Source organism: Bufo gargarizans, chromosome 3, assembly GCF_014858855.1.
Source record: "Bufo gargarizans isolate SCDJY-AF-19 chromosome 3, ASM1485885v1, whole genome shotgun sequence".
Lineage (NCBI taxonomy): Eukaryota > Metazoa > Chordata > Amphibia > Anura > Bufonidae > Bufo > Bufo gargarizans.
Genome location: NC_058082.1, coordinates 421,817,724 through 421,925,367, shown reverse-complemented (window position 1 = coordinate 421,925,367; position 107,644 = coordinate 421,817,724). Strand labels below are relative to the sequence as shown.

The 107,644-nt window shown below is 43.0% G+C and overlaps 1 protein-coding gene across 1 annotated transcript; it reads left to right on the top strand.

The window, feature by feature from the left end:
• Positions 1-22,671: 22,671 nt before the first annotated feature.
• KLHDC8A (kelch domain containing 8A) lies at positions 22,672-93,161 on the top strand. Its single transcript, XM_044288426.1, has 6 exons — positions 22,672-22,794; positions 79,441-79,867; positions 80,310-80,474; positions 88,996-89,211; positions 91,397-91,498; positions 91,913-93,161. Exons 2-6 carry the CDS (start codon positions 79,492-79,494, stop codon positions 92,104-92,106), a joined length of 1,053 nt encoding a protein of 350 aa, XP_044144361.1. The 5' UTR covers positions 22,672-22,794; positions 79,441-79,491; the 3' UTR covers positions 92,107-93,161.
• Positions 93,162-107,644: the final 14,483 nt, after the last annotated feature.

Genomic DNA, 107,644 nt, shown 5'->3' with positions numbered 1-107,644 from the left:
GGCTGAACGCCGCCAGACTGATGCAGTCTGAGCGGATACGCATCCATTCAGACTGCATCAGGGCTGGACGGAAGCGTTCGGGTCCGCTCGTGAGCCCCTTCAAACGGAGCTCACGAGCGGACAGCCGAACGCTAGTGTGAAACTAGCCTAATAGTTGTCGCATGGACAGAATTTCCCACCTGAGCTTTGGATCCTGTAGCTCCTCCAGCCTGACCATGGGCCTCTTGCCTGTTTCTCTAATTAGTGCTATCCTTGCCTGGACTGTTAGTTTATGTGGACTGCCATGTCTTGGTAGGTTTGCCGTTGTGCAATACTCCTTTCATTTTCGGATGATGGATTGACCAGTACATCTCGTACATAACTTGGAATATTGTTTTTTAGCATAACATTTTGTTACACTTCTCCACAACTTTATCCCTGACCTGTTTGGCTTGTGCCTTGGTTTTCATGATGCTGTTTGATGACTGATGCTCTCTAGCAAACCTCTGAGGGCTTAAAAGAACAGCTGTTATACTGAGGGTAAATTACACACAGGTGGACTCTATTTACTAATTAGGTGACTTTGAATGCAATTGGTCACATGGTATCAGAGTAAAGCGGTTTGAAAACAAATGCACGTCACACCTTTCAGATTTTTATTGAATACAAACTTTGAAAACCATGTATCAATTACTTTTCACTTCACACATATTTGCTACTGTGTGTTGGTCTATCACCTAAAATCTCAATAAAATACATCTAAGTTTGTGGGTGTAACATGAAAAAATTTGGAAAAGTTCAATAAATAGACATGCCGAGAGAGCTGATAGGTCCTCCTCAAATCCTAGTTGTGCATAAATTATGTAGTAGTCACTCATAACAGTACAGTTAGTGTCATTACTTGTCAAGGCGGACGTACACTTTGTACCAAAGATAACACACCAACCAGGCTCTGGACGAGAGACAGGGGAAGGGTCATCTCCTAGCTTATCCCTGACCTCTTTCCCTGCACTGCTCAGCCCACAGCAGACCTTGAAGGTAGGTGTGCTAGTGTCCTCCAGCCTGGGCTAACAAAAACCCTGAACTCCCTAAGATGATGAAGTGGGGAGATAGGAGCAGTCTGCTCGCACAGAACCTGGATGGACAAGAAGACACAAACAACCGAACTAGCAATGACACTTATCTCTGAGAGCAGGAACTGACAGCCAAGCTTCTCAGACCAGAATGAACAGTATAATCCGCTCAGGGCACTGGGCAGTGTGCTATTTAAACTAAAGACCCCACCCAGTGCACCTGAGAAAGGCGGATCCAGCACGGCTCCAAAGCAATCACTAAACTCGTGCTGCTATCCTGGCTGACCTCCACACATCGTCAGAGTGGGGCATGACATTACTGTGTTCATTAAGCTTTATATTGTTCATTACTTTTAAGCAAATAAGTACTTTCTCACTTATTACAGATATAGGTAATAATCTCTAATACATATCCGTATATTGTAGGTTTTATTGACTTCCATGGGGAAAATATGGCATCATCTAGCCTTTTTGCTCCCTGAGGTAAAAATTGAAACGTCACCCACATGCCAAATTCTTAACCTAAGGCCTCTTTCACACGGGCGTGTGCGCCCTGTGGTCATGCTGCAGCCCGCAAAATGCGTGCCGCAATGCATGAGCACAGTCCGTGGGGCAGCCGCAGCGGATCGGGGCGCACACGCCCTTGTGAAAGAGGCCTTACCCATTCCCTCCAGATGAGAGCTGCTTTCTCTGCTCTGTTTGCCTGCTCTCCGCAGCATTTGCAGTGATGAGCAGGTAAACGGAGCAGAGAAGGCAGCGCTCATACAATAAGAAAAGCAGACAACCCCTTTAAAGACATACTTGGAAAACATTACATACAGAGCTACACAACATACAGGGTAATACAGCGCCACATATGTACCTTTTACATACAGTGACGTCTCCTCTCTGATGTAGACAATGTTGAATAAGCCACGGCACTCCAGAGGGATTCCAATCAATTTCTTTATTACACCCTGTGTAGCAACGTTTCAACCTGATGGTCTTTGTCAAGCTCCCATTACACAAATGACACAGTGAACATTAAATACAGTCCCCTGGCTCCGCATTGGTTACTGCTGAGCCCTACCCATTAACCCCCTCATTACTTCTTGCAGACATTTACATATTACATATTGCCCACTCCATGATCCCTAATAACATACTTTCATCCTTTGCTCCCTTGCTTTACCATGCTGCAGGAGACGCCGTCCCATCCTCCTCGCTACTGGTGCATATCGATGTTCTCACATTACAACACGAGGCTTCCGTGTCTCTGTGTATAATCTGCGCTTGCGCGAAAATTCTTCCGCCCTTTTCTGCGCATTTCCATCAGATCATGCCCCACTTCCTGGTCATGTGATCTCGTCGCTCCGATGACGCGCTATCACAAGATCATACTCCGTTCCATTCAAACTCTAATCTAAATGCCATCAGATGCTAAAGATCCATGTTACTATATATTTTTAACACAGTCATATAAGATTATTAATTAGACTCCCATCTACACGGTGCGGGCTGTCTGGTATCCACCACACTCTAATCGACATTAATTATGCCATTCTAATTCTTTACTTATCTTATGGAGGCTGCCACTATCTGGACCACCAATACATTTATTTATTTCTATTATTTTGCCCTATCTTCAGAGTGACTATCATGGTATTTCAGAGGCTGTACATATAGGTTTGCCACCATTCGTTCAGTGACTGGTGTATAGGGTAAGCGTTCATGGGGTGATTAACCCTCAGTACGCCAGCCCATCCAGTCTCATACTATCATTCATTCTATATGGGAGTTTCAGCGGGGGACTGTGGGGCTACCCCCCCAATTGAGGAGCCGCCCACATTCCCTCACATTCTCCCTAAAAGATTTTTTATGGCGAAAACCTATTCCTTCTAGATTTACCTCCAGTACCATTTCACTCAATTATTTATTAGAAAGGAGTTCTCAAACTATGTGAAATATCACACAAGTGGACCCTTTTAGTAGCAGTCTCCATATACTATAGATTTTACTCAAAGATTATATCATATATGGTGCAAACCTTGACAGCCCCACATCGAAATTAGAGGGTCTATATGACTGGTTCCCCTTTTAGCCTATCAGTCATGGGTCCTTCACGCATAAAGGGCATCGTGAAGATAAGAAGACGGTTCTCCCACAGCATGTATGTCCAAACAGAATCTAAGACAAAAGGGAAAAAGGAAAAAAAAGGGATTTCTTTAGATAAACTATCATCATAAAAATGGAGATATGGGCACACACAGGAGTTTAGATATATTCATATATACATATGTATTAAAAGCTGGCTTCTTAGCCTGGTATTTGAAACACATTTACACACAACCCGATCAGGAGTCAGAAAAGGGAACCCACCTTAAATTCCCAATTAAGGCCCTTCGGCTCCAATGTCTCCGACTCGTGGATCCATCTTAACTCTTTTCGTTTTAACAGCTTCTCCCTATCTCCACCTCTCCTTAAAGTCGGGACATTATCAATAATCCTAAATCTCAATTGAGAGACATTATGCCTATATTTCCAAAAGTGTTCAGGCACTGGTAATTCTGCTTCATCATCACTTCCTTGATATTGCTGATCTCTTTCTTTTTCTTTTTTAGCTAATAGCTTACGTATCGTGTACCGATGTTGGTTAATTCTGTTTTTACAGGGCTGTGTCGTCTCTCCTATATAGAGAAGACCACACGGGCATTGCAAGCTATAAATAGCAAAATCTGTATTGCATGTATAGTGCCCTTTAATATCATATTTCTTCCCCGTTTGAGGGTGGCAGAAGGAGTCACCCTTGATTAGGCTGCCGCAATTGCAGCAACCCAAGCAAGGGTAACAGCCCCTTCTACCAATCTCCTTTTTCTTGATTTTAACATCAGCTGATGTCAAGCTATCCTTAAGATTTCTGGGCCTCTTATATGACATCAGTGGGGGGGATTGAAATTCAATGACCTTAGGAAAGGACTGCGTCAGTATGTGCCAGTTATGTCTCAGTATGCCTGAGATGCGATTGCTCATTTTACTATAAGTGGATACAAATGGGATCCTATTTATTTTTGGCTCCTCCCTCTTTATTGTGTTGATTAATAGTTGCTGTCGGTTACTGTTCCTGGCTTTTTCTAAGTGTCTATCTATCAATTTTTTGGGGTATTTCCTATCCCTAAATCTTTGTCCCATTTTTTTCAATCTATCATCTACTAAACTCTCTTCTGACACTATTCTTCTTGCTCGTAAGAACTGGCTAAACGGTAAAGATTCTACTGACTTTCTAGGATGAGCACTATCATAGCATAACATGCTATTCCTGTCCGTTGGCTTAATAAAGAGATCGGTTTCCAATTTACCATCCCTTACATAAACCAACGTATCCAGAAATTGTAATGATTCCGCTATAATAATAGTGAGTAGTGCTGGCCTATTTTTCTAATTGTCCTCTCTGATGTAGATATTCTCTTTCCTCACCTTCTCCATTCAGACCAACCATAAAGATTTCTTTCAGCCTTGTCTCATCTCTGCAGAGTTTGACAAACAGACATCTTAGTTTTATACTTTTCCATCATCCTCCCACCTTCTGCTACCTCTAATGCAGTGTCCGCTGTGTTCCCTATCACTATACTGCAGAAACAGTTCCCCTTAAAATACTGGTACCACACAGATGCGCCAGTACAAAATATATCCCCGTACCTTTCAGACCAAACTCCCATATGAAACCTCAGATAGGACGCCCCCATCTCAGACCAGAACTTCCTTAGACCTCTATGTCAGACCCAATTTCAGACCTCAGATCAGACCCCCATTAGACCTCTATGTCAGAAACGCCCCATCTCAGACCAAATCCCCCATGTATCAGACCCCCATTAGACTTCCAACCCCCAATATTAGACCTCAGACCAGACCTTTAGACCCTAATATAAGACCCCCATTAGACCTCCAGATCCCCATATCAGACCTCAGACCAGACCCCCATATCAGACCCCCATTAGACTTCCAGACCCCATATCAGACCTCAGACCAGACCTCCAGAGCCCCATATCAGACCCCCATTAGACTTCCAGACCCCCATATCAGACCTCAGACCCCCATTAGACCTCCACTGCCCCATTTCAGACCCCCATTAGACCTCCAGACCCCCATTAGACTTACAGATCCTCAATTAGACCCCCATTAGAGCTACAGACCACCATATCAGAACTCAGACCCCCATTTGACCTCAGATCTCCCATATCAGACCTGAGAGCAGACTGTAAAATAAATAAACTTACCTCTCCTGCTCCGCCGCCCCTCTCCCGGTCTGGCGGTCTCTCTGGCTATCATCTCTTGTCAGGGCCCATGCTGCACAGTCACCTGACTGCCTGCAGAGTCAGGTCACAGTGCACTCTGTACATCCTGATACTGCAGGCAGCCAGGACACAGTAGCGTGGGACCTGAGAAGAACAAGCAGGAGGAGGGGTAAGTACAGTGCTCACAGCGCAAAATAGGTGTAGCTTGATTTGAATGGAGTTGCATACTTATTTAGTCCCTTCAGACATAAAGCTTAAAGGAAATCTGTCACCAGTATAATCGCTATTGAAGTAAAGCCATGGCCTAATAGCACTTAGTACCTTATTTCCAGATGTGCCTTTGTTCCAGTAATAGATGTTTTTAGCCTCTGAAAATCCAGTTTATTTGGTATGCAAATGAGCCAGTAAGGTGCCCAGAGGGGCATCACTCTTGCAGGAAGTTGCCCAGTGCTGCGAGCAGGGAAAAGGGGGAAGAGTTTTGGCTTGAATGTGATGTAGGAGGGGTGGATGGACACATTGTGGCAGGGGGCGTGTCTGGGCTCCTTCCTGCAAGAGTGACGCCCCTCTGGGCCCCTTACTCTCTCATTTGCATACCAAATAAACTGGTATTTCAGAGGATAAAAACATCTATTGCTGGAACAAAGGCACATCTGGAAATAAGGTACTAAGTGCTATTAGGCCATGGCTTTACTTCAATAGCAATTATCCTGGTGACAGATTTCCTTTAAGGACTCAAATTTTGCGAATCTACTTTATGTGGCAATAACTTTGGCTAGTTTCACAATTGCGTTGTTGTTTGTCGGTATTGGAATCCGTCAGAGGATATCAATACCGGACAAAAAACGTTCTTCCGTTCTGGCAGCATTCCACTGCAAGCTGTAATTTTGTGTCTGGTCATAAGAACGGATCCGGGATCCAGCACTGAAAACAATGTGAGTCAATGGTGACTGCTCCTAAAAAAACCTGATCCGTCACCCATTGACTTTCAATGTATTTAGTGATGGATCCGTTTTTTTTTCGTTTTGATTTCACACAACCGCATCCTAACGGAAAAGATACATCCTGATGTGCAAAATCAAAACAGATCCGTTTAACAACGCAAGCGTGAAAATAGCCTTTCTTATCCAAGCTATGCTGAGATTGTTTTCTCATGACACATCGTACTTCATGTTAGTGGTAAATATGAGTGGTAAAAAATCCCAAATTCAAAGAAAAATTTGAAACATTTGCTACTTTCTAAAATTACATTTCTCTGCTTTTAGGACGGATAGTGATACCTCATAAAATAGCTATTACTTTACATTCCCCATATGTCTACTTTATGTTGGCATCATTTTGTAAATGTCATTTTATTTTTTTAGGACGTTAGAAGGCTTAGAATTTTAGAAGCTATTTTTCAAATGTTTAAGAACATTTCCAATACTATGAAGTCACTTTGAGGGTCTTACATATCATGAACCACCCATAAATGATCCCATTTTAGAAACTACACCCCTCAAACTATAGAAACTAATGTAAGATACCTTGTTAACCCTTTAGGTGTTCCACAGAAATGAAAGCAATATGGAGGTGAAATTAAAAAATGTTATTTCTTTTTGCAAATTTCCCATTTGAATAAACTTTTCCGTAACACAGCAAGGGTGATGTGGGATGAGGTGATGTACCATTGATACCATTTTGGGGTACATATGACTTTTTAATTACTCCCGCACCGTTTTTATAAATTATTTACAGCATTCATCTGACGGGGTAGATCATGTGATATTTTTATAGAGTTGGTCATTACTGATGATGTGAAATCTAATATGTCTTTTTTTCAATATTAAATGGCTTGATGAGGGGAAAGGGGCACTTTTTTATTCTTGAAACTTTATTTTATTTTTATAAAACACTTTGTTACTATTTACTTTTTATTTTTGTCCCTGTATGGGACTTCAATTTTTAGGGGTTTCCTCCCTTCTACAATGCATTACAATACACAGTTAATTGTAATGCATTGTGACTATTGTAACAGCGGCTGCTGTGCACCGCTGTTCTCCTGCTTACTGCAACAGTCCTGGGCGCTGTGTTCAGCGGTGATCTGCTGCCTATGCTTTCCCAGTCCTGGGCTCTGTCCTTGCAGGTAATGTTTGTTCTTGGTTCCACTCCACAGTTTCCTTTCAGCCCTGACTAAAGCATGCTTGCTGCTTCTTCCCTGCAGCACTTCCTTAAGGGCCACCACGCGTCACTTCCTGTGCTTTATGGGTTAGATAATGTGACCTCGCTGACTAGTTATAGCCCTCCTGCATGTATATAAGTGCTCAGGCCCCTTCCAAGATGCCTATGTGTCAAGGTCCTTGTGTCCTGCAAATGCTGCAAATTTCTCTGCTTGTGTTTCTGTGTACCTGACCCGTGCTTGTGTTCCTGGACTGTTGCTCCTGGTTACGACTCGGCCTGCTGACTATGTCTGCACCTCTGGTACCTTGCTCAGGTACCTCCTGGCTCGCCTAAGCCAGTTGCCTCGCATGTCAATCCTCCTCAAGAGGTAGCGACATGGTGTTCCTCTCGGGAAAGCCTATCCCAACCACCAGGGGTACTGTGAAAAATGAGGGGTTCACTTAGACAACGCCCTTAGAGAATAAAGAATGTGTGGCATGGTGGGTTCACACCCGCTGGTTGGTGACAACTATTAAAGTTGTCTAGGAGACTGGGCCTGGGGCTGTGCCTCATAGGCCTCCATAGCTAGCAGGACCTGAGACCTTTGTAAGGTCTCAAGCTGCTATAGCAGCCATTGGCACCTCACGATAGCATCGGGAGATGATGGGGTGAGAAAGGTAGGCCCCTCCTCTATTGACATTTACATTTTATTATAGGATTTGCTGCCATTGATCTAGTTTAACAATTAAGTTTTATGAAAGCTGTACTACAATTATATATTACAATTATCCAGTAAAAGTCAAGGTCCTCCATATTATATTACTATGGAAGAAGAATAAGTATAAACTCAGCTTTGGTTCTGAGACATGTTTTAGTATTGAGTGCAGTGGTTGACTGAAGTTCGCAGGGTCCACTGGAGGAAATAAGGGCCCACCCTCTATGCATGCAGGACATGTGAATATTCATAGGACATTTTTATCATTGCATATGTCGGACATTTCATTGATAAGAATTAAAAGGTTATTTGGTTCAGACATAAACTGCAAATTATCTGCCCCCTTGTTATGCAGCAGTAAAATCAATTAAATAGATTTACATGCAATGAAGTAGACATTATGAAGCATTGGTGTTTTCTTGCTTAGATGGCAGTCCCGAGAGCCCTGGAGGAGCAGAGCAGAGGAAAGGAGTGTTAGTGGGTTTTGCTGCAACAGTTAATCACAGTGGCAATCCTCACACTGTTGCTCCCTAGGGCCAGGCTGTGCCAGGAGGGTGCACCCCTTCTTCCCTTGATGTCGGGACTCCTGCCTGCTAGGGTAGCCTTGGTGTTATGAGTATTGTACGGAGCAAAGCAGGAGAGTAACCAGAGTCAGTAACCAGGCTAGTTGTAAAAAAAATAGATGTCTCCCTTTACTAAAGTCCAGAATGGGAGGTGTAGTACATCGAACGGTATCAAACAAAGTTCCAAAGACTTCACAGTGCAAATCTTCCCAAATAGTGATGCATGGATAAAGGCAATAATGGAGTATTCCTTTCCTCTATCTTTCCAAAGTCTCTCTCTGCAGAATATAAGCCTGGCAATAAGGGGCTTGCAAACTTGTCTGTAATTCCCAAATGAGGCTACTTTCACACAAAACGCTTCTGTTTTGTCCCCATTTAGTGTCAATGGGGACAAAACGTAACTGAACATTCCGTTCCTTTCTCATACCGAAAAGCAAACAGCAGCATGCTGCAGTTTGCTTTCCATCCTGGGATGCGCAGCAAGACGGATCCGTCATGACCCCCAATGCAAGTAAATGGGGACGGATCAGTTTTCTCTGACACAATCTGCCACAATAGAAAATGGATCCGTCCTCTATTGACTTTCAATGGAGTTCATGACGGATCCGTCTTGGCAATGTTAAAGATAATACAACCGGATCCGTTCATAACAGATGCAGATGGTTGTATCATCAGTAATGGAAGCGTTTTTGTTGAACCCTGCCGGATCCAGTAAAAACGCTAGTTTGAAAGTAGCCTAAGTGGTACAGGATTAAGATATGGCTGGCCAGGACCATGTCAAAGTGTGGAAGAGTGTAATAGCAATGTCCCTCTCACTGCGGTAAAGTCTCTTTCAGCCTTAATCAGCGAATAACTTACTGACTGACTAAAATGCTCGGCCATGCAGATTCTGGACCTTCTAGTTCTTTCTTTCTCTGTCTTTTCTGGAGTACTGTAAAGTAGTGATGCCTTTCTTGATGCAAAGCTCCAAGGAATGAGCACATGTAGCTCCTCTCACTCGCTCAGCTAACACACTCTCTACACTGAGCACGGAGATGGACCACGTACAGTGGTAGAGTCAAGATTGTTAACCCATAATGATCTATACAGAGCTATATGGGTACAATACATCAGATAAACAAGAAACGATTTTGCAAGTACCATTTTCTGGGCTACTGCAGTAGGTGGACCTTTTCCTACTCAGTTACTAGGTCCCTGTTCAGCTTCAAAGACTGCATATATGGCATGTCCAGTCAGGGGAAGTTGACCTTTTGGGACCCTGTTTTTTTAAGGGTTCATTATTGTGTTCGAGAATGGGCCCACCAGAAGATCCTCTGGTTCTCTGGTGGGCCATTCAACCCTGATTAAGTGTAGGTATGGTATCATGATGTAACCTGAAGAACTAAAGAGGTTGCTTCATGAAGACAACCCCTTTTTAAAAAGGAGTTGTTGCAGCAACTCAACAGACACACTTTTCGTTTATTAAATAAATGGCTATTTACACACCAGCTCTACAAGAGTGGGTGCCAGTCGCATATTGAGGGGGGTGGGCACTTTGGGGGACTCCCCTCTATGATGTCCATATGCTGTATTAGGAAGCACCATATGTACAGCGGTATTCATAGTACAACAATTCAAGTTTCTCGGATATTAAAAATAGTGTCTTCTATTGTCTAAATGAGTAACCTTGATTCTTTTTGTTCCTCTTGGACAGACTGGTTGAGTTATGTGCCATATGACAATACTTATGGGCTTTAAGTTGTTTTTATGTTGCTCAAAAGTACTGGTTCACTTTATAAATACATTTTTGAACATTTAAATGTTATGACATATACAACAGTTCAATGTACAGTATATTTTCCAGTAACTCATCACATATGGCCCACAACATGGCGACATATCCTTGCAGGTAGTTTTCAGTGCATGCATACTACTGTAATTTGCTAATAGACTTCTGTGCAACTCCTTGTTTCATTTAATAAGTTAATGCAATGAGATGAAATCTGTTGTCTAAAATGTTTTTACTCCTGGCTCCTTCATGTCTCTGGATATTGTCTTCCTATATAAACATCCCCACTTCCAATGACATTTATCACTAGGCTTTTAGCAGTTTTAGAACATGAACCAGATTCAGCACATAAAAATATCACCTTCTACCTCATTGTTTAAAACTAGAACATACAGAGAGGAAATCTGTTCTATAGTAAGGGATGCAGATGAGACATGCCTGAGTTTTTAGAAGAATTGATTACATTTAATACATGTTGTATTTTATATTTTCTATACTAAATATTTTTCTATTGCCATTCAGTTCCTTGTAGGAGTTGTTTGGTCTTTTATGGCTAGCAGTGGTAGACATCTACTGTGATAACTTCTGGGTATTGTAGACATTTCAGTGGTAATATTAACATATTTTCGTATAAATCTTGAGGCTGTTAAAAGTTCTAACTTGATGTACATGTCCATTTTTCATTTTACAGTTTTTATACACATATTTACCTGAAATCTTGAGTACTTTATAAATACATTACATTCAGGGGTGGACTGGGAATATAAAGTTTGCCTGGAAAAAAAACTAAAAGTGGCCCCCATGTTGTGGGTGGATTCAAATTGATAGAAGGCAGTGCCAACGCAAGTAGATGGGGCTGACACAAGTAGTTGGGACCGGCAATACAATAGTGCAGCACAATACTGCCCCACCAGAACTAAACACCACAAGTGCAGCACTAGATATTACCCCAAAAGCTGTCTGTCTGTGGTGGCCATCAATAGCTGCACGTTCTGTCCTCCTCCAATTGTCTCTAATTAAGATATGGAACCATCAGCTCCTATGCCTCGCTGCAGTATCCAACTTTATTTCTGTCCTGAGGACAGCTATGCAATTGAATTCAGGAGGACATCTGAAGCCAAGGTCAGACTTCTGTGGTCTCCTTCACTTTGAGTGGCCTATTCTGGTAGTAGCAGATCCCAGAGGTGACCCCTGCACCTATCTGACACTTGATATGTCACAAATGTTGAGATGAGAAAACCTCTTTAAATTAGCCTTTGCTCACTGCAGACATCAATGAGCCTTGAGTAGCCTTGGTCCTGTCACCAGTTCACTGGTTGTCCTCACTTGGACCATTTTTGGTAGATACTAACCTCTGCATACTGGGCATACACTACACAGCCATCACGATTTAGCTCTTGTCAAAGTAGCTTAGATTCTTGCCCTTTTTCCTGCTGCCAAGACATCAACTTCAAGAAGTGACTGTTCACCTTGAACCCAACAGTAACAAGATTTAGATGTAGATTATAAAAGAAATAACTACATAAAAAACAGAACCTATTAATTTGAAGTGGAACTATATAAAACAGTAACATTTCCTATTCCTGTAGCATCTCTGTGTGGAAGAACGGTGTATAGCTTTAATGCAATTCTCGGGCTAACCAACTCAATAAATTGCTAGAATGAATGGACAACTCCAGAACTGAACTTTGGGAGTGAGTGCTCTTAGAGCCGTTAAATTTATCCTTGTAAGGTCATCTTACAGGTGGTCACATATTAAAGGGATTCTGTCATGAGATTTTACCCATATAACCTAAACATATGCTCATGTCCGGAGTAATAAAAAGAATCCTAAGCTGGCTTTATTAAACTTCACTGTGGCTCTATTTGCACAAAAAAACAGGTTTTTATAACCTGTCAATCACTCACTTAAGGTGCCCAAGGGGAGGTCCATTAATACAGGGTGCCCGGCCGCACCCCTCGCTGTCCGGTGCCCAGCGCCACCTTCCCTAGCTCAGCGCCGCCTCCGCAATCCTACTCGTCCCTCTGCCAGATCCCGTGCCTGCACACTAGGCTCAGCCTGATGCGCCGCAGACTCCTGGCAGCGGCTTCGTTGAGCGAAGTGCGCTGGGCACCGGACGGCGAGGGGTGCGGCCGGGCACCCTGTATTAACGGACCTCCCCTTGGGCACCTTAAGTGAGTGATTGACAGGTTATAAAAACCTGTTTTTTTGTGCAAATAGAGCCACAGTGAAGTTTAATAAAGCCAGCTTAGGATTCCTATTATTACTCCGGAGATGAGCATATGTTTAGGTTATAGGGGTAAAATCTCATGACAGAATCCCTTTAAATATAATATGTAATATAATATTATCAAAAGTGCACTTGTCCCATGATAGATGTACTTTAAGTCTACTTTGAGATAATATTTATATGGTACAGCCATTTGCTTTGCTTGGGTATCTTTGGTATGGTTCACATTTGCTGCTCTCTTTGAAACTTATCTGATTCTTGTCAGCAAGCATCTTCTTTTTATACATGTACGGCGTTTGTGAAGCATATGTGACATACACAATCCTTTAAGGGCTGTAGACATACAATAAAAGTGCTCACAGATGCAGCTGCTCCACTAGCAGACGCCAGCGCATTTTCATTTTCTATTAACTTCTTCCTATGGGAGGATTTCATTTGAATACAAATAAGACAATTTAAAGCAGTCATTTGAAACAAAGGCAACTTTAATTACAAAGACTCATCAGTTTGTGCAGAATTCATGTTGCACCCTTTATTTCTTCCCTTATCAGAGGCAGAGGGACTCACGTGTTCTATTCCATAGCCAGCTATTGTGCTCTGTCTATGGGCTCTGCTCCCCTTTTAGCATATAATTATTATCATGCTCTGATATGCTTCCACTTCTGATTCCACTAGGAAATGTGATCTCACAGATGCTAATACAGAGGCCTATTTGATTATCACACCCTGAGTAAATTTCTGCACAAAGCATCGGGGGCTTGCCTAGTCTTTCTGCAGCCTTAGGCGGCCATGGGAATAGTGTCTTACTTATCCGCATGGGGGAAAAAATCCTTAGTAGAATCAATAATAAAAGAAATATATATTACAATGTAATTAAACTTTCAAAACCCATATATGTGGGTAAACGAGGATGAGATAATTTTGTAGAGCAGCCTTTCCCTGGCCTGATATATTCTGGGCTTCCTACAAATGCATATATCTCCAAGTAAGGGAGAGTTCACATAATTCAGGGGCATACAAAAAAATCACTGGGCCCCATAGTAAGAATCTAAAATGAGCCCCCATGCCCCATTCATAGCCCCTCCCACTACCCCTTCCTGGCCAGTATATACAGCAGTATACTGATATGTGAGCTATGAGGTATAAATTATAGCTCATACCTCACATATCAGTACACTGCTGTATATACTGTATACCTGTACACACTGCATCTATTATACCTCACATATCAGTACACTGCTGTATATACTATATATCTATACACACTGCATCTATTATACCTCGTACCTCACATAACAGTACACTGCTGTATGTACAATATATCTTACCACACTGTATCTATTATACCTCGTACCTCACATATCAGTACACTGCTGTATGTACAATATATATCTTACCACACTGTATCTATTATACCTCGTACCTCACATATCAGTATACTGCTGTATGTACAATATATATCTTACCACACTGTATCTATTATACCTCGTACCTCACATATCAGTACTCTGCTGTATGTACAATATATATCTTACCACACTGTATCTATTATACCTCGTACCTCACATATCAGTTTACTGCTGTATATATTATACATCTTAACACACTGCATCTATTATACCTCACATATCAGTACACTGCTGTATATACTATATATCTATACACACTGCATCTATTATACCTCACATATCAGTACACTGCTGTATGTTCAATATATCTTACCACACTGTATCTATTATACCTCGTACCTCAGATATCAGTATACTGCTGTATGTACAATATATATCTTACCACACTGTATCTATTATACCTCGTACCTCACATATCAGTACACTGCTGTATGTACAATATATCTTACCACACTGTATCTATTATACCTCGTACCTCACATATCAGTACACTGCTGTATGTACAATATATCTTACCACACTGTATCTATTATACCTCGTACCTCAGATATCAGTATACTGCTGTATGTACAATATATATCTTACCACACTGTATCTATTATACCTCGTACCGCACATATCAGTACACTGCTGTATGTACAATATATATCTTACCACACTGTATCTATTATACCTCGTACCTCACATATCAGTACACTGCTGTATGTACAATATATATCTTACCACACTTTATCTATTATACCTCGTACCTCACATATCAGTATACTGCTGGGTATACTACATACCTATGTCCGCCGCATCTATTATACTGTTTAATAGATGCAGTGTTTGTATGTGTGTGTGTATATATATATATATATATATATATATATACTATATATCTGAACACACTGCATGTATTATACCTCCTACTTCACGTCAGTACACTGCTGTATATACTATTTATCTTACAACACTGCATCTATTGTACCCTGTACCTCATATAGCAATACACTGTTGTATATAATATATATCTTGCCACACTGCATCTATTATACCTTGTACCTCACATATCAATACACTGCTGGGTATACTACATACCTGTGTCCACTGCATCTATTATACTGTATAATAGATGCAGTGTGTGTTATATATCAAATATAATATGTAGATATAGATATCTCTCTCTCTCTCTCTCTCTCTCTCTCATATATATATATATATATATATATATATATATATATATTATATAGATCAGTGTACTGATGAGAAGTATAATAGATGCAGTGTGTACAAATATATGTGGTCAGTTATATATTATGGTCATTGTGTACATGAGGTAATAATGGTTGTAACTGTCTGCAGTACTATATATATGAGTGAGATATGAGTTAAAATAGGGAATGGGGTGCAAATGAAGAAAAAGTCTCCCCCTACAATCAGGATTCCTTCCAAAAAAGGCTCTAATTTATTAAAGTTTGAAAAAGGAGGGTTGTTTCTCATTTGGGGCATATATATTGACAAGAGTAAGTAATCTCTCTGCTATATATCCTTTAATAAAGATATATCTATTACCTGGGTCAACCAAAGTCTCTTTTTGAATAAATATTATATGTTTAGTTAGTATTATGGAAACCCCTTTCCTTTTTTGGGAGGGTGTACAAGCATTGTACCATTGCGTGTAGTATCGATTTTTAGTTATTGGGGTATACGATTTCTTGAAATGCGTCTCCTGCAAAAAAAAAGAACATCTATCTTTTCCTTATGGAATAATTTTAAGATGTGACTTCTTTTGGAAGGTATATTAAAACCATGTACATTATATGTAACACATGAAAGAACTGCCATGATATATATAATAAGTGTGTAATACTTTCAGATCTTTCTGACTGGTGTAACTTAAAGAAAAAACTAAATAAAACTAAACCAAACTATTTTTCAGTACACCTCAATGATTGAGTATGGTACTGAAGATAGGAAGAAAAAAAAAAAGTTTTTGGTCTACCGAGAAGACCTAAAAAAACTGGTCCTCTCTGTAGAGCAGAGTTTAGCGTGTTCAAATACACACCACTTGTGGGGATGATAAGTGCTGAAATACCAAGTGAAAAGGCGTCTATTAGTAATATAACAGTGAACAAAAACAGTAAACACTTGTTTATAACAGTGAATTAGCAACTTCGTTTTTTTAGGCAAATTTAGTTGCCAGGATAGGTGAGTGATCTTAGATCTTGCATCAGAACCCAAGACCACTGACCTAATCAAATACCAGCAGTGTAACACTAGAACATTACAGTGGCGTCATACGCCCTATTGTGTTATAACATAACTTAGACAAGATATGTAACAAAGGATATAGGGATGATATCAGCCAGGAGTGAAGCTTCTCATGTTCTTCCTGGGAGCTCTTGGTTGTGAGAGGTCTTGAGTATCATTCCTTCTCTGTTTGGGGGTAGTAAATCTTTCCCATTTATCAGCTTTGGGTAGCTCTGGAGCTCCATCAGGTAGATCTACTATAGTCCAATCTGGTACATCGATCCGGCCTATGTTCAGCTTGGGGGTGACCGAATAGAGTTTATCTGGGGTCCTAATAGTGAAGGGTCTGTTATTATGAGTCACCAGAATTCCAAAAGAATATAACCATCTGTATTTAATATTATGTTCTCTAGGAGCTCTAGTAAAGGGCACAAGCTGTCTTCTTTTTTCTAATGTGTATCTTGAAACATCTTGAAAGATTGTGATTTCTCCTCCATCGTAGTCTATTCTCTTGGCGAGACGTGCTTTCTTTAATATTTCCTCTTTTAGACGGAAAACTTAGGATATAGCAAAGAATGTCCCTGGGTGTGTCTTTTGGAGCATTTTTGGGGCGGAAAACTCTATGCATCCTTTTTTTTATCAGATCATTTTTATTGTAGAAATGTACAACAATAAAGCATTGTTACAAATATAAGCATGTTGTGAATCATAATTCTATATACAACGTCAATTACACTGGACAATATGATACAAATGTCTATGTGGATTATAAAACTACCGCAGCATACCCTTCCCACCCCTCCTTCCCCCCATATGCACCCTTTCTAATCCTAAATCCTGAGTGCCTTCTTGGCCCTGGAGCTCTGAGAAGATTTGTGTAAGAACTTCAGGGATATTCCTATCTTTAACCTGTTCTGTGAGGCCTCTAATCCTGAGGTTGTTACGCCTCGATCTGTTTTCCAGGTCGTCTATGTGTAGGCGCATTTAAAAAAAGTTATTTCTGTAGTGTCTTGACCTTACTTTCAAGGTGGGAAGCATGTTGAATGGTTTCGTCAGAAGTTTCCTCTAGAGTGTGGACTCTTGAGAATATTTGTTTAACATCTGATTTAATTTCAGAAAGTGTTTGTCAGTTCTTGGAACATATCCCTCATAGTTGCAGAAGTGGGCAATGTTTTGATGTAATTTCTAATGTCATCTTGTTCTTCCTGCTCCTGAGTATCATTGTCCTCCTCACTTTCAGAGCCTAAGCCCATAACTTGATGCGGGGGAAATTTGTTTTTGGACTTCATGGTCCCGCTCAGATGTTCAGGACCTATAGACAAGGCTTTGGGAGATTTGTTGCTATCAAAAATCTTTTTGGGTGTCTTGGAAGGTCTGTTTTCTATTGAGCCTCTAGGCTTCCCCATGCTTCTTATAATGCATATAATGGAGAGAGGATGGCTTTGGATTAAGATCAGGCACTTATAGGCTTCCTACGTATGGGGGAGAAATGGAAGACAGCTCTTTTAAGTCAAATTCTCATTTGCTCATGAGAGGTTAGTTAGATTGGTTAGGTCAGTAGTTATACATTTTACATGTGTCTCACATTTGTCAGTAACTTGCAGATAATTCCGGTCCTATTTAAAGGGCCTTTGTTCAATATGCAGGTCTTTTTATAAGTCTCTGTTATATCTGGAATATGTTCAGCCTTAGAGTCTCAATATGTAGTATTGATGACCTGTGTGCGATTTTAGATCTCAATTGAGTGTTTTAATCTAATATACTATCAGGCCAGAAAGATCCTAGCTATATTCCTATATTGTTAGGATATGTTTATATACACTTCAGTATCGGTACCTGTGGACCAGTGCAGGCTGAGGCTTTAAAGGTTGCTTATATGAAGTTTAAATAACTTGTCTCGCTGTCTGTGTGGTCCTTACAGGTCTCAGGACCTGTAATAGCGGGATAGCGGATGAAACCCTAATGCTCTATCAATGTGTGTCACCTTCCGGAGCACTGTCAGAGTCTGCCGAATGCTGGAATCTGCAGCGGACCGCCGCTGGGGCTTGCAATATAGCTCAATGCTTTGCGAACTGGTAGGCCGTGACCTCCGCTTTAAGCGCCCGAGTCCCTGGCAATTGTGGAGGTCAGATTTTCTCACCCTCGGTGTCCAGAGAGTGTGTATCCTCCTCAGGTGTCCCCGGACAGCTGTCCCCGCTTGTGTGTATCCCATCTGATGGTTAGCAGGCAATGCTAGGCCGCAGCCTCTGGTCCCGTCCGGAGGGTCACCGGCAGCAAATAAAGATATAATCTTGTTCGTTGTGGTGTTAGGATTCCACTACTGTCGGTATCTGACACTTTTATAAGTTTTAGGTAGGTGGATGCCAATAGATTGCTTTGTAGGCTCAGGAGCTGCAGCGCTAGACGTCCTCTCACTTCCACGGCTAGTTCCGCCCCCCTTTTGTCTGTTCTTCTGACGAATCAGAAGAAAGGAAAATGAATCAGTCATGTGAACTCTCCCTATCCTTTTGTGTGACCATGGCATCTAAATGGTGAAAAACCTGGAAGTGCATGCTTCCGGGTTAAGACTGACTCCCCACTGCGGCAGTAAGGGAAGCCGGTCCTTCATTCTAATATGCCTTCCCCGAAGTCTCTCTGAAACGACCCAGTGTATTAGAACTGCAGTTATTATGTTGCCTGCAGGTGGAAGGCCAACACAGGATAACAGAGGACAGGTTATCAATATTAATTAATGGATAACCCCTCAAACAGAATAAGGAACACTCCAATGGCAAGTTATTGGCCCACGACACACCTAAAGAAGTTCTGATTGCATTGAATTGGCAGAAGACAGTACGTGGACTTATTATCTATACTAGTAGACCATTTGAAAAGGCTTTCCTGTTTACTCATGATGAATCTGACCCTATTCTTGGCACTTGTTATATGGCTCCTATTATTAGGATCCTTCTACTGCAGAACAAATACTCAAGCAAAATAGTGTGACAGTCTCAAATATATCTGTCATATTCTGAAATATTTTTTCATCTTTTGCTTATTCTTATTTGGTACTCATACTTCATGTCTATGGAGTCCTGCAGAGAAAGAACAGGAAACAATTCTTCTTCGCCATACACATAAAATAATGGTTAACAGAAGTGGATTGCTTACTTATAGTTATCGGAATCTGTATGTTACTACAGCCATTGGGTAAAACCAATGCGTAATTATTCAGTTATGTAATATTTTATTATAAATAAAATGAGGACCTTTTAAATTGTTATTGGTTTTTCAACTTGTTGATTGAGCTCTACATTCAGGGCTGTCATCAGAGACGTCTGGTGAAACGGTCAGAACTTAGATTGTGACCTGCATTGAGGATAGGGACTAATGAGTAATTAAAGGGGATCTCACAGCACTAACATTGATGATATTTTGCAAGGAAATCATTGATCTGTGAATTTTGATGATAAGTGCAACAGTATAAATAGCAAAAAGGCACAGTTTCAAGGTATGTCACAGAGCAATCCTCTCACTAGTAACGTATGGACAACAACAAATTATGGTAGTTGTGCAGCGTCCCACTCAGGAACCTGTGGGAACTGCAAAATAGCTTAAAACGGCATTATCCTACTGCATGTCATTTTGTATTGCAACACCTGTTGTATCCCTGTTCATAGGCTGGCTAGGTGTAATTTATACATCCCACCACTAGATGGGGATAGCACTTAGGTCATATAAATACCTAGGTCAGGCCTAGTGGGTCAGATTAGAAAGTGAGACAGATTAGTGGGATGGTTCTAGAGTCTGGAAGAATAGGTTAGAGAGTAGCAGAGTCAGTGGTTACTCTGGGGCTACATATCACAGATTAGTGGGTGAAGCCAAATGCAGAAATGAGGTAGAGCCAAGGTATGAGGCACAGGAGAGCGTTTTCCTCCTGTGACCTTCTTAGATCCCAGAACTTACAACCAGAGAATAGTGATTTCGTCCCTGGAGAAAGTTAACCAAGCTAAAGAGAGACATCGGTGATAACAGCCATTACTAAAGGCTTAATTGACACCTTTGCGCATGGTGGAGGACAATCTAGCTACAGGCAGCCTCACCATACTTTGAAGAATACAGATTATCTACCTGTTCAAGGCCTTGAAGTCACAGCAACGAGAAGGACTAAGCATACCAAATAAGTATTACAGGCAACCTCACCAAATAACTCTGATTCACTAGGGGCCTGAAGCAAAGTCACCTACCAGAACTACTGATACAGAACCTTCAAGCGAAACTAAACCCAGCCAAACCTATTAACAGTGGATCAACAGAATTCCTTTAAATTGCAAAAGACTGTATTCCGTCTGATGTATATGCTGCAACTGGAACCAACATCAGTAAAAGTTGTGAGTTGTATCCTACCACAGTCTACTTCATTCTTACCATTGGTTGTACCACCATTAACGGTACCGGCATCACGACAAATACCATCAATGGACTCAGCCGCAACAAGCACCCTAAGCACCCCTGACATCAAGGGCACCTCAACCTCCATCTTGGCTGATGCTTCCCTACCACAGAGCGTGCCCCGGAGGATTTCGTGCTGTTCACCCCAACACTGTGCTGCCAGCCCAGGGAGGCTTTCCGCTAACCGTGAGTAAACTGATGAACTGTGTTATTATTTGGCCCCTCATCGGTCCACGTGCACCTCACGTGCTGCCCCTGCGATACTGGCTGGCTGCAGTTGTAGTATTCCTTCTCTCAACAGAACCAAAGGCATGCATTTAGTTTCCTTTATAACTCCTTCTGCAATTCCTAAGCTGAGGGGTGCAGAACTATGATACGGGTGGCCAATCTATCTCAAAGTGAGGTAGAGTACTTTTAAAATTTTCCCTTCCAAAGCAACAAGGTCTTTCTGCCATACACATGCACAATACCTTGCTGTCTGAATCCACTGCACAGCCTTGTGGGTTATAGACTTTCTAAGACTGAGTCTTTCTGAACTTGAGCCTAGCTCTCAGGAGCTAGCACATGTAGTTCATGTCTCTTGTTCTGCTAGACTCACTAACTAACCAGAAGGACCCGGTTAGTTATATGTCCATATAGTTCTATTAAGTGCATATACATAACAAATCACATTCAACCCAATACAATTGCATTAACTCTCATAGTAGTAATTAACATTTTGAAGTAACCCTCTTGGGGTACTGCAGATGCTCTCAGAGCTGGTGATAATATAATATTGGCCTGGGTGACATCAAACAAGCCAAGAAGTGTCTGCAACATATAGCCATACTTGCCAACATTTGTGTGTTGGCCGCCAGGAGAACGGGAGTGGTAGGGCACCCCCTGAATTCCCATTTGGATTCCAGGGCGGTGACTAAACTTGCAGCATCCTGACATCACATACAGTTACAAAACATGGAGGCCTGCTTTCTATGAGAATGCAGTGCTTCCTGTTTGTCTCCAGAGATTTACCAACTGGACCCGGAGACCGGTAGATGTTTTTGTATCCTTTGTATCCAGAGCCTCCCAGACAGTCCAGGAGTGTTACAAAGTATGCATATATCTAGTGACCCATGATAACTGTTTAACATATAAAGGGAACCAGACACAAGCTCTGCACCAGGCATGACCTCTACTTTTGAACAACATTTTGTCACATTAATAAAGATGTGTCATTCCCTACTTTTCCTCTTGGGCAGACATGTCCTGATATGTGTGTCACAAGATGGCCAGTTTTCCAAATAACATGATTTCACAATATTGTATCATGAGATCTGTCCTGTATATGTCTATTTATGGCCACCCAGTGGCTGTGCTGTGCATTGCAGCCTGTCAGGAGTTTTACTAGCATGTCATGATATTGTATTGAATTTGTTTCATGAGAAATGGGACTTCTTAGCCAAATCAGAGCCAGAACTGTACTCACACCTTTTTTGGCAATTGATGCACTACTGCCTCTCAATACATAGAAATAATTGGCTACTGGCTATTAATTCTCATTTCTTTGCAAGATTCAGGTCATTTGAAACAGTCTTGTGATGTGATTATATCGGATTGTTTATCATTTGTAACTAAAATCGTGCCATCTATTGCCAGAATAAATCAAGCTTGCACACTTGAGGGACTGGCTATCCATTTGCTCATGCATTTTCCCTCTCTCTAGGCATTTCTCTTGTCTGAAGCATTCTTCAATCACAGCCTGTATCATTCCCTAAGGGCTGCGAGGAGGGAGGAATAAAAGCACACACTTCACAAGGTTGGATGCATGTGAGAAATGAGGGGACTGGCAGGAAGCATGCTGAGAGGGAGAGCAGGCATGTTTGCCTTGAGAGGACGGGATCACAAAATTGGGAGTGACATGCTCTGAGGAAGCCACTGGATTTGGACTTTTTCTCAGGATCAAACTTGGCGACAGCACCCAGAAAACTGATCATACCGGAGAACGCAGTGAGTACAGTCGTTTCTCTATTAACCCATACTGGTGCCAGTTCTTAACATTTGCATTTACGATGCTGAAGGCTACCCAATCTAGCGAGGGCATCAGTGGAATCATGTTTAACGTTCTAGCCTGCTGGCTCTGTCACCTTCGGTGTCATAGATGCAAACCCGTAATGGTGCCTTCTAACCATTTAATTAGGAGACAATTTAATTTCAGCTTTCAGACAATGGTATGCAACCAGCCAAATGATCTTATGAGCTGCCCTTCAGACTCAAGGCTATATTACAGCTCTCCGATATCTGGGGTGAAACATCACCGGATTTCTCAGAGCAATGATTCGTAATATAGAGATGACATAATCTAATTAAAAAGATGAGATGGAAGTCTATATAATTGCATAAATGGAATGGCATAGTTATAAGAGACCTATAAACCGGTGAGTTTTAATGCAGCATAATGACTATTTTCCCTGGAAAAAAAACCTATAATTTTTCCACACATTTCATTTGCAATTGTGCATAAAAAGGTTTCCCATAATAGGTGGTTAGGGAGAAAGCACTAATGAAATCTAGACAGCAGGCTATCCTGAATAAAGACCTAGGATTAAGCATGGTTTGATGTTTTAGTCAACAGGATGAAAGCAGATTAGAGGAGCCCAAGCTGTTCTTGGCATCACTATCCCCATGTGAGTGAATGCCATTTACACCTACACTTTGTTGTGGCGGCTGTGACATGTTCCTGAACCCTTCCAGTATTTTACGAGGATGTCACTTTCAAAAAGATTCACAGTGGAAGTTTCTAGTTCTGGCTATAGACATGGAGTGAAAAACGTCATACCCGAGGATGCTATAAGTGCAAGACAGATAACTTGAGATATGTAATCCGATATTTCTTTTTATGTTTCTGTGAGTTTTGCAGATGAGATAAGCTCTGGATCTCCCTGATTCAGTAATAGCTGTGCTTGTGCACCCTTTCAGTTTAACCCTATGCACTCAGCTATTTGTCAGACTTCCACTCACAGAGTGCTATTGATTTTCATTTTTTTCTCTACATTGGACTGTAGACATAATCCATGTGCGGAAATGGAAAGTGATTGTTTCTAAAAGGAGGGATTAATATGAAGATCATACTAGGAGGAATAGCATTTTTTATTTTGCATAAGCAGATGCTAATATTCAGTGCATTTAGAGAGTCTTCAGACCCTGTCACTTTTTCACATTTTGCTGTGTTGCGGCCTTTTGCAAAAAAAAAAAAAAGTTTAAGTTTTTCTCCATCAATTTATACTCAATACCCCATAATGACAAAGTAGAAACAGAATGTTACAAATCTTTGCTAATTTATTGAAAGGAAAAACTAAAATCTTGTGTTGACACAAGTATTCAGACCTTTACTTAGGACTTAGTTGAAGCACCTTTGGCAGCCATTACAGCCTCCAGTCTTCTTGGTTATGATGCCACAAGGTTTGTACACCTGGATTTGGGAATTTTCTACCATCCTTCTCTACAGATCCTCTCAAGCTTTGTCAGGTTGGATGGGGACTGTCGGTGGGCAGGCATTTTCATGTCTCTCCAGAGCTGTCAAGATGGGTTCAAGTCAGGTCTCTGGCTGGGCCACTCAAGGACATTTACAGAGTTGTCCCTAAGCCACTCCTGTGTTGTCTTGGCTGTGTGCCTACAGTCATTGTCTTGGTGGAAGATGAACCTTTGGCCCAGTATGAGGTCCAGAGCACTCTGTATCTGGTTTTCATTAAGAATATCTCTGTAGTTTGCTCCATTCAGCTTTCCATCAACTCTGAACAGTCTCCTTTTCCTAGTCGCTGAAAAACACCCCCACATCATGATGCTGCCACCACCACGCTTCACTATAGAGATGGTATTGGGCAGTCCCCGGTTTTGTCAGCTGTAAGAGCTTATACACACAGGGGTGTGTCTTTCCAAATAATTTTCAATTAACTGAATTTGCCACAAGTGGACTCCAATCAAGGTGTAGAAACATCTCAAGGAGGATCAAAAGTAATGGGAGGCTGAATATTTATATCCATGCAGAATTCTAGTTTTTCCTTTTTAATAAATTTGCTAATATTTCTAAAACTCCGTTTTCATTTTCTCATTATGGGGTATTGAGCGGAGATTGATGAGGGAAAATTTGATAATTTTTTTAGAACTAAGCTTCAAAATAACATGTGAAAAAAGTGAAATTATCTGAACACTTTCCAAATGGACTGTAAATGAAGTCGTAGAGATGAAGTATGTCTATGTGAATGGCTCTTACCATGTACTAATGTCAGTCTAGTAATGACCAGATCCTGTTATAAACTTGCTTTTAAAATTTGCGTCTGCATTCCTTCTTTCTGTTAAGTACCTCCTAGCAGTAATAAATAGAATTCTACACTTGTTATATCACTTAATGCTGTGGCTGTATTATCATAATTACATATTAGCCACCACTTTATTCATCAGAATGCATAATGAATAATTACAGTACTTTTCCTTGAAAGAGTGACCTCATCTCTGATAATTTGCCCTCAGAATGCATTGTGAAACTTATAATCATTTATTTCAGTCTAAGGCTGGGGTTACACTCATTTTTGGCCATGACAAAAGATTGCAGTGTAGCACAGCCTGCTTTGCAGCAAATGTAGGTGAATGAGTTTGCATTGCGACCCTCCAGTTCCTACAACCCAACATTTGCCAGAAATCCAGCAGGGTTGGATTTCTGGCAATTGTCGGATCACAGTTGTCCCAGCTTGCAACGTGAACCTGTTCACTTTCAATATTTGTAATCCGGGTAGTACTGCAATCTTTGGCCGCACAACATGCATAATGTAAATGTTTCATGTTTTCTGCTCTACTGCAGAAAAGTATGTATCACTTAACCACAGGGTAGGTGATAAATATCTAATCACCAGGCATCTGACCACTGATCGCTGCCGATTGGCCGCTTTCTTGGAGTTCAGGTAGTAATAATCTTTGTTTGTGCCACATACATGATTCTTCTTTTTTTTTTTTTACTATACTCTCCACTTTGCCTAATGATTATCTACTGCATATAAAATGTATATTTTGGCCCCTTAAATGCAATATTGGGTCAGTTACATTTATAGGACACTTTGATCTTTATTAGAGATGAGCGAATTGAAGTTGACGAAATGGAATTTGATCCGAATTTCAGGAAAAATTAAATTTGCACTGAATCTGAATTTCCTCATGCTTCGTGGTAACGAATCAAATTTTTTCCTAAAATGGTTGCTGCACGTGTGAGGACATGGAGAAATGATCTCTGGGAACACGGGATCACCCTTAATGCCATGCATGCAGGCAATCATCAGCCAGTCAGCCCTGTGATGTCACAGCCCTATAAATAGCCTCAGCCATCTTGGATTCTGCCATTTTCCAGTGTACTTAGTGCAGGGAAAGACGTCAGCAGGCGCTAGGGACAGTGCTAGGAAAGACTTTATTGTGCTAAAAAAAAACGATTTACAAGTTCAGGGAAAGATTATTAAAGGTGTAGGGAAATGATTGGGAGGAATCATTCCACAACATTTATGTAGTACAGAGTTCAGTAGGGGAGGTTACATTCTGGGTACTAGGAAACATATAAATCACATCCACACATTATCTTGTGTAGGATGTTTTTGTGGTGCATGTGGTCCGCTGCCGGCATCCTCTATTGTATGCATTTTTGCTGGGGATTGCCATTAGCAACGGATCACTTGCGGAGGAATTGCTCCCCCGATTATAAACACGCTACAGTGTTTGGGGTTAAGCATTTCCTCCCATTTAGACCACTTTATTCAGTGATTTTTCTGGCTACTAGGAACAATCCTATTACACCTTGCTGCACTGACTGGGGATCCAAATTATACAGCTATTATACAGCTCTGCAAATCCAGCATTTCTTGTTATTGGGGTGTTACAGCCATCAGCAGGGTTTATTACAAGGAAATAGTCGTTGTGTGGTGAAGTGCGAAAATTATAGCCCTTTTTGGCGTGTATTAGTGGCACAAAAAAATATGTATTTGCCGTTCAGCGGTGCAGTTATATGTTTTAAAGCCTTTTGTGGAGTGTATAAGTGGAAAAAAGAAAAATATATTTGCCGTTCAGCGGTGCAGTTATATGTTCTATAGCCCGTTCTGTCGTGTATTAGTGGCAAAAGAAAAATATATTTGCCTTTAGGCAGTGCAGTTATATGTTCTTAAGCCTTTTGTGGAGTGTATAAGTGAAAAAAATAAGGGCCTATTTGCTGTTCAGTGGTGAAGTTATATGTTCTAATGCCCTTTGTGTCGTGTATTGTGGCAAAAGAAAAATATATTTGCCGTTCAGCAGTGCAGTTATATGTTCTAAAGCTTTTTGTGGAATGTATATGTGGAAAAAAATAAAGGCCTATTTGCCATTCAGCGTTGCAGTTATATGTTTTAAAGCCCTTTTTGGCGTGTATTAATGGCAAACAAATATATATATATATATATATTTACTGTTCTGCGGATATGTTCTAAAGCCCTTTTTCGCGTGTATTAGCGGGAAAAAAGAAAAAGGGCTTATTAGCCGTTGTGTGTTGAAGTGAGAAAATTACAGCCCTTTTTGGTGTGTATTAGTGGCAAAAAAAAAAATATTTGCCGTTTAGTGGTGATGTTCCATTATACTACAGCTATTTACAGGGTGTATTAATAGGATAGATACGTACGTCCTATTAGGGTACTTTAACACTAGCGTTATACTTTTCAGGCATTGAGTTCCGTCCTGGGGGCTCAATACTGGAAAAGAACCGATCAGTTTTATCGTAATGCATTCTGAATGGAGAGCAATCCATTCAGGATGCATCAGGAAGTCTTCAGTTCAGTCTTTTTCACTTTTCAGGACGGAGATAATACCGCAGCATGCTGCGGTATTATCTTTGTCCAAATTTCTAGAACACTTGCCGAAATGCCGGATGCAGCATTTTTTCCCATTGACATGCATTAATGCAACACAGATCCGGCATTGCGGTCTGCCCATGCTCAGACCGCAAAAAATGTGAAAAAATAAATGCCGGATCCGTTTTCCGGATGAGATCGGAGAGACGGATCCGGCATTTAAATGCATTTGTCATACGGATCAGGATCCTAATCTGTCTGACAAATGCCACCAGTTTGCATGCGTTTTGACAGAATCCTCTGAGGTGAATTGTGATTGTTATATTAATTTTTTTGGGGTGTATTAATAAGAAAAATATGGGAAAATTCATGGCTGATTGTAGACTTTCTTCTGTATGAACCGAATTACGTCAATTATCCATTCATTGATCACATTTTTTGTGAAACAGACTTTTTTTTGGGAAAATTGATGGGTGATTGTAGATTTTCTTCTGTATGAACCGAATTACGTTGATTAGCCATTCATTGGTGAAATTTTTTTGTAATACAGTCTTTATGGGAAAAATTTATGGGTTATTGTAGACCTTCTTCTGTATGAACCGAATTACGTCGATTAGCCATTTAGTTGTAAAATTTGTTTGATACAGCCTTTTTTGGGAAAATTGGTCGGTAGCTATAACTATGTCAAGGACAATATATGTCCTTTACGGTCGACTGGGTAAATGTGGTTCCTGCCCAGCCACACCAGCAACTTGGCCAGGTAACTCCGCTTCCACCTCCATGTTCTCACGCCGTTAGTCCTGCAACAATGTCCGCCTCTACCTCTTCATCCTCCACCGTGTACTCAGCCTCCACTGCAGGGACAATTCACAAAGCTCCTCCAGCATACCACATGTGCAGGGCACGGCGGTGTCACGCTGTTCTTCACCTCGTTTGAGGTGAACGGAGTGTCCATCAAGAAAATTGAATCCTGGCTTTCTCCGCGACAACTCAAAATCGAAACCATGGTGACCGACAATGGGAAGAACATGGTGTCGGCGCTGCGTCAAGGAGGGCTGAGCCACGCGCACTGCATAGCACATGTGTTCAATCTGGTTGTCAAGCGATTCCTGAAGTCTTTCACCCATCTGCAAGATATCCTAAAAATGGCCAGAAACTGCATGCACATCCTCCAACATAGGCTGATATGCGACGTTTCCACCCGTTGGAATTCCACCCTCAATATATTGGATCGACTATACGAACAGAGAAAGGTCATAATCGATTTCTTGATGATCCAAGTGGACAGGAGCACTCCCCTGTGTAACTTCGATGTCAGCCAGTGGAAGCTCATGCATGACAGCTGCCGTTTGCTCAGGCCCTTTGAGAAGGCCAAGTTATTTGTCAGTTGCCAAGACTACGGGATGAACAACATCATTCCACTGCTTCATGTCCTGGAACAGATGCTGGTAAATCTGGCTGGTCAGGGGACTGGAGACGTGGCGCCTAGATCTCACGGCCACATGAGCCCTGTGGGGGCTGAACTGGAGGAGAAGGAGGAGAAAGAGGAGGACATTGGAGCCCAAGCAATGTGTAGCAAAATGGGCGGTTTTTCTACACAGGTGACAGGAGAGAAGGAACAGCCAGAGGAAGACGAGACAGAGAACCCAGACACACCGTGGCAGTATGCAGTGGAGATGGAGGCATGGAGTCCCTCCGAGTCACTTGCACAAATGGCCAGATGCATTCTCACTTGCTTGCATAGTGACAAGCGAATTGTCACCATTCAGCAGAGGGATGACTTCTGGCTCTCCACCTTGTTGGACCCTCGCTACCGGTCCAAAATCGGGGCCTTTTTTGCACGTGCTGAGAGAAAAAAACTAATTGAACTACTATAGAGACATCCTATGTAGCCATTTGGCCTCTACCTATCTGTGCCATCGTCCAACCTCTCGCAGGTCTGACCGCGGGGCCCTCTGCACTCACGTTCCTCTGCCATGGCTGCTGTGGCAGGGTGGGGGGTAGGAGAAGTTCTTGAGTCTACAGTCTCTGATGAGCAGCTTTCTTCACCCGCCTCGTGAAGAAAGTACTCACAAGCAGCAGCAGATAGACCTGAAGCAGGACCTGAACCAGCAGGTGGTGGCATACTTAGACAGCACCATGCCACCCCACATTGAAGATCCGCTGGACTACTGGGTGGCCAAACTGGATTTGTGACAGCTAGCAGAGTTTGCTCTGGAAAAGCTGTCCTGCCCCAAAATGTGGAGAGACTGACCTTTGGCAAGATGAATCAGGTGTGAATCAGCAAGGATTTTCACCCACCAATGCCTGATGCATCCAGCTAGATCATCCATGATGCCACACCAACACTTTGACAAAAGAGACCGGTTTCTTCTGGTTACCTGCCTCAGCTACTATTCTGATGCTGCCACCTGCCTGATGCAACACATCTGATGCTAAGTGCTCCTTCTTTCACCCACCATCTTCAGCTTGTACTCGTATTGCCACCCACCTCCCCACTCTGTCACCGGGTCACTCTGTTGTCTCCTGATGCTGCTGTCACCTCCACACTATGTCACCTTAGCACTCTGTGGTCTTCTGATGCTGCTGTCACCTCCACACTATGTCACTTTGCCACTCTGTGGTCTCCTGATGCTGCTGCCACCTCCCCACTCTGTCAACAGGTCACTCTGTGGTCTCCTGATGCTGCTGCCTTCTCCCCACTCTGTCACCGGGTCAATCTGTGGTCTCCTGATGCTGCTGTCACCTCCACACTATATCACCTTGCCACTCTGTGGTCTCCTGATGATGCTGCTTCCCCCTCCACGCTGTCATTGTGCCACTCTGTAGCCTCCTGATGCTGCCGCCACCTCCACACTGTCATTGTGCCACTCTGTGGCCTTTTCCTGATGCTGCTGCCACCTCCAGACTTTGTCATTGAGCCACTCTGTGGTCTTCTCATGCTGCATCTACCTCACCACTATGTCATAGGGCCACTCTGTGGACTTATCATGCTGTTCCCACCCTCCCCACTTCATGACCGGGCCACTATTTTGTCTTTCGGCCTGGCTGACATCATCATTTATTTGACCCTTCTTCTGATCTGTCAGAAGGAAGGAAAAAGGAGACGCACAACCGATCCTGTCTGTGTAGCATATGTAAGGCCTGTATGGTCCCATCAGAATTGGCTTATGATTTAGTAGCCAAATGCAGGAGTGGGTACAAAACACAGAAGACATGCAGCTGAAGGCATCTGTGTTGGTCCCATGTTCATATATGCCCACATTGGTGAGAAAAATGAAGTTTTATTGCATGCAAATGAGCCTTTAAGAGCAGTGGGGGTGTTGCCATTACACCTAGAGGCTCCACTTTCTCTGCATGCTCTCTCCACTTTGATTGACAGGACCATGCAGTGAAAAAGTCATCACACCTGTCCCTGCCAATCAAATTGGAGAGGGTGCAGTAGTTGCAGAGAGCAGAGCCTCTAGCTGTAACAGCAACCCCCCTGTTGCTCCTAGAGGCTAATTTGCATATATTAAAACATCATTTTTCTCAGCAATGCGAGCACATATGGACATGGGACCAACACAGATGCCTTCATCTGCCAAGTGCACATGTAACAGGTCAGCCAGTTTCATAGGTACAAATCTGCTGACAGATGCACTTTACGAGCTTCTCCTCCTCCTAGCACTAGAAACCCATTGCTTGGGCATGTGCAGTACATAGGTGGTGGTGGTAAACGTCCCTGGGATCCCTTTGAGGTGTTATAAATGTTTTTTGTCGTGATGCCAGTTGCATTTCAGCAACGAGGGACGGAGTCCCCCTAAGTAGATGGTATTGGTGGTACCCAGCTGTAGGAATGCCAGAGTGGTATAAGGGTTGCCTATGGTGTCCCTTCAGGTGTGGCTGTGCACGTGTCACAGTTATCCTACCTGGATATCCTGGAACCCCAGTCGTTGTGGTCCGCTGCAGAAAATGGAATAGTTGATGAAGGGTATGGAGAAAGAAATGGATTCCAGGCTTGTACTGAAGTTGATTACAGCTTTACTTGAATAAACTTGCATCAGGGAACAATCTTCCAACTTTATCTTGTTTACCAGCAGGCTTTAGCTTAACTTCTGGCAGGCAAACTTTTCCTCTCGGCTATACTTAGCTTGCTGTAGTCTGACTCTGTCATTATCTGGATCTCTATCTTTCTCTTTCTCTTTTATCCAGGGAACTTTTCATCCTGGCTTCTACAGCTCTTTACTCTTTTCTCTTGTTCCAGCAAAGCAGATTGTGCTCTGCTGGCTTTGGCAGGGCCCATCAAGCAGGGACGAGGGCCTGCTGCACACCCTTCCCTTAGCAGGGGGTAGACTCAACTAACTCCAGCTAACTGAACTCCTCCCTTTCTAGAGAGGGCTAGAATGGACAGAAAGGTTTCATTCTAGGCAAACTAGCTCTGCCAATGTTGCCGCCATCTGCTGGTGAACCAGGCACATTACATGTTAACATAACAGTTTGAGACATAAGGAATGCACAATAGGGAGGACCTGGACAAAATACATACGATGACACAGAATCAACCAAAGAAGATAGTGGGGGTGTAAAAGGTGGTAATGCCACTCTGGGGCGTTACACATGCGTGTTAAAATCCAACATACCAAACATTATGTCCCCCAAAAGCATGCCAAGCGGACAGTGGGGCTGCCCTCATACATATTAGGCTGACACCCTTACAAAATTATCTAATGCGTATGGTCTGTGTAAGCTATCCACATATTATATGGCTCCTCACCACCATCAAATTAATTACCTGCCGACCTTTAACTATCCTTGCTATATTATTATATGCAGGTACCAATAGGTAGGCTAGGACCTGTGTCTGGATATATCCCAGGTAATCCATTTATCTTACTTTTAGCCGTATGTGGAAGAGCTTTAAACAAAAAAAATCCACAAATTAATGTGATCACTAGAGTTGAGTGAATTTTTATATTTTGAAATTCTTTCACACTTCGTTTGTTGGTTAAAGGTGAATTATGTTATGGATTCTGTTATCACAGACCATAACGCAATTCTATGACGGAATGCATAACGAAATGCCTCTAAAGGCATTCCGTTATGCATTACGTCATAGAATTGCGTTATGGTCGGTGGTAACGGAATACATAACGCAGTTCACCTTTAACCTACAAAAGAAGTGTGAACGAATTTCATAAGTGGAAATTTGCTCATCTCTAGTGATCACCATTAAGGTTTTCAGCAGGCTAGGCATAAATGACAATTTGGCAAATTACATCCAGAGACATTAGCTTAATCTGAGGATATATGATAACCTTGGACTACATCTGCTAAACACCAGCAATGCTGTAATGCATTTTTCACAAAAGTTAGCTCTCTTCATACATTATTTTTTAATTACGTTAGTCATATACACCACGAGAGCTTCTGCAGCATACACGGTACAGTAAGAAGGCAGGTAAACTGTATATACTGAGACAGTTTTGAAGATGGTTAACACAGATACTGAATATGTGAAGTAAAGTCTTTACAGTTACCATGTGCAGTTTCCCAAAACTATGTATAGGATGTAGTCGGTTAAGTCTCTTCCTTATAATCTGCTCAATGTTTCCTAGCTCAAACTGTAGGGTGCAACATGTTCCTCCAACTCTTACTATATTGGTATCTCCTTAATATAGCACAGTCTCTAAACAGGTGACTTTTAGTGTGATGGGAAACTTGAAGCTTATTAGATACCACCACATGCAAGAAACTCTGTAGCTAAGGTATAGGCAGACAAAGTGCTGTGCACTCCCACTATTTCCCTGAAGGGCTGGCACATATGCTGGCACTTTGCACAGCTCTGTTTCTTAACAGTTTACACATCCACAGCTCACAGACTCACTAATTTCCTCCTAGAGAGGAAGGGGGTAATGCCAGCCCTGTGTAGCTAGGGACCCACTGCCCTCTACATATACAGGCTATGAGACATACAGTTCATAAAATGCAATCACATTAACACTTGCAGTGGTGACACTGTAGATAGCCCCACCTAGGTCAAAACTGTGCAAAAGGTTTAGGTAAGGGCTGTCAACCACGTTGAGCACAACCCGACTTCTAGTCCTTAGAAAGAAATTCTGTTCAAATAAATTTTCCTACCAACTGTGAGAGAAGCCATCAAACATGTGCACCTTTTCTAGAGACTGTACCAATATACTTATTGTGACAGTAAAGAGTGTTGTACCTCTACATGAGAGAATTAGGGCCACATTTATAATTTGAATACACCCTTTTGTAGTGTGAAAAAGTCGCAAGCTGCAACTTTTTCAACAGCACTTGTGCAAAAGTTTTTGCACAAGTGCTGTTTTTCCACCGGCCTAACCACTTTCCCAAAAGGGGGGCATGGCAAAGTCAGGGCTGGTAACCCCTCTACATTTATCATCTTCTACATCAGTTTTCTGGTATACAAGCATGCTTAAATATACACCAGCCCGGGGCTAGTGTAGATTTCAGTTCAGGCGCATGGACTGCCGGATGCAATTTATGACGAGGCATATGCTGGTGTACTCTTCTGGTCTATAAAAAATCTGCCCCTTTAATGGGTATTTCCATCTTGGACATTGGGGGCATATCCTAATGATATGCCCCCAATGTCTGATAGCCCCATAAGTGCCATAGATGTGAATGGAGAGGTGGCCATGCTTGCGCAGTGCACTTCCTATTAATTTCTGTGGGACTTCCGGAAATAGCCGAGCACTCCTACAGAAATGAATGGAGGGTGGCACTTAGTGGGCTCCGTTCTAAGCACAGGTGCAGGTCTCAGAGGTGGGACCCGCATCTATCAGACATTGGGGGCATATCCTTGCGATATGCCCCCAATGTTCAAGATTTGAATAACTCTTTAATGTTTCCTACTTACACCAAAAAATGTCTGCGATGTGGCAGTGGGCTATAGTATGCATTTTGTATACCGTTAGCAAATGAAGAGTGCACATCAAGGAGATGAACTGTATAGACTACAATCTTGTACAAATTACTTTGTAGGTATTAGCTAAAGGCAGCCTGGCATTATTGGTTCCTGTTTTCTAGGTCATGTTATTTACATGAATCTAGGTCCTTCCTGGCATAAAAATACTACATCTGTGATTTAGATCTAGGGACCACATCACCGACGGATACACGTGACTAATGCATAGCAGTCCCCCCAGGCGCTTTAAGCCATCGTGAAGTGACCTGGATTTGTCTCCTTTACAATGTCTGTTCCTTGCTCTCTACCCACTTAAACCCACTTCACTGCTGGAAACAGTTGGTCGTTTTTATAATCTACACATTGTAAATTACTTTGCATTACAGAAGCAGAGTCCATTTCAAAACTATTGAATGTGTCACTATAATACCTATCATTATCTCCCTAGGTAAAATGATGCCTAGTCTTAATATTTTTATTTATTTGCTATAAGGCCCAAATTCTGTTCTCTCATGCTGTCCTTATTGCACCACGTGGTGAGTTCATGTGGGCGTTAGTTGCTTGGTAACCAGAACTCATCAAGCTGAGTGCTAACGACGGAGTAGAAAGGTGCAGTACTCACGATGCTGCGATTAACCCCTTGTCATCCCTCATTTATTGGAAATTCACTACTCTGTATGAATGAGGGTGTAATTGGAATCCATTCAGCATTTTTGCTTAGGGCAAGCTTTAAAGGGGTTATCCAACACCTATAATGCCCCTAAAAATGCCCGGGCACCTCATACAGGTTACCCCACTCCCCGACACCCTTGTCGCTCCTGATGCCCGCATGACCGCTGCTGCATCTCCCCATCAAAACATCCAGCAACGGAGGGGGGGGGGGGCTGCTATTGGCTACCCCGCCCCCCTTCCCCATCGCGCAGATTAAAACATCAGCGGTGGCCGCGCGGGAAGCAGAAAAGTATAACCTGTATGAGGTGCCCAGGCATTTTGGGGGGCATTATAGGTGTTGGATAACCCCTTTAAGCCACAGGACCCCAAAATTAGACAACAAAACATTTTAATGATAAAATTGGTATCACGACAGACAAGTTCATTGTGAAAGATTTATATATTAAAGGGGCATTCCCATTTGGGATATCATTAGGATATGCCACCAATGTCAGAGAGGTTTGACTCTCTCACCTCTGGGAACCACTCTTATCTCCAGAACAGGGTACAGGGAGAGCAGTCGCGCATGAGTGACCAGCCTCCATTCTCTGCAATGGGAGCTCCAAAGGTTATTTCCTGCAGTCCCATAGAGATGTGGCTTGCTCTCTAATCACCGCTATGAGACTTCCAAAAACAGCTCAGCGTGCTTGCTCGGCTGTTTTTGAATCTCTGATAGCAGGGAATAAAGAGCACACCGCACAAGCATGGTTTGCTCTCCTTCACTGTGGAAGCCCCGATTTGGAGATAAGAGCAGGTCCCAGAGGTGGGACCTGCACCTATCTGAGACTGATGGCATATCATAGTGATATGCCATCAATGTCCCAGATGGGAATACCCATAACTGTGATGATTACGTATTTTTCAAGTGAAATCACACCCTGTCCATCATCTTCTGTATTATAGAGAACATCACAGTGGCAGAGGTATAAGAAGTATAAACTTTGGAATTATTGTTACAATCACACTGAATTATGGAGATTGTAGTCTAGCAGTGCTAAAGTGTTAGCATAAAAATCGTAGATCTCTATTGGATTTACTCTACAGTAGTATTGTGAAATGTTAGACTGGAGTACTGAGAGTCACTGTTCTCTCATGTTCCCTCTAAGTGGGGTGTTCACACAGAGGCAACAGTTTGCAGATGCAATGAAACTATAACCTATAAGAGTAACAGTTGAACATTTATTATGACATTTTTAGACCAAGGTAAATGAATGCAATCATTTAAAAAATTCCCCCAAAGGTGTCCATAGCCTTTGAGTTAACCTTTCAACTCCAGGTATATAATGTACATGATCAGCAGGACCACCACCCATCATAACCGTATTAACAGATCGGTGGTGTGCATGGGTGACCACTGCTCCATTTACACCCATGGGACTAACAAAGACAGCTATCTCTGTATTTGGCAGTGCAATAGAAGTGAATGGAGCCATGAACTTGCGCACTACCACCCCAGTCACACGCAAGACTTTGGCTTCTTCTTGTGATCGGTGAGGGTCTCCGCAGTTAGACCCCTCAGTAATTACACATTTATCACCTCTCCTGTGGATGTTGTTCAAGGTCAACTTCTTCTATATTAGTCCTCTGGCTTTAATTACACATGAGGTTCTTTCACATTCACTTTTTGTTGCTTTTTAATAGAAAACCTGTCACATTGATAAAGTATATGTACAATTCCTCATAAATATTTTTCCATTATCTTTACCCATACAATTTCTTTATTCTAGCTTTTACTGAGTGGCTTCCTGCAGCCTACAAACATATTAGTTATACTTACTTTATAGAGTGAACCAGCCTGCTAAGCTTTTCCTCTACGATGTGATGAATGAGATGTCTCTCCCTCTTAGTATGATACCAGTCACACTTAATTAACCACAAGAGTAATATCAACTCTAATTTATAAACATTGTAAAAGGTAAGTAAAATCATACAGTTCTATGTTGACACTATATATGTAAGGAATGGATTATGGGCACTGTCATTAGATGTCATTAGGCTCAGACTGGCCCACAGGGGTACAGGTGAATCCCCCAGTGGGACCTTGAGCAAGGTGGGAAACTATTCCCCCACCCCTTTTACAAATGGCACATGGCTTAGTAGATACATACAGATAGGCTGCAGACAGCATCTCAACCAGCCTATGTTCATATCTATATTATTTAGATGCATCACATAGCTGAGATGACTTCTAGGTATAGAGGCAGAGTAGCCACTATTCTCATTTCCTAGGGACTAGTCTTCTTGAAGGGACCCCCCCATAATCAATTACCTTGTAGTATCTTGCTGCTGTCTTCTGCTCTATGAGCAGGTAATATTTGCATGTATCTGTGTAATAGGACCCTAGAATTAATTATACTGGTGGGTCTAGGCTAGAGATGAGTTAATTGAAGCTGACAAAGTGGAATTCGTTTAGTATTTCAGGAACAATTCGATTCGCAACAAATGCGAATTTCCTCATGCTTCGTGGTAACGAATCACATTTTTCCGAAAATAGCGGCTACACGTGTGAGGACTGAGGACATGGGGCAAGAATCTCTGGGAAGACGGGATCACCTTGATTGACATGCCTGCATGCAGCCAATCAGTAGCCAGCCAGCCCTGTGATGTCACAGCTCTATAAATACGGCAGCCATTTTAGAGTCTGCCATTTCCCAGTGTTTTGAGTGCAGGGACAGACGTGTGAAGGCGCTAGGGACAGCAATTGAAAAAACCTGATTGTGGGAAAAAAAAGATAGAAAAAACGATTTATAAGTGCAGGGAAAGGATAGGGAGGAATCATTTCACAGCATCTTAGTGCAGGGAGAGACGTCAGGAGGCTCTAGGGATATTGATAGGAAAGTGATTTACAAGTGCAGGGAAAGATTATTTGGGTATCCAAATATCCATTAGACAGCTCTGTCATTCCAGCTTATTGTTATTGGGCTGCAAGTGTTATGTTGAAAAGCCTTTAGTGGCTTATATCATAGTATCTTTAGTATCTTATATCAGTACTACAAGATAAATATATACGCATTTCACTTCCGCAGTTTTTTCTGGTCAAAGGGTATAGTGGCCTATTTCAGTCCAACAAGAAAAATATACAGTACAGACCAAAAGTTTGGACACACCTTCTCATTCAAAGAGTTTTCTTTATTTTCATGACTATGAAAATTGTAGATTCACACTGAAGGCATCAAAACTATGAATTAACACATGTGGAATTATATACATAACAAAAAAATGTGAAACAACTGAAAATATGTCATATTCTAGGTTCTTCAAAGTAGCCACCTTTTGCTTTGATTAGTGCTTTGCACACTCTTGGCATTCTCTTGAAGAGCTTCAAGAGGTAGTCACCTGAAATGGTCTTCCAACAGTCTTGAAGGAGTTCCCAGAGATGCTTAGCACTTGTTGGCCCTTTTGCCTTCACTCTGCGGTCCAGCTCACCCCAAACCATCTCGATTGGGTTCAGGTCCGGTGACTGTGGAGGCCAGGTCATTTGGCGCAGCACCCCATTACTCTCCTTCTTGTTCAAATAGCCCTTACACAGCCTGGAGGTGTGTTTGGGGTCATTGTCCTGTTGAAAAATAAATGATGGTCCAACTAAACACAAACCGGATTGAATAGCATGCCGCTGCAAGATGCTGTGGTAGCCATGCTGGTTCAGTATGCCTTCAATTTTGAATAAATCCCCAACAGTATCACCAGCAAAGCACCCCCACACCATCACACCTCCTCCTCCATGCTTCACGGTGGGAACCAGGCATGTAGAGTCCATCCGTTCACCTTTTCTGTGTCGCACAAAGACATGGTGGTTGGAACTAAAGATCTCAAATTTGGACTCATCAGACCAAAGCACAGATTTCCACTGGTCTAATGTCCATTCCTTGTGTTCTTTAGCCCAAACAAGTCTCTTATGCTTGATGCCTGTCCTTAGCAGTGGTTTCCTAGCAGATATTCTACCATGAAGGCCTAATTCACACAGTCTCCTCTTAACAGTTGTTCTAGAGATGTGTCTGCTGCTAGAACTCTGTGTGGCATTGACCTGGTCTCTAATCTCAGCTGCTGTTAACCTGCGATTTCTGAGGCTGGTGACTCGGATGAACTTATCCTCCGCAGCAGAGGTGACTCTTGGTGTTTCTTTCCTGGGGCGGTCCGCATGTGAGCCAGTTTCTTTGTAGCGCTTGATGGTTTTTGTGACTGCACTTGGGGACACTTTCAAAGTTTTCCCAATTTTTTGGACTGACTGACCTTCATTTCTTAGTAATGATGGCCACTCGTTTTTCTTTACTTAGCTGCTTTTTTCTTGCCATAATACAAATTCTAACAGTCTATTCAGTCTATCCACCTGACTTCTCCACAAGGCAACTGATGGTCCCAACCCAATTTATAAGGCAAGAAATCCCACTTATTAAACCTGACAGGGCACACCTGTGAAGTGAAAACCATTTCAGGTGACTACCTCTTGAAGCTCAACAAGAGAATGCCAATAGTGTGCAAAGCAGTAATCAAAGCAAAAGGTGGCTACTTTGAAGAACCTAGAATATGACATATTTTCAGTTGTTTCACACTTTTCTGTTATGTATATAATTCCACATGTGTTAATTCATAGTTTTGATGCCTTCAGTGTGAATCTACAATTTTCATAGTAATGAAAATAAAGAAAACTCTTTGAATGAGAAGGTGTGTCCAAACTTTTGGTCTGTACTGTATTCTCAGTTCACTTCTGCAGTTACCATATTTTTCGCCCCATAAGAAGCATCCCCTGCATCTTCTGGGGCGAAAGTGCCCCTGCATCTTATGGGGCGAATGCTGGCACTGTACTCTGGCCCGCCACTCAGTTTGTACTGTATTATACCTAGTGTTAATTATAATATCTAAACTGCACTCCCCCTGCTCCCCATCTGTACCGTACTTACCGGTACACATGTCACACTCCATCTCCTGTAGTGAGCGCTAGCAGGCAGGCCGGGCTGCAGGCGGCCGTAACTTACTGAGGTCACTTGCCTGCTCTGCCTACTTTATGAATGAAGCAGATGGAGCAGGCACGTGACCTCAGTAAGTTACGGCGCCTGCAGCCTGGCCTGCCTGCTAGCACTTACTACAGGAGACGGAGTGTGACATGTGTACCGGTAAGTACTGTACAGGTGGGGAGCAGGGGGAGCACAGTTTAGATATTATGATTAACACTAGGTATAATACAGTACATACTGAGCGGTGGGCCAGAGTACGGTGCCTGCACTGCCCGCCGCTCTCCCCGCCTACTACAGCCCATTCTTAGGGATCTATGGATGTGATAATGATGGGGGGGGGGGGGCTGTAAATGGAATTATGATGGTGGGATCTGTGGGGGGATCTATGGATGGCATTATGATGGTGGGGGGGGTCTGTGGATGGCATTATGATGGGGGGGGATCTGTGGATGGGACTGTTATGGGGGGATCTGTGGATGACACATATAGCAGTGTCATCCACAGATCCACTACCCCATAACAGTGCCATCCACAGATCCCCCCACCATCATAATGCCATCCACAGATCCCCCTCACCATCATAATGCCATCCACAGATCCCCCCACCATCATAATGCCATCCACAGATCCCCCACACCATCATAATGCCATCCACAGATCCCCCCCACCATCATAATGCCATCCACAGATCCCCCCCACCATCATAATTCCATCCACAGATCCCCCCCACCATCATAATGCCATCCACAGATCCCCCCCACCATCATAATGCTATCCACAGCCCCCCCCATCATAATGCCACCCACAGCTCCCCCCCATAACAGTGCCATCCACAGATCCCCCACATAACAGTGCCATCCACAAATCCCCAACCCCATAACAGTGCATCATCCACAGATCCCCCATAATAGTGTCATGCACAGACCGCCATTAGTTCAAACCCACCAAAAGCACACCTTTTGGTTAAAAATGTTTTTTTCTTATTTTCCTCCTCACAAACCTAGTTGCGTCTTATAGGGCAAAAAATACGGTATTTCTGTTGAAAGCGTAAAGAGGAGTATTACAGAAAAGAAATATATATATATACGCACTGCACTGTTGCAGTTATTTCTGGTGAAAGTGTATAGGGGCGTATTTCAGTACTACAAGAAAAAAATATACGCACTTCACTTTTTAAGTTTTTCCTGGTGAAAGTGTATAGGGTCGTATTTCAGTACAACAAGAAAAATATATTCTCAGTGCATTTCTGCAGTTAAGGTTACTTTCACACTTGCGGCAGCGTGATCCGGCGGGCAGTTCCGTCGTCGGAACTGGCCGCCGGATCCGCCGATCTGCCGCTGACTGAAAGCATTTGTGAGACGGATCCGGATGCGGATCCGTCTCACAAATGCATTGCAAGGACGGATCCGTCTCTCCGCTTGTCATGTGGACCGACGGATCCGTCTTGTAAATTTTTTCTCATTTTTACCGATCTGCGCATGCGCATGTCGGAACGACGGATCCGGCATTCCGGTATTCTGAATGCCGGATCCGGCGCTAATACATTCCTATGGGAAAAAATGCCGGATCCGGCGTTCAGGCAAGTCTTCAGTTTTTTCCGCCGGAGAGAAAACCGTAGCATGCTGCGGTTTTCTCTTTTGCCTGATCAGTCAAAACGACTGAACTGAAGACATCCTGATGCAAACTGAACGGATTACTCTCCATTCAGAATGCATGGGGATAAAACTGATCAGTTCTTTTCCGGTATAGAGCCCCTGTGACGGAACTCTATGCCGGAAAAAAAAACCGCAAGTGTGAAAGTACCCTAATTCTGGTGAAAGCGTATAGTGTCCTATTTCAGTCCAACAAGAAAAATATATTCTCAGTTCACTTCTGCAGTTATTTCTGTTGAAAGTGTATAGGGGCGTATTACAGTAAAAAAACTAAAATATATATATACGCACTGCACTGTTGCAGTTATTTCTGGTGAAAGCGTATAGGAGTATATTTCAGTACTACAAGAAAAATATATATGCACTTCACACTTTAAAGGGAGTCTGTCACCTCCATATGGCCATATACAGTGCTTACGTGGATCTGTAGCACACCTATACAGGACTGTAATGGTACCTTTGTCTTTGTCTTTAGACTTGCACCAGCAGGAAAAACGAAGTTTAATTTATATGCAAATGAGCACTCGCAAGTGCCCAGGGGAGGAGTTCAGTGTGTAGGTGCCCAGGCTGCTCTGCCTTTTTTTCACTTTACTCCTCCCCAGCCTCTTCCTTTGCCCACCCTCCGAACCTATCGATGAGGCAAGAGACTTGGAGGGCGGGCAAAGGCAGAGGCTGGGGAGGAGTAAAGTGAAAAGAAGGCAGAGCAGCCTGGGCATCTACACACTGAACTCCTCCCCTGGGTACTTGTGAGTGCTCATTTGCATATGAATTAAACTTCATTTTTCCTGCTGGTGCAAGTCTAAAGACAAAGACAAAGGTACCATTATAGTCCTGTATAGGTGTGCTACAGAGCCATGTAAGCACTGTATATGGCCATATGGAGGTGACAGACTCCCTTTAAGTTTTTCCTGGTCAAAGCGTATAGGGTCCGTGGGGTTTCGCTCTGGTAGATAGGGTAAGCGGATGCAGTACAGAGGCAAAATACAAGTTCTTAACTCAAACTTCAGTGTTTATTCACACTTACGGCAGTTTCATAAAACAACGTGTCAATTTGCAGTCTTTGGTGTTAATTCACACACAAATGGAAAGTTCAATTTGCACAGAACAACATGTCACCTTGTTGGCAGTTCTGCCTCCAGTAGTCCACAGCAGTAGTGATGAGTGAGCACCAAAGTGTTTGGGTGTTCGGGTAGTCGGTCCGAAAACATAGCGATATTCGTGCACTTGGCCAGGCATCCGAGTATAATGGAAGTCAATCGGAGACAACCAGGCACCCCATTCTCGGATGAGGGGAGGGTGCCTGGTTCATAGGAAAGGGTCTGAAAGTGATGGAAACACCTCTGAAATCGATTAGGAACAGCAGGGGGACCATGTCTGGATGCATCTTGGACTTCAATGTCGCTGCTGGGAAACATGTACGGCACTTTTACAGACCGACAAAAAAATGCCCAAAACCCCGCCCCCACCCCCAAAAAAAGTTTTAGAGGAAAAATTGTTAGGAAACATTATTTCCTGAATATTCAATTGTATACAGTGTAAGTGCTGCCAAAAATTACAAGGAAGAAGCACTCCGATACAGCCTGTATATCACATAAAGGAGGGCCTCATTCACATGGTGCTACAATTGTTCAGGTACACTGCTACACTCCTAAAGCCTAAGCACTAAGTGAAAGGGCTGCCAAATATTACAAGGAATCGGCACTCCAATACACCCTTTCTTACACAGGAGGGCATCATACACACCCTTGAAAAATTATCCTTGATGGCCTGCTGGTGACCTTCCAAAACATTCAGAGAGAGGGCAGGTTGGTGAAGCTATAAAAAATTAGGGGCGAGTGTCTGCGGCTGAGCTGACCTTCTAAAACATTGTAGTGAGGGCCTACAGGTGAGCAGACCGTATAAAACATTAGAGGTGAGGACCTAAAGGTGAGCGGACCCTATAAAACATTGTTGTGAGGGCCTACAGGTGAGCAGACCGTATAAAACATTGGAGGTAAGGGCCTGAAGGTGAGCGGGCCCTATAAAACATTGTAGTGAGGGCCTACAGGTGAGCAGACCGTATAAAACATTGGAGGTAAGGGCCTGAAGGTGAAAGGACCCTATAAAACATTGTAGTGAGGGCCTACAGGTGAGCAGACCATATCAAACATTGGAGGTAAGGGCCTGAAGGTGAGCAGACCCTATAAAACATTGTAGTGAGGGCCTACAGGTGAGCAGACCGTATAAAACATTGGAGGTGAGGGTCTGAAGGTGAGCAGACCCTATAAAACGTAGTGAGGGCCTACAGGTGAGCAGACCGTATAAAACATTGGAGGTGAGGGCCTGAAGGTGAGTGGACCCTATAAAACATTGTAGAGAGGGCCTACAGGTGATCAGACCGTATAAAACATTGGAGGTGAGGGCCTGAAGGTAAGCAGACACTATAAAACATTGTAGCGAGGGCCTACAGGTGATCAGACCGTATAAAACATTGGAGGTGAGGGCCTGAAGGTAAGCAGACACTATAAAACATTGTAGCGAGGGCCTACAGGTGAGCAGACCGTATAAAACATTGGAGGTGAGGGCCTGAAGGTGAGCGGACCCTATAAAACATTGTAGTGAGGGCATATATACTGTATGGAAGAGGAGGATGAGAAAACAAGATTCAAGCATATACCCTTTTTTTTACGGTGAAAAAACATTGTAGTGAGGGCCTAGAGGTGAGCAGACTGTATGAAACATTAGAGGTGAGGGCCTAAAGGTGAGCGGACCCTATAAAACATTGGAGGTGAGGGCCTGAAGGTGAGTGGACCCTATAAAACATTGTAGAGAGGGCCTACAGGTGATCAGACCGTATAAAACATTGGAGGTGAGGGCCTGAAGGTAAGCAGACACTATAAAACATTGTAGCGAGGGCCTACAGGTGAGCAGACCGTATAAAACATTGGAGGTGAGGGCCTGAAGGTGAGCGGACCCTATAAAACATTGTAGTGAGGGCATATATACTGTATGGAAGAGGAGGATGAGAAAACAAGATTCAAGCATATACCCTTTTTTTTTACGGTGAAAAAACATTGTAGTGAGGGCCTAGAGGTGAGCAGACCGTATGAAACATTAGAGGTGAGGGCCTAAAGGTGAGCGGACCCTATAAAACATTGTAGTGAGGGCCTACAGGTGAGCAGACCATATAAAACATTGGAGGTAAGGGCCTGAAGGTGAGCAGACCCTATAAAACATTGTAGTGAGGGCCTACAGGTGAACAGACCGTATAAAACATTAGAGGTGAGGGCCTACAGGTGAGCAGACCGTATAAAACGTAGTGAGGGCCTACAGGTGAGCAGACCATTAAAAACATTAGAGGTGAGGGCCTACAGGTGAGCAGACCGTATAAAGCATTGGAGGTGAGAGCCTGAAGGTAAGTGGACCCTATAAAACATTGTAGAGAGGGCCTACAGGTGATCAGACCGTATAAAACATTGGAGGTAAGGGCCTGAAGGTGAAAGGACCCTATAAAACATTGTAGTGAGGGCCTACAGGTGAGCAGACCGTATAAAACATTGGAGGTGAGGGCCTGAAGGTGAGCGGACCCTATAAAACATTGTAGCGAGGGCATATATACTGTATGGAAGAGGAGGATGAGAAAACAAGATTCAAGCATATACCCTTTTTTTTACGGAGAAAAGGGTGTGTCTGAATCTTGTGGATTGAGTACATTATAAAGCATACATTTAAATTGCATTTTTGTTCCTCATTAGCTCAGCTTTCCTCTGGTGGAGTGGAAAAGTCAGGGGCTATCCAGGCCTTGTTCATTTTTATCTGAGTCAACCTGTCAGCATTGTCAGTGGACAAGCGGATACACTTATCTGTTATAATGCCACCAGCAGCACTAAATACACGCTCAGACAATACGCTGGCAGCAGGGCAGGCCAGCACCTCCAACGTGTTCCCGTTGTCTGCCTTCCTTGTTTGCCTATTGAAGTATGGACTCTGCCGCCAGCTTTGTCAGATGGAAATGTTCGGAGCAATTTCTCAACAAGGACTTTCTGGTATTGCACCATTTTATTTGCCCTCTCCACCACAGGAATGAGAGATGAGAAGTTCTCTTTGTAGCGGGGGTCGAGAAGGGTGAACACCCAGTAAACTGTGTTATCTAAAATGCGTATAACGCGAAGGTCGCGGGAAAGGCAGCCTAACATGAAGTCAGCCATGTGTGCCAGAGTACCAACAGACAAGATATCTATGTCGACGTCAGGATGACTCTCCATCTCCTCCTCCTCATCCCCTTATGCTCATCCACTTCGAATCGGTAATTAAAGTTCCGTCGGTAGTACCCTCTGTAGCAGACGCAACTGTGTCCAGCTCCTCCTCCTCATGGTCCAATTCGCGCTGAGAAGACGAAATGTGGGTGGTCTGGCTATCACCCACACTAAAGTCCTCCCCCATTTCCACGTCTGCCACATTCAGAGCGTCGTCCTTAATTGTGATCAGCGATCGTTTGAGTAGACACAGAAGTGGAATGCATACGCTGATTATAGCGTTATCACCACTAATCATCTGTGTGGATTCATCAAAGTTTCTTAAAACCTCACAGAGGTCTGCCATCAATGCCCACTCCTCGTGGAAGTTGACTCGAAAGGCGACGACCATGTTGCAGCTGGTATTCCAAAACTGCCCTCTGCTGCTCACAAAGCCTGGACAACATGTAGAAGGTAGAGTTCCAGCGTGTGCTCACGTCGCACAACAGTCGGTGAGCTGGAAGCCCCAAGTGCTGCTGCAGCGCTGACAGAGCGGATGAAGCTGTGGACGACTAGCGGAAATGGGCACCTACGCAGTGCGTCTTTACTAGTAGCTCTGTCAAATTTAGGTATGTTTTTAATAAACCGCTGAACCACTAAGTTTAATACGTGCGCTAGGCATGGCACGTGCATCAGGTTGCCAAGCTCCAAAGCCGCCACCAAGTTACGGTCATTGTCCGACACAACCATGCCTGTTTGTAGATTGAGTGGCGACAGCCACAGCTCGGTCTGGTCCCTTATACCCTGACACAGCTCTGCAGCGGTGTGCTGTTTGTCCCCTAGGCAGATCAGCTTCAGCACGGCCTGTTGACATTTCCCCACAGCAGTGCTACACTACTTCCAGCTACCGACTGATGGCTGACTGCTGGAGGTAGAAGTGGTGGAGGTAGCGACGGAAGAGGAGGAGGAGAAGTGGGGGTTGGAGCCAGTAACATAGCTGCTGGCAGAGACCCTGATGGACGTAGGGCCCGCAATCCTAGGCATGGGTAGCACCTGTGCCATCCCAGGGTACGACTCACTCCCAGCCTCCACAACATTCACCCAGTGTGCCATCAGGGAAATGAAGCGTCCCTGGCCACCAGCACTTGTCCATGTGTCCGTGGTCAAGTGGACCTTCCCAGCAACTGCATTGGTCAGGGCACAGGTGGTGTTCTGGGACACATGTTGGTGTAAGGCGGGCACGGCACACCGTGAAAAATAGTGGCGGCTGGGGACTGCGTACCAAGGGATGGCCGCTGACATCAGGCTGTGGAAGGCCCCAGTCTCCACAAGCCTATATGGCAACATTTGAAGGGCCAGTAATTTTGAAAGTTGTGCATTTAGTGCTATGGACAGTGGGTGGGTGGCTGGGTATTTCTGCTTGCGTTCAAATGCCTGGGGTAAGGACAATTGGATGCTGCGCTGGGACAGGGAAGTGGATGTAGTTGCTGAAGGTGCAGGGGTGTATCAGGGGGGCTTCAAATGGGACAAAAAAACTGTCCAGCAAAAACTGCCTTCCAAAAACCATATGGCGTTCCTTTCCTTCTGCGCCCTGCCATGTGGCCATACAGCAGTTTACAACCACATATGGGGCATTTTTGTAAACTACAGAATCAGGGCAATAAATATAGAGTTTTGTTTGGCTGTTTACCCTTGCGTTGTTACGGGAAAAAAGATGTAAAATTGAAAATGTGCCCAAAAAAAATAAATTCGGTTTTGGCACCGTTTTTATTCTTTACAACGTTCATCTGACAGGTTATATCATGTGCTAATTTTTAAAGAGCAGGTTCTTACGGACTCGGCGATACCTAATATATATATCTTTTTTTATTTTTTAGGTTTTACACAATAATATCATTTTTGAAACAAAAAAAAATCATGTTTTAGTGTCTCCATAGTCTGAGAGCCATAGTTTTTTCAGTTTTTAGGCGATTATCTCAGGTTGGGTATCATTTTTGCAGGATGAGATGACAGTTAGATTGGCACTATTTTGGGGTGCATATGACTTTTTGATCGTTTGCTATTACACTTTTTGTGATGCAAGGTAACAAAAAAATAGCTTTTCTGACACAGTTTTTATTTTAAAAAAAAATTACAGTGTTCACCTGCGTGGTTAGGTCATATGGTATTTTTATAGAGCAGGTTCTTACGGACGTGGCAATACCTAATATGTATACCTTTTTATTTATTTATTTAGATTTTACACAATAATATCATTTTTGAAACAAAAAATAATCATGTTTTAGTGTCTCCATAGTCTGAGAGCTATAGTTTTTTCAGTTTTTAGGCGATTGTCTCAGGTTGGGTATAATTTTTGTGGAATAAGATGACGGTTATATTGGCACTATTTTGAAGTGCATCTGACTTTTTGATCGCTTGCTATTACACTTTTTGTGATGTAAGGTAACAAAAAATAGCTTTTTTGACACCGTTTTTTATTTAAAATTTTTTACAGTGTTCACCTGATTGGTTAGGTCATGTGGTATTTTTATAGAGCAGGTTCTTACGGACGTGGCAATACCTAATATGTATACTTTTTTTTATTTTTTTTTTAGGTTTTACACAATAATATAATTTTTTAAACAAAATAAAACCAAAACATGTTTTAGTGTCTCCATAGTCTGAGAGCCATAGTTTTTTGGCAATTGTCTTAGGTAGGGTATCATTTTTTGCGGGATGAGGTGATTGGCACCATTGTGGGGGGGCATGCGCCTTTTTGATCGCTTGATGTTGCACCGCCCGCCTTCCAGCCAGCCAATCAGTGTAAGGCTAATAGCTAACATGGCTATGTCATTACACTGAAGGGAATTACTTACCTGAACGTTAATTGGCTGCTTAGAAGGCACCAAACGTGCGGGAAGTAGACTTGAGCAATGCGACGAGCACATATGGTATTCGGCCGAGTACTGCCACATGCCGAACATAGCGATGCTCGAGCCGAACCGGTACTCGGCCGAGCATGCTCGCTCATCACTACACAGCAGGCTTTAGGGGGCCTGTTCCCGCTGCACATGGGTCTCAGCCCTCCAGTCCAGCACAAAACCTCAGATCCTAACACAGAGACTCTCAGAGTCCAGCTTCCTATTTAAGGACAGCCAGGTGCTGCCAAAAACCCGGATCGGCACTTAAACTCCGGTCCGGTATTTGACCTAACCTGGCTGGAAACCAGCCCAGCCGCACATGTTGGGAAGAAAATACCTGCCTTCCCAGACAAAATCCCTCGCTGTGCCACATACCCCCCCCCCTTTGTTCAACCCTGAGGGGGTGAACACAAGCCAGACAGTGTATCCAGGACAGGGCATCCGCATTTCCCTGTAACCGGCCTGCCCGGTGTTCCACCGGAAACTTGAAGTTTTGTAAGGACAGAAACCATCAGGTGACCCAGGCATTTCTGTCCTTGAATAAGGTTTGAGAGATCCGCTCACCTCTGTAACCCTCAACGGTAGGTGCACCAAACAAGATTTGAGATCACCCCTCAAAAAGTAGTTAAATTGTGAATTAAGTATGGATGGGCACTCATATAAGGAGGTATAGGACACATTTTAATGTTACAATAATTGATAATAAAAGATACAGTTCATACATAAAAAAAATTTCATTAAATAACACACAATCCTGGCTTGAAACTGAAGCTGGCAGTCCAAACAACCAAGTTGTATAACTGGTGGTTACTCCTAATTACAGGAAAAACGGAGGTTGTTCGGACGGCAAGTCTCTGCTACGCCAGGCAAAATAGTTATATAAAATACGTATATAAAAAATGCTTAACACATTTGGCTAAACAGAATAAAAATTCATTAGTATGGTCCTATATAGGGGAAAGCAAAAAATGGATGCTTATTTGACACTGGGTATTTGTCTCAATAGGTTTTGACCTGCATCTGGAGATGTTGTTTCACATATGTAGCAGTCTCTATAGGAAAGATGGGCTTCCTTTTTTTAACTGTTGCTATACTTGTATCAAAGTTCTGTCTTTGAATGCAAATGATGTTTTTCCTCTTACTGCTTGAATATGGTGGTTTGACAAGTTTGACCCACTATGTGGGCTTACCTTCACCTGCGTGCCTCTGTTCGTTCGGTGGGTTTGCGGTCCACAGTATCTGCCGGCGTCCCGGCTCTGAAGTTCACCGCGTCCCACGTGTCTCTCAGCTGGCTTGCAGGGTTTGAGTCAGTAGGAGGATCAGTAGGAAGATCGCCCGACGCAGGTTAATGACGTCTCAGGGTTTCTGTCCTTACGGAATAAGACCGTTCTTTTTTCTTTCTTTGTTCTTTATAGTGCACTCTTTATTCATAGGTCATCTGTAGTTCAGGGTATTCCGCCAGACGCGTTTCGAGGAGACGCTGTCCTCTTCCTCAGTGGCATACCCCAAATCTTACAACGGTCTCAATTTATACTAACTTTCGATCTGTTTCAAAGCCCGATCTGGATTTTAATTGTGTCTCAAAAAAACCCGGTCTGGATCTGTTTTTTGTTCCATATTTTATTTGCGTTTTTGCTGCGGTTCTTTTTCCTAGGTTATTTTCTTAGTCTTTCTTATACATTTGAATGGTAGGCTGTTAAACCTCATCTCAACATGATTTCTCATACATTTTTTCTTCCTATTTACCCATATACAGGTTTTTCTTTTGTAAAAAATCAATCAGCATTTTCTAAAAGACGTTATATAAACAAATTCAATTAAAATAAATAAATACATACGAATTTTACAGCTTTGATATTTCCTCTTTGTCAGCAGGTACTCATAGATACATTTATAGGAAAAAACGCATATGCGGTTTTATTGCGTTTTTTTGGGAATTGCCTGCATTTTGGTTCTTGGGAATCCCAGATTGTTCAAATTCATAAGGGGCCAATTCGGATGTTTCATACATTCAGTTTTCCTAAATATCTTTCATCCTCTCTCTTAAATATAGGCCACCCTTTCCCTTCTATATCTACATTTAAGAGAGAGGATGAAAGATATTTAGGAAAACTGAATGTATGAAACATCCGAATTGGCCCCTTATGAATTTGAACAATCTGGGATTCCCAAGAACCAAAATGCAGGCAATTCCCAAAAAAACGCAATAAAACCGCATATGCGTTTTTTCCTATAAATGTATCTATGAGTACCTGCTGACAAAGAGGAAATATCAAAGCTGTAAAATTCGTATGTATTTATTTATTTTAATTGAATTTGTTTATATAACGTCTTTTAGAAAATGCTGATTGATTTTTTACAAAAGAAAGATTTTTTACAGATCGAAAGTTAGTATAAATTGAGACCGTTGTAAGATTTGGGGTATGCCACTGAGGAAGAGGACAGCGTCTCCTCGAAACGCGTCTGGCGGAATACCCTGAACTACAGATGACCTATGAATAAAGAGTGCACTATAAAGAACAAAGAAAGAAAAAAGAACGGTCTTATTCCGTAAGGACAGAAACCCTGAGACGTCATTAACCTGCGTCGGGCGATCTTCCTACTGATCCTCCTACTGACTCAAACCCTGCAAGCCAGCTGAGAGACACGTGGGACGCGGTGAACTTCAGAGCCGGGACGCCGGCAGATACTGTGGACCGCAAACCCACCGAACGAACAGAGGCACGCAGGTGAAGGTAAGCCCACATAGTGGGTCAAACTTGTCAAACCACCATATTCAAGCAGTAAGAGGAAAAACATCATTTGCATTCAAAGACAGAACTTTGATACAAGTATAGCAACAGTTAAAAAAAGGAAGCCCATCTTTCCTATAGAGACTGCTACATATGTGAAACAACATCTCCAGATGCAGGTCAAAACCTATTGAGACAAATACCCAGTGTCAAATAAGCATCCATTTTTTGCTTTTCCCCTATATAGGACCATCAACGATTTCTTGATGATGCAAGCAGATAGGAGTACTCCCCTGTGTAACTTCGATGTCAGCCAGTAGCAGCTCATGCGTAACACCTGTCGTTGGCTCAGGCCCTTTGAGGACGCCATGTTATGTGTCAGTCGCCAGGACTGCGGCCTGAACAACGTCATTCCACTGCTTCATGTCCTGAAACAAATGCTGGTAACAATGGCTGGTCAGGGGACTGGAGACGTGGCACCTAGATCTCACGGCCACATGAGCCCTGTGGGGGCTAAACTGGAAGAGGAGGAGGAGGGGGAGAAGGACATTGAAGCACAGGCAATTTGTAGAGAAATGGGTGGTTTTTCTACTCAGCTGACAGGACAGGAGGAGAGGAGCTATAGGGCGATGAGGAAGATGAGACAGGGGACTTGGACACACTGTGGCAGTATGCAGTGGAGATGGCAGGGAGTCCATCCGATTCACTTGCACAAATGGCCCAATGCATGCTCACTTGCTTGCGTAGTGACAGCCGAATTGTCACCATTCAGCTGAGGGTTGACTTCTGACTCTCCAGAATGGGGGCCTTTTTTACACCCACCGAGAGGGAGGACAAACTTAACTACCAAAGAGACATTGTCACAGTCCCTCCCATGACAGAGGTGAGAAGACTGGCGGCACGTGAGGGTATCTGACAGTCTCTCAGTTTTTTTCCTTTCAGTGTTGTTTTTGGTAATGACCACACCTCTTGTCAGGTGCAGCTTGTAATCATTACTGAGGCCCTATTTAGTTCTGACTCACACTGCTTACCATGCGGTTGATATTTCCTGCTGGAGTTGGTTGAGCTGGTTTGTTGTTCCATTGGATCTCCTGCTCCTCCATTCTGCTTTAAGCTAAGTGCATTTTGTCTTGCATTTTGTTGTTTGATTGTGTGTGTTGTTGTCTAGGCCTCAGGAAGAAGCTGGTTCCTTCATCTGGGAAGGAACCAGTAGTATCATTCCCTGCCACTATTTCTAGGGAATTCCAGGGTCTTCAGGGCCTAGGTTCTGGTGTATGAGTATTTCCATCTACAGGGTCTACTCATACTGGCAGGAGTCAGGGAGAGGTCTAGAGATTCCTAGGAGGTCACTATCCCTCTCCCTTAGCTTTGAGGCCTATTCCTTCTGTGTGTCATTTGATGTTATCGCCTCCCCATTACTCGTGACATTATCAACCACCCAAAAAACATAATTTCGTTTGTGTCAGTGCAGCGATGGATACTGTTTCTGCACTGGTCGCAGTTTCAGAGACCGCGGGTGGCGGCTTCCAGCAGCGAGAACCAGGCCTGGCAGACACCCAAGGTCACTCTCCCGGATAGGTTTTCCGGGGGAAGTGACAACTTTGTTCAGTTCAGGGAGTAGTGCAAACTATATTTTAGACTATGTCCTAACTTTTCTAGGGATGAGAGTCAAAGGGTGGGGATTATTATTTTGTCAATGAAAGGTGATGCTCTGTCTTGGGCTTTTTTGTTGCTGACTGGATTACAGTCCCTCCAGTCGGTAGATGAATTTTTCAGGACTCTGGGGCTTATCTGCGATGACCCAGATCGGGTCTCCCTGGCCGAGACTAAGTTGCGTGGCTTACGGCAGGGAGAGCGTTCTGCGGAGTCCTATTGCTCGGAATTTAGGAGATGGGCAACTGATACTGAGTGGAATGACCCTGCCCTCCGTAGTCAATTCTGTCAAGGGTTATCCGAGAAACTGAAGGACGCATTGGCATTTCACGAATATCCAGAGTCATTGGAGGCGGCCATGTCTCTGGCTGTACGTATGGATAGATGCCTGAGGCAAAGATCTAAGGTTCCTCTCGTTCGGGACGCACTATCATATAGGGAAGCAGCCTCTTCCGACACTTTGGGTAGGGAGGCACTTGAGCTCATGTCTGACGATTAGCCAATGCAGTTGGGGGAAGTGACTCCTGGACCTGGTAATAAAAATGTTAGGGTTAAGAAAAGACTCTGCTTTTTCTGTGGTAAAGGGGACATTTTGTTAACGTATGTCCTTATGTTAAACGTCAAGGTGAAAAAGACAGAAAGAGAAATAATGTGTTTAGTCCTCTTCTCACTCTTGGTAGTGTGGGTGAGTAATCTGAGAATGTACTTTTGTCATTTACCGGTAGTACCCGATTTCCAAATTCTTTCTAGACTCCAAAACTGTGTGAATTGAAGCATTTATTGACAGTGGGGCAGGGGTTAACCTAGTGGATAGTGTCACGGCCATGCCTATGACCGTGACTCCTGCACCGCATGCGGTTGTCAGCGGTTTTGGTTTCGTTGTCAATCACAGGTGAGGGCTTTGGTTTTTGCCTCACCTGTGGTTGCCGCTGGCAACAGTTTTTATGTGGCAGCATTGCAGCCTGTGTTGTTTCGTGGCTGCTTGCTGTGTGGGGCGTGCGGTTGCATCTGGCAACTTGTGTGTTTGGTGTGCACTTCCCATGTCTGGTGTGCACAGGGTTTATTTGCCTGTATTCCCCTTTAAGTTGCTGTCTTCCCTTCCCTGGTGGTGGAAGGGTTAATTCCCTTCCCAGTGTGTGTGTGTGTGTCTCACTGGGTGTGTCCGACTGTGGGGTGTGGCTTCTTGGCCTATAAAGTCTCATTGTCTTCTCAGGTCTGGAGGTTGCTTCAGCCATGCTTTGCTGGAGCAGCCTCCTGTGTTTTCCACCTGCCAGTGAGAGCCACCTGTGGTCATAACCATTATTGTCATTATGTTTATGTCTTCTTGTGTGTGATGTTGTATGTGATGTTCTGTTGGGACCTTCCTTGTGATTTTGTGCAGCTTACGGTTCTGGATTCCTGTTTGCACAGTGATCCAGTCAGCAAGGCTGTGGCAGGTTGGTGGAACTACTAGTTCGCCTGCCATACCCGTAAGGCTGTATGTGTTCCCCTTTTCCCAGCAGCTTGGCCATTGAAACTCCTGCTCTTCCGTGCCTAGGAGGAGTAGGTTGTCTTACCCTGACTCCTAGCTAGGGACCGGATGGAGGGTAAGTCAGGGCTCCTAGGTTCCTGCGCATGGGTCCTCCTACCTTTAAGGTCGGCCCATGCAGATAGGAGTTAGGGTCAGGTTAGGGACGCTGTAGGAGGTGACCTGCTCCCTATCCTGTTGTCCTGGCCGAGCAGCCATAACATCATCTGGCATCACACGGCTGAGGATTTTCCCCCATCCTCAGCCGTGACAGATAGCCAATTTGTAAGGTCGGCCCATGCAGATAGGAGTTAGGGTCAGGTTAGGGACGCTGTAGGAGGTGACCTGCTCCCTATCCTGTTGTCCTGGCCGAGCAGCCATAACATCATCTGGCATCACACGGCTGAGGATTTTCCCCCATCCTCAGCCGTGACAGATAACCAATTTGTCCGTATGCATGGTTTGACAAGCGCATTAGACAAAAATATTTCGTGTTTGTGATTGATTCCGCTCCACTCTCAAAAATATATGTCACAAATTGTGCAGGATTCGAGGAAATTTACCTAAAGGTGGTAGATTCTCATCAAGAATCCATTTCATGTTTTGTGCTGGAGGGTCTGCCTGCTCCTCTGGTGCTAGGTTTACCGTGGTTATCCCAAACATAACCCTACCATCGGTTGGCAAGGGAGACAGATTCTTGATTGGAGTGATTTTTGCATAGACAACTATCTTAGCACGTTACTTCCTGTTGTAACCACTAAAATTGTACCTTCTTTTATTTTGGATTTTTCTGATGTATTCACTGAAAGTTGAGACCAGGAGTTACCTCCACATCGGGAATATGATTGCCCCGTTAACCTTATTCCCAGAGCTAAATAGCCCAAGTCTCCGTTGTATAATCTTTCAGAACCCGAAAGAATAGCCATGTGAGAATATATCACCGAAAGCTTGGCTAAAGGTCATATTAGACCATCCAAATCACCAGTGGCTGCAGAGTTATTCTTTGTAAAAAAAAGAAGGACGGAACCCTTAGGCCATGTTTGGACTTCTGTGAGCTTAAATCGCATTACTATCCATGATCCCTATCTCCTTCCTTTGATCCCAAATTTGTTCAATCATATTGTCGGTGCCAATGTGTTCTCTGAGTTGGATTTGAGGGAGGCATATTATCTGGTAAGGATCAAGGAGGGGGATGAATGGAAGACGGCCTTTAATACCCCTGAAGGTCATTTTGAGAATTTGGTCATGCCTTTTGGGTTGACCAATGCTCCTGCTGTTTTTCAACATTTCATCAGTGACATTTTTCATCATCTGGTAGGCAGGTTTGTGGTGGTGTATCTGGATGATATTTTAATTTATTCCCCCGACAGGATCACATGACACAGGTCTTGCAGATCCTAAGGAATAATAGATTGTACGCTAAGATGGAAAAGTGTGTATTTGCGGTTCCGGAAGTGCAATTCCTGGGTTACCTACTCTCATCTTCGGGTTTTCGTATTGATCCGGAAAAAGTCTGTGCAAGTTTGGACTGGGATCTGAAAGCACTTATGCGATTTTTGGGGTTCACCAACTACTACCGTAAATTTATCTTGAATTACTCGACTGTTGTTAAACCATTAAAGGGAGTCTGTCAGCAGATTTACCCCTTTTTAACAGTTGCCATACCGCTGTAGCCGCAACACAGATGATTAACACGGTACCTTTATATGCTTTGGTGGACTTTTAAATATGCCAAAAACGAACTTTGATGAGGGCTCGCAAGTGCCCAGGGCGGAGTCCACCGGGTTGGAGCCCAGGCAGCTCTGCCTCTTCGGCTCTTATCCCCGCCCAGCCTCCTCCTCTGCCCGCCTATCTGTTGTCTCTCCCCCTCAGCGAGATCCTGCGCCGACGCGATGACTTGCTTGGTCGGGGCATGCGCATAAGCTACTGCGATGCCGTGTCAGCAATGGGCATGGCAGTGCGCATGCCCCGACCAAGCAAGTCATCGCGTCGGCGCAGGATCTCGCTGAGGGGGAGAGACAACAGATAGGCGGGCAGAGGAGGAGGCTGGGCGGGGATAAGAGCCGAAGAGGCAGAGCTGCCTGGGCTCCAACACGATGGACTCCGGACTCCGTCAAAGTTCGTTTTTGGCATATTTAAAAGTCCACCAAAGCATATAAAGGTACCGTGTTAATCATCTGTGTTGCGGCTACAGCGGTATGGCAACTGTTAAAAAGGGGTAAATCTGCTGACAGACTCCCTTTAACAGATATGACTAAGAAAGGTGCAGATTTCTCAATCTGGTCTGATGAGGCATTACAAGCCTTTTCAGCTGTGAAGGAATGTTTTGCCTCTGCTCCTATACTGGTGCAACCAAATACTGATCACAAAAATCTGGTCTATCTGGAGACGACTAAACGTCTGAACCCAAGGCAGGCCAGATGGTTGTTGTTTTTTATCAGATTTAATTTCAGATGATCCTGGCCCGATATTAGTGAATGCCTAATTTTTTGGGCCTGTACTCCACTGGCCTACAGTAAAATTGTTATTCAGTGACCGCCTAATTTACCTCCAGCCACATAATCATTTGTTCTTTTCTGTCAGATGAATGCCTATTTTTTGGGGCCTGTACTGGCCCACAGTAAAATTGTTATGCACTGACCGTCTAATAAACCTACAGCCACATAATCACTTGCTCTTTTCTGTCAGGTGAATGCCTAATTTTTGGGGCCTGTACTCCACTAGCCTACAGTAAAATTGTTATTATGTGACCGCCTAATGTACTTCCAGCCACATCATCACTTGTTCTTTTCAGTCAGGTGAATGCCTAATTTTTGGGGCCTGTACTCCACTGGCCTACAGTAAAATTGTTATCCACTGACCGTCTAATATACCTCTAGCCACATAATCACTTGTTCTTTTCTGTCAGGTGAATGTCTAATTTTTGGGGCCTGTTCTCCACTGACCTACAGTAAAAATGTTATGCACTGACCGCCTAATATACCTCCAGCCACATAATCACTTGTTCTTTTCTGTCAAGTGAATGCATAATTTCTGGGGCCTGTACTCCACTGGCCTACAGTAAAATTGTTATGTACTGACCGTCTAATATACCTCCAGCTACATAATTGCTTGTTCTTTTCTTTCAGGTGAATGCATAATTTTTTGGACCTGTACTACAGTGGCCTACAGTAAAATTGTTATGCACTGACCGTCTAATATTCCTCCAGCCACATAATCACTTGTTCTTTTCTGTCAGGTGAATGCATAATTTTTGGGGTCCGTACTCCAGTGGCCTAAAATAAAAAATTCCTAGGCTCCAGCAGGGCACATTTTTGAGAGTTTCCCTTTAAGATGCATAAAAATGGCCCCTGATTAAAATACATATATTTTGTGGGAATTGTTGCCATTGATCCCCCTCTGGTATGTCACTGTACATGTTGTGGGACTATTTGTGCACTTCTAGTAAGTATTTGGTGGCTGCAAATATGATCGGAAGGTTTTTCAGGTTCGCCTGCCATTAAAGTGAATGGGGCCCACCGCGAATGCACGTTTTGCGAACATTTGATTGCGAATGCGCGTTTGCATTCACGAAACGTCCCTGCCGATGTTCGTCAATCACTACATCACAGTACTGTTCTTACGGGACACCCTGGGAGCAGATCCACAGTTGTTCTCATTTCCCAGGGATTCTGGTGGCCAGGATTGCGTAAATGTGTTGAGGGCTATGTGTCAGCTTGTAAGACTTGTGTGCATGCCAAGGTGACACATACTCGGCCTTCAGGATCTTTACTTCCCTTGTCTATCCCATCCCGACCGTGGACTCACTTGTCCATGGACTTTATTACAGATTTGCCGAATTCCTCAGGGAAAACTGTGATTCTGGTGGTTGTTGATCGCTTCAGCAAGATGTCGTACTTTATAGCCTTATCAGGTCTACCTAATGCTAAAACTCTCGGAAAAGTGTTTGTCGATAACATTATGAAACTGCACAGTATCCCTTCTGATGTGGTATCTGATAGTTTGTTTCCAGATACTGGAAGGCGTTCCGTACTCTCCTGGGGGTATAATTGTCCTTCTCTTCGGCCTTTCATCCTCAGTCGAATGGACAGACTGAGCGCACTAACCAGAATCTGGAGACTTTTTTGAGATATTTTGTCTCAGAGAATCAGGAGGAGTGGTCTTCATTTTTGTCGTTGGCTAAGTTTGCTATAAATAACCGTAGGCAGGAGTCCACTGATAAGTCGCCGTTTTTCGGAGCATATGGGTTCTATCCACAGTTTGGCACATTTTTGGGTACTGAGACTTCTGGTATACCGGAAGAGGAAAGATTTTCCTCTTTGTTGTCATCTATTTTGGCAGAAAATTCAAGACAATTTAAAAAAAATGGGCAAAAAGTATAAACGTATGGCTGACAAGAGACGTATGAATGGTCTGGACCTGAGAGTGGGCGATTCTATGTGGCTGTCCACAAGAAACATTAAGTTGAAGGTACCTTCTTGGAAGTTGGGTCCAAGGTTTATTGGGCCATTTAAGATCTCTTCCATTATTAATCCGGTTGCTTTTCATCTTGAACTTCCGCAGGGTTTAAAAATCATAATGTTTTTCACAAATCATTACTGAAAATATAAGTCGAATCTGCTGAACCATCCTCCTTACCTACATCTCCGGTCTTGGTGGACAGTAATATTGAATGTGAGATTGCCAGGATAGTGAACTCACGATTTCTCCGTCGATCTCTTCAGTATCTCGTGCACTGGAAAGGTTACAGTCCAGAGGAAAGAATGTGGGTTCCTGCGACCGACATTAATGACAGCCGCCTTGTGAAGGCCTTTCAAAGGGCGCATCCTGATAAAGTCTGCCCTGGGTGTCCGGAGGTCACCCGTAGAGGAGGGGTACTGTCACGGCCCCTCCCATGACAGAGGTGAGAAGATTGGAGAGACTGGTGGCACGTGAGGGTATCTGACAGTCTCTCTGTTTTTTTCCTTTCAGTGTTGTGTTTGGTAATGACCACATTTCTTGTCAGGTGCAGCTTATAATCATTACTGAGGCTCTATTTAGTTTTGACTTACACTGCTTACCATGCAGTTGATATTTCCTGCTGGAGTTGGTTGAGCTGGTTTGTTGCTCCATTGGATCTCCTGCTCCTCCATTCTGCTTTAAGCTAAGTGCATTTTGTCTTGCATTTTGTTGTTTGATTGTGTGTGTTGTTGTCTAGGCCTCAGAGAGACGCTGGTTCCTTCATCTGGGAAGGAACCAGTAGTCTCATTCTCTGCCACCATTCTTAGGGCTTTCCAAGGTCTTCAGGGCCTAGGTTCCGGTGTATGAGTATTTCCACCTTCAGGGTCTAATACTGGCAGGAGTCAGGGAGAGGTCTAGGGATTCCTAGGAGGTCACCATCCCTCTCCCTTAGCTTTGAGGCCTAGACTCTGGTCTAGTCCTTCTGTGTGTCATTTGGTGTAATCCCCTCCCCATTACTCATAACAGACATCCTATGTAGTTAGTTGGCCGCTGCCTATCTGCGCCATCGTCCATCCTCTCGCAGGTCTGATCGGGTGGGCCCTCTGCACCCACGTTCCACTGCCATGGCTGCTGGGGAGGGGTGGGGTGGCAGGAGCAGTAGCAGCTCCATCAGCAGCAGCCTGAGTCTAGTCACTGATGAGTAGCTTTTTTCACCCGTCTAGTGAAGAAACTACTCACCAGCAGCAGCACGTAGACCTGGAGCAGGACCTGAACCAGCAGGTGGTGGCATACTTGTCATACTCCGCAGTCTCCTGATGCTGCTGCTGCTACTGCCATCTCCACACTATGTCACCTTGCCACTGTGTGGTATCCTCCTGCTGCTGCCATATCCACATTATGTCACCTTGCCACTCTGTGGTCTGATGATGCTGCTGATGCCATATTCACATTATGTCACTTTGCCACTCTGTGGTATTATGATGCTGCTGCTGCCATATCCACACTATGTCACCTTGCCACTGTGTGGTATCCTCCTGCTGCTGCTGCCATTTCCACATTATGTCACCTTGCCACTCCGTGGTCTCGTGATGCTGCTGCCATCTCCAACCTATGTCACCTTGCCACTCTTTGGTATCCTCCTGCTGCTGCTGCCATCTCCACATTATGTCACCTTGCCACTCTGTGGTATCCTCCTGCTGCTACTGCTGCTGCCATATCCACATTATAAGTGAATAGGAAATTACAGAGGCTCTACTGTCAACGATTTAGGGATAGGTGCTCTCTCCAAATGGCAGCACCTACTGCCAAAATGATAGATTAAAATTTGTCAATTTATAAGGTGGAGGGCACTCAAATGTCTGGGTATATATATAAGTAGATACAGGATATATGTAATAGGTTGTTTATTAAGATCAATAAAAATATATACCACAAATGGTTAATATGAATTGTACCACGAGTGGTTCCTGAAATATGACGTCAAGGTATTCAAGTCTACGGTACTCAAGTAAAATATATCACAAAGTAGTAACAATGCGGTGTTCTGGTATATAATAATAAGTACTAATACAGGTGATCAGTCTGTATAGTATGTCTCTAATATTTACGTCAATATCCACAGTACTGCATGTGGTTCTGTGTGCACAATTGGTGATGATGTAGATATTCGGATATCCAATTAGAAATAAAATCAAATCAAATTGGGGTAAAATTAGATCAGATAGCTCTTCTTAATGTGGGTATTAGTATCCCTTTTTATGTCCGAATGTAGTTGAGTCAGCCGTATATTGAGACCAGAACAGTCTTACCCCATTTGTAGTGGGTCCCAAGTGGCAGCTATTGGCATTGTATGCTGACAATCTCTTGGTCAGTAGGGGCGATGGTCCGGTCCTGGGGGGCGTTGGTGGGCACGTGTCCTGCTGCTCTTCTGCGTCTCTCTCCGTTGCGGCCTCTCTTGGCTCCAGCGTCTCTAGTTGCATCCCACGTGATGCAGAGCATGGCGTCCCACATGATTCGAGAAGTATCTGCGTCGCTGCGGTCAGCTGACCATGAACGTCAGCTGTTGCGGCCGGCTCTGTTGTGTAACTTCGGATTGCGGTCCATTTGATAAATGGATCAGAATACTGTCTGAAATAGGACCAAACGCATTTCGATGCACACTCATCAGTGGCAGACAGTATTACTGATCACCATCCTATTTATAGGGGAGGGATCTTTAGGGTGTCCTGGAGATTGGTAAAATTCGGAATGGATCCAATTGATTATGTACAGAGTTCACATGCACTCACAAATATTCACCATGGTAACTGTATGTATATGTGACATTGCTGTGTGCGCAGCCATAGTAGGATACATGCAACATAACAAAAATAGATGCAACTTGATAAAAATATGGTAAAAACAGATAAGGAAGTAAAAATAAAAATAGGGGGTACATTTAAGACATAGCTTCCCCTATAGAGCTATAAAAGGGTATCTATATGGATGTATATAAAGGTATACAAAATATATAGAAAGAGGTCAGTAGGAGTGATGTTAGTCGCTACGGTATGCAGGAGATAAAGTATATAGGTTGTGAGAGGAGAATCCAATAAATGTATCTTATTTAAATTCTATTATTCAATTATGGTATAGAGAATAGTGGTAATTCTGTAATCCTTAAAATAGTGGCTAAATGGTTGGGAAGGTAGTTGTGATTGATAGTAGATAGGGGGAGGGGGGCAAGAGAGAATCTGTAGGAGCTTAGATGATTTAGAGAAAGCGATAATAAAGAAAAAATCCAAAAAATGTAAACATAATAGAGATGAAAGAATGAATACCAATAATACTAAAGAAAGAACACCAGCCAAGCAATTAGATACCAGAGAGAGAACCATACAGGAGAATAGAACATATAGTCAACACAATATACCTACAACAAACCGCTATGAAGCCTTATCTACTCCTAAGTTTTTAGACCACACCCCACCTCACCACAGAATAAGAACGAGACAATCACCTCCACAGTCTCAACACAGGAGACAAGAGAACCCGCAACACCAAGTGCACGATTACAACTTGAGACAGAGATATCACAATCACCAATACAACCCAGACAATCACCACCAAATTCGACACAATCAGGAGCCCAGATATCCGAAAAACTACCACAGGAAACAATCACCACTGAGAACACAATCTTACAAAGACACAAGAAGACACAAAGAGGACGTAGATACAAAAAGAAACAGAGAACACAGGACACGTGTATAGAACAGACTGCGATTGTTAATCTCAGCCACATAAATCTTTCTGAGACACAAACACAACTACTAAATAAAGGGATCAAATTCTCTCCAACAGCCAATCTAGACAAATTCTCCACATACATCGGTATAGAGAATTTTATTAGGAAACTATGCCTAAAAAGGTACTATATGAAGAATCCAATGACCCATACAAATGCGAATGTAGTGTCTAAATATGAACACACAAATCTGAAACTTAAGTCCCAAAAATTTCTAAGGCAAGAGATTAGCCATGAAATTGCTGCATTCAAGAAAAATATGGAATCCGAAATAAGGCGATTAAACAACAAACCTACATACAATAACTTAACTAAATCCGAGATGAATGCGATCAAAGAACTACAAGCTATAAATAACATTACAATTAGACCAGCTGACAAGGGTGGGACAATCTTTGTACTAGACACATCCCAATATCACTCAGAATGTTTGAGACAATTATCAGACAACACTACATATAGAAAATTGAAGTCTGATCCAATACATACTTTTCATAACAATGTAATAAAATACTGTAACAGAGGTTATGCCAATGGCATACTCCTTGAACAAGAGCATAAATTTATAATTAATATTTCAAAACATTTACCAATTTTCTATTGTTTACCTAAAATCCACAAAGACCCCGTGCAACTACCCTGTAGACCCATAATATCGGGAATAGGTTCAGTAACATCCAACCTTTCACAATATCTAGACAAATTACTCCAACCAGCAGTCCAAAAAATCTCTTCATACATAAAAGATACAACAAATATAATAAGAACATTAGAACAACTGGAATTTCAGAAACATTGGAAATTAGGTACTATGGATGTGAGTTCACTATACACCATCATAGAACATCAACAAGGATTGGAAGCCCCTAGACAACAGCTAGAAATTGCCAACACACTACAATTAGACCAGATAGAATACATACTGGAAGGGGTAAAACACATATTGACACATAATTATTTCTGTTATGAATCGGAATTCTACATTCAGGAGAGAGGCACAGCCATGGGCACCAGATTTGCCCCCAGCTATGCAAATCTATTCATTGAGCACTGGGAACGTGAGGTCATTGCGCCACACCTGGGGACAAGTCTGAATTCCTTGATCTCAAGATAGAAATTAAAGATACCAAACTGCTGTGTAGTACTTACCATAAGCCGGTCATGAAAAATGGATATATACTATACACCAGCTGCCATCTCCCCCGTTGGCTATTAAATATTCCAACTAGCCAGTTTAGAAGATTAAAAAGAAATTGTACTCTCAATGAAAATTTGGAATAGGAAGCGGTAACACTAAAATAACTATTTCTGGCCAAACAATATCCTGAAAAAACCTTAGACATAGCCCTAACTAAAGTAAGGAATATGAATAGAGAATCCTTTTTTGATACTAAAAACAAACAGGAAGAACCAGGCGAGAATGTACGGATAATCCTTCCCTTTTATGGACAATATAAGAAAATGTATAAACTAATATGCAAACCCTTCCGAATAACCCCTTAATAACCTATACGAAAGCACCCAACCTAGGCCTAATGATTGCCCCAACTATAAAACAAAAAAGAGTATACAATCTAATTGGTTTACTTTAAAAGGATTCCATAGATGCGGAAGTTGCAGCAACTGTAAATTAACACACTTTCCCCAAAAAACTGTACAGGTTAAATCAACGCAGAATTCCTTTTCCCATACAATTAGAGACAGTCTGTCTTGTAATTCTACAGATGTCATATACATTTTGGAATGTCCATGCCACAGACAGTACGTGGGCCGCACAAAGAGGTTGTTCAAGAAAAGGATAGCCGAACATATTAATAATATAAAAAAAGGCTATGAGAACCATACAGTATCCCAACACTTTAAAGTACATTATAATAAGGATCCCTTTCGGTTTGATCTATACAGCTTTAGAGAAGATTAAGAAACCTTGGAGAGGGGGTAACCACATATCAAACATGTCTAGGGCGGAATCCCGGAAGATCTTTGAATTCAAAACAATTATCCCCGCTGGCCTGAATGCAGAACTAGAATTATTCGGATTTCTATAGGGAGGTGTGCCCTTCGGGGACGGGTTGTCGAGGTCCGGCTGTTTACCAGCACCTCGACTCCCTCTCCCCGCTGGGCCCCCCTCCCCCTATCTACTAACAATCACAACTACCTTCCCAACTATTTAGCCACTATTTTAAGGATTACAGAATTACCAGTATTCTCTATACCATAATTGAATAACAGAACTTAAATAAGATACATTTATTGGATTCTCCTCTCACAACCTATAGACTTCACCTCCTGCATACCGTAGCGACTAACATCACTCCTACTGACCTCTCTATATATATTTTGTATACCTTTATCTACATCCATATAGATACCCTTTTATAGCTCTATATGGGAAACCCTGTCTTAGGCTACTTTCACACTTGCGTTCAGAGCGGATCCGTCTGAGACGGATCCGCTCATATAATGCAGACGGTGGATCCATTCAGAACGGATCCGTCTGCATTATATTGTAAAAAAAGTTTCTAAGTGTCAAAGTAGCCTCAGACGGATCCGTCCAGACTTTACATTGAAAGTCAATGGGGGACGGATCCGTTTGAAAATTGAGCCATAGTGTGTCATATTCAAACGGATCCGTCCCCATTGACTTACATTGTAAGTCTGGACGGATCCGTTTGCCTCCGCACGGCCAGCGTTCAGGTGTCCGCCTGCTGAGCGGAGCCCAAACGCTGCCAGACTGATGCATTCTGAGCGGATCCGCATCCACTCAGAATGCATTAGGGCTGGACGGATGCGTTCGGGGCCGCTTGTGAGAGCCTTTGAACGGATCTCACAAGCGGAGCCCCGAACGCTACTGTGAAAGTAGCCTTAAATGTACCTACTATTTTTATTTTTACTTATAAACAGTTACTATACTAAACAGTTACTAATTACTATATATATACAGTTAGCATGGTGAATATATGTGAGTACATGTGAACTCTGTACATAATCAATTGGATCCATTCAGGATTTTACCAATCTCCAGGACACCCTAAAGATCCCTCCCCTATAAATAGGATGGTGATCAGTAATACTGTCTGCCACTGATGAAAGTGCAAGTGTCTGATGGTCCTATTTCAGACAGTATTCAACTAGAGACGCCGGAGCCAAGAGACGCCGCAACGGAGAGAGACGCCGAGGAAGCAGCAGGACATGTGCGCACCAACGCCCCCCAGGACCGGACCATCGCCCCTACTGACCAAGAGATCGTCAGCATACAACACCGATAGCTGCCACTTGGGACCCACTACAAATGGGGTAAGACTGTTCAAGTCTCAATATACGGCTGACTCAACTACATTCGGACATAAAAAGGGATACTAATACCCGCATTAAGATGAGCTATCTGATCAAATTTTACCCCAAGTAGATTTGATTTTATTTCTAATTGGATATCCGAATATCTACATCATCACCAATTGTGCACACAGAACCACATGCAGTACTGTGGATATTGACGTAAATATTAGAGACATACTTTACAGACTGATCACCTGTATTAGTACTTATTATTATATACCAGAACACCGCGTTGTTACTACTTTGTGGTATATATTTTACTTGAGTACTGTAGACTTGAATACCTTAACGTCATATTTCCGGAACCACTCGTGGTACAATTCATATTAACCATTTGTGGTATATATATTTATTGATCTTAATAAACAACCTATTACATATATCCCGTATCTACTTATATATATACCCAGACATTTAAGTGCCCTCCACCTTATAAATTTACATATCCACATTATGTCACCTTGCCACTCTGTGGTATTATGATGCTGCTGCTGCTGCCATCTCAACACTATGTCACCTTGCCACTCTGTGGTCTCCTGATGCTGCTGCTGCTACTGCCATCTCCACATTATTTCACCTTGCCACTGTGTGGTATCCTTCTGCTGCCATATCCACACTGTGTCACCTTGCCACTATGTGGTATCCTCCTGCTGCTGCTGCCATCTCCAAAGTATGTCACCTTGCCACTCCGTGGTCTCCTGATGCTGCTGCTATCTCCACACTATGTCACCTTGCCACTCTGTGGCATCCTCCTGCTGCTGCCATCTCCACATTATGTCACCTTGCCACTCTGTAGTATCCTCCTGCTGCTACTGCTGCTGCCATATTCACATTATGTCACCTGGCCACTCTGTGGTCTGATGATGCTGCTGCTGCCATCTCAACACTTTGTCACCTTTCCACTTTGTGGTCTCCTGATGCTGCTACTGCCATCTCCACACTATGTCACCTTGCCACTGTGTGGTCTCCTGATGCTGCTGCTGCTACTGCCATCTCCACATTATTTCACCTTGCCACTGTGTGGTATCCTTCTGCTGCCATATCCACACTGTGTCACCTTGCCACTATGTGGTATCCTCCTGCTGCTGCTGCCATCTCCACACTATGTCACCTTGCCACTCTGTGGTATCCTCCATGCTGTTGCTATCTCCACACTATGTCACCTTGCCACTCTGTGGCATCATCCTGCTGCTGCCATCTCCACATTATGTCACCTTGCCACTCTGTAGTATCCTCCTGCTGCTACTGCTGCTGCCATATTCACATTATGTCACCTGGCCACTCTGTGGTCTGATGATGCTGCTGCTGCCATCTCAACACTTTGTCACCTTTCCACTTTGTGGTCTCCTGATGCTGCTACTGCCATCTCCACACTATGTCACCTTGCCACTGTGTGGTATCTTTCTGCTGCCATACCCACACTGTGTCACTGTCATGGCTGAGGATGGGGAAAACCCTCAGCCGTGCGGTATCAGAAGGCGGATGGTCAATGCCAGGTCAGGACAGGAATCAGGGAGCAGGTCACCTCCTACACATCCCTAATTCTGACCCTGTCTCCTATCCGTATGAGCCAACCCTGATGGTAGGAGGGCTCATACTCCGTAACCTGATATTCCTGCTAGCCCTCAGGGTGGCCCTGGACTAGGAGCAGGGTAAGACGATCTTTTCCTCCTAGACACGGAGGAACAGGAGTCTCACTGGCCAAGCAACATAGAAAGGGGAAACATAAACAGACATATGGCAATGACAGGTAAGTGAGACTAGTACCACACTTACCTGCCACAGACACACAACCTGGAACCCATGTACAAGTGCTGCTGTCCACATAAACACAAAGGACACAGCACACAACAGACATCACACGGGAACCCAGGAAACCATATGCTGCAATAACAAAGAGACCAAACAAACATCTTCTAAACACCGTACATAAACCTTAGGCAACTGCGCGCATACCTGTTGTCCGCGGCAACCGCACTTGAGGCAAACAGCAAAGTGCCCCCAGCTGCGGTTGACACAACACCAGACCACGGGCAACTGCATGCGGCTCCCAAGGAGTCACGGCCATGAACATGGTCGTGACAGTCACCTTGCCACTATGTGATATCCTTCTGCTGCTGCTGCCATCTCCACATTATGTCACCTTGCCACTCTGTGGTATCCTTCGGCTGCTACTGATGCTGCCATCTCCACATTATGTCACCTTGTCACTCTGTGGTCTGATGATGATGCTGCTGCTATCTCCAAAGTAGGTCACCTTGCCACTATGTGGTCTTCTGATACTGCTGCTGCCATATCCACACGATGTCACCTTGCCACTCTGTGATATCCTCCTGCTGCTGCTATCTCCACACTATGTCACCTTGCCACTCTGTGGAATCCTCCTGCTGCTACCATCTCCACATTATGTCACCTTGCCACTCTGTGGTCTCCTGATGCTGCTTATGCTGCTGCCATCTCCACACTATGTCACCATGCCACTCTGTGGTATCCTCCTGCTGCCATCTCCACATTATATCACCTTGCCACTCTGTGGTCTCCTGATGCTGCTGCCATCTCCACACTATGTCACCTTTCCACTCTGTGGTATCCTCCTGCTGTTGCCATATCTATATTATATTATCTTGCCACTCTGTGGTCTGATGATGCTGCCATAGAAACACTATGTCACCTTGCCACTCTGTGGTATCCTCCTGCTGCTACTGATGCTGCCATATCCACATTATGTTACCTTGCCACTCTGTGGTCTCCTGATGCCCCTGCTGCCATATCCGCACTATGTCACCTTGCCACTCTGTGGTATCCTCCTGCTGCTGCTGCCATCTCCACACTGTGTCACCTTGCCACTCTGTGGCATCCTCCTGCTGCTGCCATCTCCACACTATGCCAACTTGCCACTCTGTGGTATCCTTCGGCTGCTACTTATGCTGCCATATCCATATTATGTCACCTTGTCACTCTGTGGTCTGATGATGCTGCTGCCATCTCCAAAGAATGTCACCTTGCCACTCTGTGGTCTCCTGGTGCTGCTGCTGCCATATCTGCACTATGTCACCTTGCCACTCTGTGGTATCCTCCTGCTGCTGCTATCTCCACACTGTGTCACCTTGCCACGTTGTGGCATCCTCCTGCTGCTGCCATCTTCACACTATGCCAACTTGCCACTCTGTGGTATCCTCCTGCTACTGATAGCATGTCCACACTATGCCACCTTGCCACTCTCTGTGTGTGGTATCCTCCTGCTGCTACCATCTATACATTATGTCACCTTGCCACTCTGTGGTCTCCTGATACTGCTTCTGCTGCTGCCATCTCAACGCTATTTTTCCTTGCCACTCTGTGGTCTCCTGGTGCTGATGCTACTGCCATCTCCACACTATGTCACCTTGCCACTCTGTGGTATCCTCCTGCTGCTGCTGCCATCTCCACATTATGTCACCTTGCCACTCTGTAGTCTCCAGATGCTGCTGCCATCTCCACACTATTTAGCCTTGCCACTCTGTGGCATCCATTAATCACAGATTGAACATATGCCTGTTCAGGGGAAACTGTAGTAGAATGTGGTCAAAGACACAGGGAATCACAGTAATACCATCATTCTAAAATATAACTTTTAATATTTCAGTATAAAATGTCAATACACCCTCTTAGTCATATATAAATAGAAGAAGGAAAAGAAAAACAAAATCTAGGGTCAGAAGGATATTAGTAAATCGGTTTAGTAGATATTAATAGGATCTACTGGGAGGTATATCCCTAAACCTAGCCCTAGTGTACCGGCCCTACCTATATACGGAATGGCCGCCCCGATAGGGGCGATCCCGTTTCTCGTACCTCCTGGTGTCCCTGGTTAGACCCTATCAAGGGATGGATGCCTAAAAAGGGGGGACCCTATAGGAGTACCTGGGCTATAGTACAAAAAATATATAAATAAAGAAATAATATATAATAGAATACCCAAATTTATAGACAGAAGGCACCCCAATGAAATATAATGTGAACTAAATAGTGTAGAATTATCAATTGTCCAATACAGTCCCTACGCGTTTCGCCTGGTTGGTGTCAGGCTCATCAGGGGACATATTTGACACAATAAGTGCCTATCACCAAAAAAGTATTAATCTAACTATAATATATACACATAAATATATTTTATTTTATTTTGCTTTATTTTATTTTAATATTTTTCTCCTTCCAAGTTCACTGTTTTCCTCCTAGACGATACTAGGAGAAATATTGAAACATAAAATAATAGGCCGATGACTGATGATCACGTAATCTATAAAGAGATCAGAACAAATAAATCCTGCAGCAGGAGACATTAGATATATAACATATAACATCAATCCGGGTACTGATACTAGAAAGTGGCCTGAATCATATATATGTCTCGTGCTGCACGAAAGAGACCCGGCTGGGAAATACCATATCATATATCAGGCATATAACCCAGTCGAACTAGAATGGAAACGTGCCTAATGATGTGCACAAAAATAGTGTGCACATGTGATGTACAGTAAAGATATCCCTAACATCTAGGCCATAACTCGAATTAGAATACCGAACCACATCAGAAGATACCGTAAACAGTGGTGTCAGATATTATACGATGATACTTGCGCGCCCGTTATGGATGGTTAGATGGACCATTGATAGTGTCCAGGAGTCGGCAATGGCGTAGTGGGGACCAGAGTAGGATGACGTCCGGTAGGCAGGCAGCGGGATATTGCTGGCGTCTCTGCCTTATACACTGTTACTTCCGGGTTGGATTGGCGTCTGACGTAGGGCGCCAGATCGTTACCGCGTAATCCACTATGGGAGAGACGCACATCGCGTCTGACGTAGATTGGCGTCTGACGTAGGACGCCGGACCGTGACCGCGTCATCCACTACGAGAGTGACGCGCTTCGCGTCTGGAGTCAGCCATAGCCATGTGACCAAAATGCCGATCAGGTGACTACTGAAACCGGCCGGTCACATGATCGGAGGTCCTGCCTTTTGCAGATAAAGTAACAATAGCCATAAAGGGGAGGCAAGGTAAACGAGAACATAAGACAGGTCCCATTGAATTCTATTTATATTTATAGCCTATTTATAATATAATATATAATGTGAGAGGGTGATTGGCATATACATAGTCAGGGTACATTATAGAGGAAATGCCCCTCCATTGATGTTATATTAAGATAACAAGGATATGATGATCCTAAAAAAAAATAAAAAAGACGACTTAAATGAAGCACGCATAATCAATGAATTCGTTTAAACCTGCTGGTGTGACCGTATTTAGCCTGAAGGTCCACCTTGATTCTTTTTGTTTTAGTAATTTATCTAGGTCCCCGCCTCTTTTGGACATTTTAATAACCTCAATCACTGAGAAATGTATGGTTTTGACAGACCCTGCATGTTTGTTCCAGATGTGTCTTGGAATCGGTTTATCCCGTTTATTACGAATATCCCCGACATGTTCCAGGATTCGTTTTTTAAAAATCCTCTTGGTTTTACCTATATATTTAAGTCCACAGTCACATTGAGCCATGTAGATAACCACCGAAGTATTGCAATTCGCAAAATTGCGAGTATAATAGGTGCGATCACCCAGACTATTCGAAAAAGTCTTGCCTGGAGATATAAATGTACAGGCTTTACATTTGCCACACTTAAATGTGCCAGTCTGTCTATTAGATAGCCACATGCTTTTTTCTGGGGGCTCAAAGTGACTGTGGACTAATGTGTCACCAATATTCCGTCCCCGTCTATAGGTTATAGCTGGATTTTCGGATAATGCCTGTGTTAAATCAGGATCAGTTTTTAATAAGGACCAGTAGCGGTTTAAAATGTCCCGAACCTGTTTGGACTCTGAGTCAAAAGTGCCAACAATTCTTATTGGTTCTTGAACATTACTTTTCTTCATTTGTGGATGTAATAACGTTGTAGATTTTTAGAATTGGCCCAATCCCATGCTTGGTATAAGCAAGAACCTGGATAACCCCTCTGCTTAAAACGGTCAAAAAGCTTAAAAGCCTCATTTGTAAAGTTTTTATCATCTGAACAGTTTCTACGAACCCTTAAAAACTGACCCTTTGGAATGCCTCTTTTAAGGGAGGTAGGGTGAAAACTCTCCCAACGTAGGAGACTATTAGTCGAGGTCTTTTTTCTGAAAAGAGTCGTTCTGATGTGGTTATGTTCGTCTCTTTCTAAACACACATCAAGAAAATTGATAGTGTTACGATGTATTTCAAAAGTAAAAAATAATCCAATATGATTGGAATTGAGTACATCCATAAATAACTCATTCATTGTCCCAGACCATAGAAGAAAAATATCGTCTATGAATCAGGACCAGAGTGTGATGTATCTGGTCCAAGATATCATAGATTCACAGAATACGACTGTGTCCTCCCACCAGCCCAGGAGTAGATTGGCATACGTAGGTGCACAGGGGCTACCCATCGCCGTACCCCTGAGCTGGTGGTAGAAGCGGTCGTCAAAAATAAAATAATTGTGAGTCAAAACACTCTGTGGCATCCTCCTGCTGCTGCTGCCATATCCATATTATGTCACCTTGCCACTGTGTGGTCTGATGATGCTGCTGCTGCTACCATATCTACACTACAGTATGTCACCTTGCCACTGTGTGGTATCCTCCTTCTGCTGCTGCTGCCATCTCCACATTATGTCACAATGCCACGTTGTGGTCTTCTGATGCTGCTGCTGCCTTCTCCACATTATGTCACATTGCAACTCTGTGGTCTTCTGATGCTGCTGCTGCCTTCTCCACACTATTTTTCCTTGCCACTCTGTGGTCTGATAATGCTGTTGCTACTGCCATCTCCACACTATGTCACCTTGCCATTCTGTGGTATCCTCCTGCTGCTGCCATATCCACATTATGTCACTTTGCCACTCTGTGTTATCCTCCTTCTGCTACTGCTGCTGCCATATCCACAATCTGTCACCTTGCCACTCTGTGGTTTGATGATGCTGCTGATGCTATCGCCACACTATGTTACCTTGCCATTCTGTGGTCTCTTGATGCTGCTGCCATCTCCACACTATGTCACCTTGCCACTCTATGGTCTCCTGATGCTGCTGCTATCTCCACACTATGTCACCTTGCCACTCTGTGGTCTCCTGATGCTGCTACTGCCATCTCCACACTAGTGATGAGCGGCATAGGCAATATTCAAATTTGGGATATTTCGCTAATGTTTGGTCGAATATTCGCCATAAATTTGCAAATTCGAGAATTCGTGATCTCCAGTCATTGTTTACTTAATTGCAAAAATCGGCAATTTAATATATTCGCGATAAATTCGACACTATTCGCGAATATATAGCACTATATTCTAAATATTTGCGAATTCTCAAAGTGGCGATATTCGCGATTAAAATTCGCAATTCGGGTACAACACTACTCCACACTATGTCATCTTGCCACTATGTGGTATCCTGCTGCTGCTGCCATCTCCATACTATGTCACCTTGCCACGCTGTGGTCTCCTGATGCTGCTGCTACTGCCATCTCCACACTATGTCACCTTTCCACTCTGTGGTATCCTGCTGCTGCTGCCATCTTCACACTATGCCAACTTGCCACTCTGTGGTATCCTCCTGATGCTGCTGCTGTTGCCGACACCTCCACACTCTGTCATTGGGCCACTCTGTGGTCTCCTCATGCTGCATCCACCTCATTAATATGTCATAAGTCCACTCTGTGGACTTCTCATGCTGTTCCCACCCTCACCACTTCATGACTGGGCCACTATTTTGCCTTTTGGCCTGGCTGACATAATCATTTATTTGACCTTTCTTATGCTCTGTCAGAAGGAAGGAAAAATGAGACGCACAATGGATCCTGTCTGTGTAGCAGCTGTAAAGCTTGTATTGTCCCATCAGATTTGGCTTATGATTTGGTAGTCAAAAGCAGGAGTTGGTAAAAAAAAAACACAGAAAACATGCAAATAATCCATTCACGTGTCATCTCTGTTTTAGAGCCACTCCTGTTTTTTTGGGCATTAGCATTACTGATGGATTATTAAAGGGAACCTGTCACCAGGATTTTGGGTATAGAGCTGAGGACATGGGTTGCTAGATCGCCGCTAGCACATCCGCAATACCCAGTTCCCATAGCTCTGTGTGCTTTTATTGTGTAAAAAAAACGATTTGATACATATGCAAATTAACATAAAAGAGTCACATCTTACTTGTGTGACCAGAGAAGAGTCATATTTTCAAGCTCTGACTCATCTCAGGGTAATTTGCATATGTATAAAATCGGTTTTTATACACAATAAAAGCACACCGAGCTATGGGGACTGGATATTGCGGATGTGCTAGCAGCCATCTAGCAACCCATGTCCTCAGCTCTATACACAAAATCCTGGTGACAGGTTCCCTTTAAGCAAATGCTGACCGAGTGAAGGCGGATGCTCCACAGACAGGATCCGTTTTTTGTGGGTTATTGTTCTGACGAGTCAGAGGAAAGGCAAAATAATCAGTGACATCAACATAAACTTACTGCGGACACCCTCTCCACTCTGTCGGGGATTCCTCTACTTGTATAAGCGTTTAACAGAACAGGTTCTGTAGACATCTATGTGGAATCAGCTGACAAGGGTGTAAAAGGAGTGCGCTTCTTCTTGATGCTAACATCGACCTGTAAGGCTGAGTTAATACTTCAGTTTTGGCCCCGTGACTGCCCAAATAAGTGAAGTGTGCAGTGATTCTAAGAACCACGCCTGTCATCTGCATGTCATATGGACTCACAATATTATTTCACTACCACAGCAGACTCCCTTTGCATGTTACTGCAAGGCACAGTGTTCTACACCACCAGAAAGGCTCTCTGCAGCCAGGAAATAGCTGTTTGTTTTGTTTTTTTGCGTTATTCGCCGCAAATTTATTTGGAACAAAGCAAATGGACAGGAAGCATGTGTCATCTAAGGGATTTGACAGAATGACTAACACCTTATTTGACCAATCCCCAACCTTCCTGCAAAGGCCATCAGCTGAAGCCTGATAGGCAGCCAATCAGCATACCACTGGCAGGTATAGTGCATTGCAATACAGTATAAAAGCAATCTTCAAAAGATGGATGTTAAAGTCCCCTTGAACGAATTATGAATTAGTCAGAGTATTAGATGATAAGTTTACTGGCGTCTGTGTTGTACCTAGAACCTTAGTACTGCAAGGCACCAGTGTTAACAACCAAGCCACTGTGCTGCACACTGTAGTGGCGGCTGGCTCTGCTGGTTTTTGTTGGAATTTTTCTTAAAAAATGTGCTGGATGACAATAAGTAGCAGACTGGCCATAGACCCTACAGGGAAATTTCCCAGTTGGCCGATGCCCAGGGAGCCACCCTCCTTGTCCTCACTGCCGCTGGCCCGGTATGTAGCGATCTGATGCTCTCAGCATTGTTTAATGCTAGGTACATCAGGTAATTATGCACCGGGTCGGCGGTGAAAAGTGTCCTCTTGCATTCAACTGTATTGCCATCCTCAGGACTGTGATACAGTTGAATACTGCTGCTGTGGAGGCAGTATTCTATGCTGGACTGTGATATTTGGTTCCTTTGGGGCAGTATTTCGTGCTTGCTGGCCCGCCTACTTATCCTGGCCCTGCCCCAATTTGGACCGACCTACAACATGGGGCCGTTTTTAGGTTTTTCTTTCCAGGGCCACTTTAAGTTCCCAGTCCACCCCTGAAGAGTAGATTCACTCCCAGTCCCAGAAGACATTGAGCCGGTTCATCGACTGATGAACCTGTTTGCAGGGATTGCTGTCCCTGATGCGTCTTGCCATTTATAAATGTGTCCCATAGTATAATCCTCTGTATCTCTTATTTATTTCCTGCGTTCATCCTGTTCAATGTTTTTCTTAGATTGTTTCCACTTTACTTTTTAATGCTCCCAGTTCATCTGGTTTCAGGATTTCCCACAGCTGTGCCTCAGTTGTCCCTAATTTCTTCTGTAACTCATTAATGGCCGTTTGTAGATAATCTAAAGTGAGAACCATTAAGTCCGTAGAACACTTGTTCAAGATATTAACAAATTGTATGTGGCATTTCCTATATGGGGCCCTGAAATTACACCTATTGATGACATCATATCACCATGACAAAAAGTATCACTAATACAGTTAGATCTTCCATTTCCTGAAAAGTCTATAACACTTACATGTCTCCTTCAATGAGTAACCTGCAAACCAAAAGATATATTAGGCTCACTATAAGGTCTCATTCAGACGGCCGTATGCTGTCCTAAAAAATATTGAACGCTATCCCTTTTTTTGCGGACCCATAGACTTCAATGGGGCCATGTCCTGATTTTCACGGACAAGTATATGATGTTTCATTTGTTTTGCGGAACCGTGGAATAAAAAAGGGCCCCATAGAAGTGAATGGGTCAGCATCTAATCCGCCAAAAAACGGATCCGCATTTTTGCGGATAGCATACGTCCGTCTGAATGAGCCCTTAGGCTGCATATACTGTATGTATCACATTTATAATGTGATACATATGTGCAATAGTGAGCCTAATATATATTTTGGTCTGCAGGTAACGCATTGAATTGTTCACCATCCTATTCTCTAACTGAATAAATGTTATAATTAAATCTGGAAAACCTTGTCTTTAATGTTGTTTAGTTCTAAAAATTAATCTAATCTAAGCCTTTTTTTAAACCATCCACTGTTCCTGCTGTGACCACAGCCTGAGGTGATTCCACAGACTGACAGCTCTTATGGTAAGGAAGCCTTGTCTGCTCTGGAGATTGAACTTTTTGTTCACTCTCGGCAGTGCCTTTCTATATCATTTGTATTAGATTAAACTTTTTGCCCTTGTCTTTTGAGGGGATTTTACACAGATTTTCACCATATTTTTTACAGGCCATATTTATATTTATATAGGGCCATTTATATAGGTTAATCATGTCCTTTCTTAGACACTTCTCAAGACTAAATAATTAGGTTAAAGAGACCCGAGAACACAATTGTGGGGTCCTAAGAAATAATGATTTCACTTCAACATCATTAGATATGGACATACTCAAGGGACGTGGTTCTCAGATGAGTTTGACTCTTTCTTTATAGACTAGTTTTTTTTTTTTTCCAATAACTTGCACAGGTTATTGATTACTTTAGGAACACTTTTATGTGACATAGGAAAGTATTTTCAAAGCCATTTCAACAGTGAAAGTTTCTCATTAAGTCATGTCTGTGCTTGCATATATATTAAAATGCATAAAAAAGCAAAGCCAAGAGATGGCACCACAACACTGTCTAATTTTGATGCTCACTTGCAATCAAGCAGTGACTAAGCACAAATGCATCTACTGTATTTCATCATAAGAGAGATTCTAAAAATGCTCCCATTATAAATCACAGTGCCATAAGCATGCACAGGCCTTTTGGATTTAGTTTGGGTGTGCCACATGGGATTCTGTGGGATATAATCTTAACTGGAAAGTTTGGTTTATTTTAATGGTGGTGCAACGGTTAGTGGCGTGGCATGCTGGCCTCTCTCATTCATCATTTTCTATGTTCTATGTTTAAGGCGTAGAAAATGGTCTAAATGTAAGACAGCTAGGAAATTAGAACTGCTGCTGGATGCGCTGAAGTTATGGAGAAACCTGCACCACATGGGGCTTTATTAAGACTGGCATCTAAAACGCCGGTCTTAATAAATGTGCCCTTTTTGTTTCTTTACTTATTCAATAATATATGTTAAGTGTTTTTTCCAGATTTTAAGATTTTCTTATGGGACATGTGAGAAATATGGTTCACTGTGTTCTAATGAGAAATAGAAATGTTCAGCAGAATTATTCTCAATTATGCAGCTACATCTGCAGTGCCTCAGCAGAAATGTTCACAATTTAGAATATGCAGAGTGTGCTACTCATAAACTGAAGATTGATTATTGCTTGCTGCTTCCAAATTTCCTGTAACAACAAATAATGAAATGCAGTTTTGATAGTTTGGTTGTTGACATTACTACATGCTGAATTTGGAAATTAAAGGGAATCTGTCACTAGCATATTAGCAATTTTTTTTTTATGAATCCATGTGTAATAAAGTACCTTATTTCCATATGTCTTGTTCTTTTTATTCTGTGTCTTGTCATTTCTTCAAAAAAACGCTTTTTATGATATGCAATTGAAGCTGTAAGGAGCCCAGAGGGGTGTTATTCTTTGTCCACGGTGCCCAGGAACGCCCCTCTGAAGTGCCGTGCCCACCTAAATTTGAAAACTAAGAACGCCTCCAAGATCGCCTAAATCGCCTCCCAGAGGCGAGACTAAGTGCCCCCCCTTCCCCCCCTCCTCAGCGCCGCGCTCTGCGGCAAACACCCCCGATCCTCCTCTCGCCCGCATCCGAAATCCCACGCAGGCGCACTGCTGGCGATTGCCTGCGCCTGCGCGATGATAAGACGACTGAGGGCAACAGCTTCAACAGCGTTACTGGGCATGCGCCGATCCCAGTGACGTGTTCGCTGTTTCCTCAGCCAGCTGGAAGCTGTTCCCCTTAGTCGTCTTATCATTGTGCAGGCAATCACCGGCACTGCGCCTGCGCGGGATTTCGGATGCGGGCGAGAGGAGGATCGGGGGTGTTTGCCGCAGAGCGCGGCGCTGAGGAGGGGGGGGGGAGCACTTAGCTGATCTTGGAGGAGTTCTTAGTTTTCAAATTTAGGTGGGCACGGCACTTCAGAGAGGCGTTCCTGGGCACCGTGGACAAAGAATAACGCCCCTCTGGGCTCCTTACAGCTTCATTTGCATATCATAAAAAGCGTTTTTTTGAAGAAATGACAAGACACAGAATAAAAAGAACAAGACATATGGAAATAAAGTACTTTATTACACATGGATTCATAAAAAAAAAAAATTGCTATTATGCTAGTGACAGATTCCCTTTAAAGTTTGAATATTAAAAGTGGCCCTCGATAAGTACTGATGCTTCACCTTCTGTTGTCCCCTTTTTAATTTGCTTTCAAGGAGCCAGCTGCTGATCAGACGGATGAATGTCTGCTGTTATATTGATCCAACATGGAGGTTCCGCTTGCCAAAGATTTCCAGTGGCAGTCATTAGCACCCCTTTCTAGTCCACGAGTTTACTGTTCACTGATAGAAGCTGGAGGACAAATCTTCGCTATTGGAGGATGTGATGATACAGGAAACCCAATGAATACTTTTGAGGTCTTTTCTCCTGAGATCAACCGTTGGACTAGCTTGGCGCACATGCCGTCTGCTAGAGCTGGAGTTGCGGTGGTTTCTGTGGGCAAGAGAATCATGGTGGTTGGAGGAGTGGGGGAAAACCAGATGCCTCTTAAGGTAGTAGAAGTCTACAATATTGACGAGGGCAAATGGAAGAAAAAGAGCTCCTTACGTGAGCCTGCCATGGGCATATCAATCACTGCCCGAGGTAAAATTTCCCTTCTCCTTTATTTTACATTCCAGTCACATATCCTTCTGAATAGAAATGCAGTATTATTTTACAAAAGGTTCAGGATCTCCAAGAGCTATGAACTCTACAGTTTCCATAGCAATTTGAGAAGATTCCTCAGCTCAGCCATCTCTGCTAAGATCCGATATTATTTCAAGAAAACATTCAGTTGACTTTAATAAGTATCAAACTAAGCCAAAAAACTGATTTGCACATACTATGCCCAATAGTAACCTGAACCAAATAACATGTTCTCCTTGACAACATTACATGGTTAATGGAGCAAACCCATCAGAACTTCCAAATCCTGAACACTGATCAGTTTAATATATGTTTAATAGGCTTAAGGACTTCCGTTACTTTCCATACTTCACAGAAAACAGTATTTAATGGATCTTTTCTGGTTTCCATTCCTTCTCAGATTGCAGAGTATATGCTGCAGGAGGAATGGGTTCAGATTTGCGTCCACATTGTTTCCTTCAGCAGTTTGACATGTTAAAGGATATTTGGGTCCATTTTGCACCAATGCCAACACCTCGCTATGGTTCTACATCCTTTCTACAAGGCACCAAAATGTATGTATTAGGTAAGTACTTGGACAGTCACTCACTCAATGTAATATCTTTCAGACCTAATTGTAGTAATATATCGTCTTCTCTTCGATCCCTGACATAAAACAATCTCTATTTCCAGGAGCCACCACTAGGGGGAGCTCAGTGCAAAGAGATTTTTTCAGCTTCCATTAAAGGGGTTTTCTGGGATTTTACTATTGATAACCTATCCTCAGGATAGGTCATCAATATTAGATCGGCTCCTTCCTATACATGTGTATATGAAGGAGCCGTCTAATTGAAAGGAATTCCCAGCAACTGTATCAGTTTTAATCCATATTATTCTTTATTGCATATATCGTATAAATACAGAAATACAGGACGCGTTTTTGCTCGTCCAGCCTCCCTCAATTATGTAATACCAAATGGTGACATGCACATTTATATTAGCACCTAACACACATCACCTAATCATGACTTCATCAATGAAACAATCATAATAGCACACACATGTGATCCTTAAACATATAATTGGATGCATTTATCCTACTATGACCCAGTCCATCCGAAGGGAAACCGGATCCTCCTACATCAAGTTCTTGGTACCGTGGTCTGAAAGAAAATGCATCCATATTAAAAACATATTAAAATGACATTACCTCACAATCCCTATTTAGGCCTCTTGGATACAAAGTATCCAAGGTGTGGATCCAGAAGGCCTCTCGTTTAAGCAGAAGCTTTTTTTAGATCACCTCCCCTTCTTGGCTGATGTACCCGTTCTATCACCTGATACTTAAGCTGAGCAACTGAATGCTTCTCAGTATGAAAATGGTGTGGAACTGGCAATAACATATTCTTCTTACGTATAGTAGATATATGCTTGCCGATACGATCTTTTACCATCTGCATTGTTTCCCCTGTGTATAAGAGTCCACAGGGACATTTTATTAAATAAATCACATTCTGGGTATCACATGTGTGATAACCTTTGATCTTATATGATTTCCCTGTCTGTGGGTGATAAAAAATATTGGCCCTTCTGTACATTACTACACTGCATACAATGCAAACAGGGAAATGTTCCGCTTTTTTGACATCTTAGGGTTTGTTGTATTCCTTCTCTCTTCATACTGCCAATATCCGCACGCACTAACTGGTCCTTTTGGGTAAATCATATCCAATGGTGGAAGAATTCAGGAATCCACCGCTCATTTGTAATAAACGTAGCCCTAATTTAAAGGACCAGTTAGAGCGTGCGGATATTGGCATTATGAAGTGAGAAGGATTGTATACAGTTGCTGGGATTGCCCCTTCCCGTGTAACAGTTGGAGGATCGTGAGCTGTCTGTTTGGTGTCTTGATTCATTGAAATGAATGGTTTGTAATTACAGCTGCTCTCCACTGCGATGTCGACCGCAAGCAGGTAAACAATGAAAGGAAGGCAGCGCTCGCACGGAGCTTGGCCTTCTCTTCAACCAGCTGATGGGCAGGGGTGCCAGGTGTCGTACTCCTGCCAATCTGATATTGATAACCTATCCTGAGGATAGGTCATCAGTATTAAAATCCCAGAACACCCCTTTAAGTTCAGTGGTAACTATAAATTCCTATGCACTTATCTCCCCCTAATGGTGGCTGCAAACAGCCAGTTTTGTAATATGGTATGTGAGGAGAAGGAGAACTTCTTGATGTATTGATGCCAGTTCTCTAGTATAAATACATAGAAAAATGTGGTGCTCAGAATGAGTACCATATTTGTAAAACACCTGTCTCACTTTTTCCAACATAAAAGTCAATGAGTTGGATTAACTTATCAGAAATTTCACAAGGTCTGGAGTAGGGGGCAACTAAATCTTGCTATGAGATCCCGTGAATCTTTTGTATGCCCTTGGATGGAGATACTGAAAATTCAGTTAAACCTACTTCAATCTTTCACTCTGATTACAGTGTAAGATTTCACATGGCTGTAATATGGGTGAATATAGCATGTTCCAGCTTCAACACCTGGACCTACTGCGGAAGACTTGAGTCTTGCAGCCATTATATGCATACTGCAATGTGCCCATATTGCATATATGTAAAACCATGCAGGAACGTTTCAAGTGATCAAAATAAAAATCACCTACATGAGATTTGAGGGATTTTTGGCCAGTCTTCAAGTAAAATTAATTCCCCCAAAAACCCCAGATCTCATATTATATACAATAAATATCCTCTTCATGAAACCATAAAAAATTGCTACAATTACAAATCATAACAAGTAAAAATACTGTATCATAGTCATTCAAAAGGTTTATACCAATTCCCTAGTATATACCATTATCTAAACGGCTCCCTTAACCCGCAGAGGACCTCCGCCGTATATGTACGGCACTGGTAGACGTGACTTAAGGACCAGCGCCGTACATGTACTGTGGGCTGATCAGGTCCGGCGTAAAGGCTCAAAATGGGCCACTTTAGAGATATTTTTCTAATAGAAATGTGTGATTTTAGTAATTAAAGTATATTACAAAAATGGTTAGTATCACTGCCCCTTTACATTAGACAAATAAAAATAGAACGTCAGTGACACTTTAACACATTTTCCTGGTACTAACTAGAGAATATGCATACCTTTAGCTCCTTTTTAGGAATTTTGTTTCGGTTACCTTGTTCTCCACTATTACCTAAATTAGTAAAGGGTGCACGTTTTCTAAAAGGAATATATTTGATAATTACTATGGATAAAGTTCCCTGCAGGTAAATCTTCAGTTTAAATATAGATTTATAAAGTATTTATGAATGTAATATATACATTTATTTTACAATTTTATACTTATACGGTAATATATACACTGGTATATATTACCGTATAATATATACATTGGTATATATACATTTTATACTTATATACCATTTTAAACTTGTCATATTGAATATACATATCCAAAAATATTGCACTGGTAAGGCACCTTGTCTCCCCTCTGCCTTTACCCATACTTGCAGACTTTTGGGATTTGCACACCTCAGCACAACTTTTTCAATGTGGCACACAATAAACAATACAGCCAGCAGTGTCCTACATAAATGGTGTCAGCATAATGAAACCAATAAACAATATTGCTAGCAGGGTACCCTCTTACAACAGTGCCAACATAGCCCCATAGAATTTGATAATAACATTCTTATTACTACTATGGGAGCTCCCTAAGTACATACAGTGCTATGAAAAAGTATTTGCGCCCTAACAGATTTCTTTTGTTTTTTCACATTTTCCCTTAATAAATGAAATCATCATTCAGAAATTGCCTTTTATATTTACTCAGGTTATCTTTTCTGATATTCAAATTTGTTTGATAATCTGAAACATTTCAGTCTGATAAATGTGAAAAAACTAAAGATATCTGTATTTTCATCTCTTCCAAGTCAATAGGGTAATATCAATATACACTCACCTAAAGAATTATTAGGAACACCATACTAATACGGCGTTGGACCCCCTTTTGCCTTCAGAACTGCCTTAATTCTATGTGGCATTGATTCAACAAGGTGCTGATAGCATTCTTTAGAAATGTTGGCCCATATTGATAGAATAGCATCTTGCAGTTGATGGAGATTTGAGGGATGCACGTCCAGGGCACGAAGCTCCCATTCCACCACATCCCAAAGATGCTCTATTGGGTTTCGATCTGGTGACTGTGGGGGCCATTTTAGTACAGTGAACTCATTGTCATGTTCAAGAAAACAATTTGAAATGATTCAAGCTTTGTGACATGGTGCATTATCCTGCTGGAAGTAGCCATCAGAGGATGGGTACATGGTGGTCATGAAGGGATGGACATGGTCAGAAACAATGCTCAGGTAGCCTGTGGCATTTAAACGATGGCCAATTGGCACTAAGGGGCCTAAAGTGTGCCCAGAACACATCCCCCACACCATTACACCACCACCAGCCTGCACAGTGGTAACAAGGCATGATGGATACATGTTCTCATTCTGTTTACGCCAAATTCGGACTCTACCATTTGAATGTCTCAACAGAAATCGAGACTCATCAGACCAGGCAATATTTTTCCAGTCTTCAACAGTCCAATTTTGGTGAGCTTGTGCAAATTGTAGCCTCTTTTTCCTATTTGTAGTGGAGATGAGTGGTACCCGTTGGGGTCTTCTGCTGTTGTAGCCCATCTGCCTCAAGGTTGTGCGTGTTGTGGCTTCACAAATGCTTTGCTGCATACCTTGGTTGTAACGAGTGGTTATTTCAGTCAACGTTGCTCTTCTATCAGCTTGAATCAGTCGGCCCATTCTCCTCTGACCTCTAGCATCAACAAGGCATTTTCGCCCACAGGACTGCCGCATACTGGATGTTTTTCCCTTTTCACACCATTCTTTGTAAACCCTAGAAATGATTGTGTGTGAAAATCCCAGTAACTGAGCAGATTGTGAAATACTCAGACCGGCCCGTCTGGCACCAACAAGCATGCCACGCTCAAAATTGCTTAAATCACCTTTCTTTCCCATTCTGACATTCAGTTTGGAGTTCAGGAGATTGCCTTGACCAAGACCACAACCCTACATGCATTGAAGCAACTGCCATGTGATTGGTTGACTAGATAATCGCATTAATGAGAAATAGAACAGGTGTTCCTAATAATTCTTTAGGTGAGTGTATATGTAGACAGTTCCACTCATGTCAGTGTAAAAGGATGTACAGTCCTGGCCAAAAGTTTTGAGAATGACACAAATATTAGTTTTCACAAGTTTGCTGCTAAACTGCTTTTGGATCTTTGTTTCAGTTGTTTCTGTGATGTAGTGAAATATAATTACACGCACTTCATACGTTTCAAAGGCTTTTATTGACAATTACATGACATTTATGAAAAGAGTCAGTATTTGCAGTGTTGGCCCTTCTTTTTCAGGACCTCTGCAATTCGACTGGGCATGCTCTCAATCAACTTCTGGGCCAATTCCTGACTGATAGCAACCCATTCTTTCATAATCACTTCTTGGAGTTTGTCAGAATTAGTGGGTTTTTGTTTGTCCACCCGCCTCTTGAGGATTGACCACAAGTTCTCAATGGGATTAAGATCTGGGGAGTTTCCAGGCCATGGACCCAAAATGTCAACGTTTTGGTCCCCGAGCCACTTAGTTATCATTTTTGCCTTATGGCCTGGTGCTCCATCGTGCTGGAAAATGCATTGTTCTTCACCAAACTGTTGTTGGATTGTTGGAAGAAGTTGCTGTTGGAGGGTGTTTTGGTGCCATTCTTTATTCATGGCTATGTTTTGGGGCAAAATTGTGAGTGAGCCCACTCCCTTGGATGAGAAGCAACCCCACACATGAATGGTCTCAGGATGCTTTACTGTTGGCATGACACAGGACTGATGGTAGCGCTCACCTCTTATTCTCCGGACAAGCCTTTTTCCTGATGCCCCAAACAATCGGAAAGAGGCTTCATTGGAGAATATGACTTTGCCCCAGTCCTCAGCAGTCCATTCACCATATTTTCTGCAGAAGATCAATCTGTCCCTGATGTTTGGAGAGAAGTGGCTTCTTTTCTTTTCTGCCCTTCTTGACACCCGACCATCTTTCAAAAGTCTTCGCCTTTACTGTGCGTGCAGATGCGCTCACACCTGCCTGCTGCCATTCCTGAGCAAGCTCTGCACTGGTGGCACTCCGATCCCGCTGCTGAATCCTCTTTAGGAGACGATCCTGGAGCTTGCTGGACTTTCTTGAACGCCCTGAAGCCTTCTTAACAAGAATTGAACCTCTTTCCTTGAAGTTCTTGACGATCCTATAAATTGTTGATTGAGGTGCAATCTTAGTAGCCTGTGAAGCCATTTTTATGCAACGCAATGATGGCTGCACGCGTTTCTTTGCAGGTCACCATGGTTAACAATGGAAGAACAATGATTTCAAGCATCACCCTCCTTTTAACAGGTCAAGTCTGCCATTTTAACCCAAATCAGCCTGACATAATGATCTCCAGCCTTGTGCTTGTCAACATTCTCACCTGAGTTAACAAGACGATTACTGAAATGCTCTCAGCAGGTCCTTTAATGACAGCAATGAAATGCAGTGGAAAGGTTTTTGGGGATTAAGTAAATTTTCATGGCAAAGAAGGACTATGCAATTCATCTGATCACTCTTCATAACATTCTGGAGTATAAGGAAATTGCTATTATAAAAACTTAAGCAGCACCTTTTCCAATATTTATGTAATTCTTAAAACTTTTGGCCACGACTGTACATAAGACACCAGTTTAGGAGACGATCCTGGCGCTTACTGGACTTTCTTGGACACCTTGAAGCCTTCTTAACAAGAATTGAACCTCTTTCCTTGAAATTCTTGATGATCCTATAAATTGTTGATTGAGGTGCAATCTTAGTAGCCACAATATCCTTGCCTGTGAAGCCATTTGTATGCAACGCAATGATGGCTGCACGTGTTTCTTTGCAGGTCACCATAGTTGACAATGGAAGAACAATGATTTCAAGTATCACCCTCCTTTTAACAGGTCAAGTCTGCCATTTTAACCCAATCAGCCTGACATAATGATCTCCAGCCTTGTGCTCGTCAACATTCTCACCTGAGTTAACAAGACGAGTACTGAAATGATCTCAGCAGGTCCTTTAATGACAGCAATGAAATGCAGTGGATTTTTTGGGGGGATTAAGTTAATTTTCATAGCAAAGAAGGACTATGCAATTCATCTGATCACTCTTCATAACATTCTGGAGTATATGCAAATTGCTATTATATAAACTTAAGCAGCAACTTTAAAAAAATTCCAATATTTATGTAATTCTCAAAACTTTTGGCCACGATTGTAGGTGTTAGAGATTTGTACCCCTCATAACCAGTCTGTATCAGCTGACTTAAAGGGGTTCACCGGGAATACTTACTTTTCAGAAAGTGCCTCCATAAACAGAAGATTCATAGTTACTTGTTCCCTGCCACTCTGGTCTTTTGCTGTGTCCATGTTCTCGTCACAGGCTTGTTTTCTTCCAGTGCTGCATGAGCAACACGCTTGTCTGCAACCAATAACTGGCTTCAGCAGTGAAGTGACCAGAAGCAGCACATCACCTCTGAAGCCAATCATTGGCTGCAGTGGAGCATGTGACCATGCCCATGAGGCACCAGAAGAAAGCAAGCTGGGGACCGGAACATGGACACAGAGCAGTGGGAAGCAGATAAGTATGGATCTTCTGTTTATGGAGGTAGGTTGGAGGCACTTACAGAAAAATCAGTATTCCCAGGGAACTCCTATAAAGCTAGGAATTAGAGGAAACCTGTTGGAAATGCTGTTCTGTCCGAAGGCAGCATGTTTTAAAGCAGGAGAAGGTGAGAAGACTGATATATAGCTTTGTGGGAAAAGATTCAGTGTAACATAAACTTTATTAATTTACATGTTTGCTCTTTCTATACTTAGGAGTCCAGTGGATGGTCTTCTCAGTGATTGACAGCTATGTCTGAATGTACATTCAGATGAAGAAAGCTTTAACTCTTTGAATAGAACCGCCCACTGGACTTCTAAGCATAGAAGAGCGAGGACTTACATGGAATCTATCAGCAGTTTTGACCATGCATAACTACTGACAGCACTAGGTAAAGGCTCCTTGCTGTAACAGAGGCTGTCATTATTAAGGCTATTCCTGATAATAAAAGTGCCACAAATTTTTTTGGGGTCCTGCTCTTCCCTTCCCCTACCTAGTGCTGTCAGCAGTATATTATGGTCAAAACTGCTCCTATTACATGAATACATTTAATAAAAGTTTTACAGAATATTTTCTCACAATATTATTTATATAGCGAATTGTACAGCATTATTAGTTTTGCATATTACAAATATTTGTTATTATTAAATTACTAATACTTCTCAGGAGGTGTAAGAAGGCTGGTACATTTCTTGCATTCTTGAAATTGTTGACATAAAATGTTATACATATAAGGAGAAAGAAAGAGCACTTACATGCACAATATGAAGTGACCCTGAAGGTGAATGGGGAGTGGAGATCTCATCGTAATATCTAAACTATGGTTTGATGTTGTATTGGAATGCAGCTCAGCCTTTGTCATATGGTTCTTATTGTATAAGACTGTCATCTTGTTACCTGGTACATTCCCTACCGAATTTCTCAGAACAATATACATCTGCCTAAGGCTACAAGGTGCATAGCTGTAAGCATTCATGGGTAAGGTATAAAACCTAAGTAGAATTATAAAGTATTGTAGATCTGCATAATCCTACCAAAACTTGACATTCTACATTCCATGTAGTTTCAGGGCTACAGGCCTTCATAAATTCTGGTTTTAAAGACATTTATTAGGACATTTTCCAGAACTTTCTATTTAGAGGTGTTAGGTGTGAAGTCACCAGTAACAAAGAGGTGCAAAAATGTACTTTAGTTATTATATTTGTGCCACAGCTTTACGTGTGATAAGAAAATGTGAATTATTTTAGATGAAATTGCACTGAGACTGAAGTTCTCTACATATCTTTATTGCTTCATATATTACAGCTATACCTTGCATGCTTCTGACCTTACTGTACTGTCATCTCTGGTATTTCTATACCCACAGGAGGTAGGCAGTCTAAGTATGCAGTCAATGCCTTTGAAGTGTTTGACACTGACACCCGTTCCTGGACCAAATTCCCCAATATTCCCAACAAAAGAGCATACTCAACATATGTGATAAGTGAAGGATCCCTCTACAGTTTAGGAGGATTACGACAAGGGGGAACATACCGACGGCCAAAATTTACAAAGACTGTGGATATATTTGATATGGAACAAGGCAAGTTCAAACATAGATACCAACTCGACATCTTATATTTTGATATACTTGGAAACTGAACTACTACATCACCAACTCACTTTGTCTATCCATTTCATAGCATTTTATAGCAATGCTCCCAAGTTAATCCTCATTAAAAGTATTTTCCGCAGTACAGTATATGCCATAAATGATTCCTAGGTAGGCGTCTCATCTCTGGGACACCTGCCTTCTAGGGAATGGGGACTTCCTGACCCCTGTTCCATCAGGCAAGGCATCCGCTATCCACTGGATCCAGGCACAGAATAAACTTTTTAACGTACAATGATTAACAATGGTGTCTGTTTTAGAAAGACCATATACACTCTATATGTACTGTAGAATAAGCGTGCACCTGAATGCTGGTTTCCTGCCATATAATAAGCAGGTATACAAACAGTAGGCTTTCTGGACAGATAAGCATGTTGCGGTCGCCAGTATAGTCTCCAATGGATGGCCAGGTAACTTGTAGCAGGCTGGGCTACAAACACGTCCTATTCATTTATGGGCAGGTAACGTCAGGTCAAAATTCTGTATGAAAAGACAAGGTAAAAGAATCAGACCAGGGTCAGTAGACAGGCAAGCTGTGTTAAACATAAATGCAAACACGAAAACGCCAGGAAACCCAATTACTGTAGGGGTTCCCCGTTAATATCCCAGGAAGCTAATCATACAGAGCAGAGAGCTATGGCATCTCATCCTCAAGATGACATTATAGCTGCAAATGGGCTGAAAGGCTACATGCTGGGCCCATACAGCTTTGTGCCAGCCTGCTGGTGACACTGGGGGACACTTATTAAGAAGGTCATTTTACGTGCTTGTCTTAATCTATCCCCCGCTGGTGTCAGATTGGGCACAACTGCGTTGCATGCCTTTTAATAGGACCTCTTTCACACGACAGTGTGTCCCCCGTGGCCATATTGTGGCCCGCATATCCACAATGGGTCCACAAATCCAGAGATGCGGAACAGAATGGATCCACTGAACGGAAGCACTACGGAGCACTTCTGTGAGGTTCTGTTCTGTTCTTCTGTTTCACAAAAATATAGAACTTGTTCTATCTTTTTGCGGAACGGAGGGATCGCGGAACCCATTCAAATGAATGGGGTCACGATCCACATGTGGCTGGCCCACGGTCGGTGCCCATGCATTGCGAACCGCAATTTGCGGTTCGCAGCACGGCCACGGGACACACACGTTCGTGTGAAAGAGGCCTAATTGTGATGCATCTGTGCATGTCCACGAAGCAGAAAAGAAATCAGCCAGGGAACTGATGTAGATTTCAGGTATATAGGTATCATAGAGAAAAATACATATGCTGGCTGGCTATGCCCGGCCTCAAATCTTCTACTGCCACACTTCACTCTTTTTTTTTTTTTTTTAAGTAGCAAGCAGGGCACAAAGCTCAAAAAATGTCTCTAAATTTTGTGCAAGCAGGGTGTGCACCAAACATTGCTTGGCATTCAGAGGTTGATAAATGTCCTCCACTGGGTTTACAAATCATTTTTATGCTGCCCTATCTAAGGACATCATAACGTGGTGACACAGGCCCTGGTTCCAGCACTGGGTCATTAACTTCTGTTGGTGCAGTAGTTTTCATTAAATCACTCTTTATTACGTGCAGCGGGAGCTGACATTACAGTCCTCTCAATATAAGGCATGTGCTGTCACACCCTCCAATCCGGGAAGGACAGTATAGGGAGAATGCTGTCAATCAAAAGTAAAGGTCATTTTACACAGACAAACAATCTGGACAATTAGCAGAGATAAGCATTTGTAAAAACACCCATTCCGATAATTGACCGGTGTAAAAGGTGCCATAATCATCCGAGGTGCAGCGGATTGTCCTATGTAAACAGAAACGTTAGGGGGCCAGTGATTGGTGAAGTGATTGCTTGGCCTCCTACAGAGGAGATGATTGCATGGAAAACTGAAATGAAAAATTGGCTGCTAAATCGGTCTGTGTAAAGGACCGAAAGTGACCCAGTGCTGGAATCAGGAATTCTGTGTCCGTAAACTTAAACCTAGTGACAGATATCCTTTATGATATATTCATTATCCCTGAAACTGTTTCTATTAAGCCTAAACTGCCAGATAGGGAACATTAGGATAGTTTTCTAAATATGTCTCTGGTTGAAAATGAAATTCTCAATTCTCTGATTTTCAGGTGGCTGGATGAAGACAGATCGTTCCTGCTTTCTAAGAAAAAGAAGAGCTGATTTTGTTGCAGGGGCAATACATGGCAGAGTTGTTGTGGCTGGAGGTCTTGGTAAGAATAAAAATGCTTCCTATATATAAGAGTCGCCAGTAGATCCAGATAATATTCTATGCATCCTCCATAGACAAGCATATGGTCTTTTTTTGCTATATTTCTATTTTACTGAACCTAACCGTATTACATAACCAGAACAGACAGAATCCTTCAGTTTGTGGCCTGAAGCATGGGCATGTCATTCAGAATGCAGATTGTTTGCATAGGATACACAGAGCTGGCATGTGACGGGTGTAACATTAATACAAACTGGTTAACAAGCTATTACAATAATTTACAGAGATGTGCACATAACCCAGGGACTTTAGTCTAAGGAATGTGAGATCTCTTGAGAACAAGTACATTGGCAAGACTATTGCACATTCATGCTACAAATTATGTCAATGAATTCTATATCTCTTCATCATTCAGGAAATCAACCTTCAGTTTTGGAAACAGCAGAGATCTTCCATCCATTGAAGAACAGGTGGGAAAACATAAGTCCCATGCCCAACCCACGATGTGCTTGCGCCGCTATCGTCTTGAAGAACAGGCTGTATGCTATTGGCGGAGTAAACCAGGGCCCCAGCTCTGCAGTAGACATGCTGAGTTTAGTAGACTCTTGACTAAGGTGTTTGCATTTAGTATGTTGTAGTTTCTGTACAGTAGGTTTGTTTCAGAGTGTGTGTTTTATACTGTGGGCATCAGACTGTTTGCCAAGCCACGTATGCTATCCTGTATGCAGGGCATCTGGAATTTCTGTGCATACATGAAGAATGAGGTTGCTATTGCCAAGGGTGAAATTCAAACAATGTATTTAATATTGATTATCAAACCATTTTCTAATTACTTTGGAGAGAATCAAGGTGATTTTGGGGTGATAATGACCAACTGAAAAATTCTATTGAAATGTTTGCAAGTTTTTAATCTGTTATGGAAATATTTTTACATTGATCTGAATATTGTCTTACATCCCGCGAAGTTGTTAATAAATATGCAAACCTATATAAAATGAGAGCCAATAAACAAGCCGTATGTACCCTTCAAAATACATGGTTTATATACAATATTGTACATGGCACACCACAGGCACATTATGATTTTTATATCAACCAGAAAACTATACCAAGTCTTGTTATTACCTTAGCCTTTTGCTTTTGAGCAGAGGCATAGCTAGGGGTTCAGCACAGAGGGGTGAAACATATTGGCGTGTTTACAACTGCAGAGATCCTTGTTTTCTACGAATCCCGCTTCATCTCCACTAGAGATAGGCAGGATGCAGGAGGACAGCAATACAGAGAGGGGCGTTGCCAAATTCTCAATCCAACTGACCCCAAGTCCTAGCACAAAAGACGTATTTACATGGACATTGTAGTCAGTGCTTCCAAACATGCAGAAGAATGTAGCACCATATACCTCTTACATCTAGTAACGTCTCCTCTGATGCAGATGTGCTCGTCCTCATCTTCTTCATTCGGACCACACCGCCATGACAACATCTTTCAGCCACATCTCGTCTCTGCAAAGTTTGCCACACAGACATCTTAAGTTCATCTCTTTTCCGTCATTCTCTCCTCTTAGTGCTCCTATCATGCTGCTGGTCCCCTCTATACTGTGCTCCTACATGCTCCCAAATACTATACTGCGTAAATAATGATGCTATACAAAATAGTCCCCCCCCCCATAGTAACAGCACTCCAAAAAGTCCCACCAACAGTAATAATTCTATCCCATTAGTAACAGTACCCCTGACAGTGACAATTCTCCCCTACAGTTCCCCCGTTAGTAGTAGTGCCCTCCTTATTGTGCCCAATACTAATTCCTCCCATAGTACCCACAATAGTAATAATGTCCCCTTATTTGAAATTCTTTTCCCAAATTGTCCCCAGTAGTTATAAATCTCGATCTAGTGTCTCCCGTAGTTATAATGCCCCCATAGTGCACCCAGTAGTTATAATGCCCTTATAGATTTCCCAGTAACTATTATGCCCCACTTTAGTGATCCAGTAGCTATAATGCCCTCAATAGTACCACCGCTAATCATGTCCCCTATAATGCCTCCAGTAATTATCCTGCTCACCTATAGTGCTCTCAGTAGTTATTATGCCCCTATAGTTCCCTGAGTTATCATAGTCTTCTATAGTTGCCCTCAATAGTTTTAATGCCCTTATAGGGCCCTCAGTTATCATGATCTCCTATAATGCCTTTAATAATTAAAATTCCCCTATAGTGCCCATGAGCTATCATGCTCTCCTAAAATTCCCCCAATATTTATAATGCCCCCTATAGTGTCACCAGTAATCAGGTTCCATATAGTGCCCCCATAGTTATAATGCCCCCTATAGTGGTCCCAGTATTTACTATGCCCACTATAGTGCCCCTAGTACTTTTAATGTCCCTTAAAGTAGCCCAATACATATAGCGTCCTCTAAAGTGGCCCAGTACTTACAAAGTCCTCTATAATGGTTCAGTACTTTTAATGTCCTCTATAGTGGCCGAGACCTTATAATGTCAGAAACCATGTGGCAGTATTAATACAACTACCCTAAGGTCAAACTCACACTAGCGAGTTTAATACGACTAAGATGTTTGCATGCGTCAGTGAGAGGTTCCATTCCGGCTTCCACTCCTCTGACAGGATAGCACAGCATTGTACTGATTTATAATGCTGTGTAACCCTGAGGGTCCTGAAATCTACTGAATTACACTGACATAATGTTGTCAGTGTAACACATTAGGTTTCAGGACTCTCAGGGTTACACACTTACACAGCATTATAAATCAGTATAATGCTGCGCGATCCTGTCAGAGGAGCAGAGGTCAGAACGGGACCTCTCACTGACACACGCTGCGAGTTTATCACATTAAACTTGCTCATTTGTGTCTGGCCTTATGTATTTATTATTAAAGTGCCATTCATTCCATGGAGACATATGAAAAGGAGTATACATACATAATACAGGACAAGTACAACAAGCATGAAGGAGACAAGTTATCAACTGGTACAGAAGGAGAGAAGACCCTGCCCACGAGGGCTTACAATCTACATTCTAACAGTTTTTATGCAATCAGTACTTGAATGGTAAATAGAAAAGAAATGTGTATCCAGTACAAATAATACTTATAATGTCCCCTATAGTGACCCAGCCCCCTATAGAGGAACAGTACTTATAATACTCCTCCCTCCCCCATATGGCTCTTAACAGTTATAATGCCCCCCAAAGGGATAAATGAAAAATCAAATTAAATGCTCACCTGACTCCCTCTCCAGGCAGCCACGGGCATCTTCCAGCCTCCACCTCAATTGCCTGCAGCGCTGGCGTAGGCAGTGCATGATGATGTCATTGAGCGCCGCCTGAAACCGATCATGGCCTGCACCATTCTACTGCCACATAGGCTTCAGGCCTAGTACAGGGTGAAAGGTGCCATTGGCTCTTGTACTTGCCACAATCTTCAACTGTATCGCCGTCCTGAGGACGATGTTATAGTTGTCTGTGACTGTCAGCATCTCTGCCCTTGGAGGGCCCTCATTCTCAGGGGGCCTGGAGAGGCCGCCTTCCCCACTAGCTACGCTTCTGCTTTACTTAAAGAGTCCCTAGAATGTCGACATGTGATGGAAAAATCTCTTGTGGATCCACAGAAAAATCTGCATGTTTTACACTGCAAACGGTTAAAATCTGCAGAGCTAACATGTTGTGCCAAATCTGCACTGCATGCTATTTGTTAAAATCTGATTAATTATACTGCAAATCTGGGTGTAAATCCTGTAGCCTATATCAATATGATCTGGGCATGAGACTTTTCGTGTGTTGTACGGCTGTCCTGCTATCACCCAGTACAATCTCCGCATCTACATGCCCAATATCAGATTGGCTTGGAGAACTGAATTATTTGGTCACTTTAATCTGGAATAAGCAGTTGTTTGGAGTAATTATGAACGATACTTGGCTATAAAAAGCAGAATTCCAAGTTGAGATTTAGTTTTCTGCAGACACACATAATAATGTTTGTGTATTGTTCATGCACAGTGTGGTGTGCCTTTTGGTGTAATAGCCATGCATAGATCACATGCACATGTATTTCATTATTAGATATATTACTATATATTACGTTAAAAATACAATATGGTTGTTAGAGGACAGATTCACACAGTGCATTTTTTTTGTTCAAATACTGAAATTTCTTTTGTTTCTGAACTGCAAAGCCTTACCCTTATTTTTTGTGCCCTTATTTTCTTTTCACTTTTAATTTTTTACAAATATACAGTACTTCTGGTACTGTAAGTCATAAAATTTAAAATAAAGCAGGTATGTACATATGAAATAGCCTCTTCTACACACATAAAACAAAAGCCATCCTGATTTCCCATTTTTAATTGCCTTGGACTAGATTCACACTTGCATTAGATGACAATGCCCATCAGTTTCATCATTGTTTGTCAAATCCGTTATGATCGTTTTATTTTTATTTTTATTATTATTATATAAATAAGGTTAATGGGAGATGGATAGAAAATTGATATAAGATTATGGTAATTTGTCATGAGTTTTTTAAGATTAAAACATAACATCACACAGATACCTGAAATAAAGTAAATTGTGTAGTCTAGGAGCCAACAGGTCCAGTGGTCCTAACCTGTACCACATGTGAAAAAAAACACACACAGCTGTCCTCTGTCCTGCTGGGCATGCACCGCAAATTCACAGCAGATTTTAGTCCCTGCAGGACCAGGAATTGACTTGGACCTGTGACATGCCGTTTCAGCAGATGTGACCACCAGTGATGGCCAGTTTGCAGTGTTCTCCCGCAAACACATGCGGGCTGGCATCTTAAATCATAAGTCTGGCGAGGCACAGGTAAGTCCTTACCTGTGCCTGCGCCGCGAGCCGGTCTGAAACAAATGCGGTCACCGGGAGCAGGCAGTTCCGAGAACAGCCTGATGAAGGCCCCCGGCGGCTGTTCTCGGAACTGCCTGCTCCCGGTGACCGCATTTGTTTCAGACCGGCTCGCGGCGCAGGCACAGGTAAGGTCTTACCTGTGCCTCGCCGGACTTGTGATTTAAGATGGCAGCCCGCATGTGTTGGCGGAACAGGCAGCGGCACAGATATGGTGGGACTGCAGAGAGTTGAGTGTGTGATTTTTGTTTCTTTTTTATGGGGCACAGGTTAGAAGACCATTGGGGTTGCCAGCTCCTTAAGCATTTTTGGCATATCCATCCACAATATTTGCCATATACTGTATGTCTGTTAGGCGATGGTTCACCATCTAGACATTTATAGTGCACAGCTCCATAAAACTGCATTAGCTCCAATGAAAAACTGACCATGTGTGTTACTACAATGAAGCCTTCAAGAGGTAACCTCTTCATAATTTTATACACTCGTCTCAGCTGAAAGTGGACGAATCCACCAACATTCATCTAATGTGTATGGCCAGTGTTTCCATAAAGCCAGTTCTGGTGCATGCATTTGTCAAAATAACTGACCAACAAATTAAAGGGGCATAGTATATTGATATGGATATGCCATAAATGTTCACTAGTTGCAGGTCCTACCTCTGGACCTGCTTTTAGCTCTATAATGAGGCCCCAGCGTAAACGGAGAGCACACTGCACATCCACTCCATTCACGGCTATGGGACCTCCAAAAATAGCGAGCAAGCACACTCAGCTACTTTCGGTCCTCCTATAACAGTGACTGGATAGGTGGGTTCATGTGTGATTGCTCTCCATTTAATTTGGAGACCTGTTCTTAAGATAGGAGTGGATCCCAAAGAAGGGACTCTATATGTATCTATATGTCATGAATGTCTGAGATGGAATTACACCTCTAAAGGGGTTGTCCCTTTCCATACATATATCTATAATCTCACAAAGTGAGTACAGCCCTTAAATTTTAGTAAATATTTTATTATATCTTTTCACTGAAGATCGGACAATTTGATACAATGTAAAGTATTCAGTGTACAGCTTGTGTAACAGAGTAGATTAGGTGTGCCCTCAAAATAACTTAACACACAGCCATTAATGTCTAAACCACTGGCAACAAAAGTGAGTACACCCCAAGTGAAAATGGTCAAATTGTGCCCAAAGTGTCAATATTTTGTGTGGCCACCATTATTCCACCTTGGGCATGGAGTTCACTAGAGCTTTATAGGTTGCCACTGGAATCCTCTTCCACTCCTTGCGCTCCTCCATCTTTCGTTTGAGGATGCCGCACAGATGTTCAGTAGGGTTTAGGTCTGGAGACATGCATTCGCCAGTCAAGCACCTTTCTTCAGCAAGGCAGTAGCCGCCTTGAAGGTGTGTTTGGGTCATTATCATGTTGGAATACTGCCCTGCGGCCCAGTTTCCGAAGGGAGGGGATCATGCTCTGCTTCAGTATGTCACAGTACATGTTGGCGTTCATGGTTCCCTCGATGAACTGTAACTCCCCAATGCCAGCAGCACTTATGCAGGCCCAAACCATGACATTTCCACCACCATTCTTCTCTGTAGGCAAGACCAGGGGAGCACCCAGGAATTTTGTCTAGGGGGGGTCCGAAAGGCAAAAAAATGTGGCATGTGTAGTGCGCTGTGCTAATTCAATTTTTCAAAGCCCCCTTTATATTTAAAAATGCAGGGAAGGGGTGTAGTGTGTTGCGTTGATTCTTTTACTTGGCGATTCTAAAAGCTGTGCAGGAATATAACAAGGCGAAGCATGCTGCAATTTTTTGGGCCCCGCCCATTATTAAAAGCCCCTCCTACATATAATAGGCCACTCCCAACAAACACTGTACAGCTGACATTCTATAGTTGAGGCCTGTCTCTACACATCATACGGAGAGAGGGGGAGGTCTGTCCTGGCTGCACTGCCTGCTTCACATCATACAGTAAATAGCAGGCTACAGCCAGGAAGCTCCTCTGCTCTCCTCCCTCCCAGATCCTGCTCAAGGCTTGTGGTTCCCCCCTACCATCTGCCACCCACCCGTGGCCTGCTGCCCCCCTTGACCGTCCTCACCCAGCTCTAAATCCTCCTTCTGCAAATGGCAGGGGGAGGAGCCGGAGCATCTCCTCTCCTACATAGCACCACATACCTCTTACATCCAGTGATGTCACCTTTGTTGTAGACGTTCTCTTTCTTTATCTTCTCCATTCAGACCAGACCGCCATGATGATTTTTTCAGCCATCTCCTATCTCTGCAGAGATTGACAAACAAACATTAGTTTTCCACATTTCCATCATCTTCACATCTTCTGAACACCCTTTCCTGCCACCCCCAATACTATACTGCAGAAACAGTCTCCCTGGAAATACTACTACCACACAGATAGTGCCCCAATACTGTGCCCACTGTGCCCCCAATACTATACTGCAGAAACAGTCCCCCTGGAAATACTGCTACCACAAAGATAGTGCCCCCTTCAACAATTATTGGCACACAGTGCTCTAAAAAAATAACTGCGCCCAGACACTAATAGTATAAAGATAATGTCCCCCAAAAATTATTGTGCTAAGCTGATACTGTGGCAGGGTGCCCCTCAAAGTAACAGGGCTCCCCAAAATAGAAATAATTCTCTGCCAGAGCACACTTAGTAGTAATAATGCCCCTATAGTGCCCATACTAGCAATCATGTTCCTCATAGACCCCCAGTAGTAGCAAAGCTCTGCATAATACCTCCTAGTAGTAATAATTCTCCCTACAATATGACAGTACATGAAATACCCCCGCTTAGTGCCCGCTGTTGAGCTAATGTCCCCATAATGTATGCCAGTATAAAATACCCCTATATAGTGCCCAAGTAAATGCCCTTATAGTGCTCCTCTCCCCCTTCCCCATAGTGTCCCCCATAATATGCCAGTAAAAAATGCCCCTTCTAAGTGCCACCATATGCCCCAATAGTGCTCCTCTCCCCCATAGTGCCCCAAAATAATGCCCCATAGTGCCGCTCTCCCCTATAGTGCCCCCCATAATGTGCCAGTAAAACAATGCCCCCTTAGTGCCACCAGATGCCATAATGACCCCATAATGTGCCAATAAGAATAAAGGCCCCTTTAGAGCCCCCACTTCCCCTTAGTGCCCCCAAATAATGCCCCATAGTGCCACTCTCCCCTATAGTGCCCCAATAATGTGTCAATAAAAAAATCCCCTTTAGACCCCTCAGATGCCCCCATAGTGCTCCTCTCCCCCATGGTGCCACCCCATAATGTGCCAGTAAAAAATGCCCCTTCAAAGTGCCACCATATGCCTTAATAGTGCTCCACTCCTCCATAGTGCCACCCTCCCCTATAGTGCCTCCCATAAGGTGCCAGTAAAAAATGCCCCCTTAGTGCCACCATGTGCCAATACGAAAAAAAGGCCCCTTTAGAACCCCCACTTCCCCATAGTGCCCCTAAATAATGCCCCTATAGTGCCACAGATGCCCCCTAGTGCCGTTCTCCCCTATAGCGATACAGATCCTAAGGACAGCGATACAGATGGATTAGTTATGGAGATGAGCGCTTCCACAATGGAAGCGCTCATCTCCTACTGCCCCCCTCCACCACCGCTTCCGCAATTACATCCAGGGCCGCGCCGCCTGTGGTGATCGGCGGTGCGGCCCTGAAGGATAAAAAAATATGTATATTGTCTGGTTGTTCTAGGGGGGTCCAGACCCCCCCCCCTCCCCCCCTGTAGGTGTGCCACTGGGCAAAACACACTTGTACTCCTCACCTGTACTCCTCTAAACCAAATAAGTTTATCTTGGTCTCATCGGACCACAGGACATGGTTCCAGTAATCCATGTCCTTAGTCTTCTCGTCTTCAGCAAACTGTTTGCAGGCTTTCTTGTGCATCACCTTTAGAAGAGGCTTCCTTCTGAGACGACAGCCATGCTGACCAATTTGATATGATGTGTGGCATACGGTCTGAACACTGACAGGCTATTTTTTAACTAGGCAGATTAATAAATAAAAAAGACATTCACCTTTCTGAACCCCTTGGTTGCAACATCACCGCAGCTTCTCTCCTCCCCACTACTGCAGCCATGATGTAATGTTTCGCCTGTAGCAATGATGTGCTGTATACTGCACATGACAGCTGCAGCCAATCCCTGGCCTCAGCATGTTTTGATTTATAGCAGCAGAGGTCTTGCGTGGCACTGTCACCACTGCATTCAGGACAACAAAGGTCAGTGGGGAGAATGGAGCAGCAGCTCGGGAACAAAGGGGGATCAGGAAAGTAAGTATAGCATTCTTTTAATGGTTAACCGCTGATTTTAAAAAATATTTCTTTCTGACATGTCCTATAAGGCAGTTCTGCTATACACTTCCATTACAAAAATGAACGCTTTTGTAGCATTTTATACTTGTTGTTTTAAACTTACAAATATATTTATCTTTTTTTTTTTACAGCGTTATAAGGCTACTTTCACACTAGCGTTTTTCTTTTCCGGCGCTGAGTTCCATCCTAGGGGCTCAAATCCGGAAAATAACTGATCAGTTTTATCCTAATGCATTCTGAATGGAGAGTAATCCGTTCAGGATGCATCAGGATGTCTTCAGTTCAGCCTTTGTGACTGATCAGGCAAAAGATAAAACCGTAGCATGTTGTATTTTTACCTCCGGCCAAAAATCCGGAACACTTTGACTGAAAGCCGGATCCGGCCTTTTTCCCATTGACTTGCATTAACGCCAGATCCGGTGCCGTGTGTTCCGTCAAAACGGATCTGGCTTTTGCATGTTAAACCCGAAAAATGTGAAAAAAAAGTCCATAAATGGCGGATCGTTTTTCCAATGCATTTTTTCATTGTGATCAAAATCCTGATCAATGTAATCAGTTTTTCCGGATCCGGCGGGCAGTTCCGTTGACGTAATTGAACGCCGGATTCAAACAACGCTAGTGTGAAAGTAGCCTAAGTCAGGAATAAATATGTCATCCTCATAAACAAGAGCGCCATCTCAGCAATACTCACGTAGATATACTATGATGTGTATTTAAGGCCGTGTGTTTATACAGCAGCTTGTAGATCCCACTTTTGTAATAAAATAGATCTAAAACATAGACATGGTCTCTAAGCCGTCTGACATTTGTGTACTTAAATAATAAAATGCTATCACATCTACTGAAGACTTCATTCATTTCCTTTACATTTGCTCCATAAACAGTTTATGGCTTTTCTGGACAGCAATACACATCCTCAGCTGAGGGAGAATAGTACAGAGGATGTGGATTGTTGGGCACAGGAGAAGACATTATCTACCCTCATTGTCTAGGTGTTGAAGCCGAGCTTTGATGTGTACTTGAAAGAACCTATTGTCGTGTATATTATTGTATAGCAAGACATTCCAGTTTTAGCATATTTACGAAGTTGGGGCTTTAAAATTATCAAGTGTGACTCATTTATCATGGTTTTTCCCAAAAATGTCATTCTACATGGTTGTACAAAGAGCATGTGGTGGGGGATTAGTGGTTTTTAGTTAGAATATTTACGGCTTTCACTTCACTGGCAATTAATCAACAGGGTTTATGATGGACATGTGCTCTTTTTGTGCCATGGGGCAGTAGTAACACGACTACCCTAATGTAATTCAAACTGTTTTTCACGCATTTGGTAAATAAATTGTAAGTTCAAAAGAAAGGTATATCCAGTACAAATAATAAATATCTCTACTTCACATTTGTTTTAAATAAGTAAAAAAAAACAACCTTGCCACCCTTTGGAGACTGTCCTCCTCGCCTAATGATACCTTGAGGTGTCCTAATTATTATACCGATAAGCGAGTTTGTAAAGGCTGCTTTACACGGGCTGATGGAACAGCTGATTGCCGGGAAGGAAGCGACAGTCGGCTGCTCGTTCCGTGAAGGAGACCACTGAATTTATATGCAGCAATCTCCTTCACAGTATAAGGCCGAATGCACACGGCCGTGGAACTGGCATCCTGTGGACAGCAGGAGCGCACGGCGTCATTGGTTGCTATGATGCCGTGCGCTTCATGCCGCCGCTGCACTACAGTAATACACTCGTGTGCATGAGGCTTAAGTCTACAAGTGTATTACTGTCATGCAGTGGCGGCAACCAATGAAGCCGTGCCCTCCTGCTGTCAGCAGGATGCCAGGCCGGGATACCACGGACCGCTCATGTCCGTATTCCACGGCCGTGTGCATTCGGCCTAAGGGTGAGGGATCGCTATTGTGATCCCTGGTCCCCATACAGAATCATTTTTTCTAGGCAGCAGATCACTGTTTAGACTGCACAAAATGATACCCAGAAAAGATGATTGATGGTACCTGCATGAACGACGGGATCACCTGATGAACGAGCGTTTTACTGGTTTATCTGGTGATTGGCAGAAGATTTAGATGGCCAGAGTATAATGTGGCCTATTATTGGTACAGGTAAATCCACCTAAAGCCTCAGGCACACGTCCGTGGAACAAGGACCGCGTGATATCGGCCTGGATTTCTTCTGAGTGCAGGAGCGCACGGCGTCATTGGTTGATAGGACGCCGAACGCTTCCTGCTGCCGCTGCACTACAGTAATGCACTGGTACAGATCATAAGATCAGAAGAAATCCAGGCCAGTAACACACGGTCTGTGTTCCACGGACGTGTGCATGAGGCTTAAGTCTGCATAAGTTGAGAAATTTTTGCATCAGAATGCTAAAAAGCAATAGTGGCTTCTGTTTTTTTAATTCTTCCTGCCTTTTTCTTTAGGTCATATCTCAACTAGTTTCGAATGGTCAATAGATGTTGCAAAGGAGCAGTAACTTCACTACAGTCGGCAACTTAAAGGCAAAGTGCCATCAGAAAATGACCTATTGTTTAAATGGCATTTTTATGTTTAACATATTTTTTAAGAATTTTTGATTATGTAATTTTTTATTTTCCATTTCAATAGCTATATTTAAACAAGAACCATAAAATACTGCAGTTTTTCGTATTGGCCACTAAGCCTAATAATATGTGCCATTTTTTGGTCTGTACAGACCCCTTTACTGCAGTTACCTGCTTATCTATACACAGAGGGGATATCATTACAAGCAGGATTATAATGATAGATAAGGCTAGTTTTACATCTGCAACACGGAGATCCAGAAGCCTGATCTGGCAGAGAACGTCAGGAATCGGTTGGACACAAACCGCAGCGCGAAGCGGTTTTTGCACGGCCGATTCTCTGCATTTTTACCGGAATGTGGCCGAATCTATGCCAGACCCCATTATACTTAATGGGGCCAGCGGGCTTTCTGTTTGCATCCTGTAGTGCTGGATCTGGAGAATTCCAGCAGGCCGTACTCTGCTAGAACAGCCTTCTGGAATCCTTGCCGCAGGTGTAAAACTAGCCTAATACAGGATCCACCATTCACAATAGGTGGTTGTCAAAGCTGATCTATTACTTCCTGGTACAGTGACCTCTGCACAGGTCACAGAACATGCCTAGAAGACTCTCCCATAGAAATCAATGAGGTCCCCTCCTGTCCATCGTGTCTATGGCCCATGGGGCTGCCATAAAGCAATTTTCTGAATGTTTTCTAAATTCTGTTAAGAACAGAACATGCTGTTAATGACAGGCCCTATACTAATATGCATTTTTTATGGACCTGTTGACTTCAATGAGTCCATGGTCCGCATTTTGTGGCCAAGTATAGGGCATGTTCTATCCCTTTGTGGAGTGTCCTGTGCTTTCCGCATCCATATGTCCTTTATGCAAAAAAATAGAATATGAATGTAAAATGGGTTCGCAAAAAATGGAGATGCAAAATGGACAGTATCCTTATTTTTTTGTAGATCTGAGGTTTGCTGACCTCAAATCGGGCACGGTCAAGTGCATTAGGCTTTACTCTGGTGCTCTCAGTGATATGGTTGACACCAGACCGAAGTTCTTGTAGTGCTTTAAACTCGGGGTTGCAATGATTTCTATCTGCCAACTACTGAGGAGCCACATGCCTGAGAGTCACTGTTTGAGGAATACTGACCCAGTGAAATGTAAGGCAAAATCATGGCTTGAGGATCAAAGGACAATCAAGTGACCAAACTTCAGAAAAATAAGAATTTAAAGGGGTTGTCTCATCACAGGCAATGCGGGCATATCACTAGGATATGCCTCCATTGTCTTATAGGTGCCCAAAAGTGGTGGAGAGCGCACTGTGCACGCGCAGCCGCCCTCCATTAATTTTCTATGGGGCTGCCGAAAATAGCCGAGCGCTGGCTTGGGAGCGGTGGCCGGTCATGCGCAGAGCACTTCCATTCACTTCTATGGGGAGCGCGCTTGGGGTTGGCCGGACCGCAGTCCTCCAGCCACCACTTTGCGTGGCTCCGTTCCTGATATAGGAATGGGGGCATTATGCCCGGCATATCCTAGTGATCATCTCTGGAGATACCTGAAAATTGCCATGCATGCTTGGTTTTTTCTAGAACTCCATAGAAGCGAATGGAAACGCACTGCGCACGAGCAGCCATTTGAAAATAGTCTATTTTCGCCACTCCCATTCTAAATATATATGTGGTCCCAGAGGTGGGACTTGCACCTATCAGACATTGGTGGCTAATCCTAGAGATATACCACCAAAGTAGGAGATGGGCCAACCCCTTTATTCTCTTTCAGATTTTTTATAAATGATGATGCATAAAGTCACACTTCGGGCCAAACCTCCTTTCTCATGCCCCTTCATAGAGAGCAGGAAAAAACACCAGATACAACCTTTTTGCACCAAATTAGCATTTTGCCCCCCAATCGAGGCACAAGCATAATAATACATTTTTTCCTATGTCCTTAGCACGCCTCCTGTAATACTAATCTGTTTTTCATTACATGTCTCTAAGGAAGTGAGATGGACACTCAGGATGTGGGTGATAAGCGAGAATCTCACACTTTATATGTGAAGATGATTTGCATCCTGCTAATGTATTCATCAATCTAAATTATAATTAGATCATACAGTTGACTAGTCTCCCTTTGCCTTATATACATGAATGTGTATTAGTCCTCTGTCACTTCCCCAGGGTGAGTTGGTTAGATAAGACATGTGACAGTTAACCCTTTCCCACCTTTACTTGCCCTGTGGGTAGTGACAACCAGTTTTATAGAGAAAGAAATGTGGCACTTACTCATCTGCGTCTGTACAGCTGTTTATGAGAAAGAATAGAGAATGAATCCGCTGTCCATTTATTGATTTTTGTTGTATACTGAACATGAAGCAGGTCACTTTAGCCTTGTTGGTTTTATAAATGCTGCAATTTCTATTCATATTATTGATTAAAGTGAGACTCCAGTTGGGATCCAATGAAAAATTCATATATAGAATAGAAAAAGTATCAATTATATACAATCATTTTACCTGCATTAATGGGGTTTTGTGGGATTTACATATTGATGGCCTATCCCCAGGATTGGTCATCAATATCAGATCGGTGGGGGTCTAACTCCCAGTACCCCTGCCGATCAGCTATACAAAGAGGCTGCCTCTTCCTAGGTCATGTGATGTCAGCTTCATCGGTCCCATGGCCTAGGCACAGCTTAGTCCCAAATGGCTGAGCTGTAATACCAATGTACTGAGCTGTGAGGAGGCCGAGATGCTCACCAGATCTCCAGTGAGCCCTGTGGCTTCTTCAAACAGCTGATTGGTGGGGGTCCCAGGAGTCAAACCCACACCAATCTCATATTCATGGGCTATCCTGAGGATAGGTCATCAACATGTAAAGCCTGGAGAACCCCTTTAACAGATAGCAACGAGAAGGTTTACAAGAAATACATTTTTTCATGAATGGAAGCCTAGTACTACACTCATTGCCCAGTGTCTCTAGATCAACAGACTTGTCAATAATATGGCTACAGAATTGCGCCTCATGATATGCTAACTTGGGGCTGATTTGTTGCAAAAATGTATGTAATACATGTCTGCTGTGAATTCTAGGTGTGTTTCGGATTTTTAAATCTACAATGTGCCACATTTGTCATGGAAAAGCTGCCAATTTTTTTACCTTAGATTTCATTTATTGCATTGAGTGATATATTAGGTTACATTATGCACCCAAAAGAACAATAAAATCTGCATTATGGATTTTAGACCACAGTGTCTTTTTTATCCAACGTATGAACCTAGCCTTGAGGAACGTGCATACAGGTGTATTATAGCCATGTGTATGAGCTGTGCAATTAAAACCAAGAATAGAATTGAGTAAAGGCTTTCCTGATCATTCATAGGATCGTATTATGTCCTTTGTTGCAATTTCATCACGTGTCTGCATGAAGCCTTAGATAGATTCACTCCAGGTTTGCTTGTTGCAGAAATCTGTAACAAAGTAGAGTACAATGCAATAGATGTATTATCCTCAAGCTAGGTCATCAGGATCTGATCGGTGGGGTCCGACACCTGACAGCTTACCCTAGGCCAGAGATGTCACGTTCATCGGTCACGTGGTCAAGGTGCAGTTCAGTCTCATTCAGTGGAGCTGAGCTGTGATAGCAAGCACAGACCCTATACAATGTACGGCGCTGTGCTTGGTAAGCTGAGAGGAGGGTGGGACGTTCACCTCCTCTAACAGCTAATCGGTGGGAGTCCAACCAAACAGATGCTGATAACTGATGACCAATCCTGAGGATAGGTCATCAGTAGAAAACAGTCGAAAACCCCTTTTAACAGAGGAATTTAAAGTTCTCTGTGCTATCATAAATTTTTAAAATATAATTCAGTAAGAAAAACTAGTTACTTTTGTCATTTACCTTCTGTTACAAAAATGCTCCATTTGTGAGATATTCTTTATAATGGTGCCCCTGGTGTTTAATCTAAATAATAATGTCCAACTCCACCTACTCAGGTGGTTGCACATGCTCAGTTCAATCCTTATACTGCCAGCAGCAGGAGAAGCCGTGATAGTTACAGGGAGAGCACTGCAGCAGAAAGGACACAACCCCTGATAAAAGAAACCACCCCCTGAGCTGCTGCAGAAAATACACAACCCCTGAGAAAGGAACCACCCCCTGAGCTGCTGCAGAAAGGACACAGCCCCTGAGAAAGGAACCACCCCTGAGCTGCTGCAGAAAAGACACAACCCCTGAGAAAGGAACCACCCCCTGAGCTGCTGCAGAAAGGACACAGCCCCTGAGAAAGGAACCACCCCATGAGCTGCTGCAGAAAAGACACAACCCCTGAGAAAGGAACCACCCCCGAGCTGCTGCAGAAAAGACACAACCCCTGAGAAAGGAAC

What these genes read in the sequence shown, in the direction of transcription:
- KLHDC8A (XM_044288426.1), top strand. Translation starts at nt 79,492, where the DNA reads ATGGAGGTTCCGCTTGCCAAAGATTTCCAGTGGCAGTCATTAGCACCC. An exon ending in CACCAAAATGTATGTATTAG is followed by an intron (nt 80,475 to 88,995) that starts GTAAGTACTTGG and finishes CTATACCCACAG; the next exon opens with GAGGTAGGCAGTCTAAGTAT. An exon ending in TGTTGTGGCTGGAGGTCTTG is followed by an intron (nt 91,499 to 91,912) that starts GTAAGAATAAAA and finishes TTCATCATTCAG; the next exon opens with GAAATCAACCTTCAGTTTTG.